The sequence below is a fragment of the Vulpes lagopus genome, chromosome X, assembly GCF_018345385.1.
Source record: "Vulpes lagopus strain Blue_001 chromosome X, ASM1834538v1, whole genome shotgun sequence".
Taxonomy (NCBI): domain Eukaryota; kingdom Metazoa; phylum Chordata; class Mammalia; order Carnivora; family Canidae; genus Vulpes; species Vulpes lagopus.
The window spans coordinates 121,578,074-121,709,277 of record NC_054848.1 but is presented as its reverse complement, the minus strand read 5'-3'; the positions used below and the strand labels follow the sequence as shown (position 1 = coordinate 121,709,277).

General features: G+C 60.8%; 10 protein-coding genes and 1 non-coding gene across 21 annotated transcripts in view; 3 read left to right on the top strand and 8 right to left on the bottom strand.

Annotated features, from left to right (window-relative positions):
* Positions 1-4,565, bottom strand: part of PLXNA3 (plexin A3) — a 14,759-nt gene extending 10,194 nt beyond the window's left edge. For both annotated transcript variants that reach the window (XM_041742041.1, XM_041742042.1), the window contains exons 1-4: positions 4,448-4,565; positions 2,185-2,807; positions 1,386-1,925; positions 789-971 (exon numbers count right to left, since the gene is read on the bottom strand). In XM_041742041.1, coding sequence (XP_041597975.1) covers positions 789-971; positions 1,386-1,925; positions 2,185-2,781 — 1,320 coding nt within the window. In that variant the 5' untranslated portion in view covers positions 2,782-2,807; positions 4,448-4,565. The remainder of the gene's footprint in view (positions 1-788; positions 972-1,385; positions 1,926-2,184; positions 2,808-4,447) is intronic.
* Positions 4,566-12,846: 8,281 nt separating this feature from the next.
* On the bottom strand, positions 12,847-19,775 carry FAM50A (family with sequence similarity 50 member A). 2 transcript variants are annotated; one of them, XM_041741968.1, is made up of 14 exons: positions 19,748-19,775; positions 19,029-19,226; positions 17,709-17,793; positions 17,506-17,605; positions 17,098-17,243; positions 14,852-14,928; positions 14,675-14,741; positions 14,498-14,559; positions 14,073-14,149; positions 13,757-13,811; positions 13,545-13,593; positions 13,389-13,459; positions 13,196-13,306; positions 12,847-13,057 (listed from the first exon to the last, which is right to left on the bottom strand). In XM_041741968.1, exons 2-14 carry the CDS (start codon positions 19,137-19,139, stop codon positions 13,049-13,051), a joined length of 1,020 nt encoding a protein of 339 aa, XP_041597902.1. In that variant the 5' UTR covers positions 19,140-19,226; positions 19,748-19,775; the 3' UTR covers positions 12,847-13,048. The 2 variants fall into 2 exon arrangements, with proteins under 2 accessions (XP_041597902.1, XP_041597901.1); XM_041741967.1 differs by lacking the exon at positions 19,748-19,775 and adding an exon at positions 19,539-19,658.
* A 121-nt stretch (positions 19,776-19,896) lies between these two features.
* On the bottom strand, positions 19,897-25,970 carry GDI1 (GDP dissociation inhibitor 1). Its single transcript, XM_041741915.1, has 11 exons — positions 25,802-25,970; positions 24,459-24,566; positions 24,221-24,320; positions 23,944-24,078; positions 23,285-23,483; positions 22,878-23,009; positions 22,207-22,306; positions 21,616-21,787; positions 21,175-21,319; positions 20,986-21,040; positions 19,897-20,896 (listed from the first exon to the last, which is right to left on the bottom strand). The coding sequence occupies exons 1-11, from the start codon at positions 25,844-25,846 to the stop codon at positions 20,744-20,746; spliced, it is 1,344 nt and encodes a 447-aa protein (XP_041597849.1). The 5' UTR covers positions 25,847-25,970; the 3' UTR covers positions 19,897-20,743.
* A 549-nt stretch (positions 25,971-26,519) lies between these two features.
* ATP6AP1 (ATPase H+ transporting accessory protein 1) lies at positions 26,520-34,288 on the bottom strand. Its single transcript, XM_041741886.1, has 10 exons — positions 34,087-34,288; positions 33,724-33,850; positions 31,231-31,305; positions 30,758-30,951; positions 30,212-30,252; positions 29,324-29,409; positions 28,647-28,885; positions 27,936-27,983; positions 27,618-27,849; positions 26,520-27,376 (listed from the first exon to the last, which is right to left on the bottom strand). Exons 1-10 carry the CDS (start codon positions 34,227-34,229, stop codon positions 27,167-27,169), a joined length of 1,395 nt encoding a protein of 464 aa, XP_041597820.1. The 5' UTR covers positions 34,230-34,288; the 3' UTR covers positions 26,520-27,166.
* Positions 34,289-40,194: 5,906 nt separating this feature from the next.
* TAFAZZIN (tafazzin, phospholipid-lysophospholipid transacylase) lies at positions 40,195-56,466 on the bottom strand. 3 transcript variants are annotated; one of them, XM_041741533.1, is made up of 10 exons: positions 56,081-56,466; positions 55,785-55,913; positions 54,722-54,767; positions 54,393-54,478; positions 44,011-44,091; positions 43,898-43,939; positions 43,675-43,737; positions 43,455-43,507; positions 42,952-43,029; positions 40,195-40,323 (listed from the first exon to the last, which is right to left on the bottom strand). In XM_041741533.1, exons 1-10 carry the CDS (start codon positions 56,187-56,189, stop codon positions 40,210-40,212), a joined length of 801 nt encoding a protein of 266 aa, XP_041597467.1. In that variant the 5' UTR covers positions 56,190-56,466; the 3' UTR covers positions 40,195-40,209. The 3 variants fall into 3 exon arrangements, with proteins under 3 accessions (XP_041597467.1, XP_041597466.1, XP_041597468.1); XM_041741532.1 differs by lacking the exon at positions 40,195-40,323 and adding an exon at positions 41,991-42,199; XM_041741534.1 differs by lacking the exon at positions 40,195-40,323 and adding an exon at positions 41,991-42,831 and having other exon boundaries at positions 56,081-56,465.
* Positions 56,467-58,425: 1,959 nt separating this feature from the next.
* On the top strand, positions 58,426-63,744 carry LOC121482283 (deoxyribonuclease-1-like 1). 5 transcript variants are annotated; one of them, XM_041740138.1, is made up of 5 exons: positions 58,426-58,573; positions 62,239-62,445; positions 62,706-62,794; positions 62,874-62,960; positions 63,590-63,742. In XM_041740138.1, exons 2-5 carry the CDS (start codon positions 62,314-62,316, stop codon positions 63,603-63,605), a joined length of 324 nt encoding a protein of 107 aa, XP_041596072.1. In that variant the 5' UTR covers positions 58,426-58,573; positions 62,239-62,313; the 3' UTR covers positions 63,606-63,742. The 5 variants fall into 5 exon arrangements, with proteins under 5 accessions (XP_041596072.1, XP_041596073.1, XP_041596070.1 ...); XM_041740139.1 differs by having other exon boundaries at positions 58,442-58,577; positions 63,590-63,744; XM_041740136.1 differs by having other exon boundaries at positions 58,446-58,573; positions 62,236-62,445; positions 63,590-63,739.
* A 2,883-nt stretch (positions 63,745-66,627) lies between these two features.
* Positions 66,628-70,986, top strand: DNASE1L1 (deoxyribonuclease 1 like 1). The gene is made up of 7 exons (XM_041741423.1): positions 66,628-67,182; positions 67,443-67,531; positions 67,611-67,697; positions 69,053-69,153; positions 69,294-69,406; positions 69,487-69,735; positions 69,817-70,986. The coding sequence occupies exons 1-7, from the start codon at positions 67,051-67,053 to the stop codon at positions 69,931-69,933; spliced, it is 888 nt and encodes a 295-aa protein (XP_041597357.1). The 5' UTR covers positions 66,628-67,050; the 3' UTR covers positions 69,934-70,986.
* Positions 70,987-71,884: 898 nt separating this feature from the next.
* RPL10 (ribosomal protein L10) lies at positions 71,885-74,665 on the bottom strand. 2 transcript variants are annotated; one of them, XM_041741424.1, is made up of 7 exons: positions 74,568-74,665; positions 74,418-74,462; positions 73,481-73,539; positions 73,277-73,384; positions 72,926-73,064; positions 72,178-72,340; positions 71,885-72,093 (listed from the first exon to the last, which is right to left on the bottom strand). In XM_041741424.1, the coding sequence occupies exons 2-7, from the start codon at positions 74,438-74,440 to the stop codon at positions 71,941-71,943; spliced, it is 645 nt and encodes a 214-aa protein (XP_041597358.1). In that variant the 5' UTR covers positions 74,441-74,462; positions 74,568-74,665; the 3' UTR covers positions 71,885-71,940. The 2 variants fall into 2 exon arrangements, with proteins under 2 accessions (XP_041597358.1, XP_041597359.1); XM_041741425.1 differs by lacking the exons at positions 71,885-72,093; positions 74,568-74,665 and having other exon boundaries at positions 72,221-72,329; positions 74,418-74,561.
* On the bottom strand, positions 72,389-72,522 carry LOC121483705. The gene has a single exon (XR_005985817.1). It is a non-coding gene; the product is annotated as a small nucleolar RNA SNORA70 (small nucleolar RNA).
* A 13,982-nt stretch (positions 74,666-88,647) lies between the features above and the next one.
* On the bottom strand, positions 88,648-113,934 carry FLNA (filamin A). Of its 2 annotated transcripts, XM_041740723.1 has the most exons (48): positions 113,778-113,934; positions 110,233-110,720; positions 107,087-107,335; positions 106,898-106,995; positions 106,631-106,778; positions 106,014-106,132; positions 105,851-105,928; positions 105,597-105,759; positions 105,304-105,504; positions 104,680-104,817; positions 104,471-104,594; positions 104,253-104,389; positions 103,979-104,172; positions 103,726-103,839; positions 103,493-103,636; positions 102,650-102,773; positions 102,403-102,563; positions 102,226-102,316; positions 101,966-102,135; positions 101,580-101,697; positions 101,221-101,483; positions 100,415-101,012; positions 100,144-100,317; positions 99,899-100,061; positions 99,648-99,808; positions 99,384-99,554; positions 98,864-98,987; positions 98,609-98,765; positions 97,775-97,964; positions 97,596-97,619; positions 95,032-95,279; positions 94,839-94,934; positions 94,556-94,658; positions 94,329-94,469; positions 94,092-94,220; positions 93,732-93,905; positions 93,474-93,635; positions 93,175-93,378; positions 92,948-93,100; positions 92,709-92,831; positions 92,358-92,624; positions 92,091-92,228; positions 91,774-91,889; positions 91,128-91,260; positions 90,204-90,380; positions 89,837-90,055; positions 89,540-89,740; positions 88,648-89,156 (listed from the first exon to the last, which is right to left on the bottom strand). In XM_041740723.1, the coding sequence occupies exons 2-48, from the start codon at positions 110,603-110,605 to the stop codon at positions 88,969-88,971; spliced, it is 7,941 nt and encodes a 2,646-aa protein (XP_041596657.1). In that variant the 5' UTR covers positions 110,606-110,720; positions 113,778-113,934; the 3' UTR covers positions 88,648-88,968. The 2 variants fall into 2 exon arrangements, with proteins under 2 accessions (XP_041596657.1, XP_041596658.1); XM_041740724.1 differs by lacking the exon at positions 97,596-97,619.
* Positions 113,935-119,475: 5,541 nt separating this feature from the next.
* On the top strand, positions 119,476-121,871 carry EMD (emerin). The gene is made up of 6 exons (XM_041740153.1): positions 119,476-119,764; positions 119,848-119,955; positions 120,116-120,193; positions 120,421-120,554; positions 121,014-121,060; positions 121,140-121,871. Exons 1-6 carry the CDS (start codon positions 119,683-119,685, stop codon positions 121,471-121,473), a joined length of 783 nt encoding a protein of 260 aa, XP_041596087.1. The 5' UTR covers positions 119,476-119,682; the 3' UTR covers positions 121,474-121,871.
* Positions 121,872-131,204: the final 9,333 nt, after the last annotated feature.

Here is a 131,204-nt window from a genome sequence, read left to right as displayed (position 1 = left end):
AGGTGACTCAGCTACTCAAAGAGGCCCCCGAGAAAGAGAGACGGGGAGATTAATGTCGCCTGCGCTGAGGGGAGAGGGATGAGTGCTCCAGGAGGAGGGCTTTTTAGGGGGATGACACCGTCCTGGAACAAGAGAGTGGTGAGGGCTGCCCGGCCCTGCGAGCTTGCTGAAAGCACGGAGAGGCACACTGTAGAGGGGGAGCAGCGTGTGGTTTGGGAACGATGCCTCCCAGCGAGGGCCCGAGAGGGGAACAGACCAGGCCCCCAAGAACCCAGCAGCTCCATTTACAAACCTGCCCCCGCCCCCCGCCGTTCTCAGACCTCAGGGGGGCAGCTCCATAGCTGCCCAGTGAGCCAGCGGGTGAGCACGTGGAGGCCGTCCTGACTCCTTCCCTTCAGAGCTGGACACTGGAGCTCCCGTGCGTCTCTCCCTTCCCTGCTACCCTCTGCCCCGGAATGGAAGCGGCCCCGGTGTCCGCGAGGGGACAAGAGCGCATCGCGGATGGCGTCCAAACTTCTTCCTCGTTCATGCAACTGAGGACTCGGCAATGATGGCTCAGCCAGAGCCCTGCTCGCTTAACAGGGACACCCTGAGACGGGTCTGGGCTGTCACACAGCCGGCAACTGAGGCCACGGCGGGCACTGGTGCTGGTGAGTGCGGACGGCTGAGGAGCCGCCCGTGCAGCGTGGCCGGGTCTCCAGGGCCCGGCCTGGAAGTCCGCCTTCCCCCGTGGGCCGTGTCCCCTTCAGGGCCTCGCAGTGCTCGATCCTGCCCGAGCCCCGGCCTACCTTCTTCAGACTGCCGTTGCGAGTGCCGATGAAGACCACGGAGTGCTGGCGGTAGGTGTAGGCAGCCACGCTGGCCATGCCGTCACTGCTGTCGGCCAGCAGGGGCAGCCCCTCGATCACATGCAGGCCACCCAGGGGCTGGTTCAACACCAGCCCGCAAAAGTTTCCATTTATCTGCATGGGCTGGTGAAATAGGAGGGATAGAGTGAGAGTCAGAGCTTGGGGGCACCAGCTGGACCGAGGCCACGAGACCCCATATTCTGGAAGGAAGCGGGATGCGGAACTGGCTTCCCGGCAGCCAAGACCAACTGCTCGCCCTGGGACCTCGCGGGAAGGCAGGGGCTGAGGAGCAGGAGCGGGGAGGGGAGGGGGCGCGGCAGGCGGCCCCAGGCCCAGCTCCGAGGCCTGCAAGACGGGGCTGCCTGGGAGCGGGAGCGGGAGCCGCGGCCGGGCCGGGCCGCGCACAGGAGGGGCGGGGGTAGGCCGCAAACAGAGAGAAGGCAGGCGGGGAAGGAAGGACCAGCGAGGCGGGAGCTGCGGGGGCGGGAGGCTGCACAGCAGCCGGGGGGCCGCGGCCAGGGGCGAGGGCGCGCTCACAGTGTTGATGCAGGGCAGCTCCTTGTTCAGCAGCCAGGGCAGGGCCAGCGTGCCTTCCCCGCGGTAGCAGGACTGGATGCGGCGCCGGATGTGCGCGTTGATGTTGCTGAGGGTAAAGAGGCAGAGGATGGTCTGCCGCGGCGGGCTGGCCCGGTTCTTCTGGCCCTGAGAGAAGACGGTGAAGAGGACGTCCTCGTCGGGCGGCACCCCCAGGTCCTGGGCCAGCAGCACGCCGGGCTTGGCCAGGTGGGCACTCTGCACCAGGCGGTATTCCACGCCCCGCCAGGAGCAGCCGATGGGGAACTCGACGTAAGAGTAGAACTCCGAGTCCCCAGCGCACATGCGCACGATCTTGGACGTGAAGAACTTCTCGCCCGCCGTGTCCAGCAGTGTCTGCTGCGTGTCCAGCTGCAGCGTCAGGAAGTACACGAAGGAGGCGCTCACGAAGCCGTAGATGTAGTAGATGTCGAAGGCGGGGTACAAGGACAGCGTGTCCGAGGGGATCTTGATCTGCGAGGAGACAAACTCGTCCTGGTACACCTGGGGAGCAGGGTGACGAGAGCATGGGCTCCCAAAGCCTGGCCTCGCGGCCCCCACGGCCCCACTCCAGCCCCGCTCCCACAACACGGCCCCGCCGCCCGGGGCTCCCTGCGCGACCCCCCCACCCAGACGGTCGCGGGGGCCCGGGCCAGGAAGGCCACAGAGGGTGCGCGGCCCCATCCTACACCCTGGCCGTGCCGCCAACGGCGGGGCAGGGGGCCTGCCGGCGCCGGGAGTGCGGGGGCGCGGGCTCACCCACCAGACTGAACATGTCGGCGCTGTCCTCGTCGCTGATGAGCTTGCGGGAGCTGAGGGTGGGGAAGTACTCCGACTTGCCGTCCACGGCCGTGCCCACGAACAGCTTGCTGGGGCCCTGGCCCTGCTCCACAATGACGCCGGCCATGGAGTCCGGCTCCTGAGCCCCTGACAGGTAGTGTTCCTTGCGGTGGTGGGGCTCCCCCAGCTTGAAGAGGTCATCGAGGCGCAGGAACTGGCAGATGCCCTGCCAGATGCTGCCGCAGGCCACCAGGCGGCGGGCCGCGTAGTCAATGAGCAGCAGCTTGTTCACGTTGTCCACAGGTGCCAGGCGGTGGGCACACACGCGCATGCTGGGGGGCGGGTAGCAGCGGGCATTGTCCTCCACGGGCCCCGTGACGTGGGCCCGCAGCTCGGTCAGGTTGGGGGCCAGCTTGAAGACGCGGTTCACTGCACCCACGAACACCTCCCCGGTGACCCGGTGCACGGCCAGGTGGGTGAGTGTAGTGTCTGTCACCAAGAAGGCAGGGAAGGGCCTGCTGCTGCCCACGGCCCCCGCCACGGCAGGGAGCACCAGCAGGAGGAGGCAGGCAGCAGGCATGGCCGGCAGCTGCGCCGGGCACCGGCCTGTCGGGCAGAAAGCAAGTGCCAATCAGCGGCCCCCAGCGGGCGCGCCCCAGGCCGCGGGCGGTGGGGCCACTCGTCCGCCCCCAGACCAGAGTCCCAGATGGTGACCGCGGCGGGCGGGACGGGCCTCCGCAGGGCGCAGGAGCGAGCCGCGGGCACAGGCAGGCTTGCGGGCCATCAATCGTCCCCCGGTCCCCGCTGGAAGGGAGCCAGGAGGCCTCCCCTCAGCCGGGCCACACCCAAGGGGGCAGCAGAGCCAGATGCTGGGGAGGGCCAGGCGGGAGGCCCGCCCAGAACGAGACCCCAAACAGCACAGCCCGGAGGCGGCGGTGGCCGGCCACACAGCAGAGCCGCGGTGGGCGCGCCCCGGGCCACAGAGCCACCCCACGCCCAAGTCGGGGGGAAGGGGAAAGGCAGAGAGTGAACCATCACGAGTGTGTGTGTTGGGGGGGGCAGCACTGCAGAGTGGCACTGCCACCGGGAGACCCAGGCCCGAGGTGTGAGGCACGCGGGTCCGGGGCGGCCCCAGCGCCAGCACGTCCCCTCGCCGCCCCGGCGCCTCCGTGAGCTGGCCGTCCCGGGGCCTGCTGTGTGGCCTACGCACCGCCACACAAAGCCGAGCTGTGCCTGTCCCCACAGCCACGCGCCGAGACACAGAGTCAGCCTCTGCTCAGGCGCAGCAGCCAGATGGCCCCGGCAGCCGAGCGCCTCTCCCTCAAATCCAGGGGCAGCCGCGGGAGGGGCGCTGTGGGGGGCGCCCTGGGGAGCATGCGAGGTCCCCAAGTAGCGAGGCCTTGGGGGCGGGGCCGGGGCCAGTGTGCGGGGTGCCCAGCTCGGCCAGGTCGGCACCCCCAGGCCACACCCAGCTCCCGGCGGCTCCAGGCAGCAAAGGCAGCGGAGCCGGCGGCGGCGGCCGGTGGGGCAGGGCTCGTGCTACCCTGTCGGCGCGCCAGCCCCCAGGGACACCCAAGGTACCCGCTCGGGGCGCAGGGCAGCGAAGGGACAAGGCCCGGGAGACAGGAGCCAGGAGACGCCTTTGCTAGAACAAGGAACAGGCCCTGCTCGAGGCCGCAGAGTCCGGTTCACGCTGCTCGTCTCTCTGGGGCTCTTTTGTCGGGTCTGCATGCTGGACCCCCGATGCCACGGCCAGGGAAGGGAGGGGGCGCAAGGCAAGGGGGCCGCATCGCACCCCAACCTCCTGCACGCCCCGCAGGGATGGAGGCGCACGCAGGCCGGGAGGGGGGGCAGGGGCAGGCTGCGCACCCCCGGCCCAACGTCCACCTGTAAGCGGCAGCCCGAGGGGGCGGCCCGAGTCCGAGGCGGCTGCAGCGCCCGCCCGCAGCGCCCTCCGTGCCGCGGCCCGCAGCCCTGCCCGCGCAGGGGCGCCCTCGGCCGGGCCCCGAGTGCCGAGTGGGCGCAGGCGCCGCCGCAGTCCTTGCAGGGGCCGCTCCTCGGCCACAAAGGGTCCCCATGGGGCAGGGAGCCGGGCTCGGATCGGCCGTCCTCGGGGCGCTGGGCCGAAGGAACCGCGAGGCCGGCGCCCGCGGCGCCCCACGGGCAGGGCCCGACCCCCGAGGCCGAGCCCCGGGCCGCCGAGCCGCCTGGCCGCCCGCGGGCGGCGGGGCGCGGGGGCCACCTACCTGCCCGTCCCTCCGCCGCCGCGGCTCCGGGTGGCCGCCCGCCAGCCACGTGGACGCGCCCCCGAGCCCCACCGCGGCCCCGCGCGCGCGCCCCCGCCGCCGCGCCCCGCGCGCGCCCCCGCCGCCGCCCACACACTGGGCAGGCCCGCGGCCGCCGGGGCCTTTTAAGCCCGGACCGTACCACCGCGCCGCGCGGGGGCGCCCGGGGAGGCCGGCGGGCGGGCGGGGGGCCCGGAGGCGCGCCGCCCCCGCCCCCGCCCCCCCGCACAATGGCCGCGGCCGCGCCTCTCCGCCCCGCCCCCCGCGCCCCCGGCCCGCGCGCCCCGCCACACCCCCTCGGCCCCGCGCGCTGGCGCCGCCGCGCACACGCCCCGCCCCGCCCGGCGCCCGAGGCGCGGCCCGGCCACCTGCTGCGGAGCGGCCGCCGCCGGGGCCTGGGAGGCGCGAGGCCGGGCGGCGCGGAGCCTGCTCGCGTGGTGCCGCCAGGCGCGGCGGGGACGGGGGCGGCCGCCCTGCCCTGGGCCTTCCAAGTAGCACCTGTCACACGAGTCACTTGTTGAAAGCGAGACGCTCGATGACCTGCAACATATCTACAGGCTCGGGCCACCATCGCGCCACCAAATTCGAGGACATCGCCCCCCCCGGGGGGATCCCCGGACTCCCAGCAGTCACCGCACCCCCCCCCCCCGTAAGCTACTTTCGGACTCTGGATGTCCCTGTTCTGCGCACGTCATGCCCGTAGACCCACGCATTCCGCGCGTGTAGCTGCTGTCTGCGTCCCTTCCCTGGGCCGCGGTGCCTCCGAGGCTCATGCTGTTGCAGCGTAGATCGAGCTTTGTTTCTTTTTAGGGCCAAATAATATTCCCCTGCATGAACATACCGCATTCAGGGGGCGTTCAGGGGCTGCTGCGCATCTGGGGGCGTCTATCTTCTCCCTGCTGTGAATGATGCTGTTAGGGACATTTGCGTACAGACTTTCTTTTTTTATTCGCAAAGATTTTATTTATTCATCAGACGCACACAGAGAGAGAAGCAGAAACACAGGCAGACGGAGAAGCAGCAGGGAGCCCGATGTGGGACTCGAACTTGGGTCTCCAGGATCAGGCCCGGGCTGAAGGCGGTGCTAAACCGCTGGGCCTCCCGGGCTGCCCCGTGTACAGATTTTCATTTCCCTTCCATCTAGGGCTGGGATCTCTGGGTCACATGATACCTATTTTTAACATTTTGATAAAAACGGCCAGAGAAATTTCCTTTTTTTTTTTAAATTGCTGTTCAATTTACCAACACAGAATAACACCCAGTGCTCATCCCGTCAAGAGTCCCCTCAGTGCCCATCACCCATTCACCCCCACCCCCCGCCCTTTCCACCACCCCTAGTTCGTTTCCCAGAGTTAGGAGTCTTTTTTTTTTTATGATAGTCACACAGAGAGACAGAGAGAGGCAGAGGGACAAGCAGAGGGAGAAGCAGGCTCCATGCACCGGGAGCCCGACGTGGGATTCGATCCCGGGTCTCCAGGATCGCGCCCTGGGCCAAAGGCAGGCGCCAAACCGCTGCGCCACCCAGGGATCCCTAGTTAGGAGTCTTTATGTTCCGTCTCCCTTTCTGATATTTCCCACACATTTCTTCTCCCTTCCCCTATATTCCCTTTCACTATTATTTATATTCCCCAAATGAATGAGACCATATGTTTGTCCTTCTCCGATTGACTTACTTCACTCCGCATAAAACCCTCCAGTTCCATCCACGTTGAAGCAAATGGTGGGTATTTGCCGTTTCTAATGGCTGAGGAATATTCCATCGTATACACAGACCACAGCTTCTTTATCCATCATCTTTCGATGGACACCGAGGCTCCTTCCACAGTTTGGCTACTGTGGACATTGCTGCTAGAAACATCGGGGTGCAGGTGTCCCGGCGTTTCACTGCATCTGCATCTTTGGGGTAAATCCCCAGCAGTGCAATTGCGGGGTCGTAGGGCAGGTCTAGTTTTACCTCTTTGAGGAACCTCCACACAGTTTTCCAGAGTGGCTGCACCAGGTCACATTCCCACCAACAGTGCGTGACGGTTGCAATGTCGCCACATCCTGGCGAACCCTTAGTATCTGACTTTGTTTCTACCCTCCTGGTGGGTGTGAGGTGATACCTCGTGCCAATTTGCATTTCCCTGATGAATAATGACGTCGGGCACGTCCTCGTGAGTTTCCTGGCCATTTGTAGATCTCCTGTGACACACAGAGCAATGTGACGCGTCTGCTCCAGGTCTTTGCCCATCTTGTGCTGGGCCCTCGGTGCTGTTGTCAAGTTGTACGAGCTCTACATGTATTCGGGTTCTTAATCCCTTATAATTCGCAAATATTTTCTCTCATCCCCTGGGTTCTCTTTTCACCTTCCTGAGAGTGTGCTTAGATGCACAAAAGTCTTGAATTTGGATGACATCTGCCGGAGCCTTCATTGTTGCTTGTGTTTGTTAGAGCTAAGGAACTGTGGTTTCATCCAAGGTCACAAAGATTTACCGCTCTGCTTGGTAATATGAGTTTTATAGTTTTTGCTCTTAAATTTAGGTCTCTGGCTCCAGTCAGGGTTAGTCTTTGCATATAATGTGAGGTTGTGGTCCAGCTTCATTCTTTTGCATGTGGCTGCTCTGCCATTTGTTAAATAAGGCTATTCTTAAAAAAAAAAAAAAAAAAAAAAAAAAAAAAAAAAGCTTTTCTTTCCCCATTGAATGGTCCTGGCCCCCTCATCAAAAATCAACTGACACAGGATCCCTGGGTGGCGCAGTGGTTTGGCGCTTGCCTTTGGCCCAGGGCGCGATCCTGGAGACCCGGGATCGAATCCCACATCAGGCTCCCGGTGCATGGAGCCTGTTTCTCCCTCTGCCTATGTCTCTGCCTCTCTCTCTGTCTCTCTGTGACTATCATAAATAAATAAAAAAAATTTAAAAAAAAAACACAAAAAAAAACAAAAAACAAAAATCAACTGACGATACATAGGTGTGCCTATTTCTGGACTCCCTCAATTCTGTTCTGTTAACCTGTATGTCTGTCTTTACGCTCACATCGCCCTGTCTTGATCACTGTAGTTGTCTACTGTTTTGAAACTGGGAATTGTGAATCCTCCAAATTTGCTCTTTTCCAAGAGTGTTTTGGCTGTTTAGTGTCCTGTACACCTCCACAGGCATCTTAGAATGACCTTATCAGTTTCTGGGGGGGAAAAAGCCAGTGGGAGTTCAATAGGGATGAAATTGAATCTGCAGACCAATTTGGGGAGTGTTGCCATCTTAATAAGATTAAGTGTTTCCATCCATGAACATGGGATGTTGATTAATTTTAGATGTTTATTGATTCCAGCTTGGCTAGGCTGTAGTCCGCAGTTTTTTAAGCAAACATTCATCTAGGTTGCTGTGACGGTATCTTGCATATGTGGTCAACACCTACAACTGAGTGACTTAAGTAAAGAGTGACCCCCTGAAAAAGAAAAAAAAAAAAGAAAGAGTGCCCCCTGCAGTTGGTGTGGGTCCCGTCCACTCAAGCGAAGGCCTTAACCGCAAAAGTTAAGGTTTCCTGGAGGAGTTCACCGCGGCCTCAAGATTGCAACATAGGGATCCCGCCTGAGTCTGCAGCCCGCTTGCCTGCCCTGCAAAGTCTGGGCTTGCCAGACTGCCGGCCCCCACCCCCACGCTCGTGTGAGCGAGCCCTCAGCGCACACCCTGTGCGCGTCCTGCTGGGTTTCTCTGAAGAACACGACTAAGCAGATGCTTCTGTTTACTCTTTCAGTGATACTGTGTAGTTCTCCGGGTACAAGCCGGGGACTTCTTTTGTTACATTTATTCCCCAAGTGTCTTTTTCCTCCTGTTGCTATTTGTAATGAAATAATTTTCTGGATTTCAGTTTGGGTTGCAGATTGCTAGTGTATAGAAATCCAAGTGGTTTCTGTCACGATCTTTTGTCCAGCAACCTTGTTGAACACATTTGCTACTTCTAACCGGTTTCTTTTTTTTTTAAGAGTTTTATTTATTTATTCATGAGAGACACAGGCAGAGGGAGAAGCAGGCTCCCTGTGGGGAACCCGATGAGGGACTCGATCCCAGGACTCCGGGGTCACGCCCTGAGCCGAAGGCAGATGCTCAACTGCTGAGCCGCCCAGGATCCCCTACCAAGGGGTTTAAAATAAAAGACAGTCATGGTCCCCAGCTCCGGAGGCTGAAGTCAGAGATGCGGGTGTGGGCCGGGCGGAGCTCCCTCGCCGAGCCCTCCTCGCCTCTTCCAGCGCCCCTGTTGCTGCAGTGTCCTCGGCCCGCAGGAGCATTGCTCCTGTCTCTGCTGTCACACAGCTTTCTCCCTGCATATGCATGTCTGTCTCCTCTGTTAGGACACCGGTCATCTTGGATTAGGGACCATTCTCGAGTATGATCTCATCTCAATTTGATTCCATCTCAAAGCCCAGGTCGCAGTGAAGGGTCCTGGGGGGGGGTACTGCAACACTTCTTTCTAGGGACACAATGCAACCCATCACATCGAGGGGTCAAGTTCACTTTTTCCACACAGATACCTGACTGCTCCAGCATCATTTCTTAGCCAGAAACGTAAGGATTTATGTCTGGACTGCTAGTTCCGTGCCCCCCACCTCCGCACCTACCCTCGTGCTTACACCACATTGCCTCGATCACCGTGGCTTCGTAGTAAGCTCTGCAATCAGGTAATGAGAGCCCTGCAACTTTGCTCTTCTTTTTCAAAATGGTTTTTGGATTTCTAGGTCCTTTGCGTTTCTATATACCCTGACGGTGAGCTTGCCAGTTTCTACAAAAGAGCACACTGGGGTTTGGACGGGGATTGCATGGAGTCCACAGATCACTGGGGCAAGTTGTCATCATGGGGCCAGATCCTCAGATGGCCCCAAGGCTCCCACCTCCCAGCATACAGGCCTCTGTGACCCCCTCCCCTGGAGGTGCACGCACACACGCACGGTGAGCCATCCCTCCCGGGGTTATGGGGGTTACGTTACTAACCAGCTGAGTTCCTCCAAAGGGAGAGTGTGCGGGACGGTGTGGCCTCCTCAGGGGAGCCCCGCACTGCGAAGGGGCCCTTCCTGCAAGGAGAGATGCTCGAAGCAGGAACGGGCCTCTGGAGGGCACCAGGTGGCACGGCATGAGAAGAGGGACCTGAGTCCTAGAGTCCCAGGAAACTGACCTCTACCAAGAACGACGTGAGCTGGGGAGAGGCCCCAAGTCTCTGATGAGAAGGCAGCCCAAAAAAAAAAAAAAAAAAAGAGAAGGCAGCCCAGGCGACCTCCATGGCGACCTCCATGGCAACCCCGCGAGACCCGAGACCCGTGAGCTGCAGAAAGTGTCAGGTAAGAGCCCGGTGTCGTCACAAGCCACCGAGTTCTCACAGATCTGTTACACGGCAGCAGAAGCCTAGAACAGACACCCCAACTCTACCGAGTCCCCCAATCCAGGAGCATGAAACGTCTTTGCCTCTAAACAGATCTGTAATCGTACAATTCCATTCCTGTGAAATTTCCAGAAGAGGCAAAGGCACAGAAACAGAAGTAGATGAGTGGTTGTCAGGAGCTCGGGGAGGGGATGAGGGGAGGCTACTGAATGGGCACAGGGTCTCCCTCTGCGGTGACGGGAATGTTCTGGGACCAGACAGAGGTGACAGCCGGACTACACTGTGAACATACTAAATGCCACTTTGATAAGTACGTTTTTCAATGGTTACTGGTTTTCTGTTCTGTGAATTTTTCCTCGGTTGCCAAAAAGTACTTCTAATTAAATAAGGGGCGTCTAGGCGTCCTAAGTCGGTTAAGCACCTGACTCGATTTCTGCTCAGGTCATGATCTTGGGGTCCCAGGATCCTCAGTGGGGCCCTGCACTCAGCGCGGAGTCTGCTTGGTGGTTCTCCGTCTCCCTCGCCCCTTCCACACCTCCTGTGCTCTCTCTCTCTCTCTCATAAAAAACAAATCTTTGAAAATTAAATCAAACCCTACGCTGGGAGAACACGTGGCTCAGGTTGCATGTCCGCTGGTGGGGAGTGACGGGACCGCGGGCATCCACCCTCTGGCTCACGTCCCAGGCTCCACCTGTCTGGCCTGCCCCCCCAGCCCCGCCCTGCTCACCCGCAAGCTGCCCGCAGCATGCTCTGCTGGAACACCCCGTCCTCCGTCGTCGTGGAACGGCTGACTTCTCGCCCCTGCTCGCGTCAGGACCTCAGGAGGGCCTCTCCATCGCAGGCGCTTCTTGCTGCCGCTTGGTGCTTCTATCGCCCACGTGCGGACTCGCCCCCCAGCAAGGAGGCCTGGCCGAGCAAGAGAGGGCCGGCCTTGTCTCTCGGGCGCATCCTCGGCACCCGGCCCACCCCGGCCCACGCTGCCCCCCGGGCCGGCTGGGTGACCGCTCACCGGGCCTGGTGGCCTCATGTAGTTCCGGAGCCCAACAGCCGTCCCCGCAGCTTCCCAGCTTGTCTGCGGCCCATCCTCTGTGAGCAGCACGTTCAAACGGGTGCAAGGTCCCAAGAAGAGGGCCCCCAGAGCTGCAGCGCCCTCCTCCCAGGAACTCCGGCCCGGGCCAGCCAAGCGTGAGGCCAGAGGCCTGGCGCCAGCAGCCTCACTGAGGACAAGGGGCCCTCCGTCAGCCCCAGCCCCACCGTGGCTGCGACGCTTCGCTGGCTAGAAGGAAGTGGCTCTCCCTTCCTTCCAGAACCCCTGCCCCCGGGCCCTGACCGCGAGGGCTCCCTCCCGGCCCCAACCGCACCCAACCTGTGCCTCGAGGACTGAGGCCCCGCTTCTCTCATCGGCTGTTGGCCAGGGAATGCCCTCCACTCCCAGGGGCTCCCCTGAGGAGGCCACGCCCACCCGCACACTCTCCCTTCGGAGGAACAATGGAACCCCGGGAGCGGGACCCCGGGAGTGCGGGCCCACCTGGCCCCCCGTGTGTGTGTGTGCCTCCGGGGGAGCGGGTCACACAGGCCTGTATGCTGGGAGGTGGGAAGCTTGGGGCTATCTGAGGACCTGGCCTCACGAGGACAACTTGCCCCAGTGATCTGTGAGTTCGGTGCTTCCAGAACCAGGTCGGCTCCTGCCGGGAGCCAAGACTGGGCCTTAAGGCGCTTGCTTTCCCGGAGCTATGGGGCCTGAGGCGGTTCCCTTGCAAAGCATTTCCACTGGGTAAGCTGGCTGAGAGGGGCTCCCTGGCCGGGAGAAGCCTACTCTTTCCAAAGACGGCAGGGGGGTTGGTGCAGAAGGCCAGATGATCCCTTCTCCAGGCTTCCCAGTGCCAAACAAAAGGCCCCATTGAGGTCCTCACACTTGTCCCCCACATCCAGGACCTAGGGTCAGGCTGGGCCACCCGTTGCCTGCCGTGCCCGGAGGTCTCTGGCCTAGGCGACTTCCCTCCCCCGCCTCCTCCTCCAAATGACCCCAGATGGCTCTGCCCCAGACACAGGGCCAGGAAGCCCAAAAGAGAGCTCCTAACTGCCAGCCAGCATCGGCCACACCGTATCGGAAAGGGACACAGAGCCCTGCCCGTGGGAGGAGGGCACAGGAGCTTCTGTACCTGGCGAAGTCGCCCGCTGTCATATCTAGGTATTTGTCCAGCACGTGGGACCGGACCCAGAGCTGGGATGCTGACTGCCAGCCAGGGCTTGACCCTGTTCCCTCTGCTTACCCGAGGGGAGCCAGGGGATCTGGCTGTTGCGGCAAGGACAGGGAGCAAGAGCGCCCACCCCGAGGCAGGTCGCCCTCGGGGCCAGGATGGCAGTCCGAGCTGAGCAGCGAGCGCGGGGCACCCCCAGCAGCCTTCCCACGCGGGGACTGCGAAGAGATGCCGGGCAGGCTGCAGCCCCGGGAGGGCAAAGCTTGTTTCTAGAGCTGTGGTGGGGATGTCGGGCGGCTGAGAGCCACAGGGCAGCCGTGTCCCCTTCGGACTGGCAGCTAGGAGACAGAAGAGGAACCGCAAGACCACTCACAGTAAACGACCGCAGGGCCACGAGGTGCCCTGCGGGGTGCCACTTGGCTGCCGGGACGCGGGCCCGCCAGGCCCCAGTGGATCACCCACGGCCCTCTGCAGACTCACGTTACTCTTCCACCCTCCCACCGCCACCAAGTATCCGCTTCCTCACCAGATACAAAGACCAGAAACTGTCTGATTCCATTTCTGTGAAATATCTAGAAGAGACAAGTCCACAGAGAGAAAGTAGACAAGGGGGTACCAGGGGCCAGGAGAGACTGCTAATGGGCACGGGGCCTCCTTGTGGGGTGACAGAGGTGTTCTGGAAGTAGAGGTGATGGCTGCACAACACCGAATGTACTCAAGACCCCCGGATTGTACACCTTCAAATTATCAGAATGGTGAACTTCAGCTCGATAAAAAAACGTTTAGAACAAAGCACAGTGCAGGTGCTCCAACTCTGACGTGTGCATTTATTTACCATAAAAGAAACAGAGCGGTACAGGACGCCACTGGGGGCAGGGGACGGCCAGCCCCGTCGTGTCTCACCCCTGTCACGTCAGGGCTGAGGGAAGTGGGGGGCGGGAGCAGCGCCTGGAGTCCCGGAGACCCCGGGAGGGGCCGAGAACTGAGGGAGCCCGGGGAGCCTCGGCGTTCACCGGATCTGGCGTGACAAGAGCACAGAGGAGGCTAGTGTTGCAGTGCCACCTGCGGTGGCTCATGGCTGCTCTTCGGGCGGCCACCCTGCAGCCAGGCTGGCTCCCGTGCTCCGAGCTCGGGCCACCCCAGGGGACCCACTCACCGTGTACTTGTCCCACTTCTTCTCAGGGTCGTAGGGCTCCCAGCGGCTGGCGGGGAAGATGTGCTTGTTCTTCTCGTACCAGCTCCGCAGCACCACCTTGCCCGCGTGGGACTGCGGAAGGACACGGGCCGGGCCGTCAGCTCGGGGCCGCCAGGCACCTGCCCTCCTGCCCGCTGCCCCCGGGCCACCGCACCTCGTCCTTCTCCACGGTGGCATCACTGAGCAGCCGCACGTCGTCGTGGACGTCAAAGTTAAAGAGCGGCCCTGCGGGGAGAGAGCTGCTGTCGGGGCGCCCTGCGGCGCTGGGGCCGAGGTGCGGGGAAGGGGCAGAGCTGGCGGGCGCACTTACCACTCTTCCCTCGCGCCTTGGTGACGATGAAGTCGTAGAAGCTGTGGTGCTAGGAGCCGAGGGCAGGAAGTGATGGCTCAGGACCCGTGTCGCCTTCTCCCGCCCGCACGCCCAACCACCAGCCCCACAGGCTGGGGCGCGGGGACACTGGCGAGAAGCCCCTGAGCACCCCCAAGCCCCCGCCCAGGGCCGCAGGAAGAGAAGGGACTCACGTGGGGTATGATCAGGTCCTCCTTGATGTACATGAGCTGCTCCACCCCTGCTGACCTGAGGGAGAAAGGCAGGACGGTGGGGCCGAGGGGAGCGGCCAGCCGAGGAAACCCGGCGTGCAGCCGGGGGGCAGCGGTCTGGGCGGCAGCCCCAAAGGCTCTGGAAGCACGCTGCAAGGCTCGGGAGCCCAGGACCCCACTGCCCTCCACTCTGGCGCCCCAACCCGAGCTCCCCGCCTCAGAAGCACAGTGCCCAGGCCGGGCATCCTAGTGGGAGTCTCGGGGAGCCGAGCCGGGCATACGCCGCCTGTGCCCTGACCTGAGTTCGCTGAAGTCTTTGCGCAGGATCTCCAGCGCCTTCTGCAGGAACTGCTGCATCGTGTTGCCCTTTTTCATCTGCATGAGTGCCCGAGTGCCAGGGTCCGGGAAAGTGAGCGGTGGGGAAGGGGACATGGAAGCCTGGAGAGGCGCTCTCCAGAGGGCAGGGGCCCGGAGGCCACGCCAGGCACCCTGGAACCCCCGGCTACCCCTCCGAGGGCCAGGCCCCCGTCCCTGCTCCCCCGGGGACTCCGGGGGCCCACCCACGGAAAGGGCCCGTGAAGCACCCAGGTCAGGATTGAAAGATCCTTCCAAAAAAATAAATAAATGAAAGTAAAAAATAAATAAATATAAATAAAAAAATAAAAAGAAAGCTCCTTCCAGAGGAGCTCCCGGGGAGCGGGGTGCGAGCCCCACACAACCTACCTTGACTGTCCGCCGGTGCCCAGACCCATCCCAGTAACTGAAGGTGATTTCGATCTCCTCACCTACAAAGCAGAATTGCGCCTTGGCCTCTGCAAGTGCCCGGGAGCGCGGGGCGCTGCCCTGGAAAGTGGGGGCAGCAGCAGCCTCTGCCCTGCATCCCCCGCAGCAAGCACTCACTCTTGATCTTCTCCTGCTTGGCTTCCCACTCCTGCCGCAGCTCCTCCCGCAGCCGGTTCTCCTCTTCCTGGGAGAGGAAACGGGTCAAGGACGGAGGCCCAGGGAAGCTCAGGGGGCACACGGCACCCCACGGCCTGAGCAGAAGCCTCGGCCCGAGCTGGGAGCAGCCGCTCTTACCTCGCGGTCTCGGTCAGGCAGGAAGCTGGTGTCCACATCGGGGTTCTTCCCCAATTTCCTCTTCTTCGTGGAGACCTCTGGAGCAAAAAGAAACAAGGAGTCAACTGCGTCACAGGCCCCACGTCCAGGGCACCTGGAACCCTTGTTTCTCAAGCCTGAGCTCTGACACGACCTCCTCGGAGGCTCCCTGGAGCTTGCTGGCCCCGCCACCTGCTCCCAGCCAGAGCAACCGGCTGTCCTCCCCACAGCCCCGTGGAGACCCATCCCGGCCAAGGGGCCTTGGCCTCGGTCTCCAGCACCGAGCTGGGCAGGAGATGGGGGCCTGTGCTCTCACCCCATCAGCTGTGGCCTGCCGTGCGTCGGGGGCCCTAAGGCACCAGTGCCAGCATCTGAGGGAGCGAAGGCTGTGCTGCATGGGAGGAATGGGGGCACCCTCAGAAGGCTGGACACCCAGGCAGGACCCCGCCACCCCAGGCGCCGTGCTGCTCACAGCTGCACACCTGACCTACCATCCGATGGTCACGGCAGCCCCAGACCCGTACGCGCTGCTTGCTCCCCGGGAAGCAAACGGAAGCCCGAAGCCCCGCAGCTACAACACTGGGGCCGGAGGGGAGATGGGAGAGAAGCCCCACCAGGGCTCGCCCGGCATCTCGGACTCTGACTCAGTTTCCACAATCGGGACATGGATGAAGTAGCATGGCAGTTCCTCCGCTGGCTGCGCTAGCACCTGTGAACACTCTCGCGGCTCTGAGGCCCCTGGAGAGTGCTCGTCTAGGGGCGGGGGGACTCCGAACCAGGAAGGCACCGCTCTGTCGGCTGATGGAGTGATGACGTCATCATGCCCCAAGCTCAAGAGAGACCGCGGTGCAAAAGGCCGAGAATGGTTTGGGCACAATCAGGAAAGTGGTCTTGACCTCGCAGACCCCCTGAAAGGGTCGTACAGACTCCTAGGAGCACTTTTTAGAAACCGGGGACCTAGGAGACGAGCCTACACGCCAGCCTGCCACTCCAGGGCAGCGGTTCCAGAGGCCGCCTGCACCTCACACCACCCAGAGAAGATCCCGCGCTACTGCCCCGTCCAGGGGCCCCCTAAACCAAATCACGGTGGGGTGAGGGGGGGAAGCATTCGCGAGGCCGTGGCGACACGCAGTGACCTTAACAGCCTTGCCCCCAGACCCGTGCTGTCCCAAACAGTGGTCCCCCTGGGATGCCACCAGACGTTACTCAACACTTAATATGACCAAATAGTACCGAAAGCCCCTAATAGAGCCATAGTCCCTTCTCCTGCGGCTCTGGGAACACACGAGACCCCAGGAGGCATGCGCTCTTCCTCCTAACGGCGCCCATCACAGCGGCGGTGGCCGCACCGTGCATGCCATCCCCTGCTTCAGTTCCCCGGCCACCACCGCCACAGCCCCCCCAGGGCTTCAGATGTGGCCCCCCCTCCTGCCCCCGCCAGCTCTGCTTCTGGGCACACTCATCACTTGGCGCTACACGCCCCCCCCCATAGTCTCTCTGGTTGCTCGTGAAATTCTTCTCATCCTAAAGGCCCATCTCCACTGTCCCCCCACGGGACGCTTTCCCTGGCCCCGAGCTGGCCCCCGACCCCTAAGCAGGGCACAGACTGGCCCGCGTGACGCGAGGAGAGGGATGGCACCCCGCCTGTCGGCCTCGGGGCCGGCCCAGAGCAGGCATGGGCCACACGGGGCCCGTGCTGGTTCATCCTTGTTACCTGGCCTTCCCGAACCGTCCCTTCACCCCCCTTCAGCCCTCAGCTGAGACCTCTCCTGCCCACTGAGTAGCCCCTGGGCGTCTGGGGCTGTGTCAGTTCAACCTGAAATTCGTCACAGTGCACAGTTCGGTGTCCCAGTCACACGAGCCACGTGCTCGGCAGCCACCTGGCCGCACAAACGTGAACAATTTCACGATCACAGGAAACCCATTCTTCCTAGCACTTGCGAAGGGCAGCTTCCGGAGACGTCTTGCTGAGGCATCAGCCTCCCTCCGGCGGCCTCTTGGCCCGAAGGCCCCGTGCCGTGGCACAGAGGCCAGCCGCCTGCCTCGGACTCAGGTGGGGCCTGGCGGCGAGCCCCACCCCGTAAGGCTGGACCCTGCGGTGCGGGCCCGGTCCCCTCTGCGGCCTGAACCTCCGCCTGAGCCTCAGGACCGGGAGCGCAGGGGCCACCAAGGCCGGCGGCAGGGCCGCGTCTTCCTGCTGGAGCCTGGTAGCTAGAACCGGCCCTCACCTTCCCTTTCCAGCTCTTCCTCATACACGGCCACCTCGTCCTCCTCGTCCCCGGCCTCCTCCTCTTCCTCCAGGGTGAAGGACAGGCTGGAGATCTTCCGCTTGGCCTCCTTCTTGCGCTCCTTCTCTCGTAGCTTCTCGAGCTTCCTACCAAGGCACACGCACCATGAGGCACCACGTCCCCGCCCCGAGGCTCCTCCCGTGACCCAGAGCTGCCCGCACTCAGTGCGGGGGGTGGGGGGCCACACAGCACAGGCCCAGAGCGGTCCTAGCGGTCCTACCGGGCAGGGGCATGTCAAGCTCACGGGTGGACCCCACCAAGGGGCAAGAACAGCCTGGCCTGCCCCCCCTCCCAAGCACTGGCTCTGGCTTGAGGGGAGGACTGACGGCTGAAATGACGGGCACCCACAGCTGCAGCTCCTTCGACTGCTCTTTCTTGGCCAACTGCTTCTCCCGCTCCTTCACCAGGGCCTCCTGCTTGGCCTTCATATCATTCAGGGTCACGAGACCTGTGAGGTACAGAGAGATGGGAGGCAGGGTCGGTCACCCAGAGCCAGCCAAGCAACTGGCATCCGGGTCCAGGACGGGGTGGCATGCACAGGCTTCACTCACCCACGGTGCTGGACTTGAGTTCCGCCTCCACAGCGTCGTAGTGCGCAGAGAACTTCTTGTCGATGTTAGATTTCATTATGTTCTCCTGTTGAGGACAGAGGACAGCAGTGAGGACCACCCGCCGCCCCACCGTGGAAGTGGACACCTGGGTTCTAGTCCCAGGTTGGCCTCTGGATTCGTGACCTTGGGAAAGACATGCCCCCTTTCCTTGGTCACTGTAAGGTTCTACGGGGCTATGAGGGGCCCTTGCAGTGCTGAGGATGCCAAAGGAGGTGGTTCTCGGCGCCCTGTGCTCTCCTGGCCCCTCCATGTCTCCTGCTGGGGCCCAGAGCTCCCCCAGTGGCCTGAGCTCACAGGCTCTACCTGCCTTTGGTGCTCTTCACACGCAGCCTTTAAGCTCCACGTGGAGACCCCAGCCAAGGGGTGACAGGACAGAGTGAAGACCGGCCCAGGGACCTAGTCCTCCACGGAGCCATGTGGCTCTGTCTTGGCCCTAGATGTTGCCAACAGCTCCCACGAGCCCGCGCTCCAGCCCAGCCCCATCCCACTTGGTACCACACAGGTCCCCTCTGGCTGGTGGCCTCTAAAGGAGGTGGCCAGCAGAGAAAGGCAAGTCCAGCTGGCCAACGGGTCCACCCTGAGACAGCAGCGCTGGGAACCCAGTGTAAGTGAGGGAGCCGGGCCTCGGCGTGCAGCTGCTTCCTTGGGCCTGGCTTCCATGGCGCCTAAGGTAGCCCGCTCTCCCTCTCGCCCCGAGTCCCTGCTCTTCGGACAAGTCTCCCCAAAAGGCCCAAGCAGAGGAACCCTTTCTTCCGGACAGTCCACCGCCACCGGCCACTCACTGAAGCCCTCGGTGAATCGCCAGCGCCCAGGACGCTGAACCTTGCCTTTGTCCCGGCGCAGAGGGCTCTGCAACGAGCCTCGGTGGCCGGTGGAGGGCCAGGGCCTGTGGGGCCTCCCTTTCCCAGCATCCATTGGATCAGGGCAGAGGCCTGGTTCTCAGGCCTGAAGGGCGGGGGCGAAGATGTTCTGCGAACCGGAGGGGGGGGGGGAGCCCTAATTCCCCCAATGGGACCCCTGGCTATGGCTCCCTCCTGTCGGAGGCTTGTCACAAGCTAGCTCATCTCGGCCACCTGGGCACGTTTTACGGATGAGACTGTCGCCGGATCGCTTCCGCCCTTTCCTGGAGCTGAGCAAGCAAGGGCTCCGCCCCGGCCCGCCATCGGGGCCGTGCGGCCACCGCCCAGGCTCTCGCGGGGCCCGGGAGGGCCGGGGCGGCGGGCAGCGCGCGTGCTCGGGGCGGCCCGGCCTGGCCCGCACCTCGGCGATCCGCTGTTTCATCTGCTCCATCTGCTCGCGCTGCTTCTCCCTCTTCTTCATCAGGTGCATGGCGCGGCCCGCCTCGCTCGCGGCGCCCTTGTACTGAGCCATGGCGGCGGCGGCGGCAGAGACGGCGGCGGCGGCGGCGGCGGCGGCGGCGGCGGCGGCAGAGGCGACAGCGGCCTGGAGTCTCAGCGACTGCAGGGACGGCAGCAGCCGTGCAGTCAGCTGACGCCCGCGCGGTGACGTCGGCCACCAGGGGACGCGCAGTCGCCCCGCCCCCCGCGCCCCGCCCCCCGCGCCCCCGGGCCGGACCCTTCCCGGCGCCCTTGGTTCCCCGTCAACTCCTCCGCGTCAACCCCGGCCCGAGACCGGGTCCCCAGCCCTACTTCGTGCCGATGCCCCAAGCCCGAGCGCCGCGCCCCCGCTGCCGTCCTGAGCCCGCTCCAGGGCCCTCGCCCCGCCCTGCCTCCCGCTCCTTCCCTCGACCCCATCCAAGCGCCAGCCCACCCCCGTGAGCGCCACGGAGCGGCCCGGGTGCCCTCTGGGTGCCTCCTCCTCGACCTGGAGACGGGCCCTGCTGCCGCTTCCGCTTCCTCCCGCGCCCTGGGCCGGACCTCTTTCGCCCTGCGTCCCCCCGCTAACCCCCCAGGGGCTGCCGGCCCGGTGCCAGCACCAACTTGCTGGGTGGCCGTAGGCTCGCAAGGGGCAACACTTGCCCTTTTGACCCAGGAGCTAATCGCCTGATGAAGGGGGCCGCCCTGTACACTCCGGGAGCGGAAGTCTGATACTGATACAACGTAACAGCCCAGGAAGCCGGCGCCCCGCCCACTACCCAGGTTTGGGAAATAAGGCTAAAGATCTGGGCTCAGGTTTCAACACAGTTTTATTGGGAAGTTTTCTGTGAAATACACTAGAGGTTGGGGAAGGGGACACATTCACTTTGCAAGGTAAGGGGTTCCCACCACTAAGGGACAGGTCGTGGGGTGGGGCAGGGCATACTGGGGTTTGGATCCATTTTCCCACCTCCTTCTGCTTTGCTCACATTTCTTTTCTCTCTCAGCAAATGCCAGAGAACACAAACACAAAAACAAGAAACAAAAACAGCAAGATCAACCTTCAACTGGGCCGCACCCAAGCCCTCTCCCCTCCCAGGCCGCACCACAAGGCTGCGGGCGAGAGGCACAGTGCTCCCTTCTCAGATCGGGCGGGCCAGAGTTAATAAATTAGAATAAATTAACGAGGGCGGGGGGGGGGGGGGGATGCAACTTTGTGCTGGGAGGGCCCCTTCTCTCCAACACACAAGAGAGTTGGTGGGGGGAGGCAGGGGGCATCTCCAAAGGCCACTACAGTAGGGGTAAGAGCAGTGGGGGCAGAAGTCAGCTTTTCCTCCACGTTCTTCCCAAACAGAGCAGAAGAATTAGGAGTGGAGGGGGAAGAGACACACACAAGGAGAAGAACCCTCTTTTCCCAGAATAAGGAAGGGCCAAGAAAGAGGATGCTATCCAACCCCCCGTCTCCCAAACCATCGCTAAGGTTAAGGATTTGGTCAGTGAATCAATGAGGTGGGTGACAGGAATGTAGAATGTGGTGGGGGAAGCAGAGAATGCTGAAAACCGGGGTGCCCAGCCACACCCATCTCCCCAGCCCTCGAGGAGAACAGACTTGGGTCAGGAGAGGGGGCACCAAGGGCTGGGGTGGGGTGGGGTCGCCAATCACTGGTCAGCTTCTCCAAACACGTCATTCTGTTTGCGCTTCATGTTCTCAAAGTCAAAAGCGGAGCCTGCCATGCGCTTGTAGATGTCTTTGATGTCATTGCAGGTTGTCTCGAAGTGTGTGGTGGCATCATAGGAGCAGGAACAGAACACCTGGAAACATCCAGAGCCCAGGGCCAAGGTGAGTCGGGCAAGGGCCCTGGGTAAGCAGCTAGGAGCTGGGGCCAAGACAGCCTGCTTACCTGGCTCTCAGAACCGTCATCAATGGGCTCGTATAAGTCACTGATGGCCACAAACCTGAGGGGCAGAGAGGGGAGGGGGAAGACCTCGCAACAAGCCTTCGTCTCCTTGGTCTCTGCCCCCCAGCCCCTTGGCCCCCTTCTTTCCCCCCAGCCTCAGCCTCAGCCTCAGCCTCGGCCCCAGCCCCTCACTTCTGGTCAATGGGCTCCAGGAGCTCCAGGGCAGGCTCAACCTCCTTCTCCGGCTCAGCTGTCTCCACTGTGGTGCTGGCAATGGCGATGTACTTGCCCTGTGCAGCCACGTTGTGTGCGTAGGAGATCATGCACACGTAGATGTCTGCCCACAAGAAGGGTCTCCGTTAACATGGGCACAGAGGGCTCCTGGAGGCTGGACTCGATTCAGGTGTGCCGGCCCACTCCTCCCCAGCCCTGCCCAGCAAGCAGCATCCAAACCCACCCTCACAGAGGAGGAGAGTCCAAGCCACCTAATCGCTAAGGCCCCAAGCCGTGGGGACTGCTATGCAGGTCCCCGTCCTTCCATGCAGGGATTAGACAGTCCCAAGAGTGACAGAGAAAGGCAGAGCCACTCTCAAGAGAGAACACACTGGAAGAAGTCACGTGAGACTCAACTACCTGACTTCCTGTTAACTTGGTTCTGGGGGATAATGATTTGGCAGGAGTTGGCATCATTGGTGTTCTTGATGGGGTGGCTGAGGATACAGATGATGCGGATAACCTGGCCGGCCTTCCGCACTCGGTCCGGAATGTAGCTGGGGTCACAGATCAGCTGCTTGCAGCGGGCCACCTGTGAAGACACCAGCGGGCCCATCCAAGCACTCCCCTGGGTGGTTGTGGGGCTGAGTGCACAGTGAGGGCCGGCACTACGCTCCTCTGAGCTGTCACCACTGACCCTCCTGTAGTGTTCCGCTTCATCCTGTACCTCAGGGAGCTGGCCCCCCTATGCAGGGCTGGGAAAACCGTTCTGCTGAGACACTGTGATAAAGAACACTCCCTGGTCCCTGACGCGGCACGTGGGTTTAAGATACCTCTTGCCAACAGAATTAGCTACGTGGGCTTCTTTTGGAGCTCTGGTCCCCAGCCCAAGGCTCTTGGACCTGATTAGCAGCAGGCCCAGCAGGGCCAGAGTCACTCACTGGGCAGAGTGGCCCGAAAGCGGCCAAGCCCCACCCAGACCATGATGCTTGCACTGTGGCGACGACGTACCTCTCCCTCAGACTTCACACCCACCACCTTGCCATTCTCCATGATGATGTCATCCACAGGTTTGTTCAGCATGTATGTCCCTCCGTAGATGGCACTCAATCTGTGGTGGGGAGAACGACCAGAGAATCCCCTTTCCAGGAGGAAACAGGGACTAGTGCCACTGTGCGCTCCCTCCACCAGCAGTGGGGTACAGAGAAGGCTGCCCTAGGCAGGCAGAGCTCAGGAGACCTGGTGGTTCTTCTCAGCTCTGTCACTGCCACAGACTCGGGATTTTATCCGGAGTACTCCTTCCTCTCTGGAGCTTCCACCTAGACTATTCTGCAAAGAGCTAGTATGAGAGTGGCTTGAAGGTACAGCTAGCTCCTCTGGGGAGCAGTCTGGGGAACAGAACAAAGGCCTCTGGAAAAGCCCTCTGACTCCAGGTTCTAAGGCTCCAGGACCAGCCCTGGTGCTGCCTGACTCAGGCTGGAAGCCAAGCAAGCCTGCTGGTGCAGGCCTGCACTTCAACGCCCTGCTGCAGCACACTGCCCCCCACCCTGTCACCCAAGCACGGCATGAAGTAAATTAGAACACGCCGGGAAACTACGAATGCTAAATGCTCAGGGGGGCCATTTCCATTCTTGGCTTTAGTCCTCCTGAGTTCTGTCACCAGAAAGAAACCATGCCCTCACCTTGCAAAGCCCTGGGGCAGCTCACCAAGGCCGTAGAGTGGGTACAAATACGGACTCTTTCCATACCGAGCCAGGGACTCACTGTACAACTTGATGCGGTTGATGGTCTCAAGACAGGGCTGGTCCAGGTAGCTGGGGGGACGGGGTCAAGAGAAGAGGCTCCAGCGGCAGCAAACCCAGCTCACCTCCACCCAAGCACCAGGCCGACCTCCCCCACCACCCTCTACAGCCTGGGGAAGATTACGGGTCAAATAAATGCAAAGAAGGAACAACAAAAAAAGGCAATGGATGAGCATGTGGCTGAGTACGAGAAATGTGCAGGGCGGGTCAAGGGAGCGGCACACGGGAATGGGGAGAGCGAGGTGCAGGCCAACAGGGGGCGGTCTGCCATGCCAGCTTCCCCTCACTCATCAGTGCGGTAGAGGGCCAGGGCATGGCCAGTGAAGTCGATGACATCCTGGCCCAAGTCAAACTTCCGGTAGACGTCACGCATGCTGGTGCTCTGGGGGTCAACACCCTCGAAGGTCTTGGGGTCATTTTCATCAAAGTTTGCCACAAATACCAGGAACTTGCGGAAACGGCGTTTCTCAAACATGCCCATCAGATCTATGGAGGCAACGTGAGAAGAACCCTCACGCCACAGACCGGGAACATCTCCTTACCACCAGGCAGACCAGGAAAGCGGGCACCCTGCTCCCAGCTGTGTTTTGCTGCTGACAGCAGTGTTAACTTTAAATTAGCCTCTCTGAGCTTCTTGGCCTCAGTTTCCCCATCTGTACAAAGAGGGGATGGGACTGGACAAGCTCTGAGGACCCTCCTGGCTGCAACACTTGGGGATGTTTCACCGGTCAAGTCCAGCCCTTGTCAAAAGGCTTAAGTCTTTCAAGATAGAGCGACCACCCACGCATTCCCCTCGGCACATGGACTTCCCTCCTGGCATCCATCGTGCGGCTCAAGGCAACTGAGGGAGCACAGAGGAAGCGGGTTTCCGGTACTGCACGGGGAACGCTCCCTTGGGCAAGGGGCACCCTGCTCTCTGCCCCTCACCATGGGAACGTGTACTCACTGGAAGCCAAGGCTTCGGTCTCAGTGGATGGCACTTTATAGATCTTTCCCCCCTTGTAGACGAAGCTGCCCTCCACCACCTTGAAGTCCAGGTAGCGCGTCACCTCTGTATATAGCAGCATCTTTACCAGCTGCCCTGTGAGGCGGTGGGGCGAAAACAACATCAGCATACTTCCCCCCAGAAGCTCCCTAGCTGGTGTGGCTGTCCCTTTTTGGGAGCCTGACCCTACTCTGGTCATCCTAACCACCCCCCACAATATCTCTTTCATCCCTCTCACCATTGGCCATGAGGAACTTCGGGATCAGGTCAACGTTCCAGTCTCGGCCCCTGCCCATCGCCTCAGGGGGCCCCTCCAGCAATTGAAAACGCTTATAGAGCTGCAAGCAGGAGAAAGAGAGGCACCTCGAGGACCATCGCTTCCTGTCCCTGCCCCCCTTCCCAGAAAACCTGGGGAGCTGCTGTGGCACCCTACGGGAGAGGTTACTGGGGGATGGGTCCAGGCCTGGCAGCCTCACCTCTTCCAGGGGTGTGATGGAGGAGCTCTCACCCCCATAGTAGGGGTTCCGGTCCATATGCAGCACTTTCTTGCCGTTCACGGACATGATGCCCGACAAGATACATTCCTGGGGAAGAGGGCAACATGCGCGGCACTCCCACCTGCCCACGTTCCCACCAGCAGCCCTGATTTGTTCCCCACCCTAAACCTGAGAGGAGAGCAACGCTAGCGACTTTGCTCCAGTGAAAGGTCCTTCCACCTTTTAGGCTGCCTTGCCTAAAATCAGGGGTGACCGCTTCACCGGGCCAGTCTCTGTTGTAACTTTGCTGGGCAAAGGGTTGAATGAGGGAAGACAAATAACGACGGTGCTGAGAAAAAGAGCGTCCAGCAGACCCAAGGATGGTCTTCTGGCAACTTCCATGCCAAGAAAGTCATCTACCTAGGTAGGGCCATGCTTAAAGGGAGACGAGACACAATGAGCCACAGAGGAGGAGATCCAGCTGAATAGCCAAGGGCACCAGAAAGGGAAGTGAAGAAAGGCCCAGCACGGTCCCGCAATCTCAGGCCCCACCCTGGGCTGCTCTTCCCTCAAAGGACAGGAGCCTCTGACCCTGTGCCTGCCGGCCGCGGGAGGGGCTCGTGCACCCTGACACGGGCAGAGCAGTGTCTCCAGGGGAGCTGTCCAGGAGGGTCCGGGGAAGGGGGAGCAGAAACGCCCTCGGCAGTTACTGTCAGCAGGCCAAGGACAAAGGCTGCACATACTACTCCACCCGAAATCTCCATGGGAAACCGTGGTGGGGTAGCGGGAATGTGCTCACTGGCCCCACTGCTGCTCCTTCTGGAACATTCCCTGGGTCCCCGGGCCCCATGAGAAACCAGGAACGCAGGAGGACGGCCCACGCAGGCGAAGCCCCCCTTAGCCAGGGTCCTTGTACTTCATCCCCACCGGAACCACCACAGGCCGGGGGAGGGGGGGATGCTGGGCGGGTGAGGGGCGCGGATGACGGGTGGGGGCCGGGTGGGCGGGGTCGGGGGCACGGAGGGGGGCCTCGGGCCGACGGGGCTGCGTCTTCGGGCCCAGGAGGCCTCAACAGGGAGGGAGGGAGGGAGGGACGGGCCGGGGGCCGAGGGGGCGGCCAGGGAGGGGACCGTGTGACGGAGACGGGGCCACGGCGGTCGAGAAGACGATGTCGCGGACGGGGGAGGAGGTGGGGGTTGGGCACGGGGCTGTCGTCTCGGGAAGCTGGGCGCCGGGGAGGCAGCGCGGCGGCCGCGCCGGAGGATGGGGGCGGCGGCCGGGGGCGGCGGCGCCGCGGGGAGGAGGGCCGGTGCGGGCTCCCGGGCGCCCGAGGCCGCACTTACGGTGAGGCCGGTCCCCAGCACGATCACATCGTATTCCTCGTCCATGGTCAGGCCTAGCTGGCAGCGCGCGACGCTCCTCCTCCTCCTCCTTCACCACAGCCGCCGCCGCTGCCGCCGCCGCACTGGACCAAAGATGGCGGCGGCCGACGCCGCTTGACCCCTCCGCCGCGTCAAAGAGTCCCGGCCCCTCCCCGCGTCCCGCCGCGCCCGCCGGGGCCCCCGCCTCCCCGGCGCGCGGCCCGGAGGGGCGGCCCGGGCCCGGGCCCCAGCGCCAGCGCCGTTGCGCGGCCGGCCCCGCCCGCCGAGGGCCCCGAGGGGGCCGGAGAGGGGCGGGCGGGGCGGGGCGGCCGGCGGCCGGTGCTGCGGCCGCGAGGGATCCGTGCGCGGGAGCCGCGCGCCCCCCGCCCCGCCCCCCGCCCCCCCCCGCCGAGGCTGGGCGCGGCGGGCGCGCGCTGCTGCGGCAGCCGGGGGCGGCCCCGCGGGACGGCAGGGCGGCTATTGTCACGACGGGCCCCTCCCCGCGGGCGCCGGCCGCCGCGCCCTGCCTGCGCGCCGCAGACCCTCCGTAGCGTCGCCCGCCGGGCCCGACTTGCCCGAGACCCTCCGGCCTCCCCTTGGGCCTGGCTCCGGTGCGGCTACATCCGGGCGCCTCCCGCGGCAGCCCTCAGCCCAGGGCATCCCCTGTGCCCAGCGCAGAAATGAGGGACAAGAGGCCGGAGCGTGTCAACCTGTCTTTATTTTATTAGGAAGGAAACCATCGAGAAACCCAGGCTCCTGCCAGGCACTCCTGGCTGGAACGTGCCAGAAAACCAGTGATCACCCCCGGACCAGCTGCTGTGGAGGCCCCTTGGTTCTCAGGCCACAGAGATAAACCCCAGTGTACTGCTTATTATTAGCACAACATCACCAAAAGACAAGGACACCAGCCAAGCGGGACGGTTAAATAGTACTTCCACACCCCCCAAACTCAGGGAACCTCCAGCTTGTAGCTGCTACAGGGACCCCTTTAAGCCCGGGGAGGGAGCATTTGCTACACAAAAGCACTATAAACAGCAAGGGGTGAAGATGGAGATGAGAATAAATAAGGGGGAGGAGAAGGGCCCTAGAACTCGTGACCTCTCTCTCCTACAATGACCGGGCCTGGGAGATTTGTCTACTATCTATGAAGAATATGTACACCTCGTTGGTACAAATAGGGGTGGGAAGCCCCTCAGTGGGTTGAATGGGGAACAAGACAGGCTGAGGAAAACTGGGGGTTCATGCTCCGGTTAGGAAGAGGGGAAGCCCTTCGGTCCAGGATGCCTGGAGGTGGGAAACTGACAACCTGGACACCATCACGCCTGCAACCCCCCCACAGGAACAAGGTCACACGATCTGGGTCAAAGAGATGGTGGGGCCCTTGTGGTCGTCAAAGCGGTCCATGGTCTTGAGACTGAGGATCATGTGCAAGCCATAGGTGAAGATGAACAGCATGAACAGAGAGGTAAGCAGCCCCATCCAGATGCCCGGGGAGAAGAAGCCCGCACAGTCACTGGCGTAGGAGAACTGCTCGCCGCTCACGTTGAACGCTTGGATCTGGGAGGGGAGAGAAAGGACCATGTGGCCCCACACCAAGGGAGACCCAGTGAGGCCCACCGTGCCCAAGTTAGTGGGTAGTCCAAATCTCGTGGGATGGGAGCACTGTGGGACGGACTCTGGACTACATGTCCGAGCCCGAGCCTGGACCCAGAGATGCTGCGACGCCATCGGGTCTCTGCTCCCTCCCGCCTCTCTACCAGTACCCCACTATCTCCAGTCTGGGCCCCACGTTCCCTACCTGGAAGTCCCGAAGAGTCACCTCCCAGAGAGAGGGCTGCAGGCGGGGCACGAGGAGATTGCCGTTCTTGCTAAGGCTGCTGACATACTCGCAGTGAAAGGAGTAGATGCTGGGCCCCGTGACCTGGGAGGCATTGAAGTAGGCGACAGAGCCATTGCTGTGGATTTCGAGGCGCTCCATGGTAAACCAGTGCCGGGCAGACACTGGGTAGAAGCGGTTGGCCAGAATGAACCTGAGGCAGGCATGTGGGGTGTCAGGCAGCTGGGAAGGCTGGAGCCACGCCGGCCTGCCCACAGGTCAACTGCCCCTCCGACTCACCTGAATGTCACTGTGGTACCAAAGAGTTCCTCATAGGTCAGCGAAAGCCTGCAGGGCCAGAGTAAGAGGTGAGCCGTCAGGCTCTGGGAGGGCCTTTAGCATCTAGCGGGAGAGCGAGCTCCTCAGGCCTAGCCCATCTATGCTGCCCCAAGTCCTTACAGCCTCCCGGGAAGCAGTGCCCCCCCCCACGACAAATGGGAAAACTGACGCCCTATCACACCTAGCTCAGAAACCAGCACCCAGGTTCCGCACCTCCAGCTGAAAGCACCTTCTGGTTTCCCTGAGCCCACTGCCCCTCCTTTCAGCTCCCCCTTGAGGTTACTGAGATGCCTAGATTGGGCTTTGGGGATAAAGGTAGTCTGTCCGTCAGTGTCTGTGTCAGTGTCTGTGTTTGTCTCTGTCTCTGTCTCTCCACACAGGGAGGGTACAGAAGCCTTTAAAGGACCTCAGGCCTGGGAGATGCCCCTTGGCAGTCGCCCTGAGGCTGTTAAGGGCAGGGGTAGGGGTAGGGGAGTGTCAGGTTCCCATGTGACTGGGAAGTGTTAACAACCAAGGTTCCAGGAAAGGACTAGAAGGCATGGAGAGGCAAAACTCTGAGCAAGCCCCATCCCCAGAGCCCTCCAGCAGCCCCACCCCACTATCCCATCTGCTTCCCACAGTGAACACCTCCCCCATACCCACCCACCTGCAGGGACAGGTACCTGCCCTTACCTGGCGTAGGAGTCATTCCAGAAGGAGCCAGTCAGGTTGAGCTCCTGGATCCCAAAGGTGAGGAAGGTCAGATCCTCCCAATGGTCCCTGTATGCCACCGAGAAGTTCTGGGCCCAGAACAGGATCCGGGGGGCAGTATCATTGTAACTCACAGGGGGATAGACTGTAGCCGACACTAGCTGTTTCTGCAGCAGCTGGCGACCTAGCCCCCCGGCCACCATGGCTACTTCACGGGCCACCTGCACAAACAACCCAAAAGCCTTCTCTCAGAATGGCCCAGAATCACATGACCTGCGCTCAGTGTCCCCACTGGGCACCCGGTCTAGCATCTGCAGTTCTACTGGTCGTGCTCAGAGGCCCCTCTCCAGGAAGCTTTTCCTGGCTGAGCCCTAAGCCCTGTGATGTTCCTGGTCTCCCCAAAGTAGGAACACTTGGACATACCGTCCGACCAAGCCAGGAAATAAGACCCACCGGATAAGAAGGAAAGCTGCCGCCTGGAAGGAGGAAGCAGGACTTTCTGGTCCATCCTGGTCCCCCCACCCCGGCCTCCACAAGCCCAGGGAAGAATGCAACCCCCCTAAGGCACTCTGCTCAGAGCCACACCCCCTCCAGGCCCACTCGCCCTGCGGTGGCCGCCCCACACCTCCCAGAGCCCTGCCGAAGGCTACGCTGCCTACCCTGGAAGGGCGGACCGCTGTGAGGGCCGCTGTGTACGGGACATCTTCAGACTTGAGTGTGCTCAGCACCTGCCCGATGACCTCATCTGAGGAGCAACAGGGAGAGCAGAGGACCAGGTCGTGGGCAGCTCCTCACAGCAACACCGTAACGCCGGCTAGAAACCATCTGGCTGTCCCACGCAGAAGACTGCCGACACAAGGCCGGGCCCTTCCATGCGCCACATTAGTGGGGTTCAGGGGGATCGCGTCGTGGGGGTGGGGACCAGCAGACATCTCCCACCCCTGGCAACTGGTACGTCCTCCGTGGTGGGGCGCTGAGACCTTCCCAGAGCCGGCTCCCATCCAGCTTCACTCGTGTTTTCCGTTTCCACCAAGGCCCCCAAGAGCAGCTTCTCCTCCTACCCGTCCACCCCAGCCTCCCTGGGGAAACCTGCGGCCGGCCTCAGTAGTTGGCTCCCTAATGCCAAGCCCCAACTAACTTACACAAGACAGAGATCAAGAAAACTCCAAATCTGCCTATACGTTTTCAATGACCTTTCCGTGGGGAACGACTGCCCTTTATAGCAGAAAAGGAGTCCTCAGAACTGTTTTTTGAAACGTTGCTGGTCTCCCAAACCCAAACTTCTAGGACTCGCGCTGCTGGAGTGGAGACTGGCTCCACAGGCTCTCACTTGGAAGGCCCACAGATGCCCTGACACCTCTGCCCAGCTGTGGAGGGGCGAGGCCCGGGGGGCCGGCATCTTTCTGCTCAGCTGCCAGTTGTTCCGGGGAGCAGGGGAGCCGCCCTGGGAATGAAGAGGGACTGAGGAGGAGCCGCGAGGCAGCTCTCTGTAGCCAAGGGCTGAGCGAGGCTGGAAAACGTGTGCCCTCCCTGACCCTGCTACTCACCATTGCCCGTGAGAACCTCCCTCGGTGCCATGAGACCTGAGCTGTGGAAGAGAGGCAGAGCATGAGAGCCCCCGCAATCCGGACAGCGCCCCACCACCTCGGGACAGCTCCTGTCTACGCCTCCAGCACGCCCTCCCCTCCAGGACTCCGTCCTTCCCCACGGGCCACGTTCAAGTAACACAGTGTAGCTGGGGGCTCTGGAGGCCACGCTCACTCCTCCCTCTGCACCTTCGCTGACTGCCTGGCCCTGCCCTGTCACCCCTGTGCCAGCTGCTCCGGGAACACGTCCCAGCTCAGGGAGCTAGCTCCCGCAGCAGCAGGGCCCACATCTGCTGCATCTCTGGAGGCCCGACAGGCCTCACTCAGTGCTGGGCACTAACTCCTGAGTCCCCGCTGACCAGAAGCCCTTCCCGCCTCTTCCGGACACACAAAGCACCTTCTGATCAGGCTTCAAGGGACTGAACGGGAGGACCGTTGTCTCTGGCTGACCTGTGCCACCACAGCCCAGAGCCTCACCACTCTCTGGGCTCCGAAGCTGGGGCATACCTGGACGTGTAGGGCAGGCGGATAAGCAGCAAGGCCGGGAGGCTGGCATTGAGTTTCAGCTCCCGCAGGGTGGCCAGGTCCACGTGCAGGGGGCTGGCCCCGAGCTTCTCCTGCAGGTAAGTGGTCAGAGTGCTGACCGCATACCAGTCGACAGCAGGAAGCACCAGAGAGGAAGGTGCCAGGTCCAGGGCATTCTGGGGGCCAGGGAGAGACAGAAGGATAGGTTAGCAAGGGACCAGCAGGCCTGAGCCAGCCCCCAAACCTCTCTGGCAAGGCACAAGCACACCCACACTCACACCAGGGTCTTATTCAGAGTCAGAAAGAAAACACCACACACTCCTGGTCCCTGACATCTCAGGCCTTTCTACCCTCTAAAACCAGCACCTCTGGTTCCTAATGGGACAGTATTTATTGAATGGAGGGAGAAAGTGCAGGAGAGCCCCCATGGCCCTTGGCTGGGAGAGGACTCTTACCTCCAGGTTAGAAAAGGCGCTATCCTGCTTGTTTCCAAACACGCCGCCATATGCTGTGAAGTCCTCAATGCTCAGCTAGTAGGGAAGCAGAGAAGGTGCCTCAGAAGGTTGGGCCAGGACAGGGGGCAGACACCTTCCCTGCGCATTGGCAGGGACAGCCAAATCTCATTTGCAATCAGACACGGTCTAGTCAAAAGGGTGGACAAAGGCACGTTTGGGGGTAGCGAGTGGAGGGATGGGAGGTTCTCTTTTTCTCCTTCCTGGTAGGGTGAGAAAACATGGAAGGTGGTCATGGGGTTGGAAGGCAATCTGCAGGCAGCTGACTCGTAACCTCAAGATTCAGAGTCAGCCACCTGCCTTCAGATGAGGAACTGGCTGGGGAAGAGGGAAGGGGGGAGGGGCTGGTGGACAGCGAGGAACATTTTCGGCAGCTCCCCCACTGCCACCACCGCCCCGTCCCCGGGGCGGAAGTCAGAGAAAAGGAGAACCTGCTCCCCCACTGCCACCGCCGCCCCGTCCCCGGGGCGGAAGTCAGAGAAAAGGAGAACCTGCGTGCCAGCTGCAACGCCTAGCACCGCCTATGTCCAACCTGGACAAGACCCTTTTTCAAAGAGGGCAAGAAGTTCCTTCCCTGCCTGGTTTTGGTGGAAGGTGAGAGAGGAAGATGGTGGAATCTGCGGGAAAGAGCACTGAAGTCCTTGGAGCTCTCCGGACCACAGTAACCACGATCCCATCCCTTTTCCTCTGCAACCTAGACGTGTCCTTCAACTCCTGCCCTCCACCCGACTCCCAGCTTCCTCTGGCTTTTCCCAGTTAGGCCCAGATGCGATCTTAATCCGTTTCCCTAACCTGATTCTGTTTAGTATACACACTTGCCCAGCCTCCTCTGCCATCTAGACAGGAATCCTAACCCTGTTTGGCTGCCTGGGCTCTCATTCTGAAAGCCGAGGAACCACTACCGTGTCCTCTCGGGACTCCTTGCTCAAAATTGCCCAAAGCTTCCTGCCACATTTAGAACTGCAACCAGCCGTTCCCCGGTTGTCATCCCTTGGCTACCTGGCTATCTGGCTCTCCCCTACTACACTCCAACCACACCAGCTCTTTCATGGGCTCGCCAAGCGCACTCCTTGCCCAGGGCCTTTGCACCTACTGTTCCCTCTGCCAGGAGCACTCTTCCACCTATACCCACATGGCTGGGTGCCTCCCTCCATTGAGGTATCTGCTCAGATAGCCCTCCTCAGTGAGCCCCCGTCTGATCACCCTTATCTTAAACAGTATCACTAATCATTCTGTTCCCATGACCTGCTTCTTTCTCTGAAAACTACAGCAGCATTGCCATTATATCATACACCAACTTAGCATGTACCTGTTGCCCTCCCGAGGCTGCCAGCTTCCTCCGGGAGGGGCTTGGGTTACTCTGCTCGCTGCTATGTCCCCAACACTTGCTACCTGGGACACTACAGGCAGTCCATAGTTGGCCAATGAATGAATGGATGGATGCCATAAGGGGACCCCGGAAACGTGTTTTACGAGGCTTATAAGAATCGCTCCTCACAGTCTTCTGATACAGGTGGTATCTTCATTGTACAGAGGAGGAAACTGGCATTCACAGATTATCTCCCACATCCAAAGGGTGGTAAGTAGTAGAACCAGAACTGAGTTCCCGTCTAACTACATTATTTACCACCTCCTGGAAGGAGTGCAGGCCAGCATGACCACCACGACGTGCCCAGAGAGCAACTGAGCAAGATCACAGGAGAATGAGCCACACAGGCCACCCCTGAGGAAGGAATAAGTAGAGGCTCAATAAGCTCCCAAACACCAATTCTACACTGCCCTAGAATCTTCTCATGGTCCATAAGCCTGCTTTGGAGGCAGAGACCTGCATGGCAGGGAAAACTGTGTGCCTGAGCACAAAGTGGGGGGTGTCTGACATACTCCGGCTGGAACCAAGTGTGGTGCACATAAGCCACGGATCATTAGCCAATGGTTGCACCTCTACCAGCCTTAGTTTCCTTGGCAGTGAATCCAAGATAATGACATCAGCTTAGCATCGTGCATGTGAAGCACTCAATTAAGTGATCATTTTTCCATTACCTCTACTATCATCATTAAAGTTAGGATCACAGCTCTGTCACCCATTAGCTGAGTGACCCTAGGCAAGTCATTTGCCGTCCCTGGTCCCGAAGTCTTCTCATCTGTAAAGGAGGACGATAATCCCCCCCACACAGAGTAGCTCGGATACGTGCTTGGTACTGGGTAGGCATCTGGCCTCTGATCCGGGGCTTCAACAGAATCAAGTCAGTGCCATTTCAAGGCCCTCACCGTTCCCACAGAACCTTCTCCTGCAGGCCTTCCCAAGAGAGAAGCCACACTTCCCTACGGTTGGGACAAGGTCACTGAAGCCTCCCCTGGGGAATGGGCTCGGTGTCCTGGGGGGAGGGGGGCCTGACTTCTTCGGATGACAGGGAGAGAGGGCTGGGGCGGGCGCACCTTGTCCTGCAGGAACAGCAGCACATTCCGGGGGCCCAGCTCCAGGGCGGGGTCTAAGTAGGTAGAGAGCTGCATGTCGCTGGTGATGTGGCCCTCGTGGGTGCTGGCCGCAGGACCCCACAAGTCCCTGGCAGGGCACAGAAGACGTGCTGTCAAGTGGGGGGTGCAGGCTTGCGACCATAGTGACGCGCGGGGCCCCGAGCCCTGACCCGGCTGGCTCCCCACGGGCCGCCGAGGAAGGGACAGTCCGCCTCTGCCCCCCTCGGCCGCCGCTCGCTGAGGACAGCCCCGGAGCCGGGCGAGGGCGCCTCAGCCGCCGCGGCGCGCAGCGCAGCATGCCCCGGCCCGGCCCGCCACGCTCACCGGTCACTCGACCACAGCACCAGCGGCACCTGCTGCTCCGCCGCCGCCACCGCCACCAGCAACAGCGGCAGCCACCGCATCTGCCTGAGCGCTGGGGCCCGGCGCGTCCCCGCCAGCACCCGAGCCGCAGCCGTCGCCGCCATCACAGCCTCGGCCTCCACTGCCTCGGCCGCCGCTGCCGCCGCAGATCAGGTGACCGCCGCCTACGCCCGAGCTCGCCCCGCGCTCCCATTGGCTCGGGCACAGGCCGGCTCGCCAGGCGCGCCGGTGATTGGACAAGGCTCACGCCACTCACGGCCGCTCCTTCGCACGGATTGGCTGTACGTGCCTCCGGCGCGCACGCTCCGTGCGGGAAAGGCGGCAGGGCGGGGCTCGGCCGGCTCCCACCGCGGGCTCCCAGCGGGAGCGGGGCGGGGCCGAGGCGGCTCGGCTCACCGGGTCCCCGCCCTCCGGGCTTCGCGTCTCCCGGCTTTAATCCTCCTTTCGCTTAAAATGGCAGAAGTGGCTTCTTTTTCCCAGAGGTGGGCCCCGCCGAGACAGAGGAGGCGGCCGGAGGGCCCGGGCTAACTTCCAGAGGAAGGTCCCGCACTGAAAATGGGCGGGGAGGAGGAGGAGCGTCGGGGGGGAGGGGAGGAGCCAGGGAGAAGCGCGGTTTCAAGGGCACCAAGATGAGCAATGTCAGTGTCACCTGCTGCCACGAAGCACGTAGGATGAGGACAGAAAACCGTTTCTTGGACTTGGCAACACCTGGAGGCCTTGGCAGGAGCGATGTCAATGGGAGGAAGGAAACATGGTTGTAGATCGTCTTTTCTCTACGTTTGCTTTAAAGAGAGGAAAGAGGCCGTGGGACAGCTAGAGTCAAGGTGGGAGACACCGCGTCAAACCCATTGGAAGACTTCCCTTTTCCTGGGTCATTTTTGATTTCTCAGGTTGGTGACTATTAGAGATCAACAGTCGAAACACTGGAAACTATAATTAAATATTGAGCTCCCGTTAAGGGTATGCACACTGATTTCGGAGGAACTGAAGTGATGCCCGCAACTCAGTCTGAAATGCCCCAAAAATAAAATAGAGCGAAGTGGGACTACAGACATAGGTTTGTGATGAAGCAACCATAGTAAACTGCTAATGGCAGAACCTAGGGGGTGGATCTATGGGTGGGCACTGTAGGGTTGTTTTTTGACCTTCCTATGTGTACTGGATATAAGGTTGACCCCCTAAATTCATAATCCATCCAGAAATATGGTCTTATTTGGAAATAGGGTCTTTCCAGATGTGATCCAGATACGGTCATGCTGGATTCAGGTGAGCCCTAAACCCCATGACTAGTGTCCTTATAAGAAGAGGAAAATTTGAACACAGAGAAAAAGGCCACGGTACAGTAGAGCTAGAGTGAGGAACCCCGGGACCCGCCAGAAGCCGAAGAGGCAGGAAGCATTCCTTCCTAAGGGCTTTCATTCAGAGGGAGTGTGCACCTGCCTGTACCTTGATTTTGGACTTCTAGCCTCCAGAACTTCTCTTCTCTCCAGAGAGAAGAGATTTCTGTTGTTTTAAGCCTGCTGTTTTGCGGGGCGTGCCTGGGTGGCTCAGTCGGTTAAGCATCTGCCTTTGGCCCAGGTCATGATCCCAGGGTCCTGGGATCAAGCCCGCATCAGGTTTCCTACTCCACTGAGGGGAGCCTGCTTCTCCTTCTCCCTCTGCCTGCCGCACCACCTGCTTGTGTGCTTTCTCTCTCTCTCTCTCTCTCTCTCTCTCTCTCTCTGTCAAATAAATAAAATCTTTTTAAAAAAAAAAAAAAAAGCCTGCAGTTTTGTGGGAATTTGTTATAGCAGCCCTAATAAACTAATACGCTGTATGTTTGACATTTTTCATAATAAAAATATAGAGAGAAGAAAGTTTGATAATGATCCTGGAATCCCAGGATCGAGTCCCACATCAGGCTCCCTACGTGGAGCCTGCTTCTCCCTCTGCCTGTGTCTCTGCCTCTCTCTCTCTCTGTGTGTCTCGTGAAGAAATAAATAGAATCTAAAAAATAAAAAACTAAGAGTAGTTTATCCTGACAGTTTAAAAAATGTAGAATAATTATAAAATACAAAACTCACGAATTTCAAGAAGAATTAAACATGTAAGAATTTGAAATCCATTTCTCTTTCAGGGAGAAATATTCAACCGGGACATGGACTTCTAATTTTGAATTTCTGGCCCAAATTTGCCACAACAACACGCACAAAATAAATTACCCACACCTCACCAGCAATTCTAAAAACTGATGGCATTATGTGAGTAAATCAGACTATTTCTCTGGCATGCCCAATGAATCAAAAGGAACGCGGAGAACAAATGATGGAAGGCCAAGAAGGGACAGGCTCAGAGTAGTGCTTCAATCTAAGCCAAAGAAGCTGCAGACACTCAAAAAGCAACGTCAGCACAGAGTCTTCCATGTATACTCTGGTTCATAAACCATCTATTTGAATTTGGGGCATTTCTATTCTCTAAGTATAGCATATTCTATACTTCTAAGAAAGACAGCAAGAAAAATAAAATTCAGTTATTCAGGTGAGGTACTTGGATTTATATATGGGGCTGACAAAATGATACTTGGCAAAGTGTATATTTATAGGTAACTCAAAAAAGAGGCATTAACATGTTCATATAATCAGTCATAAACTTTAGCCCAATCACTCTTAAGTACTTTTCATTCTACGACTAAGTGTTAATTATAGACAAGGCTACTTTACCTAGAAGGCCACTTGACAACCCTGTATTGTTTTTTCTAGACCAAAGACTCATAACTTAAAAAAAAAACAACCATTTACACTTACTAAGAAAAGCAAACATTTATTTCAAATTGCAATATAGGCTTTTCAATCACAAAAAGAAAGAAAAGAACAGTGATCTGACAGTGATTGCATCCTGGGCAAAAGATCTGATACAAAAACAGTAACACAAAGTATCTGAGCTGCTTACACTACAGGGGATAAAGGAAATAACAGTAGCTGAAATACTGCACTCCTGGGGATCAACTTCTAAACCAACAGAATGCCTTGGAAATGATTAAATTTATTCGTGTATTAGTAAGAAAGCCCACCACCATAAATGGTACAATACTTAATTTTTTAAAATTATCTGAGATAATGTATTTGCTGTTTCTTGTGGGTCTCACCTCGTTGGTATGCGTAGTAGCGGAAATTATAAAGGAGGTTGAGAGGACCAAGGAAAAGATCCAGAAGCATGTTAGTTCGACATCTTTCCTTGAAGTATGATGCATAGTGCATTCTTTTATTTGCAAACTAGGAATTGCAGTCTGAGGGTCATTTAGAAGGGTAAATTCGGGGATCCTTGGGTGACTCAGCGGTTTAGCGCCTGCCTTTGGCCCAGGGCACAGTCCTGGAGTCCTGGGATCGAGTCCCGGGATCGAGTCCCGTGGCGGGCTCCCGGCATGGAGCCTGCTTCTCCCTCCTCCTGTGTCTCTGCCTCTCTCTCAATCTCTGTGTCTATAATGAATAAATAAATAAATCTTTTTTTAAAAAAAAGGGTAAATTCAAGAGGATAAAGAAGGTTTGAGAACTTTTTAACTTTTCATTGACTAAAAATGAGTATTAAAAAAATAAAAAATAGGGGCGCCTAAGTGGCTCAGTGGTTGAACGCCTGCCTTTGCCTCAGGGCGTGATCCTGGATTCCCGGGATCGAGTCCCACATCGGGCTCCTTGCATGGAGCCAGTTTCTCCCTCTGCCTATGTCTCTGCCTCTCTTTCTCTCTCTCTCTCTGTCTCTCATGAATGAATAAATAAAATCTTAAAAAAAATAAATAAAATAAAAAATAAAAATGAGTATTATGTGAAAGACTTAATTTGAGACTTTAACCTGCTGGCAGTGCTAAATGAAATTATGCAACTTTGATAACATATTTATTTTTATTTTATAGATTTTATTTATTTATTCATGAGAGGCACAGAGAGAGAGAGAGAGAGGCAGAGACCCAGGCAGAGGAAGAAGCAGGCTCCATGCAGGGAGCCCGACGTGGGACTCGATCCTGAGACCCCAGGATCACGCCCTGGGCTGAAGGCAGGTGCCAAACCACTGAGCCACCCGGGGATCCCCCATAGTAAACTTTGATACCTGGTAAAGTTCTCCCACTTGTTCTTTTTCAACAGGCTCTTCTTGGGCTACTTTGCTTCCATATAAATTTTAGAATCAACTTGTCAGATTCATTAGATGATTTCTAATATCTTGAGTATTTAAAATTGTGGTAAAGTAGGGGCACCAGTGTGCCTCCAGTTGGTTAAGTGTCTGTCTTCCACTCAGGGCGTGATCCCAGGGTCCTGGGATCGAGTCCCACGTCGGGCTCCCCGCAGGGAGTCTGCTTCTCCCTCTGCTCGTGTCTCTGCCTCTCTCTCTCTGTCTCTCATGAATAAATAAGTAAGATCTTCAAAAAATAAAAAAATAAATAAGATAAAGTTGTGGTATACACAATTTGCCATCTTAGCCAATTTTTATTTAATATTTTATTTAAAATCAATTTGCCGGGATCCCTGAGTGGCGCAGCGGTTTGGCGCCTGCCTTTGGCCCAGGGCGCAATCCTGGAGACCCGGGATCGAATCCCACGTCGGGCTCCCGGTGCATGGAGCCTGCTTCTCCCTCTGCCTGTGTCTCTGCCTCTCTCTCTCTCTCTCTCTGTGACTATCATAAATAAATAAAAATTAAATAAATAAATAAATAAAATCAATTTGCCAATATATAACACCCAGTGCTCATCCCATCCAGTGCCCCCGCTCAGTGCCCATCCCCCAGTTACCCCATCCCCCCACCCACCTCCGCTCCCGCAACCCTTTGTTTCCCAGAGTCAGGAGTCCCTCATGGTTTGTCTCCCTCTCTAATTTTTCCCACTCAGTTCCCCTCCTTTCCCTTAGAGACACTTTCACTATTTCTTATATTCCACATAGGAGTGAAACCATATGATAAAATTTTCCTGTAAAATATCCATAATAGGGGATCCCTGGGTGGCGCAGCGGTTTGGCGCCTGCCTTTGGCCCAGGGCGCGATCCTGGAGACCCGGGATCAAATCCCACATCGGGCTCCCGGTGCATGGAGCCTGCTTCTCCCTCTGCCTGTGTCTCTGCCTCTCTCTATCTCTCTGTGACTATCATAAATAAATAAAAATTAAAAAAAAATAAAATAAAATATCCATAATACATTTACATTTTACCCATTCTCTTTTAAATGGGCTCCACATCCGGGATGCCTGGGGGGCTCAGCGGTTGGGTGTCTGCCTTCAGCCCAGGGCCTGATCCTAGGGTCCCGGGATCAAGTCCCACATCGGGCTCCCTGAGTGGAGCCTGCTTCTCCCTCTGCCTGTGTCTCTGCCTCTGTGTGTGTGTGTGTGTGTGTGTGTGTGTGTGTCTCATGAATAAATAAATAAAATCTTTTTAAAAAATCTTTAAAAAATAAAAAAATTAAATCTTAAAAAAAAGATTTTCCTTATGTGGGTCTTTCACATATTTTGTTAGATTGATTCCTAGGTACTTTGTAGCTTTTGTAAATAGTGTCTTATTTTCAATTATATGATTTAATTCTTTATTGCTAGTATGTGTATAGAAATACAATCGAGGGCAGCCCGGGTGGCTCAGTGGTTTGGTGCCTGCCTTGGGCCCAGGGCATGATCCTGGGGTCCTGGGATCAAGTCCCACGTCGGGCTCCCTGCATGGAGCCTGCTTCTCCCTCTGCCTGTGTCTCTGCCTCTTTCTCTCTCTGTGTCTCTCATGAATAAATAAAATCTTAAAAAAAAAGACATACAATCGATATTGTACATATTGATCTTATAGCTGGGAAACTTCCTAAGCCCTTATTTCAAAAAAATTGTAAATTCTTTTGGGTTTTCTATGTAGACAATCCTATAATCAGCATACAATGAATGTTTTCTTTCTTTCCTTACAATCATTACACTTTGATTTCCTTTCCTTGTCTTACTCGTCTGGTACCACAAGCACAGTGTTGGCATCCTCATTTTGTTCCAAATTTTGAAGGGAATGTTTCTAAAATTTCAAACTCAAAAAATAATATTTACTCTAGTTTTTTATAGTTTACATCAGATTAAGAAAGGTTTTTGGGGGGCACCTGAGTGGCTCAGTCAGTTAAGCATCTGCCTTTGGCCCAGGGTCCTGGGATCAAGTTCCGCATCAGGTTTTCTCCTCGGCAGGGAGTCTGCTTCTCCCTCTGCTCTTCCCCCTGCCTTGTGATCTGTGTCAAATAAAAAAATAAAATCTTTAAAAAGGGGTTTCTTATACATAGACTTTTTCAGATTAAGAAAGTTCCATTTGAGGCACCTGGGTGGCTCAGTCGGTTAAGCAGCCGACTGGATTTTGGCTCACATCATGATCTCAGGGTTGTGAGATCAAGTCCCACATCTAGTTCCGTGCTGGGAAAAGAGTCTGCTTAAGGTTCTCCCTTTCCGTCTCCCTCTGCTCCTTCCCATCTCTCTAAAATAAATCTTTTTTTTTTTTTTTTTAAGTTCCCTCCCAGGGGCACCTGGGTGGCTCAGTGGTTGAGCATCTTTGGCTCAGGGCATGATTCCGGGCCCAAATGGGGCTCCCTGCAGGGAGCCTGTCTGTCTCTCATGAACAAGTACATAAAATTTAAAAAAAAAAAAAGCTCCCTTCTGCTTATAGTTTGTTAAAAAATTTTAAAATTATGAATATTTTATCAAGTGCATCTTCTGTATCTATTGAAATAACCACATGGATTTTCTCCTTTCTCCTTTATGCTTTCTCTTTTTCTTCTTTAGTATGGTGAGTGCTATTTATAAATTTCACAATCCCAGGACCAGCCAAATTTCACTGTGAACATAAAACTACTCTAAAAATATAGTCTATGTGAAATAATCAAATTGCAGGAGCATCTGGACAGTAAATATCTGTAGTTGTTCAAATGAATATATGTGGGAAAAAAGTGATGCCACATTTGGAGCTGCGAATGCAAATTGGCTGACAGCGTATCTCCCCGCCCCCAAGTGATTTTTTTCCCCTTCTGGTGATTTTTAAAGACGTTATATTTTGAAATAATTGCAGATTTGCAGTTACAGCCCTGATCGTCTTCGAGTCTTCCCTTCTTGCTGGCTCACTCCTGTGGCTCCAGCTTTTCTTTCTTTCCACATTTCTATTATTCTCCATGATCCATCTCTGTCCATTTCAGAAGTTCCTACAGGTTTTAAACTATCGTTTCTGCAGACACTTCCATACGTTCGGTGATCTTTGCAAAGTCTTGTGGGTTGATCTTAACTTGTGGATGAACTGCAGACCCAAACCAGACTCACTTTTCTCTAGAGGATTTGCTTTTGCTTCTCCTAGGAGCACCACCACCACGGCCTTTGCTCCTACCAAGGGTCTCAAGCTCAATCAAGGTGTCGCCGCTCTCCCCTCCCACCACAGCACGTGTTCACGGTGGCTGGCTGGGCCCTTCGGAGAACTCCTCTGTCCTGGGAACTGGCCTGGAGAGGACTGAATTGTATTTGCTTCTCCCTACCTTACCAGATTTGGGTTTTGAAACGAGTCCATTAGCTCTGCTCGGCCTCCTTTGCAAAGTAAGATTAACCCCAACTTTTGCAAGGTTGTTATAGGGATTACAGATAGTGAGTGAAGTTTCTTTTTTCTTTTTTTTTTTTTAAGTAGGCTCCACACTGGGCCTACTCAACACAGGGCTTGAACTCCCAACCCTGAGATCAAGACCTGAACTGAGATCGAGAGTTAGACGATTAACCAAACGAGCCCCCCAGCGCCCCGATAACGACTGAAGTTTTAAGTGACTGGTGCACGCGGAGAGCTTGACGCCCACCTGCTCAGGTGCTCTTGGTGCTCTAAGGGTGTCCAGCAGGTCACCTCCCATGCCCACCCCTGTGAAGAGGCCAAAGGTAAAACACGACACAGATGCTTTATTGGTTACAAAATACAAAAACCCAGGCCCAGGGGGGACTCCTGTCAGTTGGTGGGCCCTGGCACGTGGGCAAGTGGCTGGGTGTCAGGCCCTTGCTGCAGGCTCCGTTCAGCTGGCTTCCACTTCTGGCAAAAGGCTGCTCTTCTGCTTGCAGCCCAGGGTTGGGCCCTGCCCGACGACCCCACATCTGCGGGAAGTGTGGGCAGAAGGAAGACGTGGCTGCGGCCATCCCTGAGGAGGTGCTGGACGGCTCCCAGATTGGAGCCGGTGGGTGGACGCCGGGCCACGGGCCTCCTGGACCCCTTACCCAAAGTTCTGGCCTGGACGCCCACCCCCCTTCAAGTACCCTCCATCCCGATGCCAGCCCTGGCGGAGAACACCTGAAGGCAAGGAGGAGGCAGGCCCCCGCCAAAATTTCCTCCTCTTTTCGTGGCCGAGTGGGAGGAGCACTTCCTTCAACTGAAGCAGCTCAGAGCAGAAGGAATGCTCACCAACGAGGACACGCTACCCATCAAGGGTTAAGCATAAATCTGTCTAAAAACACGTATCTGATCTCAAAACATCAGCGCGTCCCCCAGTTCAGCTCTGTGTGGGGCAAGAACCCGAAGACAGCCCTGAGAGCAGGCGGCTGGGGCCTGGGTGGGAGCTGCCTCCCCCCGGGCTGGGGGCCAGCGGCCCTGCAGGAGGCAGCGAGGGCAGGTCTGGGCCGGGCGGCGCCTAGCTCCCGGGCTGCAGGTGGTTGTGGAGCTGCTCCGCCTGGACCTTCAGGCGCTGGAATTCTTCCTGAATGAAGTCGGTCAGAGCTTTGCGCATCTCCACCTGAGGGGAAGGACTGGGGCTGGCCTGCAGCCCTCGGGGACCTTCGCCCAAAGGCCCGGGGAGGCTAAGACAGCTACAGGGGAGCCGGGGAGGGGGAGGGCGGGGAGAAAGACAACTCACAGCCGACTTGTTCTCTGCCCGCAGCCGTTCGAGCACAGGCAGGGCACTGAAGGGCCTCCCGATCAGCACAGTGATCTTCTGTAGGGAGAGTGGCCACAGCGGGTGACAGCAACAGGGACAGTGGCCACCGCCATGGCCCCACCACCCCAGAGAGCCAGAAGCCAAGCCCTGCCCCTAACTCGCTACATGCTCCCTCATGACCACGCTCCCTCTTTAAACCGAGGTGGTCAGGCTCGGTGACATTCGGTCCTGCAGTCCATGCTCCAGATGGCCTGTCTGTCCAAAGCCCGGGGCTCACCTCACCCCCACCCAGCCGGATTTCTTTTGCTCTCCTTCTACCAGCCTTGGTGCCAGGAAGCCCCCGCCCCCCCGTCCCACTCGGGTCCCCCTGCTGCAGCTTCAAGCTCAGCTCCTCCTGAATCTGGCTTCAGTGGTGCCGAGTGGGACACACGAGGCAGATGGCAGACAAGACAGATGGGTGAAGGTCGGCAGCCCCTACCCACCTGTCCAAAGCGAGGGAAGTAGGGCGGGCTGTTAGGAAGGACATCGTTCATTCCTGCAGCACAATGGACAGAGGCCAGGAAGCGGGCATGGGGTGGAGCAGGGCAGTCTGGGAACAGATGAAGCCCCAGCCCCCACCCCAGGGCCCCCCCTACCCGCCACCACCCCATCTCTCCCGCCCCCATCCCCAGGTTGCCGACTGGGCCCCAGAGGGAGGCTCACCGACGTGCCACAGCGGCAGGATGACAGGGTTGAGATGACACTCAGCAATGAGGCGTCCGATTCCTGCCCCGGGGAGAGGCAGAAACGTTGGCACGAGCAAAGCTTCGGTGCCAGCCTACAGCGAAGCCACCCCCGCCCACTTCCAAGCAACACCAACTCCGGTGGCCCAGCTCCTCCGCGAGCCCCGCCACCCCCGCCCCGGCCGGCGGGCAGCAGCACCTACCCCACTTAAAGCGGAGGAACTCGGAGCTCATGTTCACTTTCCCTGTGGAGAGAGAGGCCAGAGGTGAGGCCTGGGGGGCTGGGGGCGTGTCCAACCCCGCCAACCCCACTGACCTTCGGGGAAGATGTGCACCCAGTCCCCGTGGTTGAGCTTGTCCAGAATGAAGTCCATTCCCTTCTGGTAGACGCCGTCTCCTGCCGAGAAAAGGCCTGCACCGTCGGTCCCCGCTCTCCCAGGGCTCCCTGCTTCCCCTGGGGATGAAGCAGCCACTCCAGGGCCTCCGCAGCCCCTGCTGCACCGTCCACGTGGACACCCTCCAACCGCCGTCTCTGGGGACTCAGCCTGCTTGCACCGTGGCCCCCGCTGTCCTCGTTCAAGGACGACCTCTAAGTGCCTGTCACGTGCACGGCGGCGACACTGCCTCCAACTCAGATGCCGAACCGGCGATTCCAATGTCCACCAGCCTCCAGCCCGCCCTGCGCCCGCTGGTGCCACCACACAGCCTCCCCCGCTGAGCCGCGACACCTGCTCCATGCCCTATGGCCTTCCCCGCCCGCCTGCCCTCTCCAGCTCCGGGAGCCTTCTCTGTGGGACGCCCCGGCCCTGGCGCGAGCCTACCATCTGCTGCCCCTGGCCCCGAGCTGCTGGAGCAAAGCACGTCTGTTCGTGATCTCCAGCCCCCCTTGGACCCCAGATCCCGGACAGCCACCCTTTCCTGAGGTCTCAGCGAGGCCAGTCCCCACAGCCCGGCCTCACAGGCCTCCCAGCCCCGCCTGAGCCCTCAGCCTCACCATCCCTCCCTCCTGCTGACCCCTTCGTCTCTGAAACGAGACACTTGCTTATCGAGGACTCTTGGGAAAGGGAGAACATTCGATGCAACACATGGTGTCACTGAGAGTTGGGAAAGACTCAAACTTGTTTGGCTGAAAACGGGGATTCAGCTGCCCCCATGGCTAACGACACTCACCTTGGAGACACCTGGAGACCATGACACTGGACCCAGGTGGCCTGGCAGTTAGCAACAAGATACAGATGCCTAATGCTACGTGCTGGCTTTCAACTGGGAGTCCTGTGGAGACAATCTGTGACCACACGCAGTAAGAATCTCCCCAACCTTGTCCATATAGTGGACAGTGACGGACAGACTTATCGAGTAGGGAGAGACATGGCATAAAGACAAGGAGACAGGGCAGCCCAGGCGGCTCAGCAGTTTAGCGCGCCTTCAGCCCAGGGTGTGATCCTGGAGACCCAGGATTGAGTCCCGCGTCAGGCTCCCTGCATGGGGCCTGCTTCTCCCTCTACCTGTGTCTCTGCCTTTCTCTGTCTCTCTCATGAATAAATACATAAAATCTTAAAAAAAAAAAAAAGACGAGGAGACAGACATTGGGACTATCTCAGGTCAGTGCACCAAGAAATGGACTTTTAACCTGTTCTCTGCAAGGCTGAGTGTTTAGAAGGTGCTAGTGAGGCATCCAGGAGTTTCAACCCAACATAACCCAATGGGGACCTGGCCCAGCAGCTCCCTTGGGGGCTGGAGTTGAAGAGCAATCCCTCACCACAGTTCCTCAGGGCATCATGGGAGCAGTGCCTTCCCTACTTGGGATAGCATTACCTGGCAGGAGGTGGGCTTCAGAGGTGTTATCTCCTTCTCTACTACACCCTACTGGTGTAACTAAGCCATCCAGCTTGAAATCAAAATTATAGTAAACTACAATTCTCCTAAATCTTTGGGACGCAGCAAAAGCAGTTCTAAGAAGGCAATTTATAATGATACAGACCTACCTCAAGAGACATGAAAGATCTCAAATAAGCAATCTAACCTCATACCTAAAGAACTATAAGAAGAAGAGCAAAGCCCAAAGTTAGTAGAAAGAACGAAACAATAAAGATCAGAGTGGAAATAAATGAAATAGACTAAAAATAAAAAATCAATGAAACCAACAGCTGGTTCTTTGAAAAGATAAATTTTTTTTAAAGATTTTTTTTTTATTCATGAGAGACAGAGAGAGATAGAGAGAGAGGGAGGCAGAGACACAGGCAGAGGGAGAGGCAGGCTTCACTCAAGGAGCCCAACGTAGGACTCAATCCCAGATCCCAGGATCATGCCCTGAGCGAAGGCAGGCACTCAACTGCTGAGCCATCCAGGTGTCCCAAAAAGATAAACAAAATTGATAAACCTCTAAACTCATCAAGAAAAAAAAAAGAGAGGATCCAAATAAAATCAGAAACGAAAGAGGAGAAATGACAACTGAGATCACAGATACACAAAGGATTATAAAAGAGTAATATGAAAAATGTTATGCCAACAAATCAGACAACCTAAAAGAAATGGATACATGCGCCAAACAGAATCAGGAAGAAATAGAAAAGCTGAACAGGCTGCCTACTAGTAAATGATTATTTGAATTGAGAATCACAACACTCTCAACAAACAAAAGTCCAGGACCAGAAGGATTCACAGGTGAAGTCTGTCAAACATTTAATGAAGAGTTAATACCTACTCTTCTCAAACTTTCAAAAAACAGAAGAGGAAGGAAAGCTTCCAAATACATTCTGCGGGATCCCTGAGTGGCGCAGCGGTTTGGCGCCTGCCTTTGGCCCGGGGCGCGATCCTGGAGACCCGGGATCGAATCCCACGTCGGGCTCCCGGTGCATGGAACCTGCTTCTCCCCCTCTGCCTGTGTCTCTGCCTCTCTCTCTCTCTCTCTCTCTCTCTGTGACTATCATAAATAAATAAAAATAAAAAAAAAATACATTCTGCAAGGCCAGCATTATCCTGATACCAAAACCAAATACGTCACAAAAAAAGAGAACTACAGGCCAATATCCCTGACGAACATAGATGCAAAAACCCTCAACAAAATATTAGCTAACTGAATTCAACACATTAAAAGGATCATTCAGCACGATTGAGTGGGATTTATTCCAGGGACTCAAGGATGGTTCAATATCTGCAAATCAATCGATGCAATACACCCGTTAACAAAATGACGGATAACAATCATACGGTCATCTCAATAGATGCAGAAAAAGGATTTGAAAAAATTCAATATCTGTTCATGATAAAAACTCTCAACAAAGTGGGTTCAGGGGGAACTTAACTCAATATAAAGAAGCCATATATGACAAACCCACAGCTAACATCATACTCAATGGTGAAAAACCGAGAAATTTTCCTCTAAGATTAGGAATAAGACAAGGATGTCCACTCTTAAAAAAAAAAAAAAAAAAAAAAAAAAAAAGGATGTCCACTCTTGCCATTTTTACTCAACATAGTACTAGAAATCCCAGCCACAGCAGTCAGACAAGAAAAAGAAGTAAGAGGCACCCATGTTGGTGAGGAAGGAATTAAGCTGTCTCTATTGCAGATGACATGATACTATGCATAGAAAACTGAAGAGGGACGCCTGGGTGGCTCAGCAGTTGAGCGTCTGCCTTTGGCTCAGGGCGTGATCCCGGAGTCCCGGGATCGGGTCCCGCATGGGGCTTCCTGCATGAGCCTGCTTTTCCCTTGGCCGATGCCTCTGCCTCTCTCTCTGTGCCTCTCATGAATAAATAAATAAAATTTAAAAAAAAAAAGAAAACTCTGAAGACTCCACCAAAAAAGTATTAGAAGTAGGGGCACCTGGGTGGCTCATCGGTTGAGCGTCACCTTCAGCTCAGGGCATGATCTTGTAGTTTGGGGATCGAGTCCCGCATCAGGCTCCCCATGGGGAGCCTGCTTCTCCCTTTGTCTGTGTCTCTGCCTCTCTCTCTCTGTGTCTCTCATGAATAAATAAATAAAACCTCAAAAAAAAAGTATTAGGGACGCCTGGATGTCTCAGCAGTTAAGCTCTGCTTTCAGCTCACGGCATGATCCTGCAGTTCAGGGATCGAGCCCCACATTGGGTTCCCTTAAGAGGAGCCTGCTTCTCCCTCTGCCTGTGTCTCTGCCTCTCTCTGTGTCTCTCGTGAATAAATAAATAAAATCTTTTTAAAAAAGTATTAGAAGTAATAAATGAATTTGGGACGCCTGGGTGGCTCAGTGGTTGAGCACCTGCGTTTGGCTCAGGGTGTGATCCTGGAGTCCCAGGATCGAGTCCCACACTGGGATTCCTGCATGGAGCCTGCTGCTCCCTCTGCCTGGTCTCTGCCTCCCTCTGTCTCTCATGAATAAATACAATCTTTTTTTTTTAAAAAAAGTAATAAATGAATTCAATAAAGTTACAGGCTACAAAATTAACATATAGATGGGGTGCCTGGGTGGCTTAGTCGGTTAAACATCTGCCTTCAGCTCAGGTCATGATCTCAGGGTGCTGGGATGGAGCCCCACATCAGGCTCCCTGCTCAGCAGAGAGTCTGCTTCTCCCTCTCCCTCTGCCCTGCCCCCCTGCTTCTGCTCTCTCTCTCAAATAAATAAATAAATAAAATATTTAAAAATTAATATATAGGGATGCCTGGCTGGCTCAGTGGTTGGGCATCTGCCTTTGGCTCAGGGCATGATCCCAAAGTCCCAGGATCGAGTCCCACATCGAGCTCCCTGCATGGAGCCTGCTTCTCCCTCTGCCTGTGTCCCTGCCTCTCTCTCTCACTCTGTGTCTCTCATGAATAAATATATAAAATCTTTTAAAAAATTAACATATAGAATCTACTGCATTTCTATATATTAATAATGAAATAGCTGAAGGAGAAATTAAGAAAACAATTCCATTTACAGTTATACCAAAAAGAACAAAATACCTAGGAATATACTTAACCAAGGAGGTGAAAGACATGTACTTATAAAACACTGATGAAAGAAATTCATCATGATGAATGATGACACAAACAAATGGAAAGATATTCCATGCTCATGGATTGGAAGAATCAGTGTTGTTAAAACACCCATGTGACCCAAAGCAGTATAGTACCAGCACAAAAACAGACACACAGACCAATGGAGTAGAATAGAGAGCCCAGAAATGAACCCATGCTCATATGACCAATTAATCTACAACTAGGGAGGCAAGAATATACAATGGGGAAGACAGTCTCTTCAACAAACCGTGCTGGGAAAAACTGGACAGCCACACGCAAAAGAATGAAACTGGACTATTTTATATCATCATACACAGAAATAAACTCAAAATGGATTTAAGACCTGGAACCATAAAACTTCTAGAAGAAAACACAAGCAGTGGTCTCTTTGACATTGGTCTTAGCAACATTATTATATGCATGTCTCCTCAGGCAGGGGAGACAAAAGCAAAAATAAGTATTGGGAGTACATCAAAATAAAAAGCTTTTGCACAGCGCAGCAAAGGAAACCATGAACAAAGTGAAAAGGCAACCTACTGAATGAGAAAAGATATTTGCAAATGGTACTTCCAAATATCCAAACTTTATAAAGTACTTATATAACTCAACACGAAAAATCCAAATAATCCAATTAAAAAACTTAGACATTTCTCCAAAGACATACAGATGGCTACTATACACATGAAAAGATGCTCAACATCACTGATCATCAGGGAAAGGCAAATCAAAACCACCATGAGATACCACTTCACACCTGTCAGAAAGGCTAGTATCAAAAAGACAAGAAATAACAAATGTTGGCGAGGATGTGGCGTTAAAGGAACACTTGTGCACTGTTGGTGGGAATGCAGACTGGTGTGGCCACTGTGGAAAGCAGTACGGAGGTTCCTCAAAAAATTAAAAATAAAAGTGGCATATGATCAGCAATACCACTACTGGGTATTTACCCAAAGAAAACAAAAACACTGGGACGCCTGGGTGGCTCAGCAGTTGGGCGTCTGCCTTTGGCCCAGGGTATGATCCTGGAGACCCGGGATCGAGTCCCACGTCGGGCTCCCTGCATGGGGCCTGCTTCTCCCTCTGCCTGGGTCTCTGCCTCTCTCTGTGTGTCTCTCATGAATAAACAAAATCTTTTAAAAAAAGAAAAAAAACACTAATTCAAAAAGATATGTGCACCCCTATATTTATTGCAGCTTTACAACAGCCAAGACATGGAACCATGTTATTTGTCCACTGATAGAGGAATAAACGTGATGTGTACATACACGTGTACACACAAACACACACACACACACACACACACACACACACACAGAAAATTACTCAGCCATAAAAAAGAATGCGATCTTAGGGGTACCTGGCTGGCTCAGTCAGTAGGGCACGAGACTCTTGATCTCAGGGTTTTGAGTTCAAGTCCCACACTGGGCATGGAGCGTACTTAAAAAAAAAAAAATAGGGATGCCTGGGTGGCTCAGCGGTTGAGTGTCTGCCTTTGGCTCAGGGTGTGATCCGGGATTCCTGGGATCGAGTCCCACATCAGGTTCCTTACATGGAGCCCACTTCTCCCTCTGCCTGTGTCTCTGCCTCTTTTTCTGTGTCTCTCATGAATAAATAATAATATCTTTAAAAAAAACTTAAATAAGTCAGTAAATAAATAAACAAACAAATATATAAGGGGCCCCTAGGTGCTCAGTTGGTTAAGCATCTAACTCTTGGTTTCAACTCAGGTCACGATCTCAGGGCTATGAGATCAAGACCCATGTCAGGCTGATTCTATCTCCCCCTCTGCCCCTCCCCCACTGTTAAAAACGGACAAAAGATATTGCCATCTGCAACAACATTATCCTAAGAGAAATAAGTCAGAGAAAAACAAATACCAGATGACTTCACTTATATGTGGAATATCAAAATCAAAACAAAAGAATAACCCAAAAGCAGAAATAGACCCACAAATACAGAGAACAAACTGATGGCTGCTGGAGGAGCAGGGGTGGAGGGATGGGCAAAATGGATGGAGAGTGGGACATGCAGGCTCCCAGTTGCAGAGTGAATATAAGTCACATGGGTGGAAGGTACTGCACAGGGAATACAGTCAATGGGATGGTAATAGTGGTGTATGGTGACAGGTGGTAGCCACACTTGTGGCGGGCACAGCGTAACGTATAGTCGCCAATCACTACACCGTACGCCTGAGACTACTGTAACAGTGTGCACCAACTATACTTCAGTAAAAAAGAAGAAAAGAAATCTTAAATAAATGAAAGGGAAAAACTACTACTACTATGATTTTGGAACAGCACACGAATATTTAGCTTTTGCAAATGCTATTTCTACTCACTTGTGTAACTTGTACAAGGTCCCTCTGATACTTCATGTCATATCGTAAGGCCTATGTTTGAGGGGGAAAATGGAGTATTTTGGAATACAGAAGCCAAATATGCCAGATGCTTCCTTTGCTTTAACACACGTTGTTAGATCTCTGCTGCACATCATATATGTTGGATTCACATTCACAGGTTGTCCCTGCCCACTTTCTCTCACTGAAGGTGCTTAGAATTAAGATTTTGTTTTCTGGGGACACCTGGGTGGCTCAGTGGTTGAGCGTCTGCCTTTGGCTTGGAGTGTGATCCCGGGGTCCTGGGATCTAGTCCCATACTGGGCCCCCCGTGGGGAGTCTGCTTCTCCCTCTGCCTGGGTCTCTGCCTCTCTCTGTGTCTCATGAATAATAAAATCTTTTAAAAAAAGAATTGTTTTATCCTTCTAATTATACAATAAAACTTAGATGCAAATCAAAAAGAATAAGACAAGGAGTTGACATGGAGGGTGTTTGGGTGTTTTCATCAGAAGAGCATATGACGCTTGACCTCAGGGTCATGAGTTCGAGCTCCACACTGAGTGTAGAGATTACTAAAAAAAAAAAAAGAAACTTAGAAATCAATCAATCAATCAATCAATCTTAAGGGGCACCTGGGTGGCTCAGTGGTTGAGTGTCTGCCTTTGGCTCAGGTCATGATCCTGGGGTCATGGGATCGAGTCCCATATTAGGCTCCTTGTGGGGAACCTGTTCCTCCCTCCACCTAGGCCTCTGCCTCTCTCTCTGTGTCTCTCATGAATAAACAAACAAAATCTTTAAAAAATATATAAACAAATCTTAAAAAAAAAAAAAAAGCAGACTTGGAAAGCCTCTGCGTGAGGCTACAGAAAGGAAGTACTGGGACTCAGGAACAGGGTACCCGAGCAGAGTCTCCATCTGTCAGGTGGGCTGTGATAAACAATTCCATGGTCACTAGCCACAACGCTGTAGCTTCTGCTTCTGTTTCAGAGAAATGAAGTAGCCTTCAAATGCAGCAGGAAGTGAAAGCGTCCGAGGCAGTTAGTTGTCTCTAAGGAGTAGATCTGAGGATCTTGAGGGGTGGGCACTGCAGCTTTTCATTAAAAGCTCTTCCTTATTTTTTGAGGTGACTTTATTGCACTTCACATTTTACTTTGACCAAGTAGAAATAAGAAACTCTCCCTTGGGGACACCTGGGTGGCTCAGTGGCTGAGTGTCTGCCTTTGGCTCAGAGTGTAATCCCAGGGTCCTGGGTTCGAGTCCTGCATTGGGCTCCCCACAGGGAGCCTGCTTCTCCCTCTGCCTGTGTCTCTGCCTCTCTGTCTCTTATGAGTAAATAAATAAATAAATCTTTTTTTTAATTTTTATTTTTATTTTTATTTTTATTTAATTATGATAGTCACACAGAGAGAGAGAGGGGGGGGGGAGGCAGAGACATAGGCAGAGGGAGAAGCAGGCTCCATGCACCGGGAGCCTGATGTGGGATTCGATCCTGGGTCTCCAGGATCGCGCCCTGGGCCAAAGGCAGGCACCAAACCGCTGCACCACCCAGGGATCCCTAAATAAATCTTTTTAAAAAAGAAAAGAAACTCTCCCTTGCCCTGTGACATCCTTTGGTTACCTCCTCCTCCTCCTCCTCACGACTGAACTGCTGAGAGGAGGGGACATCCCTGCTATCTCTGCTCCGTCCTGTCCTGGCAGCTCCTGCAGCTGTCACTTGACAGAAATGGCTTATCTGGGGTCAGTGGAGGTTTCCACAGTGTCAAGGGGCCCCACTTGCTTTCCTTCCTTCCTCTCTGGCCATTGCTTCCTGCTGCCTTGGTGGCCTGTCTGTCCATTCATGCTCTGAGGGGCTGCTTGGCCCCTGCTCTCCATCTGTTCTCCGTCTCAGCAATCTTTTTTTTTAAGATTGTATTTATTCATTGATGAGAGACAGAGAGAGAGAGAGAGAGAGAGAGAGAGAGAGAGAGAGAGAGAGGCAGAGACACAGGCCGAGGGAGAAGCAGGCTCCATGCAGGGAGCCTGATGTGGGACTCGATCCCGGGACTCCAGGATCACGCCCTGGGCCAAAGGCAGATGCTGAACCGCTGAGCCACCCAGGGATCCCTCTTCTCAGCAATCTTATCTCTACTTTTACAACTTTGTTAGTGCTTGTGTCCCTAGTACGTCCCCGACTGTTCCTTTGAGTTCCAGAACTGCACCTCCCACTGACTCTGGGACTGCTCCCTCCTCGGGCAATAGGCTCCTCGGATGAAACATGTGCAAAGCAGAACTCAGTTCCCCTCCCAACCCTCACACCGCTTCGCCTTCATCCCACCCTCCCAGCGGCTCAGTGTCATCAGACGTCACCTCGTGGCATCTTCGAGCTATCTTTTCCTTACCCCTCCTCATTCCCAATCTATGAACAAGTTCTACCAGCTCTGCGTCGTCCGGAGCAGCCCCCTTGTCCAGCTCTCTCTCCATAGCAGCCTCCAGCAGCCCAGCTACAACCCTCTGCTGCCAGAATTACTGAGACAGCCCCAACTGGGCTTCCTGCCTCCCGTGGGCTCCGCTCCCATCCACCAGCCACGCTGCAGCCAGGGTGCTCTCTCTGAACCACAGATGAAGGCACATCACTACTCTGATGAGCCAATCAAGTCCAAAATTCTTAACGTGATTATTCCAGAACTTTCACACATGGGGCCTGCAACCTACATTTTCTACCTTTACTGCTTACCTCTTCAGCGCCTGGCATGTGCTTCCTGTGTCTAGAACACCTTGCGTTTCATACTCTGCCTAGAAAATGTCGTACTTCCCCAGAGGAAAGAGCAACCTGGAATCAAACCCTCGCTCTGCCATATGTCACCCCATGACACTGGGCCAGCAGCTTAATCCTTCCAAACCCCTTTATTTGGAGAATGGGCATCAAAATGGTCCCTATCTCCTGAAGCGCTCGAGAAGTGCCGAGTAGTCACTCAATGTCATACCCTCAGCCCACAAGCCTGTTTGTTCCCCAAACTGTGCAGCCTCCAGCACATGCCACCACCATCGCAGACCAATGACACCTCACTGCCATCAGGGAGTCTCTCAGCTGTGGGCAATGCCTCCCTGAGAAGCCTCATGCAGTCCCGGGAAATGAGTGCTCTCCTGCAGGCCCCCCTCACTCTTCCAGCAACCAGTGCCGCCCCTGCAACCACGCCATGCAACTGGGACTCACACTAGTGGGGTAGTGGCCTCTGGCTCCCTTCATTCCCAGGTTCCATGTCCCACCTGGGTCCCTCCACTCCCCGTACTGCTAGTGCTAGGCACTAGCCACCAGTCCTCACTCCAAAGTAAACCAGAGAAGGCCTCAGGGGTGCCTCCCTGCGTTCACTAGCCCACGAGCCCCTTTTTGGAGGATCAGCTTACCTCGGCACACGGGCACACACTTGCCCAAGCTGAAGAAGCGGGAGTGTAGCTCTTTTGTGAAGCAGATGTCTGCAGCCGCGGGGGTCCTGAAGTAGGGACAGATGCGGTCATCCCTGCCTCCCCTGCACCCTAATTCCCTGCCCGCCGCCCAACATGATGCCTGACATCGTTGGCAATGTGGAAAGGCACAGGAGGGCCTGTGGGATCCCACCCCATGCCCTGCCTGTACTGCTGGATGCCGCCTCCTGGGCAGAGCAGGAGGAGGGCAAATCTGGGCAGAGATGGGTGAGGCCTGCCAGGCCCAATGCCAGGGGCCCATTCCTCCTCACCAACGCATCAACTTCAGGTTCCAGATGTGGCGGAGTTTCAGGATCCCTAGAGAAGAAACGGCTTCATGCCCCAACACGCCTTGTCCCTAGGGAGCATCTTTTTCTGTCACCTAGTTTCAGGGAATGAGGAACAGGGAGGGCAGCACTACTATCTCCCTGTGGCCCAAAGTAGCATCTTCCAGACTCTTGGGCTGGACCCCAAGTTGTCTGTGGTGCTCTCTCCCTCCCCCCTCCCCCCGCTGTGTATACCTTATTAGTCAGCACATCTGGCCTCCCTAGCACCCTGGCACGTTTTGCCACTGCCTATTCTTCTCCTCCTCCCGTGTTACTGCCACCATCCTAGTCCAGGTTACTGAATGGCCCTAAAAGCTCCTTCCTGGCCTCATGGGACCTGCCTGTGGCACTGTACAGGCCCTTCCCTGGCCACCCAGTGGCCAGGGTGAGGTTTTGATTTGCCCAACTGGCTTCCCATGAGCTCTCGGACAGTGTGACCTTCTGAATTCATCAATAAAAGTTCTGGGTACCTCTACCCAGGCATCGGGGATACTGGGGCTAAGCACCTAGCTCCCTGTGAAGTCAGCAGAGCGGGACCTCCCAGGTGGCAGACTCTCAAGTGAGGCAGGTTGGAGGGTACAAGCTCAGCCTGCACCAAACCTGGAGCCAGGACAAGGTCACCGAGTCTCTAGCCAGACCTTCCCTAACGGGCCACCGTACGGTTCCCAGACTTGTTCCAATAGTTTGTGGGACTTTGAACGCTTTAGAGAATGGAGGGTTGCATCAAGGTGAAGCAGCCATCAGACTCTGCCCTGCGGCCGTTTCCTCACTTCCTCATTCCATCCGAATCTCTGTGGCCCTCGCCACATCATTTTCGGAGAGAGGATCCTGAAGAAGTCCCAAGTCATATTTTCATCGTTGGGGCAGGGCAGCCCCCCCCCCCCCCGGGGAAGCAGGAGTGCCAGGGATACGTCCAGAGCTCAGTGAAGAGTGCCTTTGCTCTGCTCTTTTGGCCCCGTCCCGGGTTGTCCCCAGGCCTCCCTGTGCCCAGAACCCTGGTGCCAGGTACCCCAGAGATGAGGGTCATCCATGCAGGACTGGTGATTGGAGACGGTGATGAGAGGCGTGGCTGGGCCTCGGTTCTCGATGAGCTCATACAGCACCTCCTTGTTGTGCACGGTGAGGTGGTTCATGTACTCTGGGGGGGAGAGCCGCGCCGTGGGGAGGGGTCTTGGCCTCATCCTCCCTGGGGCCCGGGGCTCCCCAGCCCAACTAGCCCCTACCCGCGCCCACAGCCCGGAACCCCAACTCCGGCCGGGCGCGGGGAGCCGTGACCGATGCCGCCTCGGCTTCGGGTCCACTCACTGGTCCAGAAGCAGCTGTAGGTGCCCACCAGGCCCATGACGACGCTGCTGGCCAGAGTCCAGGTGAACGGCGGCACGGCGGGGAACGGCCACTTCACGTGGAGGGGCATCGCCCCCGCCCGACCCGGCGCCCCCACTCCGGCCCAGGCGGCCACCGCGGCCCCGCGCGACGCGGGGACTCGACCAAGGTCACGTCGCAGGTCAGGCCGCCCCGGGCCCGCCCCGCTCCGTCGCCACAGCCGAGCCGCCCCCGGGCTCCGGACCCGGGGGTCGCAGCGGGACGCGAGAGGGGCGGCGGCCGCAGCCACCGGGGCCCCGCGCCCCCGCGCCCCCGCCGCAAACCGAGCCGGCGACGGCGGCCGGCTCCCCACGGCCTGTCGCAAAATGCTCGCAGGCCGCTTGACGGCAGCGGGGGCGGGTCCCCGGGCTCCCGCCCCGCCCCCGCCCCCGCGCGCTCCCGGCCCCGGCGGCCGCGCGCCCCTTCGGCCCCTCGGTGCGTTCCCGAAGCGTCCCCGCCGCCACCGGGCTGGCGGCGCCGTTGCCGGACCCCGCGCCCCCCTTCGTTGTTGTTGAGACTAAGTGCACATCGCGGAATTAACCGTTTCCTACGGGCTTGTAGCATTTTATATTACACACGGTCCTTTACGTGCATATTATGATACATTGTGTGATTTTACCTGCCGTCCGCGCACAGTTGCCACCGTTGCAATATTACAGGCTTGTGCGATACGTGTATACATATGTTACGTGTAATATGTGATGCATATTCCCACACAGGCCCAGGATCGCAAAATACTATGTATCATTGAGTGCACTTCCAGTGTTGTCCACCCCGGCCTCCAGCTAGTTCCGGAACATGGTCATCACCCCAGAAGCGAGCCCTGGATCCGCTCAGCAGGCTATATTTTTTCTTCTTTATTTCTTCTAAGCCTGGAAACATTTTTTAAGGTCAATCCAGCTGTGCTTCAAAAATAAGAAATAGGGGCACCTCGCCGGCTGAGACGGTAGGGCATGCACCCTTGAATTCAGGGTCCTGAGTTCAAGACCCACATTGGGCATAGGGATAACTTAAAATCTTTTTTTTTTAAGATTTTATTCATCCATCAATGAGAGACACACACACAGAGAGAGAGAGAGAGAGAGAGAGAGAGAGAGAGACAGGCAGACACCCATGCAGAGGGAACAGCAGGCTCCATGCAGGAAACCCGATGTGGGCCTCGATCCCAGGACTCTGGGATCATGCCCTGGGGTGAAGGTAGGCACTAAACAGCTGAGCCCCCCAAGCATCCCCAAAATCTTTTTTTAATTTGTATTTATTTATTTATTCATGAGAGATACACAGAGAGAGAGAGGCAGAGACACAGGCAGAGGGAGAAGCAGGTTCTTCGCAGGGAGCCTAATGTGGGACTCAATCCTGAGACCCTGGGATCATGCCCTGAGCTGAAGGCAGACGCTCAACCGCTGAGCCACCCGGGCTGCCCAAAATCTTTAAAATATAATAAAAACCAAAAAACTTTCGAGAGGCAGCCCGGGTGGATCACGTCCAGGGCTGAAGGCCCAAAGAGTGAGTTTCTACATAAAAACCAGTTAGAAAGGGCACCTGGGGGGCTCAGCAGGTGGAGCATCTGCCTTCGGCTCAGGCCGTGACCCCGGGGTCCTGGAATTGAGTCCCGCCTCGGGCTCCCTGCCTGGGGCCTGCTTCTCCCTCTGCCTGTGTCTCTGCCTCTCTTTGTGTGTCTCATGCATAAACAAATAAAATCTTAAAAAAAAACTTTCGGGGATCCCGGGGGGCTCAGCGGTTTAGCGCCTACCTTCGGCCGAGGGTGTGACCCTGGAGTCCTGGGATCGAGCGAGTCCCACATCCGGCTCTCTGCATGGAGCCTGCTTCTCCCTCTGCCTGGGTCTCTGCCTCTCTCTCTCTCTATGCGTGTTATCATAAATAAATAAAAATGAATCTTAAAAAAAAAAAAAAGGCTTTCGACTTGTCTCATCTCAGTTCCAGTCGTAACGTGCTAACGCCCACGGGTGCTGCCAACGGGACACTGCCCTGGCGACCGCGCCGCCATCACCAGCGAGGACCCGCCGCCGGCCTACAGAGTCCCGGAGTGCCCGGGTCGTCCCCACGGGGACAGAGAAGGCGCCCACGGGCCCCGAGCTGCCGGCCTTGTAGCCCCCCCCTCTGGGGCGCGGTCCCCCGCGGGCGGCTCCCGGCGATCGCCCAGCCGTGGGGACGGGCGCAGCCTCCGCTGGCCTGGTGCCCCGACGGACTCAGGCCTGTCACCGCCCGCAGCCCGGGCCGCCGGCGCCTGCTTCCACGTGGGGGGCGGAGGTGGAGCCGGGGCGCCGGCCCGCGGGGCACACCAGCGCCAGGAAGGGCGGGGCGGCCCGGCCTCTTCCTCTTCCCCCACCCGGGCCTGCCCAGACGGCGCTGCGGTCCCGCGGGGGTGCTGCGATCTGCTCACAGCTCCGCGGGCGCGGATACCGGCCGCTCTGAGTAGGTAGGGGGCCCTGCGGGCGGAGGGGGCTGACCCCTGCCTGAGGACTGCGGTGAGAGGGGGAGGGAGCCCCGCGGCTGGGGCCAAGGCTGGGGGCTGGGGGCCGGGGCTGCGCTGTGGACTAGAGCCGGGGGACTCACTCCGGGTCTTTCTGCCCTGATGGGGGGGAGGGGACCCCTGACCCTAGAACCCCAAAGCCTTCCCTTGACAGCCCCAGGCTGCTCAAATGTCCACCGTACATCCCAGAATAGTAACCAGGGCAGGACTCCCAAGCCAGCATGAGTGACAGAGCAGGTGGCCCGGGAGAGCCAGGCACTCAGGCCAGCCAGGAGCGGGAAGGAGACGCAGAGACCCGATGACAAAGAGGGAGGAACGGAGAAGAGACTGGGGCCTGAGTGAGGCACACAGTGAGCCCCCGGGGGAGGTGACCAAGTGGCAGCTGGAATGCACTGGGAAGTGACTCAAATAGGGCTGAAAGGGGCGCCTGGGTAGCGCCGCGGGGCTGAGCGTCCTACTGGGTTTCAGCTCAGGTCCCAATCTTGGGTCCTCAGGGTCGTGAGACTGAGCCCCTAGTAGGGCTCTGTGCTCAGTGCGGAGTCCGCTTGGGCTTCTCTCTCCCTCTCCCTCCCTATTTGTGCTCTCTCTCTAAAATAAAGAAATTCATCTTTATTTTTTTTAAAGATTTATTTATTACAGAGAGAGATGCAGAGGGAGAAGCAGCCCCATGCAGGGAGCCCGACGTGGGACTCGAAACCGGGTCCCCAGAATCACACCTCGGGGCCAAAGGCAGCACTAAACCAATGGGCCACCGGGGCTGCCCAAGAAAGTCATCTTTAAAAATACAGAAAAGGGGCAGCCCTGGTGGCTCACCGGTTTGACGCCGTCTTCAGCCAGGGTATGATCCTGGGGACCCGGGATCAAGTCCCACGTCAGGCTCCCAGCATGGAGCCTGCTTCTCCCTCTGCCTGTGTCTCTGCCTCTCTGTGTGTGTGTGTGTGTGTGTGTGTGCCTTTCATGAATAAATAGAATCTTTAAAAAAATTTAAAAAATAAAAATAAAGAAGAGGGCTGAACGTTATCAGCAGAACGGACGGGGGCAAGGGATAAAAGCAGAGGACGAATATGATTCCTTTTGCAGAGCCAACAGTTCCAGCCAAGAAATGACCCAACTAACTAGGCGTTCCACCCCATAGGCCCTTGCTAGAAGGGTCTTGCCCCGATCGCGCCTTATGTGAGCCAGTCTGAGCTAGACTGGAGCTGAGCGCCAAGCTCTTCTGAGTTCTAGTTCTCCTTTTAAAAAAAAAAGAAAGATTTATTTATTTATTTGTGAGAGAGAGAGAGAGAGAGGCAGAGACAGAAGCAGGCTCCATGCAGGGAGCCTGACGCAGGACTCGATCCTGGGTCTCCAGGATCACACCCCAGGCCAAAGGCAGGCACCAAATGCTGAGCCACCCAGGGACCCCCTCTGCTGAGTTCTCCTAAAGTAAATCTCCTATAGGCAGAGCTTTCCACCATGTTTTGTTTTTTTTTTTTAATTTTTTATTTATTTTTTATCCACCATGTTTTGAACATACGTTGTATGCACTAGCATGTCGACGTGCTAGGCACGCACAGTTGAGCCAGAAGTGCCTGTGTAAGCCCCCTGGCCCCACCCGCTAAGACACCGGATAAAAGCTTCCTGTATTAGCCTCAGGGGAGACAGCACTTTGAGATTTTTCTCCATATCTCCTTACTTGTAACAAGAAGTTAAAACCTCAAAAAAAAAAAAAAAAAGAAGTTAAAACCTCTTTGCTTTCAACATTTTCTTGGGTTCTGTTCAATTTGGGGCACCCCAAGTGGTGAACCCCTTGAGTTTGGTTACAAAGGTGACAGAGAGAAACAGGCAGACAGAAGTAGAGGGATTTATGTTGCTTAAATGACAATGACACAGATGGGGATCAAGCGAGGGGGCTGAACCCCAATGACACAACAAAGTTTGGGTGCATCTGCACCCAAAAGCGAGCGAGAGACGCTCCGAAAGAGGGGGTTTCAGCTGGTAGGATGAGCAAGAGGGGCTGTCCGGTGGTGGCAGGGCTGTGGGAAAGGGGTGCAGCACACACTGCCGCGGGGGATTTGGCCTGGCTGAGATCACTTCCGGTGCTATATGCCCTTGAACCCAGCCATTCCACTGGTGGGAGTTTGTCTTGGAGATATCATCTCAGCAGCAGGGAGGTAGGTGTGAAGGCGATCCTCCTGTTGATAATGGTGGTGAGAAGTTGAAATTAGCTGTGAGGTTGAACTCTTGTGACCTGTTGTTGGTGGGAATGTAAAAAAAGGGGGGGGATCCCTGGGTGGCTCAGCGGTTTAGTGCCGCCTTCAGCCCAGGGCCTGATCCTGGGGTCCCGGGATCGAGTCCTGCTCGGGCTCCCTGCATGGAGCCTGCTTCTCCCTCTGCCTGTCTCTGCCTCTCTCTCTCTCTCTCTCTCTCTCTCTGCATGTGTGTCCCTCATGAATGAATAAATAAAAATCTTAAAAAAAAAAGAGAGGAAGGGGGGCTGCTGGGGGAGAGGGAGTGTCTAATGGTGACAGTTTCAGTTTGGAAAGTTGGAAAAATTCTGGCGATGGATGGTGGTGATGGTTGCATCACAATGGAAATGTACTTAATGCCACTGAACTGTACCCTCAAAAATGGTTAAGATGGTTAAAAAGAAAGAAAGAAACCCGGCTAAGATGGTAAATCCTATACTATGTGTATTTTACCATATTTAAAAAGAATGAAGTCCCAGGGGCACTTGGCTGCTCCGTCAGTGGAGCATGAGACTCTTGATCTCAGGGTTGTGAGTTTAAGCCCCACGTTGGATGTAGAGGTTGCCTAAAAATCTTTTTTAAAATATGTATTTAGGGGATCCCTGGGTGGCGCAGCGGTTTGGCGCCTGCCTTTGGCCCAGGGCGCAATCCTGGAGACCCGGGATCGAATCCCACGTCAGGCTCCCGGTGCATGGAGCCTGCTTCTCCCTCTGCCTGTGTCTCTGCCTCTCTCTCTCTCTGTGACTATCATAAATAAATAAAAATTAAAAAAAATAAAATAAAATAAAATATGTATTTATTGGGCAGCCCCGGTGGCCCAGAGGTTTAGCGCCGCCTTGGCCCAGGGCGTGACCCTGGAGGCCCGGGATAGTCCCGCGTCGGGCTCCCTGCGTGGGGCCTGCTTCTCCCTCGGCCTGTGTCTCTGCCTCTCTCTCTCTGTGCCTCTCATGAATAGATAAATGAAATCTCTTTTTTTTGAAATATTTTTTTAAAATATGTATTTATTTTAGAGAGAGTGCATGTGAGCAGGGGGAGGGGTGGAGGGAGAGGAAGCGAGAGAGAAAGAGAGAGAAGCTGACTCCTCCCAGAACGTGGAGCCTCGACAACACAGGGCTCGATCCCACAACCCCGAGATCGTGACCTGAGCCAAAATCAAGTGTTGGCTGCCCAACCGACTGCACCACCAGGATCCCCACTTAAAAATAAAATCATAAAAAAAAGAATGAAGTCAAGCCATATGTGCCGATGTTGGAAGGTGTCCAAAGGGACAAAGGCGGGAAATCTGCAGTGCTGATGCTGGCACTTCTGGGAGGTTCGAACTGGGCGGCAGGGTGACCATCACTTCCTCTGTTCCATATGCCATGTCCTCTGAGAAGCAGAACTGAGCCTTGCCGGGACCGTACCCTGGGACGACCTGGATTCCTCCAGAAGGTCCCAGCAGCGCCCACACAGCCATGCATTACCCAGCCGTGCTCCTGCTTCTCCTGCCCGGTGGGGCTGAGGCCTTTCGCATCTGTGCCTTCAATGCCCAGCGGCTGACGCTTTCCAAGGTGGCCAGGGAACATGTGATGGACATCTTTGTCCGGGTAGGTGCCCCCGCCCGAAGCCCCCTGCCCTGCCTGCCCAGAGGAGGGAGGACATCGAGACGCTGACCCCAGTCTCCTCCTCTGTGATGCGGGTGCGGCGTGGTTGGGGTGGCACTCAGGCTTCTCCCGGGTCCTGTCTGGTCCCGGTGCTGTCTGGGGGCCTCAGCCAGAGAGCCGCATCGGTGCCACTTCCCCAGGGACCCCACCTTCCTCCTGGGGTCGCTGGCACTGAGCGGGGCCGGCCCTCCCGGGTCTTGCAGATCCTGGCTCGCTGCGACATCATGGTGCTGCAGGAGGTCGTGGACTCTTCTGGCAGCGCTATCTCCCTCCTGCTTCGAGAACTCAATCGGTGAGGAGGGCTCTGGGGGTCTGACCGAGGGCCCCCCAGAGCCTCAGGGCCCCTGACCTGGGTTTCCCTGTCCTGGCAGATTTGATGACTCCGGGTTCTACAGATTCTTGAGCAGCCCTTTGCTAGGGCGCAACACATACATGGAGAAGTACGTGTACATCTACCGGTAAGCGCAGGTGGCGGCCAGGGCGGACTTGGCATTGGCCGTGTGTCAGATGGCTCCGTAGTCCCAAGAGCTTACAGGCTCCTTCCTCCTGCAGGGGCCCTCGCCTTCTCATTGCACTTTTTCCTCCTCAGTGGTTTTCTTTTGGTATCTTACTCCCCTCTACCCCAGCCAGCTTTCCCGCTCACGTGTCCCTACCGCAGGAGGCCTTCCCTATCCATGCTCACATGTGGGGCCCCCCTGCAAGGGCTCAGGGCAGGCTGGGCTGCTCTTTGAGAATGGCCGGCCGGAGCTTCTGGGAAGAGACAACGACGGGGGCTGATTGTGGGACTTGGGCAGACCCGCTCTCAGAGACCACCCTAAGTCCTTCAGACAGCCTGGGGAGGGGGGAGCCCTCCAGGGTCAGGATAGAGAGGGCAAGGGGGGTGGTCAGGTAAGGAGATCTATTTATATAGATGAAATCACATGTCTAGAATTCACTCCCAAATAATGGGGGCGGGGGGGTTGCAGAAACACATCCATGTAGGATTGCTCATAACAGCCCCAAATCAGAAGTAGCTATCCAGGTGCCCGTCAGTCCGCTGACTGGGTAAACAAAAGGTGGTCTCTTTGTGCCCTGGAATGTCACCCAGCGACAGGAAGGAGTGAAGCTGGGAGCCATGCTGCAGAGCGGATGGGCCTTGAAAACCTCTGCTAAGGGAAAGGAGCCCGACACAAAAGACCACGTAGTATTTTCTTTCCATTCACACCAAGTGTCCAAAACAGGCAAATCTACAGACGGAAAACAGATCAGTGGCTGCCAGGGGCGGAGCAGAGGGGCATGGAGGGGGGGCACTGCTCATGGGTACGAGATTTCTCTTTCGTAAGAATGAGAATGTAAGAATGTTCAAAAACGGGGATCCCTGGGTGGCGCAGCGGTTTGGCGCCTGCCTTTGGCCAGGGCGCGATCCTGGAGACCCGGATCGAATCCCACATCAGGTTCCCGGTGCATGGAGCCTGCTTCTCCCTCTGCCTGTGTCTCTGCCTCTCTCTCTCTCTGTGCCTATCATAAATAAATAAAAATTAAAAAAAATAAAATAAAATAAAATATGTATTTATGGGCAAGCCCCGGTGGCCCAGAGGTTTAGCGCCGCCTTGGCCCAGGGCGTGACCCTGGAGGCCCGGGATAGTCCCGCGTCGGGCTCCCTGCGTGGGGCCTGCTTCTCCCTCTGCCTGTGTCTCTGCCTCTCTCTCTCTGTGCCTCTCATGAATAGATAAATGAAATCTCTTTTTTTTGAAATATTTTTTTAAAATATGTATTTATTTTAGAGAGAGTGCATGTGAGCAGGGGGAGGGGTGGAGGGAGAGGAAGCGAGAGAGAAAGAGAGAGAAGCTGACTCCTCCCAGAACGTGGAGCCTCGACAACACAGGCTCGATCCCACAACCCCGAGATCGTGACCTGAGCCAAAATCAAGTGTTGGCTGCCCAACCGACTGCACCACCAGGATCCCCACTTAAAAATAAAATCATAAAAAAAAGAATGAAGTCAAGCCATATGTGCCGATGTTGGAAGGTGTCCAAAGGGACAAAGGCGGGAAATCTGCAGTGCTGATGCTGGCACTTCTGGGAGGTTCGAACTGGGCGGCAGGGTGACCATCACTTCCCTCTGTTCCATATGCCATGTCCTCTGAGAAGCAGAACTGAGCCTCGCCGGGACCGTACCCTGGGACGACCTGGATTCCTCCAGAAGGTCCCAGCAGCGCCCACACAGCCATGCATTACCCAGCCGTGCTCCTGCTTCTCCTGCCCGGTGGGGCTGAGGCCTTTCGCATCTGTGCCTTCAATGCCCAGCGGCTGACGCTTTCCAAGGTGGCCAGGGAACATGTGATGGACATCTTTGTCCGGGTAGGTGCCCCCGCCCGAAGCCCCCTGCCCTGCCTGCCCAGAGGAGGAGGACATCGAGACGCTGACCCAGTCTCCTCCTCTGTGATGCGGGTGCGGCGTGGTTGGGGTGGCACTCAGGCTTCTCCGGGTCCTGTCTGGTCCCGGTGCTGTCTGGGGCCTCAGCCAGAGAGCCGCATCGGTGCCACTTCCCCAGGGACCCCACCTTCCTCCTGGGGTCGCTGGCACTGAGCGGGGCCGGCCCTCCCGGGTCTTGCAGGTCCTGGCTCGCTGCGACATCATGGTGCTGCAGGAGGTCGTGGACTCTTCTGGCAGCGCTATCTCCCTCCTGCTTCGAGAACTCAATCGGTGAGGAGGGCTCTGGGGGTCTGACCGAGGGCCCCCCAGAGCCTCAGGGCCCTGACCTGGGTTTCCCTGTCCTGGCAGATTTGATGACTCCGGGTTCTACAGATTCTTGAGCAGCCCTTTGCTAGGGCGCAACACATACATGGAGAAGTACGTGTACATCTACCGGTAAGCGCAGGTGGCGGCCAGGGCGGACTTGGCATTGGCCGTGTGTCAGATGGCTCCGTAGTCCCAAGAGCTTACAGGCTCCTTCCTCCTGCAGGGGCCCTCGCCTTCTCATTGCACTTTTTCCTCCTCAGTGGTTTTCTTTTGGTATCTTACTCCCCTCTACCCCAGCCAGCTTTCCCGCTCACGTGTCCCTACCGCAGGAGGCCTTCCCTATCCATGCTCACATGTGGGGCCCCCCTGCAAGGGCTCAGGGCAGGCTGGGCTGCTCTTTGAGAATGGCCGGCCGGAGCTTCTGGGAAGAGACAACGACGGGGGCTGATTGTGGGACTTGGCAGACCCGCTCTCAGAGACCACCCTAAGTCATTTAAGACAGCCTGGGGAGGGGGGAGCCCTCCAGGGTCAGGATAGAGAGGCAAGGGGGGTGGTCAGGTAAGGAGATCTATTTATATAGATGAAATCACATGTCTAGAATTCACTCCCAAATAATGGGGGCGGGGGGTTGCAGAAACACATCCATGTAGGATTGCTCATAACAGCCCCAAATCAGAAGTAGCTATCCAGGTGCCCGTCAGCCGCTGACTGGGTAAACAAAAGGTGGTCTCTTTGTGCCCTGGAATGTCACCCAGCGACAGGAAGGAGTGAAGCTGGGAGCCATGCTGCAGAGCGGATGGGCCTTAATCCTATACTATGTGTATTTTACCATATTTAAAAAGAATGAAGTCCCAGGGGCACTTGGCTGCTCCGTCCGTGGAGCAGAGACTCTTGATCTCAGGGTTGTGAGTTTAAGCCCCACGTTGGATGTAGAGGTTGCCTAAAATCTTTTTTAAAATATGTATTTAGGGGATCCCTGGGTGGCGCAGCGGTTTGGCGCCTGCCTTTGGCCCAGGGCGCAATCCTGGAGACCCGGGATCGAATCCCACGTCAGGCTCCCGGTGCATGGAGCCTGCTTCTCCCTCTGCCTGTGTCTCTGCCTCTCTCTCTCTCTGTGCCTATCATAAATAAATAAAAATTAAAAAAAATAAAATAAAATAAAATATGTATTTATTGGGCAGCCCCGGTGGCCCAGAGGTTTAGCGCCGCCTTGGCCCAGGGCGTGACCCTGGAGGCCCGGGATAGTCCCGCGTCGGGCTCCCTGCGTGGGGCCTGCTTCTCCCTCGGCCTGTGTCTCTGCCTCTCTCTCTCTGTGCCTCTCATGAATAGATAAATGAAATCTCTTTTTTTTGAAATATTTTTTTAAAATATGTATTTATTTTAGAGAGAGTGCATGTGAGCAGGGGGAGGGGTGGAGGGAGAGGAAGCGAGAGAGAAAGAGAGAGAAGCTGACTCCTCCCAGAACGTGGAGCCTCGACAACACAGGGCTCGATCCCACAACCCCGAGATCGTGACCTGAGCCAAAATCAAGTGTTGGCTGCCCAACCGACTGCACCACCAGGATCCCCACTTAAAAATAAAATCATAAAAAAAAGAATGAAGTCAAGCCATATGTGCCGATGTTGGAAGGTGTCCAAAGGGACAAAGGCGGGAAATCTGCAGTGCTGATGCTGGCACTTCTGGGAGGTTCGAACTGGGCGGCAGGGTGACCATCACTTCCTCTGTTCCATATGCCATGTCCTCTGAGAAGCAGAACTGAGCCTTGCCGGGACCGTACCCTGGGACGACCTGGATTCCTCCAGAAGGTCCCAGCAGCGCCCACACAGCCATGCATTACCCAGCCGTGCTCCTGCTTCTCCTGCCCGGTGGGGCTGAGGCCTTTCGCATCTGTGCCTTCAATGCCCAGCGGCTGACGCTTTCCAAGGTGGCCAGGGAACATGTGATGGACATCTTTGTCCGGGTAGGTGCCCCCGCCCGAAGCCCCCTGCCCTGCCTGCCCAGAGGAGGGAGGACATCGAGACGCTGACCCCAGTCTCCTCCTCTGTGATGCGGGTGCGGCGTGGTTGGGGTGGCACTCAGGCTTCTCCCGGGTCCTGTCTGGTCCCGGTGCTGTCTGGGGGCCTCAGCCAGAGAGCCGCATCGGTGCCACTTCCCCAGGGACCCCACCTTCCTCCTGGGGTCGCTGGCACTGAGCGGGGCCGGCCCTCCCGGGTCTTGCAGATCCTGGCTCGCTGCGACATCATGGTGCTGCAGGAGGTCGTGGACTCTTCTGGCAGCGCTATCTCCCTCCTGCTTCGAGAACTCAATCGGTGAGGAGGGCTCTGGGGGTCTGACCGAGGGCCCCCCAGAGCCTCAGGGCCCCTGACCTGGGTTTCCCTGTCCTGGCAGATTTGATGACTCCGGGTTCTACAGATTCTTGAGCAGCCCTTTGCTAGGGCGCAACACATACATGGAGAAGTACGTGTACATCTACCGGTAAGCGCAGGTGGCGGCCAGGGCGGACTTGGCATTGGCCGTGTGTCAGATGGCTCCGTAGTCCCAAGAGCTTACAGGCTCCTTCCTCCTGCAGGGGCCCTCGCCTTCTCATTGCACTTTTTCCTCCTCAGTGGTTTTCTTTTGGTATCTTACTCCCCTCTACCCCAGCCAGCTTTCCCGCTCACGTGTCCCTACCGCAGGAGGCCTTCCCTATCCATGCTCACATGTGGGGCCCCCCTGCAAGGGCTCAGGGCAGGCTGGGCTGCTCTTTGAGAATGGCCGGCCGGAGCTTCTGGGAAGAGACAACGACGGGGGCTGATTGTGGGACTTGGGCAGACCCGCTCTCAGAGACCACCCTAAGTCCTTCAGACAGCCTGGGGAGGGGGGAGCCCTCCAGGGTCAGGATAGAGAGGGCAAGGGGGGTGGTCAGGTAAGGAGATCTATTTATATAGATGAAATCACATGTCTAGAATTCACTCCCAAATAATGGGGGCGGGGGGTTGCAGAAACACATCCATGTAGGATTGCTCATAACAGCCCCAAATCAGAAGTAGCTATCCAGGTGCCCGTCAGCCGCTGACTGGGTAAACAAAAGGTGGTCTCTTTGTGCCCTGGAATGTCACCCAGCGACAGGAAGGAGTGAAGCTGGGAGCCATGCTGCAGAGCGGATGGGCCTTGAAAACCTCTGCTAAGGGAAAGGAGCCCGACACAAAAGACCACGTAGTATTTTCTTTCCATTCACACCAAGTGTCCAAAACAGGCAAATCTACAGACGGAAAACAGATCAGTGGCTGCCAGGGGCGGAGCAGAGGGGCATGGAGGGGGGGCACTGCTCATGGGTACGAGATTTCTCTTTCGTAAGAATGAGAATGTAAGAATGTTCCAAAACGGGGATCCCTGGGTGGCGCAGCGGTTTGGCGCCTGCCTTCAGCCCAGGGCGCGATCCTGGAGACCCGGGATCGAATCCCACATCGGGCTCCCTGTGTGGAGCCTGCTTCTCCCTCTGCCTGTGTCTCTGCCTCTCTCTCTCTCTCTCTCTGTGACTATCATAAATAAATAAAAATTAAAAAAAAAAAGAATGTTCCAAAACGGATCGTGGCGATGGTTTGACACCCCTGTGAATGTGCTAAGCGCCACTGAATTCTGGGTTTGAAACAGGTGAATTCCGTGGTATGTGCATGTGAATTATGTCTCAATAAAAAAACAAGTTCTGGAAAAGCAGCGAGGAAGGCTACAGTCACATGAAACAGGGCTGGTCGTGGAGGGCCCCTCGCTGAGTGCCAGCTCTGACGTAGGCACTCGCGAAGCCAATTCGGTGATGGGGGGCCACTACTTCTCATCCCTTGGTCCCCCAGGTCCCACAAGACACAGGTACTGGATTCCTACGTGTACGAGGACAAGGACGATCTCTTTGCCCGGGAGCCGTTCGTGGCCCAGTTCACTTTTCCTAGCAAGGGTAGGAAGGGAAGAAGGGTGGCCCTGCTGTGTGGGAGCGGGCAGGAGGGTCTGGCTGGTTCCCTGAGGGCTTGGTTACTGGCAGAGGCTGGGTGGGGAATGCGCGGAGCAGGTGGGAGCCGTCGTCCTGGGGCCTTGCAGTCCTTCCCAGCCTGGTGCTGGTCCCGCTGCACACCACTCCGAAGGCCGTGGAGAAGGAGCTGAATGCCCTGTACGACGTGTTTCTGGACGTCTCCCAGCGCTGGCAGAGCAAGGTAGGGCTGGCCAGATCGCACAGGAGGGCCAGGGACACAATGGCTGGGTGGCCGGGCCTGACTGCTGTCCCCCTGCCCAGGACATGATCCTGCTTGGGGACTTCAACGCTGACTGCGCCTCACTGAACAAAAAGCGCCTGGCTGAGCTGGCGCTGCGGACCGAGGCGGGCTTCCGCTGGGTGATCGCCGACGGGGAGGACACGACGGTGCGGGCCAGCACCCACTGCGCCTACGACCGCATAGTGCTGCACGGGGAGCGCTGCCAGAGTCTGCTCAGCTCCGCGGCCGCCTTTAACTTCCCCAGGAGCTTCAGACTCAACGAGGAGGAGGTAAAGGGGCGAGGCAGGGACGGGCTCACGGCCAAGTCCCCCCGCCCGACACTGACACTGTCCCCCACTGCCTTCCCCCAGGCCCTCAACATCAGCGACCACTACCCTGTGGAAGTGGAGCTGAGCCGGGCGGCACCCAGGGTCCAGCCTCTTGGCCTGGCTGCTCTGTTGCTGTTGCTGCTACTCCTGCTCCCCTAGCCGGGCCTGCCGGGCCTGGTGGCCTGAACCAGCCTGGGGCCTGCTACCCACAGATGGGAGGACTGTGCTGCCTTCGGGACTCAAATCGTGGTCTCTCCTGTCTGCTCCTGGACTGCTCTGGGGACCCAGAGACTCCTGAGGGGCTTCGGCTGCAGCCCTCCTCCATCTGACTATAGCTCTGCCCCACTGGACTGCAACCCGTCTCCACCTGCCTTTTCTTTGGCTTTGGTTTGTGTTTTTTGGTTGGGCCCCTGCCTGGCATTAGAATGTAGAAGGCGGCAGGGACCCTGAGGCTAGACCCATGGCACTCTGCCCCTGGCTAGTGTCACGAGGGGATAGAGTAGGCTCTAGGGCTGGGGGAAGAGGAAAGGGGGCTCAGGTGATTTTGGCTCAACTGCAAGGCTCAGAAAAGGGAATCACAACAGAACAGATTTTATTATAGGACAAAGAGGGAACTTACACGCTGAGAAAAAGCTAAATTTGGGGATATAACACATGTGGAGCAGATGTGCCAGAGAGCCATTTTTATTGCATACAGGATTCACAGGAATCTATATTAAGATTCCAGCAGATACAATGACCGATAAGCAGTTTACACACACAGTAACTAGTGAACACAGTATGTTTAAACTCGTTGTAATCTAATAAATCAAAATAGCTGCAAACAGCCCTGCTGCTGCCTGCTCTCAAGCCCACGTTCACGACCATTCACGACCATTGTGCAGCTCAGCCTCCCTCCGCCCAGGGTACCGCCAGTCTGCACTGACTGGCAGGTGTAGGAGGCATGGCTCAGGCTGGTTACCCAGGCGACAGGTGCACACAGAAAACAGATGTAACACTTCTCACGTAATAGCAACTGTGGGTATGCGGGCTTGTAGGTTAAGGACTCTTTATTAGGATGTCGGGATCACAGAACTCTTCCTTCCCCCCAGTTTCAATTTCTGGGGAACAGCTCAGTAAAACCACCTAGCAGGATATCAGGGCCATTTTAGCACAAATACTTACGGTTTAGAACCATTTCAAGGCCAAAAATAAAGGGGGTTTTAAACTTTAGAAATGGCTGTTTAGTAATGATTGCAAAAGGCCAGAGGACAGGCCAGAGCTTACATGCAGCACACAGCCCAGCCTGGGCATGCAGTAGAGAGCCTCTGCAACCACTGTGCCCTGCTCTGGAGCCAGATTCCTTTAGGATTCTCTTCTGGGTGCAGAGCCACACGCCATCAGGCTTAATAGAGTTCCTGGGGGTATCTTTCCTCCTCCAGGATGTGGAATCCAACGCTCTTGTAAACCTGGCACACAATTGAGGTGCCAGACAGCACTCCGGAATCCCCAGGCCCAGGGGAGCTGCACACTACTTGCCATGAGGTCTTCTTGCTAAGCCCTATGGGCCACTTAAGGTTGGGAGCTGGGTATCAGAATGGACACTGGCCACAGTGGCCAAGGATGTGAAAGGAGTCCCCAGAAGGAGTGGAGTCAGGACTGCTGCCTGAAAACTTGAACACAACTCTTCATGAGCCAACTTCAAGACCTGTCTTCTAGAGGACTGGCTAAAACCAGTCCTAGTCTCACTAGGCCGAGGAACCAGGCCTAGTCTCACTTCTCCCCATTTCCAGTTATGTTTCTGGTAGGGTCCTCAGGGAGAACTTTTGCAGCAGCTCCAAGTTAACCGTAGGTCACAAGCCCTTTTTCATCACAATGGGGCAGGGCACTGGACTTAAGCAGCATTCAATGCCTATGGAGTCATCAAGGCCTGGACTTGTGAAAAGAGATTCTGAACTGAATTTCTGACCTAGGAAGGTCCAAATCATAGTGCCATTTAGGCAACTTGGAGGATGGTGTGTTCTAGGCTGTATTCCTAATGTTTCCTTGCTGGCCCAGGGCCAGTTTGTAGTCTTTTCATGATTTCCAAAGAGCCCCCCACCCTCCATGAATCCAGATGCAAAGACAGACAGACAGGAAGCAGGATTTATTGGTGGGCATGAATAGGGTTCGGGTGGTGCAAGGTTCTCATGAGTGGAGAGCCCTCCATTTGTCCAAGGGGCCACGATTAGGGATGTATTTGACCCCACAGCCATCTGGGATGAGCCGCTTTTCGGCCACCATATCTTCAAATTCGTCCGCATTAAACTTAGTAAAGCCCCACTTCTTGGAGATGTGGATCTAGGGAGAGATGAAGAGAATGGCATCAGGAAACCTAGACACTGGGGCATGCAAAGGCAGGACGGTGGTTTCAGCACAACTCACCTTCTGGCGGCCAGGGAACTTGAACTTGGCCCTGCGTAGGGCCTCAATCACATGCTCCTTGTTCTGCAGCTTGGTACGGATGGACATGATGACTTGGCCAATGTGGACCCTGGCTACTGTGCCCTGGGGCTTCCCAAAGGCACCTCGCATACCTGTCTGCAGCCTAGATTGGAGATAGCATGATGTCAGACCTCAAAGTCAGACCACAAAGGGCTGTCTCCAAGGTCCCTTAGGGCAACCCATACAATCAACAGGCTGCATACACTACCAAGGAGGCTACTGTTTGCAGCCATGGCACACTGGGCCCCCATGGAGAAAGAGCACAGTCGGCTTAATTGGCTGCAGAAAACAGAAAACTCTAAACAGACTAGCCAGTCCCTCTAAGGGGTCATTGGCTCATCTGAAAGCCCTCCAACCTGTGACTGCTTCAGCTACCTGCTTGCTGGCATCAGGATTAAAGTTACTCCCTCAGAAGTAGCCCCCTCCACCTGTCACCAAGAGGCTAAGACAGTCACAATGTCTTTTGTGCTTTTTTCTGCAAATCAGTTCTCTGTGGTGGTATGGGGCAAAAATGGCCCATTAAGATCCGTTTGGTAGCCTAAATTTAACCTGGCTGTATTATTAAATGGTTGAATTCTGTATGTGAGGCCATCTCTTTGCCCTAATGAAAAAAAAAAAATCAAGCCAAACAAAGGCCTCAAGTTATGGGTAAACACTTGAAAAGGCAGAGACCCAAGACCCAGCTCACCTGTCAGCTCCAGCACAGGACAACATCTTGTTGATACGGATAACATGGAAGGGATGGAGCCGCACTCGGATGTGAAAACCATCTTTGCCACAGCTTTTCACCATGTACTTGTTGGCACAAATACGGGCAGCCTCCAGGGCTAGGGTGATGACATGTGGCAACAGAGTGAGAGGAGATAAACACACGTTTTTATTGTAACCCTCCCCGACTCACAGTATATCTGTACTGATGGGTGAGTTTTTCAGAAAGGCTCACCGTTAGGCACTCATTAAAATAGAAATCCAGTGCAGTGTGTTCTGGGTCTGGTGGGGGGCAGCTAGAAGGGACAGCCATTAAGGAATCCTGCCTCACCTTCAGAGGAGAGCTGCTCATATTCATCTGACACCATGTGGCCACATAATGGGAACTCATCCACTTTTGCCTTCTTCCGCCCCAGATCAAAGATGCGAATCTTGGCATCTGAAAAGACCTTGGTTAGGTGTGTGGGGGAGGGGGGTGCCATTGGCAATTGAGTCAGTGCGGCCAAACCAGTTTGGGAGCACGCCCACTACTTACCAGGGACACCTCTGCAGAAGCGAGACTTTGGATACGGCTTGTTCTTACAGTACCGGTAACTGCGGAGACGGGAGGAATCCGAAGTTTAGTTTAAAGTTCACAAGTGAATGTAACAATAAACACTTTGAGGCTCCCTTAAGTTAAGACCAAAGGAGGGCTGCGAATGGGGAGGGCAACAACGTATCAATCTGTTTCCAGTTCTGGAAACTGGATCTAAGCAAGACAACCAAAACATGGTGGTCAGAACTTAGAAAACACCCATTCTAAGAATATAAAAGCCCAAAAACCTCGCTTGATCCTTTATGGCCTCATACTTCTAACAGATCCTAGGGGACTTTTCTAGGTACAAAAAACAAAAAAGGCCCTCTCAGTTCAAGACACGGAAGATTTGCTGAGTATTAGTGAGTCAGTTTCATGCTATCCACCGACTTTTGGGCACGTGGCATTAAATCGGGGCTCCGGACCACGTGTGAAGAGATTCTAACGCCCCCTGCAGGGCACACAAGGCGACTGAGCCCGCTTTTCAGGGCGGCCCTTGGCGCCCGAGAAGGCACGGGCATGTCGCCCGGAAATAAGACCGGGATAGCACACAAAGGCCCTGAAAGGGTATCGAGCTTCCCAAGGCGGCGAATTTCCAAGACAGGAAGGATGCAAGGCGGACGTGGCTTCCAGGCCGAAAGTGACGGAGCGCAGCCAGTGCAAGGAAAATCGGCCACCCCAACACCCAACAAAACAGAAGATGCTCTGAAAAGCCGCATGGACCTTAAACAGTATAATCGAAGATCCCAAGCGACCCGGGAGGCACTGGGAGAGACGTGGAGTGTGTCCCCAGCACAGGAGCGCTCCACTCGAGGCCCCACCCCACGGCTGCTTTTAGCAGCCAAGCGCAGTCCTCCCCCCTTTCTCAGCTGCCAAATTGTACGGGTCGGGCACTCACCACCGGGCGGGGCGGCGACCCATGGCGACACCAGATCTTCAGTGGCTGCAACGAAACAGACAAAGTCGGAAGAGAAGACGGAGACAGGCCTCCAAGCAGGGCAGAGAGTCAGAGAGGCCACGGGACAAGCCCGGAACCCCGGCTACTCACCGCGCCGAAGGAAAAAGAGGCGCTCCCACGCCTGCGCAGGCCTTATATAGGCGGACTATCTTCCCGCGCAGTTACCATAGAGTCGCGGCCGGGGCGGGTGGGCGCTCTCTCACACTTCCGGACCACAGATGCAGACGCCCGGTGCGCCTGCGCACGGGCGTGGCGTCCGGACCTGCGCGGGCTGGGTCCCCGCTGGGAGCTGGGGCGCGGGCGGCCCGGCGGCCAATCGGGCGTCGCCACATCGGCGCGGAGAGGCCTGCTTCCGGCTGGCCATCTTGGGTGTAGGGCTCTTGCCCGAGGCTTTGCCCTGTGAGAGACCTGTGGTCCTGAAAAAGAAGGAAAACACCCTCGAGTGGGGCTTACGCGGCTGCGTGCGGGTTCCTGGGGGTCACGGGGCTGACACCCTCCCTCTGGGCTCCAGGGCCCCACGACACACGCCAGGCTGGAGTCTCGCTCAGCGTTCCTTTGTGGCGGAGCCGCGGGCTCCCCCGCCCACGCCTCCCCCGCCCTAACCGGACGCTCCGGACCTGGCTCGGCTGGGAACCGCGCGCAGATCCCTCGTTCGCCGGAGGCGCAGGGCGGGGCTGCGCGCTCTCGCGAGAAAAAGGTCCGCGCGGGGAGGGGGCGCCTCACCCGTGATCCGGTGCCCGAGAGACCCCGTGTGCCCATTTGCTCCCGCCCCGCCTATCCCCTCCCCGCCCACCCTGACCCGGCAGAGAAAAGAAACTTGGGGCGCCCCGGGGTGACTTGGAGAACGAGGGCGGCAACCCCCACCCAAGACGGCAAAGGAGCACTGTCATTCCTTCCTGGCCGCGCCCCACGCCTAGCCTCTGGGAGCGGCCTTACTGGGCGCTCGTAGGCGCTTCCACCGCCCCGGGCCCCAGAGGGTGGCCCCGCCGCTGCGTGCCAGCGCCTAGAGTGTGCCTCTGAAATGGATCGCCCTACGATGAAGCCCCCCTCCCACAGGAGTGGACTCCAGGAGGGCCGCCGACGCGGCGCTGCAGTTACCAGCCATCTCAGTCCCGGCCAGAAGTGCCCACCGTTCTGGAGGTGGGGAACAGGACAAAGATGACAAGGTCTTAACCGTGTCACTTGATAGGTGTAGCCTACCAAGGAGGCACTCCTGACCAAGCACACCAGTTCTTCTCCAGGACGACTGTCACTTGAGTAAATGCCCGCAGGTCTCCTGTGGTTTCTCCTTACAGCAGTAGTGCAGAGGGCTTCCCAGGGAACCCAGCTCCCGTGGTTCTGGAAACTCCGTAACAGTATGATTCCACCAGGACAACGAAAGGTTATTTTGTTCCCAACCTACAGCATTTAGAGTTATGTGTATCAAACATGGTACACCGTTCTGGCTTCTTATTTCATTCATGATGATCTTAAAAAAAATTTTTTTTTTGAGGGCTTGAACTCTTGACCCAGGGATCAAGACTCTCATGCTTTACCAGCTGAGCCTTCCAGGCAGCCCCATGGTGAGCTTTTCAGAGCTTTTGAAAGATGCAAGGGTTCCCACTCTAAATGTTCTTTCTCTCAAAGCTTCACTAAAAAGAGCTGCTTCGGGGTCCCCGGGTGGCTCAGCAGTATAGAGCCTGCCTTCGGCCCAGGGCGTGATCCTGGGGTTCTATGGTCCAGTCCCACCTCAGGCTCCCTGCATGGAGCCTGCTTCTCCCTCTGCCTGTCTCTCTCTCTTTCTCTCTCTCTCTCTGTATGTGTCTCTCATAAATAAATAAATAAATAAATAAATAAATAAATAAATAATCTTTTAAAAAATAAAAAAAATAAAAACAGCTGCCTCTAGGCCTTTCCATGGAACATAGAGAGTGGGGTGTTCAGATCCACTGTGATGAATGAACCTACAAATTGCCCTCCCTCTAACACTTTTTTAAAAGATTTTATTTATTTATTCATGAAAGATAGAGAGGCACAGACACAAGCAGATGGAGAAGCAGGCTCCATGCAGGGAGCCGGACGTCGTTCTCGATCTCGGGTCTCCAGGATCACTCCCTGGGCTGAAGGCACTCGCTCAACCACTGAGCCACCCAGGCGTCCCTCTATCTAACACTTTTTTTTTCTCCCCCTAACATGTTGGATTCCCTTCTCTACCTCATACAGAGGCAATCCTAGCACTGAAACCCATCAAGTACGGGAACCTGGGTGGCACAGTGGTTGAGCATCTGCTTCGGCTCAGGGCGTGACCCCGAGGTCCTGGGATAGAGTCCCACGTCAGGCTCCCCACAGGGAGCCTGCTTCTCCCTCTACCAATGACTCTCTTTGTCTCTGTGTGTCTCATAAATAAATAAATACAATCTTAAAAAAAAAATCAAATAAGGACAGCAGTGAGTCCAAATTGCAGTCAACAAACCAAGTGTGGGGCTAGATTTCCCACCAGCGCACGCGCTAACACATTCAATCTAGAACTTCTCCTAAGTGCACCACAATCAGTGGTTTCAGCACCACTGAGTGTCTCAATTCACCTCCTTACTTACTGTGACAGCCCGAGAATGCACTGCAATGCAAAATCAAATTGGACGCATTTGTGAATCCCCAGTTAAATCTGGGGATTTATACTGATCTGTGGGCTATTTCCTCATGGTTCAGACTTTGTCCTTTGGCACATACTATTATTGCACCCTAGTAATGGGTTGAATGGTAAAGGGGCTGTTGCACGGGGACACAAGGACAACTGAGTTCCCTTGCAAGGCACCTACCCCAGAAGTAATGCCACATTCCTCTAGCGAGGAAATACTACTCCCTTAGACGCAAAAACAAACTACTTCCACCCACAAGCAGGGCTCATAGGCACCCAGGGCACCCCAATTCTCAGATCCCAGCGAGGCCAACCGTGGGTCCCAATCCCGGGCTGCAGGGCCACGCTCCTCCACGCCGGCCTCCCTCGCACGTGGGAAACGCAGAGAGCCTGGGAATTCCACTGACGTTGGCATCTGTGAGCCGCACAATGAAACCCCGTGTCTGATTTCCAGCCCTGAGCCCTTGAGGGAGAGCGAGTAAGAGGATTTGGGGGGCTGCGGTGCAGGGGCGCCGCTCGTCCTACTGTGAGCCCAGTGGACAGTGAAGGACCCTGCGCTCGTCCCCTCCTCGCCGCTCGCTGCCGGGGCGCCCCGGGCTCCTCGCACACCCCGACCTCACAGCCATGGTGAGCGCCACGACGGCAGGGGAGCACCCGCCTGCCCCCGGCCGGCCTGAGCCTGCCGCCTGGGAGTCCCTGCCGCCGGGAGCCTCACCCCCCAAGGGCAAGGGCGGAGCCGCCCCCAGGCTCCGAGGCCACGCCGGTTCAGTCCCCAATCACGCGGCAGGAGTCAGCATTCTAGAAACAGTCCCTCCACGGAGGGAACTGCACGCGAGCAGCAGGGGCCTCGGCCTGACTGCAGGGACTGCGGGACGGGAGGCCCGGAGCAGCCCGTAGCCCCGGGGCTGTGGGAGGAAGCTGAGGCCCAGGGCGAGGGCAGGAGGGGGGCTGGCGTCGGAAGCACCCAGGGCCCTGGAAGAGCCGAGACCCGGCCTCCCTGGGGGGACTGCGGCCACCCACGGGGAAGGAGGAAGCCACGTGACCCTCAAGGGGGGACCCCCGCAGGAGGGGGCTGCTGAGGCCCCGGAGACCCCCCCCCCCCGCCATTCCTGCTGCAATGACCCTGGTTCTTAGGCCTCGTGTGCTTTCCCACACCTGCCTGGACGCTTCCCTGTGTTTGAAGGAAGCCCTGCGCCCAGCCTGGGGCTGGGACGCCCCACCCCGACACCCAGAGGTGCGGCCCTGGCGACCGGCCGCCCAGCTGTGCCTGGCCCGGCCCCTCGGATGACGGCTCTTCCCGGGACGCCTTGCCCTGGGTCCTCGGGTCCGTGTAGCTCAGGGGCTGTTGGCCACGTGCGGAGTGACTGGCTTTCTACCCCAGTAGTGCAAAACGTGTGTAAACACCTGTGAGCACCCTCCGTGAGCTCAGCAGGATTCAAAGGCCAGTCCCTGAGGCGCAGCCCCCTCCGCACACGGCGCCCACACACGCCCACACACGGCTAACCACGTGAGCAGGCCCTTCTCGGGCTCACCCTCCGCCCTCGGCTGCGTGCTGGCCCGAGGCCCCCTCTCAGGCCTCAGGAGCCTGCGGGATCCCCGGGGGACTGTAGAGCAGGCCCCCCGAAGGGCTGGGCTGGCAGCCCCGCGCCTGGACGGGGCCTCAGCTGCCTGCCAGCCGGGGGTGCAGAGGAAGCCGCCCCACCCGCTGGAGGGCTCTCCTCCTTTCCTCACCTGGAGACGGGGCTCCCCCCTGGGGAGCTGGGCCAGGACCAGCAGTGCTGGCAGGACGGTGGGGGGCGGCTCCTCCAGCAGCAGGGGGCCCGCTGGAGCCCCTCGGCCGGCAGCCAGGGGAGGGGAAGGCAGCCCCTGCTCGGCGGGGACACTGGGACGGGAGTGGGGGCATCTCCCCCACGCCCCCACCCGCAGCTCAGTCACGCACACCTCTTTTCCTATCCCTGTCCTTCCTTCCCCCGCGGAGCTCACCCTTCCAGAACCTGGGTTTGGGTGGGCAGGACCTGCTGTCCCTGCTGAAAGCCGTCCCCCCTGGCACCCGGGACCCCAGGGCAGCTCCCCCCACAGCCGCGGCCTCAGCCCCGCTCACTCCTCTCATTCCCTGGCTCTGCTCCCCAGGGATCTCCCACTGAAACAGCGTCACTAACCTTTCCCCATCCCCCACTTCCCGCCCTTCTCCGGCACGGGACTGGCATCCCTGGTTGGCAGGGCCCGGGGGCAGAGCGGCGGGGCCGGCCCCCACCCTGCGGCCCCGGGCAGCACGGGACCGTGTGGACGACACGCGGGGCCGCGGCGATGGGCCCAGCGGGCCACCCTGCCAGCGCGGGGCACGGAGGGACTGGCAGCGGGGACTGCCGAGCTCCCCCCGCCCCCCCGAGTCACCTGACCGGCCTCACGCGAGGGAAGAGGCCTTTGTGCCCAGGATCATCGACTGGGAGCTTCCTACAGTTGGTCCTACAAACGAGTGCAACTTCGGGGCGCCTGGCCGGCTCCGCTGCGGAGCAAGCAACTGGACCTCGGGGTTGTGAGTGCGAGGCCCACGTGGGTGTACACAGCGCTTCAAAGTAAAATCTTAAAAAAGAGGCATAACTTCTGTTTTTTTTTAAAAAAAAGACTTTTTGAGGGGTATCTCTGGGTGGTTCAGTGGTTTAGCACCTGCCTTCGGCCCAGGGCATGATCCTGGACCCGGGATCGAGTCCTCCGTCGGGCTTCCTGCATGGGGCCTGCTTCTCCCTCTCACTGTGTCTCTGTCTCTGCCTGAGAGACACACAGAGAGAGGCAGAGACACAGGCAGAGGGAGAAGCAGCTCCCTGCGGGGAGCCCAGGACCCCGGGATCACGCCCTGAGCCAAAGGCAGACGCTCAACCGCTGAGCCACCCGGCGCCCAACACCCATAACCTCTTGACAGCCCAACCAGCAAGCTGAGTCTTTCAAGACAAAGACGTACTGAGGGAAACATGTGCGACATTCGTGACAGAGAACTAAGAGCCCTAGTGGAGGGCAAGTGCGCGTCCTTCGGGGAGGCAATTACTTTGCGTATTAAGACGTCCAGTGCCCACAGGCCGTGACCTGGCGATTCCACCAGGAAGTCGGAGCGGCCTGGAGGGCGATTGACACCTTCACGGTGTGGACTTGCAGCGCTGCGATGAACCGCAGAGAGAGAGGAGAAAGGGACAAGTACCACCAACTGGGGGGACGCATTATGTAAACTATGGTACATGGATGCTGTCAAAGCCATGCAGCCCGAGAAGCAGTGAGCTAGACGTTTGTTTAAAGACCTGGAAGGTTTCCACAGACCTATTTTTTTTTTTAAGATTTTATTCATTTATCGGGATCCCTGGGTGGCGCAGCGGTTTGGCGCCTGCCTTTGGCCCAGGGCGCGATCCTGGAGACCCGGGATCGAATCCCACGTCGGGCTCCCGGTGCATGGAGCCTGCTTCTCCCTTTGCCTGTGTCTCTGCCTCTCTCTCTCTCTCTGTGACTATCATAAGTAAAAATAAAAATTTTTTTTAAAAAAAAGATTTTATTAATTTATTCATGAGAGATTTCATCCCGATTCTCCAGGATCATGGCCTGGGTCAAAGGCGGCACCAAAGCACTGGGCCATCAGGGCTGCCCCTCCGGCAGGTCCTTAAAATTAAGCGTCCAGGGGCGTGGGCTGGCTCAGTCTGCAGAGCGTGGGACTCTCGATCTCGGCATCCTGAGCCCCAGCCCCACAGTGGGTGCAGAGAGGACTCCAAGGAGATAGACTTTATTCTTTTTAAGACTTATTTATTTACTCATGATAGACACAGAGAGAGATAGAGAGAGACAGAGACACAGGCAGAGGGAGAAGCAGGCTCCATGCAGGGAGTCCAACCCGGACCGATCCCGGGACTCCAGGATCACGCCCTGGGCCCAAGGCAGGTGCTAAACCGCTGAGCCCCCCGGGGTATCCCGAAGAAGATAGACTTTAAAGCCAAGCGTCCATCGCCACAGGCCCCACCATTGTACCCTTGGCCATTTATACCAAACAGATGGACACAGGATGACATGGAAACGTGTCCATGAATGTTCCAGCAGGTGTAGTGGTAGGAACCCGCAGCTGGCAACAGGCGCGTGCCCCCTGGCTGCCCCAGGGCAAGGCTGCAGCTCGCAGTAGGAAGGAAGAACCGACTGTGGACACACGCAGCAATCTGGATGGGCCTCCAGGGCGTGGTGTGAGGGGAGGCGGGGTGGGGGGGCATCGCCCCAGGTTACTGATGCGGCCTGCACAGCGCACGGGTCCATTTCCCTCAGTGATCAAGGGACCAAGCGCTAGACCAGAACACAGCACTGGTGGCCGAGGGGCGGGAGGAGAGGGGAGGAGGCTGTGCTTAGGCCCACGGGGGGCTCCTCGCGAGGGAACGAGTGGGCAGGATGCCCGAGGGGTCACTTGGATCTACCCGCGTGCGGGGCCGCGCGCGCGCACACGGACGCACCACGCCCCGAGCGGCCCTCGGGTGCCCCCGTGCCATTTGCTAGTGTGCCCCCGCGCAGTCGTGCAACACGCCGGCCCCGGGGGAACCGCGCGAAGCGCCCTGGCGGCTCCGGGTCACTGCCCGGAGTTTCCTCGCTCCCAGACCCAAGTTCAAACCAAAGCACACAGGCAGGGCGACTCTGCAGAGTCCCCAGTCCCCAGGCCACCTCCGAGGCCCGGGGACCCGCGTCCAGGCCTCCAGCCGCTCCCCCGCCCGGGGCTAGGAGGGGGCGCGGGGGCGGAGCCCGAGGGGCCTGCGGGTTGTGATTGGGCAGCGGGGCGTCCGTCAGGTCCCCAGGGGCCGGGCTTTCTCAGGCGGCCAGGGGGCGGGCCCGTCAGGAACAGAGCTTCGTGATTGGCGGAGCGAAGCGGAAGGGGCGGGCCAGGAGGGCGGGGCGGGGGCCCCCGCGCATGCGCTGAGGGACCTGAGGGGAGTCCCCGGGGCGTCGGGGCGGGGCCAGCGCGCGGGAACCACGGCCCAGCCTTCCCGACGTGCCCGGGTCCCTGGGCTCCGGCCCCGCCGCTCCGGGGATCTGGGCCAGGCCGGAGGCCGCCTTCCCCGAGGCCTGGGGGCTCCGTCCTTCCGGGCGGAGGCCGAGGAGAAGCCCCTAGGGCGTCCGGGCCCCGGGGCGCCGCGGAGGGCTCTGTCGGGCTCCTGTCCCGTGCGCCCTGCAGGTCCCGCCGCGCCGTCCTGGGAGTCTGAGCCGCAGTCGGCCGGGCGCCGTGTTCCGGGGCCTCCGGGGCTGGAGTCGGGGCAGGGGGGCGGGGAACCCCCGGGCGACCGGGGACCGAGTCTGTCGCAGGCCTGGCCCCTGAGAGCCGCTCGGCGAGGGGCTCCTGGGCGGTCCCCCTCGCAGGGCCGACCCCGACCGTGGCCCTGCCACACCCACGCGCGCGCCCTGCTCCTCGCCCCGGCCGCCGGGGCCCCGCCGCGCGCACCCCCTGCAGCAGGCCACTGTGTTCCAGCGCCCTCGGGGTGCCGCGGACGGTTCTCTGCAAAGCGCGGGTCCCGAGGTCCCGGCAGCACGCGCACACGCACACACACACGCGTGCACACGCACGCCCAGTACCCGGGCAGGTGAGCAGGGCGGCGGCCAGTGCGCGGGGACGGTTCTCTGCAAAGCGCGGGTCCCGAGGTCCCGGCAGCACGCGCACGCGCACACGCACACACACACGCGTGCACACACACGCCCAGTACCCGGGCAGGTGGGCAGGGCTGCGGCCAGGGCGCGGGGACGGTTCTCTGCAAAGCGCGGGTCCCGAGGTCCCGGCAGCACACGCACACGCACACGCACACACGCGTGCACACGCACGCCCAGTACCCGGGCAGGTGGGCAGGGCTGCGGCCAGTGCGCGGGGACGGTTCTCTGCAAAGCGCGGGTCCCGAGGTCCCGGCAGCACACGCACAGGCACACGCACACGCGTGCACACACACGCCCAGTACCCGGGCAGGTGAGCAGGGCGGCGGCCAGTGCGCGGGGACGGTTCTCTGCAAAGCGCGGGTCCCGAGGTCCCGGCAGCACGCGCACGCGCACACGCACACACACACACGCGTGCACACGCACGCCCAGTACCCGGGCAGGTGGGCAGGGCGGCGGCCAGGGCGCGGGGACGGTTCTCTGCAAAGCGCGGGTCCCGGGGTCCCGAGGTCCCGCAGCACGCGCACACGCACACGCACACACACACGCGTGCACACGCACGCCCAGTACCCGGGCAGGTGGGCAGGGCGGCGGCCAGTGCGCGGGGGCGCGGTGCTCCCCGGGGCATGTGTGCACACTCGTGCGGTGGGCACGGCAGGAAGGTAAGGAAGCGTTTCCCGCGGCCCCGGACAGGTGTGCCCGGGAGGGAGTCGTGCACCCGCACGCCCGGGCCGCTCCGGCCCCCGCTCCGCGGCCGTCAGCTGTGCCGCCTGCCGGCCCTCCGAGGGGAGCGCAGCAGGGTGCGCCGGCTCGGGCGGCTCCAGGCTGCTCGAGGAGCGGGGCCTTCCGGACCGGGCGCGCCGCGGTTCTCACGGTGCAGGGCCGCATGGGAAGCCCCGCAGGGTCTGCTCACACTCGGATCGCGGGCTCCGCCCCGGACTCTGACCTTGCACACCCGAGGTGGGGCCTGAGAACGGCGCCTCGGGCAGCTCCGGGCTGCAGCGGCTGCTGCGGCTGCGCGGCCGGGACCGCCCCCTCCACCCCCCCCCCCCCCCCCCCCCCGGTGAGCAGCCGTGCCCGGGCCGGGAGTCCTAGGTGTGCGCATGCTCCCTGCCCTCCTGGGCCCGGCTCCTTCGCAGGGTCCCCGCGGCCGGCGCAGGGCGCTGCAGCCCTCGAGGGGTCGGGACTTCTTGCTGAGCGGCGGTCACCCTGCCCTGCCTGGGTGCGCGGGAGGGAGCGGCCTCGGCCCGGGGCAAGGGGCGGCGGCTCGGGGCGCTGCCGGGCGGCCCCAGGCCCGGGTGACAGCACGTGGACTCCAGGAGACAGGGGCGCCGCCGGCCGGGGAGACGGGAGGGGAGGACCTCGGACTGCAGGGCGCAGACCCCGCGGCGCGCTCGGGCGGGAGAGGAGCGGCCTGGACGGCGACAGTGGCCGTGGGGCCCCCAGCGCTCTGCTCCGCGCGGCCGGCCTCTCCTGGGGCGCTGCCCCTCGCACCCCTTCTTCCCAGCTCCCTGCCCCGGCTCCCCCACCCACGGCGGCGCTCTGGCCCGGGGCTCGCCGTCGGAGGGAGCGGCAGGTGGAGGGCAAGGCCGGTCCCTGGCCACCGTGTGCCCCCGGAGCGAGCAGCTCGGGACCCTGGCCCGGGAGCGTGTCCTGGCCGCGGGTCCGGTGAGTGGCCTTCGGCTGGCCTCGGCCTCGGCGTCCCCGCCCCTCCGCCCGCCCGCGGGCGCCTCGGCCTTTTCCTTGTGGACACTTGGCGCTCTGCGTGTCAGGAGAGGCGCTGAGTCACATCTGCCTGCTATTTTTTCCCCGCCTGTCACTTGTCCCTTGACTCTGCGGTTTGGGGTTTGTCTTTGGTCAGGCACACAACTTGAGTTTGGGTGTCATCGGACTCTCCAGGCTTGTCCTTACTTTTCTTTTTTAAGATTGATTCAGTTGACGGGTGCCTGGCTGGCTCAGCGCTTGGGCGCCTGCCTTGGGCTCGGGGCCTGATCCCGGGGTGTAGGATCCAGTCCCCCGCCGGGCTCCCCGCGGGGAGCCAGCGTCTCCCCCTGCCTGTGTCTCTGCCTCTCTCACGGATACATAAATGAAAGCTTTAAAAAAAGAAACGTTTATTTTTTGAGACCGAAGGGACCAGGAGGGGCAGAGGGAGAGGGCGGGACAGGATCCCCAAGCCGACTCCCCGCTGAGCCGGGAGCCCCACGGCCTCCATCCCAGGACCCTGACGCCGTGACCTGAGCCCAGACCAAGAGGGGACGCTCAGCCCACTGAGTGAGCGGTGGCCCTGTGGCCTCAGAGGGTCGCCAACCTGGGCACAGCCCAGGGGGAGGGGAGACCCCATTGCCTGGGGGAGGCCCACCGGGGGGCACCTTCGGGCCTCTGGCAGGAGTTCGCCGCCCGGTGCAGGGGAGGCCCAGGAAGCCCTTGCCGTCACCGAAGCCCGTGGGCACCCCGCGGGGGAGCTCTCGTCCCCCAGGCTGGGTGGCAGCAGGTTCCCGGCTCCCAGGGCCCCACCCAGGGGCTCCGGGCTGCCCCCACCCCGTCTTCTCCTCCTCCCGCGTGGGGGGAGCGGCCGCCCTGAGGCAGGGGTCCCCTCTGTGTGCACACAGGCCTGCTCCCGGCCTCCCCCACTGCCCTGGCCTCCCCGCCGTCCAGCCTCCCCGGCGGCTGCCAAGTGGGCAGGGGCAGCAGGTGGGGAGGACAGGCCCCAGGGGCACAGCCCAGGTGGGGGCGGCCCGGCTGGGGGTGGCGGGGCCGTGGGCAGGGGCACAGAGGAGCGGGTGTTGGCCCGTCCTTGCTCCGGAGAGGTGCCACCGCGTCCTCCCCCCCGTGGGGACTCGCACGGGACTCCCCGGTGACATGCTCCCACTCGCTCGGCAGCTCTGCTGTGTCATGCAGCTTCCGGGGGCCGCTTCTCCTGCTGGCTGTCGCTGCGGGGCCCCTGGTGGCCGCCCTGTGCCCGTCGAGCCCGAGGACGGCGGGTGTCTCTGGAGCCGGTCGGGCTCCCCGGGCGCAGAGGCACAGGCCACGGTGCTGGCTGGGCCTTCCCCTTGCCTCGTGGACGTGCTCGGGCTCCTGGGGACACCTGTCAGCAGGGGCAGGGCCGCGGGGTCCTGAGAGGGCTCCCCGGACACACCAAGGCCCCTGGATCCACAGCCCCGGGCCACCTGCCACCTCGCCATCCCGCTGGCAGGCGGAGGCCTGGTGGGTGCTCAGCCCTCCTTCCCCCCGTGAACAGGGGCTCCCCCTGGTGGCCGCCCTGGGAGTGGCCGGCAGGTCCCCCGCCCCCACCCAGGGGCCAGCCTCTCTCCCAGCCTCCTGTGTTGGCCTGTCCTCTGCAGGGTGCTGATCCAGGGCAAAGGCAGCCGCCCCCACTGTGCAGGGCTCCCCTCACCCTCCGCCGCCCCTGGCTGCGGCCTCAGGGTGGCTCAGTGACACCTTCAGGGACGGTCGGGTGGGTAGTGGCGGAGGCTGGCCCGTCACCCAATCTCTGAGCGGGTGGGGCGGGGGCTGCTGGGTGACGCGCCCCTGGAGGCACCTGCCCCCGAGGAGGAGACCCCGCCCTCCGGGGGGCCTGCCCGCAGCCGGCCTGGGCCCAGGACACCGCAGTCCGGTCCACGGCAGCAGAGTGCTGAGTGCACCTGAGGTCCCTGTGTCACCCGGCACCTGTGTGCTCCCGGCCCTGCCTGTCTGGGCGGCCACCCCAGCCTCGTCCCCCTGGCTGTGTCGGGGCCCTGGCGGTGGGGCTGCCCTGGAGCACCTTGGCCCCGTGCCCTGGAGTGGGGTGATCCCACCGGGGCTGGGTGGCCCAAGGGACCCCCGACGATCCCCAGACTGACGTTCCCTGTGTTCAAGTGCTGGGACTCCGTCACCGTCTCAGGGGAGTGGCAGCCCCAGCCCCCCCGCAGGCCCAGTGCTCCCCTTTCCTCACCTGGGGTGACACAGGGGAGGGTCCACCGCAGAGGTGTGGCTGGGCCAGGCCTGGAGGCTGCCTGTGGGGCAGGGGTGGTCGGCTCGGCCATCTGCTTCCTGGGCCTGCCTGGACCTGGGGACCAGCCGGGACCCGCGGGCTGGGGGTGCTCCTGACCAGGGTGACCCCGTCCCTTCCCTGGACCTAGTGGATGACGTGGGGCCGGGCCTGGTTGGGGGCTGGTGTGGGGCCTGCTGGGGCTGAGCCTCGCCCCCTGCTGGCTCTGGGGGACCGACCAGGCCTCCTCACCCGGTGCCCGAGCCTGGGAGCCTGGCTGGGGGCGGGGCGGTAGGAGGGTCCCAGGCCGTCTGTCCCCCGCAGGATGGAGCCCTGGCGCGCCTTGGCCAGGTGCCATGGGCCTGTGTACCCCCGAGCCCTCCGCAGGGACGGCCTCCCGGTCCCGCTCTCTCTTGCCCCTGCTGGGGGGGTGTTGGGCTCGGGCCCGGCCTGTGGCCTCCATGCGGGGCTGTCCCCCGGCTGGCATCTCCTGGCCTGGCCGCCCGACGCGGGTGACAGCCGCCCGGGGAGGGCCGGGGATCCCAGGTTAGCGGGGCTCAGCTCCAGAGCGTCTTCCGTGGGGGCCTGGCCAGCTCGCCTGGCGGCGGGGCCTGAGCGCCTTCTCCGGTGCCCTCTGCCTCGGGTGGGCAGGGGTGTCCCGGGCCGGCAGGCCCGCAGTCACGAACGGAGATGACGGAGCGCCACTCTCCTGATCAGTGACTCCACGTGCTGTGGGTTTTCCTAGTGTGTTTGGGGAGGGGGGTCTGTGGCTTGGGAAGGTGGCCACTGCCTGGTCCTCTTTCTCCCTTTCCTGGGCTCCTGGGGCTTCAGCGGGCTGGGAGAAGCGCCCCAAGGCGCTGGGTCTCGCTGTCCCAGAACGTGCTTCCTAATGCAGGTGTTGCCAGCAGGCCTGGAGCTGCCAGGTGGGCCTGGGGGTCCGGGAGGCCCGGAAGTTGAGGTCTGGTTGTGTTTAACGCCCTGCCCTGCACGTGCGGGTGCCGTAGAGGGGTGGCTGTCGTGGCCGCAGGGAGATCAGCAGTGCTGTGTAGATGGCCGCAGAACTGGGCCAGAGCCTTGGAGGGTTTGATAGGTTTTTGACTGGAAGGTAGTTGGGTGGTTCATGGGAAGTGAGGGACGGATGCTGCGTAGGAGAGAAGCGAGGGCCTCAGGTGACCCCACTGTGCTGACAAGAGGGATCCATGGCAAGGCCTTGTCAGGGCAGGAGGGAGGTGACACAGGGTTATGGGGCTGGGGTGGGAGGTCGACAAACTGGCCACCTCGAACGGATCCGCCTGTCCGCTGAGCGGCCTTGAGATCCCTTGCAGTGGAGGTCCTCAAGTCAGCCCCTTGTCCCACGGGCACGGTGGCACATTTAAGAAGCCTAGGAGGGCAGCCCGGGTGGGTTGGCGGTTTAGCGCCGCCTTCAGCCCAGGGCGTGATCCTGGAAACCTGGGATCGAGTCCCACGTCGGGCTCCCCGCACGGAGCCTGCTTCTCTGCCTCTCTCTCTTCCTCTCTCTCATGAATAAATAAATAAAATCTTAAAAAAAGAAAAAAGCCTGGGAGATGGCCAGGGCCTGCTGGGACTTCAAGGCCTGTTTATCCGGCCCTCCCACCCAGCACCTTGCCTCCAGCAGTCTGATCTTGGCCTGGCTCTCCCTTAGGAACGGATCTGTTCCTGGTGTGGCCTGGGGAAATGGCACCGGCATCAGGTCCTGTTCTGGGGGTGCTACACACCTCTCACCCTACGTTGGTGTGAACCCAGGAGGGCAGAGAAGAGTTGAGCGCCAGTGGGCCTCCTAGAGTTGGGGATGGGGCATGGGTGGGGCAATACAGGGGCCCCGGGTGCCAGGCCTGGAGAGCTAGCAGCTGTGGCTCGCACCCGCACTTTGCTCCATCCCGCAGGCCCCACTCCAAGAAAGCTCGAGACACCCTCAGGAGAATGGAAGCAGAACGTTTATTCTTCTTGGCTGGGGAAGAGAACTAGCGGGTGGTCGTGCGTACTACCCCCATCCCTCACCCCCCCCAGAACCGAAGAAGATAGGCAGAGCCACCAAAGGCTACCTCTGCCCGCCTCTCTCCTTTGCCTAAGTGGAGGCAGGTGAGTGCAACGCAGGGCTGGGGTGGCTGCGGTGATGGGGCGGCCAGGGCTGGCCGGGGCTCCAGGGCTGAGGAGACCAGGGGGGCTGCTCAGGTTGGGGGGATGGGTGTGGGGGCACGTCTCGTCCTGGGAGCTGGCAGCTGGCACAGGCCCAGAGATCAGGGGACCAGGACACGGTAGGGGCTGCCCGGGATGTGCTCGTCACCCCACTTGACCACCAGCGTGTACTCTCCCTTGTCCTTGAGTAGGTAAGACACGCTGTAGAGGCGGCTGCCCACGTGCTTCACCAGGATCTCCTCGCAGGGCGTCCGCGGGCCGTGCACCCCTACCAGCAGCATGTTGTTGCCTGGGGGGGGGAGGGGCCTCAGTGGCACGCCCCAAGCCCTCCTCCCTTCAGCCGAGCACACCCCGAGCCCTCTTCTTTCTGCTCTGGTGGCCTCCCCCTGCCACCCACATCTGTTGAGGGGTGACACAGCCCATCCTGAAGAGTTGCCAGCTCCCCTGCTCCCCAGGCCAGCGCAGGAAACTCTAGTTCCTCCCAAGCCACTTTCCTGAAGGGTAGAGACGATGGCAGGGCGGGGGGAGCAGATGGGAAGCGGCTTTAGAAGTGCCACGCATGTCTCCAAAGGCCCTCCTACCCCGCGTAACCCTCCCCCCGTCCCCCGGCACTGGTCATCCCATCCTATCTCTGGCCTCGTCTTTCTGGAAGGGCGGGGGCGGGGCACCCACCTGCTTTGCTGCAGTCCACCGTGAAGCTGCTCTTTTGGCCCACATAGGCCTTGCTCAGCCCCAGGCCCTTGGCCAGCACCTTGCTGGCATCAGCGGAACCTGCCAGGGCCCCGTGCTGGGGGGCGCTGGCAGTCTTGGTCAGGGAGTCCACAAACACCGATGATGTCTCATGGAGGCTGTGGTTGCTGACGAGACGGGGACCTGCAGGTAGGGCAGGGCAGGGCAGGGTAGGGCACTACAACATGGCCAGAGGGCCAGGCATTGGGTTGGGCACCAGCAGACTGGTGCCAAGCTCACCTGTGACTTTGGCCTTGAAGGGGCTGCCCCCGATGTGGTAGGGGCCACCATACTTGATGGAGATGAGGTAGCTGCCAGGTGCCATGGGAGTGTAGGTGACACGGTAGCCCTCGGGGCACTCTTGGCAATCCATCTTCACCTTGGAGGGCCCATCGATGGTCACCGACAGGGCACCAGCTCCCGCGTTGCTCGTGTTCACGATAAACTCAGCTGGGCTCCCTGGGGGCGTGGGAGGTCAGGAAGGGCCAGCCTGGCCCATTGCCCCATCCCCCGACTCCCACTCCCCGACCCCCGGCGAAGCTCTGTCACCTCCACGCGCCCCCCTGTCGTCACTGAGACACACTGGAAACTGCGCCCACTGACCTACCCGTGACACCACCTTCTAGGCCGGCTCCATAAGCAGACACCAGGCCTGGGTCCCCTCCGTGCCCAGGCTCCCCAACTCGGATCTTGAAGGGGCTTCCAGGAATGTGGGTGCCATTGAACTTGACATCAATTAGGTAGACCCCGTTCTCCCGCGGGATGAAGCGTACGGCATACTTATCTGAGGGACAGAGGGCCGTGCTGTGGGCCTGAGGTCCCCGCTCTCCAGGACCGAGCACGTGGCATCCGGGAGGAGGCCTCCTCGCCCGCCGGTCCAGCAGGTGTGTGTGGCTCACGGCCCCTTCTTCCAGGGACCGCACGGGGTACCCGCTCCCCGCAGCACCCACTCCCCGAAGCCTGATGGCTGCAGCCGTGGGTGGCCGAGCAGCCCCTCGTTGGCGCTCATGGGGCCTGCAAACCTACGAGCCGAGCACCTGCCTCCCTGCGTCCCTACAGATTACCACGATCGCCACAGCCCCTGCGTGTCACCAGGGGCGCAGAGGCTATGGGAAGGTCTCGGGGCTGCGAAGGGGCGGGACTAGCCGCGAGACTAGTGAAGTTGGCTGAACCAGCTCCGCTCACCTCCAGGCTGCCTCGGTCCCGTCCTGCAAGGGCCAGGCCCTGGCTGAGGAGGGGCCAGCCTGTGGCTGGACTTCGGGTGTCTCCCCCGGGAGCCTGCATCGCACTGCCTACAGAAGGCCTCCTTCCTAGTGCCTGTGGCTTCTGAGCCAGACGCCTCCCCCAAGGGCTTGGGTCGGGAGTCGGGGAGGGGTCGCCTGGCTGAGGGAGCCCCAGTTTGGGCCCTGCTTGCAGAATCTGTACCTTCCTTTTGTACTCTCAGGCGGCTTCCAGCCAGCTGGGCAGGCCCGCTGCTCCCAGCAGGGCCAGGGAAGATGGGTGGGTGGCCCGGGCAGGGACAGGGCCTCACCTTGGTCGATCTCTGTGACATAGCACTCCTCCAGGGCTCCCGAGGGGCTGTGCACCTTAGCATCGATCGCCCCCTTGGCCCCGTTCAGGCTGACTGCAAAAGAGGCTGGCTGGTTGACCTTTAGCCCTGACTCCTGGAAGCACAGCAGACGTGGTTAGACACGGTGGCTGGGGCATGGGAGAGCAGGGCCCCAGCAGCAGGAAGGCCCCTGGGGTTACACTTACCCATCTGGCGTCCAATTTGGTTTAAAGAGGGAGAGCCACGGATTCTTGGGGGCCAGCAAGCTACACGCACACGCCCCCGCCCCCAGATCCACACTCGCACTCACACACCCAGGCAGCAGGGACGGAGGGCAGCCCTCAGCCCTGGCAGGCTGTCCCTCTTTAAACCTCAGCCCCGGTGCACAACGGGCACAGGCTTCTGTTCAAAGCCTTTAGACCTGAGACACGAGAAAAACTCCACACAGCGGGCAGGGGTGGTTCCTGCCAACCCCAAGCGTGGGCTGCACCCGGCCAGAGCAGAGGCCCGGCGCCCCGAGCTGGGCTGGGCGGGTCACTTGACACAGGGCCAAGGCCTGCTCTGTGCGGCGGCTCTGGTCTGGCCGGGCCCAGGGGCCCCAGGCGGGCGGTTTCTCTCGGTGCCTCACCTGAAGACTAGAAACAGTAAGGCGGCGGGCATCGCCAGACGGAGAAGCCACAGGCACTACGAAGGGGCTGTCGGGGATGTGCTCCTCGTTGAACTTGACTGAGACCTCGTAGTCACCTGGGCAGGGAGAGAGCACAGAGGACGTGCTTGGAGGGCCCTGTCGGTCAGCGCGGACGCCTCCCACTTCCCACAAACAGCCTGGGTGGCCCTGGGCCCTCAGGGTGGAGGGTGGGAGCCAGGTGGAGCTGTCGGTGTAGACCCAGGCCAACACCCACACCCAGGCGCCGCTCCCCGCGACCCCAGCCAGGCTCTCCGTACCTGGCTCCTGGACCACATAAGCCACACCACAGGACCCGTCCTTGCGGTCCTCGAAGGAGATCTCAGCCTTGCTGGGGCCCTCGACAGCAATGGCCAGGCCCCCAGCTCCAGCTTCCCTGGTCCAGATGCTAAATTCAGCTGTGGGAAAGCAGGGCGTGCTCATGGAAGGCTGCTCTCCTGACGTCAGCACGGCTGCTGGCTCCTTCCTCAGCTGCCCTGCGCCGCCCCAGCCCTGCGGAGCAAAACCCTGGCAGGAAGCAAGTGTACCTGGCACTCCAGCTTCAGCCCGCTCCAGGCCGGGGCCTCCAGCGCGGACTTTGTGTGCTCCCCCTTCCCCCAGGGGCCCCACGGTGAACTGGAAGGGGCTCCCGGGCACGTGCTGGCCCTTGTACTTGACGCTGACCGTGTGCATGCCCATCTCAGCAGGCACGAAGCGGATGCAGTAGGTATGGTTCTCCCCTTCTACGATCTCGGCCTCGTGGGTCTTGCCCGATGGGCTGGTTACCTGGGCTGTCATGTCCTGGATGCTAATTTCTGCAGGTGGGGACAGCCTGGTGAGCAGGAGGCCTGGGCCCCGGGGCCCCCCAGGGCCCTTCCCTGGCTCCCCACAGTGCCTACCGGGGATCTTCAGGCTGAGGTCACAGTGACTGCCAACGTTGGCTACCGACGGGGCCCGTCGCCGGCGCGTGATGCTCTCCTTCACCCGGCCCTCTCCCGTTACCTTCACGGAGAAGGGGCTGCCTGCGGGGACAGAGCACAGCCCGCGCGTCGTACGGGTCACGTTTCTGCGGGTGGGTCTGGGGTGCGGCACAGAGGGTGGCTCCATCCAGGGGGCCGCGTGTGGGTACCCCACTCACCGGGCACGTGCTGGTCGGCGAACTTGATGTTGATGATGTAGTTTCCGGGCTCCGTGGGGCAGTAGGTGACCCTGCAGGTGCCATCCTCTAGGTCCTCTGTGTTGATGTCCACCTTGCTGGGGCCCTCAATGGACAGGCTAAGCCCGCCATAGCCTGTGGAAGGGATGCCGCTGAGCCGGGGCCCGAGCACAGGGCTCTCACCCCAGCTGGTCGCCCCCCCCACCTACCTGCGTCACGGGTGTCGATGATAAACTCCGCAGGCTCAAACGTGTGGCCTTCGTGGAGGCCCTGGCCGGAGACCCGCACGCGGCTGGCATCCCCGATCTCCGACTGGCTGATCACCACAGGGATGGGGCTGCTGGCCACGTGCTGGCCGTTCTTCTTCACGTGCACCAGGTGCTCCCCTGTCTCCTTGGGCACGAACGAGATCCCTGGGCACAGGCCGGGGCGGTCAGCGGGGGAAAGGCCTGCCCACCCCCCCCACAGCCTCCCTCCTTTCCAGAAGGCCCTGCCCGCAGCCTCTTACCCACGTGGCCGTTGCGCAGGCGCTTCAGCAGACAGGGCTCCTCCCGGCCCGAGGGGGGCACGACAGTGGCCGTCAGCAGGCTGAGGTCCGTCTCGGAGATATTGATGGGGATGTCGGCAGCGGAGCCCACCTTCAGGTGGGACATGCGCATGGAGTCGTCACCTGCCGGGGGACGATTGCTGTATGCCCAGGTGCGGAGGGGGACCGTGGCCACCCTGCCACCTACCTGCTTTTGTCACTGCTCCCAGTGCCACCCACCTGTGACCCTGGCGGTGAAGGGGCTGCCTGGGATGTGCTGCTCGTTGTACTTGACCAGGATGCTGTAATCCCCGGGCAGCACGGGCAGGTAGGAGACGCTGCATGTCCCATCTTGGTTGTCGGTGCAGCTGATTTCTGCCTTGGAGGGGCCCTCGATGGCCAGGGACAAGCCCCCTAGAGAGAGTCACCGGTGAGGATGGAAACCACGCCCAGGACCGCCGCACTGAGGAGGGGAGAGGCCAGAGGGGCAGCGTGGGGAGCCCCACTTGGGGAAGCGTCTCCCCTGCGCCCGGCTCGCCACTGGATGCGGGCGGGGGCCCCGCGGCACACAGCCCAGCTAAGGTTCAAGCCGCCGCTCACCCTCTCCTGCATCCTTGGTGTTAACGGTGAAGACAGCAGGCTTGTTTACCACTCCGTGCGTGAGGCCAGGCCCGTACGCAGTGACGTGGCCGCAGTTGACGTAATCCACGTAGAACTGCAGGGGGCTCCCTAAGGCAGGACAAGGGGCCATGTGCACAGGGGTCTTGTGTCCCCTTCCCGGGTTCCCCACCAAGCCAGGTCTCTAGGAGGCGGCGGCAGCGTGCTATCGAGGCGCACCTGGAATGTGCATGTTGTCATAGCGGATGTCCATCTCGTGCAGGCCGGCTTCACTGGGTGCATAGCGAACGGTCACAGTGCCGTCCTTGTTGTCGGTGATGGCTGGCTGCGCCACCTTGCCCGAGGGCATCCTCACCTCCCCTGCAGGGCAGCGGGGCCAGGGTCAGAGCACCCTCTGGCAAACCCTGGCCTCTGTGGCTCTCGAGCTCCTTCCTGCTCCCACTCACCCGTGATCTCGCCTTTCTTGATGGTGAAGGGGATGACGAGGTCGAAGGGCCTCAGGCTGGTCACATCCAACCCATTGACACCCATTAGGGGTCTCTCCGGGGCCTGCGGTAGAGACCAGAGGGCCTGAGTGAGGGGCCACAGGAGGGGCGGAAGTCCCAGGGGAAGCATCTGGGGGTCCCTCCTCACACGTGGCAGGATGGGGCCTCACAGGACACCCCACTGGCTTGTCCCCAAGTGTCCCCCAGGGCTAGGAGAGCCCATATGAGGCAGGTGAGGCCATACCCAGGTCTGCTGGCCACCCTGGGCATAGGTGTAAGGTGGGGCCAACTGCTGAGGCCGAAGCGGGGGCTGCGCTGCGGGCTGGTCCCCAGCTAGAGCCTGCAGAGCAACACAAAAGGGGTCGGAGAGTCTAGTGTCTGGAGGGTGGGGACAGGGCAGGCTCCACCCCGGCCCCTCGAGCCTGGCCCCTCCTGACCGTCACTTGGAAAGGGCTGTTGGGCACGTGCTCGCCGCCAAAGCGCACGCAGATGACGTATTTGCCCGGCTGGGGGGCCGTGTAGAAGATGTCAAAGGTGCCGTCCTCGTTCTCTACCACGTCCACGTCTACCTCGGAGCCGTCGGGTGTGCACACCGTGCAGGTCACCTTGCCCTTGCCCGCCGCCTTCGTGTCGACGGTGATCACCGTCTCCTCCCCGATCTGGATGGTGGGGCCAATGCCAGCACCTGGTGGGGCGGGGCGGGTCCCCAGAGGGGGGGCCGACGTGTGAGCTCGACACTGGAGCTGCTGCCACGTGCCTGCCGCCCGCCCGGGCCTCGATCGCCACCACCAAGCGCAGCCAGGCCTCCCCCCCGCCCCCCAAGCCGGGACGGTGAGGGGTTTCTCAGAAGGCAGGAAAGGTTCCCCGAGCCGCCTCAAGCCAGGGAGTCCTGTCTTGGGGAGAGCCCTCCGTGGGAAAGGCCTGATGGGTGGCACACGGGTGTCTGGGACCAAGGAAGGGCCCGGAGGCCCACGAGGCCACGGCTGCTGCCAGGACACGACTTGTCCGCTGCCACCTCCCTGGCCCCCGTGGCCTCAGCCGGCACCGTGGGCCAACACGGGCCCCCTGGCTGGGTCCACAGCACCTCCGCCCCTGCAGCCTGGCCCTGGCAGCGCCACGTGCAGATGCGGTGAGGCAGAGAGTCCTGCTGCAGCGTGGGGTGCGAGTGTGACACTTGCCCCCCGCCCAGGCCTGAAGGTGCAACTGGAGTTTCCTGACAACTGAGAACACTCGCTCAACCGGGGGCTCGTGCTGAGGGGTGGCCGGCGCGGCCCGGCGCAGGCAGGGGGCTGGGAGCGGGGAAGCAGGGAGGTAGCGGGGTTAGCACCCAAGCAGCACAGCGCAGCAGGCAGTGGCAGCACCCAGGGGAGAGAGGGACAGGGGGCCCAAGCCACAGCCACCGCCGCTAGGGTGCAAGGGCAGAGCAGCTGAGCAGCCTCTAGGGCCCCAGAGTGCCCGAGGAAAGGGGGGGGACAGTGACGTTATGGTTTGAGCCTAGCCGTGGAGGCCTGGGGGGCTGTGGGCTGCGAGGCCTGGCAGTGAGAGTGCTTCCTGCAGCCCGGCCCCGCGGGGAAGCAGCTAGGAGCACCCAGCCCACTCAAGGGCTGTTTAGCGGTCCCCCTGGCCGGCCTGCCGCTGAGCTCCCCCACTGGCCGAGGGCTCCTGCCGCGCCCGGCTCCGCGCTGGCCTTCCACGGCTCCCTGACGCTCTAGACCTGGCCCCTGCCGCCCGGCCCGCCCCGGGAGGCGTCACCTCCCCCCGGCCTGCTCTCCGCGGCTCGTGATCTGGACCCCCGTCCAGTTAGCGGCTGGCACCCTGACCTCGGTCACCTCCAACTGCTCGCTTTCCCCGCCCAAGTCCCTGGGCAGGCCTTGGCTGCTCCATCCTCAAACTACCCTTCTCAAGTTGGCTCCCCGCTTAAGCCGCAAGCTGGCCCAAGCCACCACTAGGTCTGATCCAAAAGTGGGGTCTCCTGTCGGGCTCTCTGCCTCCGTTCTGCGCACGGCGGCCAGGTCAACAGAGACCACTCCTTCGACCACATCTTGGCGCTGTTCCCCTGGTCCCGAGGCCCTGGCCCCCGCCCTGGGCACACGTGCCTGTCATCTCAGACCCTGGCGCCTACGCTGCCAAGCCGTTGGGCCCTTGCCCAGAGACTAGCCACCCTCTAAACCTTGTCCTGGCCCCCCCACCCAAGCTCCAGGCCTGCAGCCTCCAGAGGCTCCCACGTAACTGTCGCCTCTTACCGGGGTCCCTGGGGTGCCTGGCTGGGGCGAGAGCTGCCCTCCCATGCCCAAGCAGGAGAACCTCCATGCCTGGTTGGGTCCTATCTGAATAACGTCACTGCTGGGGAAGGGGGCGGGGGGAGGGAAGGAGGCAGGGAGGGCGGGCAGGCCGCCGAGTGCACTTTGGGGCTCTGAGGCTGGGCTGGGCCCTGCCATGCTACCCGCCCAAGCAGTCGACGCTGGTGCTATTGCACTACCAGCCCGCCCCACCCACTCATGCAGTCTGTTCCTCCCCCGGCCTGGGACACACAGGCCCCTGGGACGTGGGGATGGAGGTCTGCGGATCTGGCCAGGGCCCGGGACTCCCACTGGTAACGGGAGACCCCTCGTCCCCTCAGCCCACGCAGGAGCCCTTGCCACGGAAGGAGGAAGTGAGAAGGCAGGGCCTGCTGCTGCCCACCCCTGGGACTTCCCCAGGGTGCCAAGATCCCCAGACCCCAGAGCCCCTCAGTGGGGTGCGTCTCAGGATGCACCTCACCCCAAAGCTCTCAGCTGCAACCCGACGTCTCAGGTGGGGAAACGGAGGCCCAGAGAGAGGGAGGGCCGGAGCACTCACGCTCTGCTCTGGAGGCCTCCCCGGGCGCTAACCCTCCAGCTCCCCCTCTATCCCTGCCAAGAGCTGCAGCTGGAACTGTCCTGGGAATCGGCACGGAAGAGGAAAAAGGAAGCTGCCCTCTGGGCAGGAGGGGCATTGGGAGTGGCCCCAGCAAGCAGCTTACCTAGCCCGTGACCTCCGATTGACACTGAGGTGAGAGGGCAGAGAGCAAGGAGAAAGGTCAGGTGAGTCACTCAGGGGGGCGGCCCCCACTCCCACACGCCGCCCCAAGCAGCGAGCCCTTGCACACAGGCACACCCAAGCCCCGTGCTGAGCGCCGCGGCCGCAGGCAGGCCGGCTCACCTGTGACCGTGCACTTGCTGGCGTCACCGGTGGGCACAGCCCGGACGCGATAGGGGGAGAAGGGGATCTCGTCGCCACCATACTTGATTAGGATAGTGTAGCGGCCCGTCACGTCTGGCACGTAGGCCACCGTGTACGTGCCATCGTGGTTGTCTTGGATGTGCGTCTTCTTGGGCTTGCCCTCGGGGTCCTGTGCGGCAGAGCACAGCGCAGGCGGTCGGCCTGGGGCCAAGCCAGGCCCAGGAGGGCCTCAGACCCTCTCAGAGGAGCCAGCACCCGGGGCCGCCTCCCAATCACTCAACCGCTGTGGCTCCAAACAGCTGCCTGCGCCCAGCGCCAACCTTTACTTTGCCACAGCCGGGATCCAGAGGGGGGTCCCGAATGCCCAACACGCCGCTGCGTGACAACGGCCAGGGCCGGGGAGCCGGCTGCCCGGCCTGCTTTAGTGCCACGACCACCTCCTGGCCCCCATCCTTCCGCCCCAGGGCCTGCTCCAGCACTCGGAAGAGCCCCCTGGAAGATCTCGGGGTCCTCCTACCCACCCCACGAGAATGTTCCAGGTGGACAAGCTGAGGCAGCAAGGGCTCTGGCTGTGTGCTCAAAGTCCGCACTGAGCCAGTGTGTGCGTGGTAGGGGAGGACCCGTGCCCGTCACCGGCGGCCTCGAGGCAAGGGATCTGGCCTCGCTGGCACGGCTCCCGCGGGAGGCCGCGGACCTGGGCTGCTGCCCCCTCGGCGGGTGCATGCCCTCTACCGCGCGCCGCTCGGGCCTAGGCTCCTCTGTCCCTCGCCTCCCGTGCGCCTGGGGCCGCGATTCGCCAGGTGGCCAGCTCACCGTGATCTGCACGGCCAGCAGGCCCTCTCCCGCATCCTTTGCGTCGATGGTGAACTCCACGGGCAGGCTGGCGGGCACACCGGTGGTGTTGAGCCCGGGGCCGCTGGCCTTCACCTTGCTGGCATCGTGTGTAGGCAGCACCTTGACCTTGAAGGGGCTGTGGGCCGGGGAGGGGGAGGGTTATGTGAACGGTCAGGAGGCCTCCTGGTGCTCAGCGCAGGCACCTTCCCGCTGGTGGCAGGCCCGGCCTCCTACCTGCGGGGCACCTCTTCCTCCCCGTACAGCACGGAGATGCTATAGGGCCCCTCCCGGCTGGGCACGTAGTTGACGGTCTGGGTGCCGTCAGCATTGTCCACGACGTCCACGGGCTCCACCAAGCCTGGTCCCAGTCCCAGAGAGACATTCAGCCAGTTGCCTGGGGCCCCAGTGCCCCCCAAGGCTTGGCTGTGCCCTCCCGTCCCCACCCCAGGCCTAGACCTTGCTAGGTCCTCACCTGCCCCTCCCTAGGTACGGTCCTGAGCCCCTGTGACACCAGACACTAATCTGGGTGCCACCTTGGAGCCTGGCCCGCCCTCCCCTCCTGCCACGTCTGCTCAGGGACCAAGTGTGTCTGTTCTATGTCCTGGTGGTCCTCTGTCCTGGGCCACTGGCTTCCCTGTGGCCTGAGGCCCCTCCATGAACTGCCTGAGTGCCTGCCCCAGCCTCTGAGTGCTGGACATCATCCAAGAAGACCGTGCCCTCCTGCCCGCCCACTCCCAGGCAGGGGAGCACTCACCTTTGGGCCCCTGCACTTTCACCTGCAGAGGGGCCACACCAGCCTTGCTCGTGTCTACCTGGAAGGACTGAGGGAGGTTGGCACGGACCATGCCAGGGCTCAGGCCAGGCCCAGAGCACTTGACCTTGGACGCATCCGTCACATCATGCACCGGGACCTTGAAAGGACTGCCTGCAGAGGGAAGAAAGAGGACGGCCGTGTGCGTGCGAGAGCCGAGGGCCGGCCACCAGTCGCGGCCCAGGCCGGGCTACGAGGCCCCCTCACCTGGTACTTGGTGGCCACCGTAGGTGACGTTAAGGCTGTAGGTACCGGCCTCATAGGGGATGTATTCCACCGAACAGCTGCCGTCCTTGTTATCCATGCAGGACATCTTGGCCTCGGAGGGGCCCTCAACAGCCAGGCCCAGGCCCCCGGTGCCGGCACCCCTGCTCCAAACAGATCATCCGTTATCTCGGGGGGCTCCGAGGCCCACAGTCACAGCCCTACAGCCCCTGGCTGCCCAGGCGCGGGCTCACCTCGTCTCCACGGTGAACTTGTTGGGCTTGTTGGTGGTGCCGCTCTGGATACCTGGCCCATGGACCCGCACTCGGGAAGGGTCGCAGCCCTCGGTCACAGGCACCTGGAAGGGGCTGCTGGGCACAGGGCTGCCGTCATAGGTCACGTCCACAGAGTGGAGGCCTGGAGGAGGGCAGGCCGGGTCAGGGGGAGGCGAGGCCACCCTGTGTCGGCAGCCCCGTCCCCCGGGAGCCCCGGCACGTACCCTCCTCATATGGCGTGTACTCCACTTTGTACGTGCCATCGCCACAGTCCTGCACGTACGTCTCCGTCAGGTTACCCGAGGGGTTGGCCACACGCGCCTTGACGTGCGGCCCTCCGGTCTGCGTCAGGGCCCGGGCGTCCACGCTGAACTCGGTGGTAGCCTCTCGGAAGACACCTGCAGGGGCGGGCGTGGGGAGGAGGCGTGGGGCTCCAGGGGACCCTCGGGGCGCTGGCCTCCGCCCACCCCCCAACGTCCCACGGCAGGGCCTCACCTTGGCCCTCGATCCCAGGCCCGTAGCACTGGACACCCGAGGTGTCTACAGCAGGCTCCACCTGCAGCTTGCTGGGGAAGTTGGGCACGGGCTGGCCGCCGTACTTGATGGTGACCGTATAGGCCCCGGGGCAGAGCGGGATGTAGGTGATGGTGTGGGTGCCGTCACCGTGGTCCTGGATGTGCACCTCGGCCGGCAGCCCCGCCTCAGAGCGGATTTCGATGGTCAGCTCCGCGCTGCCCGCGCTAGAGCAGTCTACGTGGAACTGGCCGGCCTCCCCCGCCGTGGCCCGCTCCAGGCCGGGGCCCGAGCACTTGACCTTCGAGGCATCAAAGCAAGGAACCACGTGGGCCTTGAATGGGGAGCCGGGGATGTGGGTGTCAGCAAAGAGGATGTTGATGTTGTAGTCCCCGGGTTCGGTGGGCACGTAGGACACGGAGCATGTGCCGTCCCCGTTGTCCAGGCACTCGAGCTGGGCCTCGCAGGGGCCCTCCACCGTCAGGCCCAGGCCGCCCATGCCGGCCCCCTTGGTGTCGATAGTGAAGCGGGCAGGGGAGCCTGCGCTGCCCCCCTGTAGCCCTGGCCCGAAAGCCTTCACCTGACGGAAGACGGACTGCTCAGGCGCCAAACCCAGATCACCTCCCTGCCCCTTGACCCCAGACCCCCAACCTGACCTTTCTCTTCTTCTGGCCACCCTCCCCCCACCGGTTAAGGGCCCCAGGCAGGGCCTCAGGCCATAGGACAAAGCTGAGAAAGGGGGAGGGCGAGCCTGGGCAAGAGGAGGTGGGCCCTCCCATGCCCCTTACCTTGCTAGGCTTGGTGGGAGGCAGCGCTTCCACAGGAAAGGGGCTGCCGGGCACAGGCACGCCATCGTAAGTCACCTCGACCTCATAGGGCCCCTCCTCTCGGGGCACGAAGCGTACCACGCTGTTGTCAGCCCCCAGGCCTGGCTCCACCTTGCAGGGCACGGCTGTGCCTGAGGGGCCCGTGATCTTGGACGCCACTTTGCCTTGGCCACCGGCACCCTTCGATTTGACCGTGAACTCCTGATCTTTGCCGACATCCACCTCTGTTGAGATGACGAAACGAGGGAGAGAAATATGGCAACTGGCCGAGGCAGCCCCTGGGGCATCCTCAGTGACCATGACGGAGCCCGGCTACTTACTCTCTCCCAGGCCAGACACCTTGATCTTGCTGAGGTCTAGGCTCGGAGACACCCCCACCGAGAAGGGGCTCTTGGGGATGGGATCCCCTCCATAAGTGACATTGATGCCCACTGGACCCTGGAAAGGGTGCAGAAAGGCAGAGTCCGGAGTCAGCATCCTGGTCGCCCTGGCCTGTGCCCTCCCCACTCGGGCACGGAGGAGGGCGAACCACGGGCTTTGCCCCCTGCCCCACCCCCAGCCTTCCGTGCTAGCTCTCTCCCAGCTGGGACTCGAGAGTGTGGGGGGAGCTGTCTGGAGCAGCCCACCCAGCCCGCCGCTCCAGGAAGCCCACGCGCTCGGTAGGGAGGTGTCGTGGAGGAGTGCGCTGCTAGGAGGTCAAGGTTACCTGCTGCACAGGAGTGTACTTGACCGTGTAGGTGTTGTCGTGGTGGTCAATGATGTCCACATCACGCACCGCGTCCCCCTTGGCCAGCCCTGAGAACTGGACGTCCGGCTTGCCTTTGCCGGCCGCTTTGGCATTGATCGTGAAGTGGGTGGGTTTTCCAAGCTCAACGCCTGAGGAAGCACGATGGCCATGTAGGGACACCTTGCCCCAAGCCTCCTTGTGGCCCCCCGACCACCCCACAGGGTGCTGCTCCTCCTCACCAGTGCGACTGAGGCCAGGGCCCTCGGCCTTCACCTTGCTGGCATCGTGGGAGGGCTCCACCTTGACCCGGATGGGGCTGGTGGGTGTGGCCTGCAGGGAGTGGGAGGAGTAGGGCTCAGGGAAGAGCAGCACCCCCACACTGAGCACCGTTAGGGGCTGGGAGCAGCAGCACCCACCTGGTCAGCAAACAGGACCATGATGGTATAGCTACCAGCTCCACGGGGCGTATACTTCACCGTGAAGGTGTCATTGTCGTTCCGGATGATGTCAAAGTCAATGTCGGCCTCAGTGGGGCCCACCACGCCAGGAGCACACTTGATGCCGATGCTGACATCACCTGTGGAGGTGGGAGCAGAGGCTGGGGTCACATCGGGCCACCCCGCCCCTAGCGCACCTGCCCACCTGCCCGGGGTGGGGCCTCACCCTGGCCGGCCTCGGTGCAGTCCACAGTGAAGTAGGTTGGCTCGTGAGCCTTGAGCCCTGTCTTGGCTACTCCAGGCCCGTATACCTTGACCTTGTTCGGGTGGCTCCCGGCTCCCACGTTCACCTGCAGGGCACGGGGGACAAGGGCAAGGGCATGACCAGCCTGGAGGAGAGCCAGGGCTTTTTCACCCAGCGGTGGGCGACAGGCACACCAAATGGTACCACCACGTCGGGAAGGGGTTTAGTGGTTCTTCAAATGATTAAACATCCGGGTGGCCACCTCGCAGGGCAGTTCCACCCGGAGGTGACGATGTGTCGGGAGGGAGGAGGTCACTCATCCCCACTAACACTTGTCCTCAAACATTCACAGTGGCATTACTCCAAACAGCCGAAAGGCAAAAAGAAAAAGAAAAAAGTCCACGTGGTCCGTGCCCACAACAGAAGACTCCTCGAGGCCTGAACAGGCGGGAGGTGCCGATTCACGCTACGGGGGGGGGGGGGGACGAGCGGGAGCAACCGTGTACAAAAGGCCACACACCGAACCAATGCGTCCCGAGCAAACGTCGGGAATAGGCAGCGGCCGGGACGCAGAGCAGCGGTTGCTCAGGGTAAGGGGGACGGAGGGGGGTACAGAGGGGTGGAGGGGGTTGAGGGGGTGGAGGGGGGACGGGTTTCTTTGCGGATGATGGAAATGTCCGAACGCGCGCAGCGAGCGGACGCCAAGGCACCCAGCAGAACACTAGAAGTGGGGGACCCAGGCGGTGCCGGGGTTCTCTGTAACCGACCCGGATGAGACCCGAAGCAGGTACCCGAGGCAGGTGGGCGACGGGGCACCCGGCTCACCCGGAAGGGGCTGTTGGGAATGCTGACGCCGCCCCAGGACACCATGGCCGTGTGCTTCACGGGCTTCCTGGGCACGTACGAGCAGCTGTACGTGCCGTTGCCGTTGTCCTTGACCGTTGCGTCCACGGGGCATCCCTCGTTGTCCTGGAGTGCGGGCGGGAAGGAGCAGCCGGGGGTCAGTGCCCCGGTCCCCACCCGCCCCGCGTCCCCGCCCCGCGTCCCCGCCGCCCCACCTGCACTTGCACCCGGAGGGCGGCCTTCCCGCCGTGCTTGGCGTCCACCGTGAACTCCGCCGGCTTATTGACAGCCACACCTGTCTTCTCCAGCCCAGGCCCGCGCGCCTTCACCTGAGGACAGGCCACCCAGGTCTCAGGACACCGAGGGCGGACCCCGCGGGGACCCCGAGTGGCAGGAACACAGCGCCACGGATACCAGGCCAGCCCCGCGTGCCCAGGTCCCCAAGCGGGGGTGGCAGGGGCCCCGTACCCTGTCCGGGTGGAAGTCCTGGGGCGCCTCGCGGATGTCGGCCATGAAGGGGCTGAGGCGGATGTCCTCGCTGTTGCACAGCACGTGCACTGCGTACTCGCCGGCCTCCTGGGGCCAGTAGCGCACATCGCAGGAGCCGTCGCCCTTGTCGTCACATTCGATCTTGGCCTGCGACGGGCCCTCCACCGAGAAGCCTGGCGATAGCCGCGAGTCCCGTGAGCGCCCTGGCCCACAGGGTGGCCCCCCTGCCTCCCCACACCAGCCCCCAGCTCACCCAAGGTGCCCACGTCGTCCCCGATGGCCTCCACCACGAAGTCGGCGGACTTGCCCACGACGCCGCCCTCCAGCCCGGGGCCCCAGGCCCGTACCTTCTGATTGCCACACTCGGTGCCCACCTTCACCTCGAAGGGGCTGCGGAGAGACGGCAGGGGCCGTGAGGGCCCGGCGGGGGGGGGGGGTGCCACCTGGCCGAGGGCTCTGCCGCGGCCTCACCTGCGCCCGATGTTCTGGCCGCCCCATGTGATGGTGACAGTGTACGTGCCGGGGACCGTGGGGTAATACTCGAAGCCGTAGACGCCATCCCCCAGGTCCTTCTGCTTCACACGCTCCTCGCCCTCTGCCCGACACAAGGGAGGGCGTCAGGCCTGCCCAGCCGCAGCCCCGAGGCCACCAGCGGCCATCCCAGCTGTAGCCCGACTTACTGGGGCCCTTCACAGTGACCTTGAGGTCCCCACTGCCGGCGCCCTTCGTGTACACCTTGAAGTCCGCGGTCTCCTTCACCCGCACGCCCTTGGGCTGGAGGCCCCGGCCAACGGCGCGGCAGGCCCCCGGGTTACAGGCTGTGGGGAGAGGCCCAGCTAAGCCACCGGGAGCCGGCATCGGGGGACCCCGCCCTCCCCTCCCACGGGGCTGGGCCGTCCGAACCTGGGGGTCCCACAGGATGGTGAAGGACATGCAAGAAAGAACCGTGCCCCCGGGACCCGGGGGGCCGGCCCCCCGCCCGCCGCCCGCCCGCCCGCCCCCTCCCAGAGGAAGACAGATCCAAGTACCGTTGACCCTGTGGGCAGAGCAGAGAGCAGCAGGTTTCTAACAGCTGGAGCGAGATCTTCTGAAGGTGAAAGCGTGGAGGAGAGAGACGGAGGAGGGCGAGAGGAGGAGGAGGAGGAAGGGCCCCAGCAGGGGAGGAAAGAGCGCCCGGACAGTGGAAGCATAGAGGCCCAGGGTGCCAGGGCAGGGGCTGGGGGGAGTCTCGCCCTAGCTGCGCCCCCTCCTGAGGGAGGCCCAGTCTACAGCGCCCCACGTGGGAGCGGCTGGGACCGGCCTACCTTGGCCAACAGTGACAGTGTAGGGGCTGCGAGGGATGGGCACGCCAGCGAAGGTGACGTGCACCGTGTGGACGCCCTCCATGGTGGGCTGGTAGCTGCAGCGGTACGTGCTGTCGCCCCGGGCTTCCAGCTGAGGCTCCACGGTGCCCTTCTGCCCCGTAGGGTCCTGGATCACGACCTCCACCTCACCCGTGCCAGCTCCTGCCACAAGGGACCGGCTCAGCTCCTAGATGGTCCCTGGACCCCAGCTGCTCTGCCCTCAGACCTGCCGGCCTCAGCAACAGCCTCCTCACCTGCCGTGAAGATCTCGAAGTAGGTGGTCTTGTTGGCGATGTTGCCGCTGGGCTCCAGGCCAGGGCCCTGGGCAGTCACCTTGCTCGCATCACCCTGGGACTTGTCCACATACACTTCGAAGGGGCTCTTGGCGATATGCTGGCCGGCAAAGAGCACGGTGACCTGTCCCCGGGAGGGGCGGGCTGTGAGGGCAGGGTCAGGGCCTCCCGGCCACTGCCCCCGCCGCCAGCCTCCCCGTGGGCTGAGGGCTCACCTTGTGAGTCCCGGTCACCTCGGGGACGTACCAGACGGAGAAGGTACGGTTCTTGTCGTTGTTGGCTGTCACCTTCGCCTGCGGTGGGAAGGAGCGCGTGAGCCCCGCTCTGAAGGGAGGCGCTGCGGCGCCCGCCCGCCCGCCCACCCCTCGGCGGCCCTACCTCCTCCTGGTGGCCGGCGGGGTCCTCCACGTACACCAGCACCTCTCCCTGGCCTGCGCTTCGGGTCTCCACCGTGAACTCCGCCCGCTTCTTCACCATGTTGCCCGTGGGCTCGATGCCTGCCAGGCAGGGCCCGGGAGCTGTGAGCCGGCTCCGAGCACTGCCACCCCACCCCAGGGCCCCTCCGCTTCGGGTCCAGCGTCCTTCGCTGCCATCATCCCTTCAGGGGTGCTCTGAGCTGGGTCCACGGATTCCCGGTGAGCCCCGGCCCAGCGCCCCTGCTGCCTTCTCGCTGTGGGGCAGGCCTGGTGTCTGTTTTCTGGAACCCTCGCTCGGGTGTGCCTGGGCCCTAGCTCCTGCGCGACACCCTGGCGGGGTTTTGTCTCTGCTGATGGTAACGCAGCCGGCTGCTCCCTCCCTGACCACGCTCCACCTTGCGCTGACGACTCGGGGAACTTCTGGCCGGGTGGCCAGGTGTGCGCAGCCTCGACCCATTCGTTGGACTGCGAGGGGGCACCTGACAACCCAGCCCCTACGGAACCAAAGGGTTCCCAAGACCCCCGAGCCCCGAGGAGATGCGGCTGGCACGCAGGGCATCCCCAGCCCGCCCTCCTCACCTGGCCCGTAGGCTCGGGCTTTCTTCGGGTTGAGTTTGGGCCGCAGGGGAGCCCCTGGCTTCAGCTTGGCCTTGGGGAACTGGGACAGGTAGGTCATGACGGAGTGCTCGTCCACATTGGGATCCACGATTTCCTCGGGCGTGATCACCTATCACAGATGCCAGATAGAGGCCACTTGAACGCCAGGCCTCAGGTCCCGGGATGTGACACAGCTCCCCACGGGGACCACAAGCCCTGGATGGCCCCACGCAGCCGGGCAGGGGGTACCTGAGGGATGCCCAGCCAGTCATCAGCCTGCTGCATGGCTTCCCTCGCGTTGTTCACGGGCTTGCTGGCGTCCCAGGAGTCCCAGTCAGGACACAGGCCTGCGGCGCAAGGAAGGCTGTGGGTTGGAGGGGGAGACGTCCGCGGGCCCCCTTGCAGGCCGCCCCCACGCCCCACTCCTTCCCCGCTCACCTGGGGCACAGCTGTCGACGAGGGCACCCAGGGCCCGGCCGCTCTGCCAGTCCCGGCTGAAGTTGGTGATGGGGAGCTGCGGCAGCTTGTTCTGAATCCAGCCCAGGAGGCGCTGCTTGGGCGTCTGCTTCTTGGCTTCCTCATCCTCCTCCTCATCCCACATGGGCATGGAGATGGAGTAGTGCAGGATCAGAGTCCAGATGAGGCCCAAGATCAGCTTCAGGTTCCCATCCACGATGGCCTTGCTGTCTGTGAGGAGAGCGAGGCCTGAGCGGGCAGGGGGCCGCCGTGGGCGTCGCTGTGTATGCATAGGCCGCGTGGCCACTCCAGGCGACTCGGGGCCCTAGGGAGGGGGAGGGGCCCCCCGAGGGTGGCACGCGGGTCACCTCTCTGCTAGGCTCTTTGGGAGTAAAGGGACTGAGGGGAGGGACAGATCCCCACCGAACAGCCGGAGGAGGGGTGCTGCTGGAAGGGCTCTGGGGCCGCCCGTGTCCTGGGGTCCCCAGGGGAGCGGTCAGGACAGCGCAGCAGGCCTCGACACGGGCACCCTGAGCTGACCCTGGCGGGGGGCCGGGGCCAGGGCCGAGGAAGAGGAAGGCTGCCCAGTGGGGCAGTTGGGAAAGCAAGCTGTTGCTTCAGGGTGGGTGGGTGGGTGGGCCAAGGGCCTGGCAGGGGAAGTGGAGGCAGGGGAAGTGGAGACGTTGGGCAAGGACCCTTTGGGTGGAGGATGTGAGCCCCACCCCCACTTCCTCAGTTCCCCCACCACCCCCTACAGACCCAAACTGGGAGCGGGCCTGGGGAGGGTGGCAGTGAGGACAAAGGAGACGCCGGTGGCGCTGCGTGGCCTGGACTTGCGGGGAGCCAGCAGAGATGGGGTGCCACCTGGGGTGCCGGGCAGGACACATTGCAGAGAGCCCCTCACCGGGCCTGAGGAGGAGGGGAAGGGGGAGGGGGAGGAGGGCCGAGCTGACACGCCTGGGTGGGGCACCCGGGGCCCAGCTTGGGAGCTGGGGTGGCAGGAGCCATGGGTGGGGTCCTGGAGTCCTGCTGCCTCAGCAGAGCTCGCCACCGCCGCCTGCCCTCCTCACCACCTAACGGGGTGCTGGGCCTCAGGCGGGTGGCTGCCAAGCTCACCACAGGGGAAGTGGTTAGGGCGGGCACCCAGCACCCTGTCGCCACGGCAACCCCTCCGGGCTCTGGACCCCACCCAAGGCACTTGTGGGTCTCAGCTTCCTAAGGGTGGGGCCCTGAAAAGGGGAGGGCATTCTAAGAGCCACTGGAGTCCTGCACCCCCCATCGACATCAAGAGAAAATACTTGTGGGATGAGTCAACTCGAGGGTGGGAGGGAGGGGATGGACACCAGCAAGAGGGCCACCAGTGACAGGCAGCCTCTGAAGCCAGGAGGCAGGACCTCGAGGACCAGCCGAGGCACCCAAAGCAGGTCCCAGACTGAGCTTGCTCCCAAGTTCTGCACTACCGCCGCGCTGTCCCCACTCGGCAGGTGGGGCTGGCGGAGGGGGTTCAGGCCAGGGATGACTGGAAGGTTCAGAGAAGACCGAGGGCCCAGGACCAGCCAGGGCTTCCTAGTAACCCCACCGCCAGAGTCCTGCGGGGACTTGGGACGCACAAGGCCAAGCGCATCAGCCTTAGTGGGTTGGGCTGGGCCCTCCCCCTGGTCCATGGGAGGCCAGCCTAAGCCCTCCTCATCCCCCTCACAAAAGAGGGAGGGAAGAGAACCGGGGCCCAGGGTTGGGAGACAGCCCGTTGGAGTGGCCCCGCCCCATCCCACCCCCTTTCCCCAGCCCCCGGGCTAGCCTGCCCCCTCCCTCCCCTAATCACCGCTGCTTTCCAACATTTTTTTGCCTTATATGGCAAAGCTCTGGGAACTAGGCCTGCTCCAGCCAGCTCACAAGAGGAGGAGAAGACGGGAGGAGGGAGGAGGAGACCCCCCCCAGACAGCTGGGGTGTGGCCTGCCTCCCCACATCCGGTTGCCCCCCCACCCAAGGCTCAGAGATGACTCAGCTTGCCTAGACGGAGGCTGGGACTGAGGGGTGGGCCTCAGCCTCGACTGGCATTCCAAAGAAAGAGGTGGGGCCCCGGAGACCTGCCCTCTCAGTGGCTGGGGGCACCTGAGTCCCGAGTCCCTTAGATTCCCAGGCTCCGTAAGGCTCTTGGCCTCAGGGACAACTAGGAGAATTGTGAAGAAAAGAAAGCGCTCCTCCTGCCGCTGTAACACGCTGCCCCCGAGTCACCAGTCCTGGTGCCTGTCCCTGAGTGGCCCCCATCCTGAGAAGAGCCTGGGATGCTGCAGTAGGTCTGGTCAATGCCAGCCTCACGAGTCCGGTGACACGGACGCCGGGTTGGCGGCGAGCCCAGTGCATGCTAGAGTACCTCCCAACCAACTCGTGCATTCTAGATGCAGAAAAGCGAATCCTACATGGAAGCAAGAGTTTGGCTCAAGCTCCACAGTAACTTGGTGTTGGAGGGGACTATAAACCAGCTCCCCTCACTGGCCAACTCCTCTCAAGTGCCCTTTGGCTGGCCACGGTCCTCTGTGGCCCCGAGTTTCCCCAGGGGAGATCTAAACTGGGGGTTGGGGCCATCTCCAATGAAGGACCTACCTCCTAAGGCCAAAGAGAGCCAAGAGCCCTAGACAATGGGACCCTTAAGCTCCAGCACCCTGTTTAGGAACTACAGAAGCTCGGGAAGGCCAGAGGGCCCTTCCCAGACTGCTGAAGGGGGTCGGGGGTGGTGAGCCCCGGGCTCCCCCTCCTCAGGGATGGGGTGCTGGGCGCAGGGCCAGAGCCCGGCCAGTGCCCGCCTTCCGCAGGCCGTCTCCCACCGCGGGTGCAGTGGCGGGGGCGCGGCCTGCGGAGGATGTGAGCTCAGCCTGGGCGCGGGCCAGCCGGGGTGCGGCGGGCGGGGGCGCGTAGCGGTCTGCACGCCCGGCCAGCCTGCCAGCGCGCCTTTGTTCTCGAGGCCTGCGTGCAGGAGCCCGGCGGCCCCGGGGGCAGCGGCGGGGCTGGGGTGGGGGGTGGGGTGGCTGGGAGGGGCCAGCCCAGGAGAGAGGAGGACGCGTGGAGCCCCCGCCCTCAACCTCGACCTCGATCTCCCCCGTGCCACAGGAGCGACCCGCGCCCTCACCGATGGACACGAGCTTGATGCTCTCCCGGTCCAGGAACTCGAGCGCCACCGACACGTTCTCGAGCTGCATCTGGCGGAAGGTGGGCCTCTGGTTGTGCTTGCGGTGCATCTTCTTCTGGCTCAGCACCTCCAGCAGCGCGATGAGCCGCAGCCCATCGCTCAGGTCCGTCTGCAGGTTGGCGATGCGCTTGCTCACGCACTTCAGGTGCTCGTTGCACCAGCGCGTGAACGTGTTCTGCTGGATCTTCTTCCACGGTGCGTCCTCGGCCAGGTCCTTCTCGGTGGCTGGCATCTCGGCGTCTCGCGTGTCGGCGCCGCCGCCCGGAGCCGCGCCTGCCGCGCTCTGGCCCGCCCGGGAGTGGGAGCTACTCATTTTGAGGCGCGAGGAACTGAGGGGCGGTGCTGCAGACTCGGCGAGGGGACGGCCCTTTAATTAAAGTCGCAGGCACCTCCGCGCGCGCGGGACGAGGCAGACAGTGGAGATTGTGCTGCGGAGAGAACGAGCCCTTTAAATGCGGGCGGGGGCGGGTTCCGTGGGGGCGGAGCCACAGCGGGGCGGGGCCGCGGGGTGGGGCTTCGGGCTGCGCCCGCCCCGCCCCGCCCGTCGGAATGCCCCCTTCAGTCCCCAGTCCCAGCGGCGCGGCCCGACCCCGAGGCCCTGGGGAGGTCGCCGCGCCCTGAGGGGGTCAGGGTGCACCCCAGCCCCGCCGCCCTGCACCAGCCCTGCAGGAAACGCTGCAGCAAGGAAAGGCTGAGCGGCGTCTGGCGCTGGACCACTCGGCCTCCGGCAGGCACGCCATACAAGGGACTTTCCTCCGCCGAGGCCCCTGAGGAGGGGCGGTGCTCCCGCTCCCTGAGTCACGCGGGCTCCGACGGTCCCGCAGCCCCCTGCCCCCTGCCCCCTCCGCACCCCGCGCTCCCCGGCCGCCCCGGGCCGGCCGCGCCTCCGCCGTAGCGGGAAGGGACTCCGATCCCGAGAGCGGGCCCTCGGGGCCGCGGGGCCCAGGCCCGGGCAGCAGCCGCCTCGGCCCCCGGTGCCCGCCCCGCTCCGCTCTCCACCTGCGCCCGTCGTCCCGCAGGTCCCCAGCGCCTCCCACCCTCCCTCCCTCCCTCCCTCCCTCCCTCCCACTGCGCCCGGGAGGAAATGGGGCACTGGGCCAGGAGGCCGCGGGCACCCAGGAGCGGGCATCCTTGCAAGGCACTGGGCGTGCCCGTGGGCGCTGGCAGGGGGCCGAGCCGGGCGTGCGGGCGGCGGCCAACGTGCGCCCGACCCCCGCGCCAGCCACCTGGGGCGCCGGGGCTTTCCTCTGCTGTCCAGGGCGTCCCCGGGGCAGCCTGGGGAGGCGGGGAGCCTTCCAGCCCCCGACGACCTGCTGGGCCGGCTCTGCGCGCTTGGGCCTGGGTGGGCCTCGGGGTGTGCCGAGCACAGGGGGCCCCGGGATACTCGCGGGTGCGCGTGCAAGGTTGCAAGGCCGCGGAGAGCTATTCACTCAAAATCAAGTTTCTGGTGGTCACATCGGGGAGACCGAGACCGCAAAGGCACAGCAGCCAGCCGAGGCCTGCCCAGACGCCACTGCCACCCTGTTCCTCAGGAGCCAGCCTGCTGGGGCTCACTGAGCGGGGACTTACTCCTCCCGGTCCTCTGTACTTCCCTCTGCAGGGTCCCTTCTCTGCATCGGCCGAGGAAGGCAGGTCTGTCTCCCACTTGTTAAACCGAACTTCAGACTAGTAGTAAGTCACGTGATAAAGAGCAGAGGACGAGGGCAGCCCGGGCCACTCTCTAGCGCAGCCTTCAGCCCAGGGCCTGATCCTGGAGGCCCCGGGATCGAGTCCTGCGTCGGGCTCTCTGCGTGGGGCCTGCTTCTCCCTCGGCCTGTGTCTCTGTCTCTCTGTCTCTCATGAATAAATAAAAATTTAAAAAAGAATCTTAAAAAAGAGCAGAGGGCGAGGAGGCCCGGGTGGCCAGCGCGTCATGCCCAAATATGGCTGAGTCTAAGGCAGCCCTGGACGCCTGCGTTACCCACGGTGGGGCTGCCGTCCCACTCGGCATCTCCCCTGCCCTCCAGCACGCTCACTTTGGGGCTGCCTGTCACCCCACTGGGGTTTCCAGTCGGAGGCCCACCCCATCTGCACTCTTCCCTCTGCTGACCACTGTCAGACACACCTGCAGAAGCACACCACGGTGCCTGGGAACTGGGGGCGGGAACCCATACGGACCTCTCCCTACGCAGGGCCCATGCAGGGCGAGGCGATATTTGTCCTGGTCTGTCCCCCTGCCCCACTGGAAAACAAGTTCCCAAGGACAGAATTACATGGAGAATTGGTTTTCTCTCCACTGAGTGCTATCGACTGGGTCATGTGTTCATTCCGTGACGGTCAGCGGCCAGGGACACTAAGTCGGAGCACCCGATCCGTAGTCTGCTCCAGCAGAAAGGAGCACGGAAGCTGGATGTCCTGGCTTCCCGTCGCACCCTCTCCCTATTTGGGGGAGTCTGTCGGTGGGTGTACAGGGGGTTTGGCCCCAGGAAACATAGTATCGCCACCAGATGGCGCCCAATCCCAAAGCCCCCAGATCGGGCAGTCCTTGGAAACCAAAATCCAGCTCTTTCATATTTTCCCTTATTTGGAGTAGATTCTGGGATGTTAGACACACCCCGCCCCCCACCCCACCCCGGGGCCCTCAGACCCCAGGCCAGGCCCTCCTACAGGGGCGCTTGGGCGGCTGGAGAAAGCCGCAGAATGGCACGGGGAGCAGAGAGCGGGGCGGGAAGGGGAGCAGAGAGCGGGGCGGGAAGGGCCAGCCCCGGTGCCGCAGGTGAGGACACTCATTCCCTGAGCTCCCACCTTGACCCTGTGGCCTGGAGCACGTGCAGGTGGACCTGCCCGGGGATTTCACCTACTTTTCCTGGACCCGGCTGGCAAGGGCATGTGGGGATGTTGCGCTCACATCCTGACTGGCGGTGAACATCCAGCTCCGCGCCAACCTGGGACGGGGCCCAGCCGGGGAATGTGGCCCATAGGAGGAGCCCCTGCCTTCGCGCCTGGCCACACCCCTGCCCCAGCCCCCATGGAGCGCCGCAGCCCCGGAACCAGCTCCCCGGTGCTCCACGCAGCTGGTGCCAGCGGGGAACCCGCTGTTGTCCCCCCCCAGGGGCCACACTGGCTGCGGACGGTCCCAGGTGGCCAGTCGCGCTCAGCCCGCACAACGTCCTGCTCTCGGGGCCCTTCTTCCGCAGACAGTAACGCGGTGGCTGGCTCACGGGCACCCACTTGGCTCACGTCGCGCCAGACGGCCCGACACCCTGTGTCTGGGGGACCCCTGCGGCCTGGGGCTCCCACACCCCTGGGCGCGGATGGACGTTCGCGGGTAAAGCAGGGCCGGCAGCGCCCGGGCACCGCGCTCCCAAGTTCAGGAATCCCAGCTGCGCCCGGCCTGGGCGCGGTTCCGCGCCGGCGCCTGCGTTCTTGGCGCCCCTCCGCCCTCCTTCGGCTCCCCGGGCCCGGGCCGCAGGCTGCGCGGTGGCCGTGTCGCGCGGAGGCCTCACCTGCTGTCCCTGCGGGCGGCCCGCGACTGCGGGGGTGGCGCCGGGGTCGCCTCTGCGCCCGCGCCCGGCGCCTCGGGGTTCCGCTGGCGTCCGCTGAGCGCCGCGCGCCTCCACGCGAATGGGCCGCCGCTGCCCGCCTTCTTTTGGCCGCACCCCCGCCCCGCGCCCGCCCCGCGCCCGCCCCGCGCCCGCCCCGCGCCCGGCCCGGCGAGAAAGCCTTAATTGGTAAAATCGCCCAGGAGCTGGGGGGCGGGCGCGCCGTGAGCTCCAGCGCTCGGCCGCCCGGCGACGCCGCCACCCCCCGCCCGCGATGAGCTCACCGCCCGGCGAGGTCCGCCTGGGGCGGGGGGGGCTCGCCTCAAGATCCCGCGGGGTCTCGGGGCCCACGGCTCAGCCCAGCGGCCAAGGCCACGCCCTCCAGGGAGCCGCCCACAGTCGCGGCCCCCCGCATTTGCCCCAAGCCGGGGCGGCGGGGCAAGTGGGGCTCTGCCCCCTGGGCTGGCGGGGCTGCGGTGGGGTCGCGCGGCAGGCCGTTGCAGGTGTGCACTGAGCTCCTGGCGCCCGCAGGGCCGCCGCGGGCAGGGACCCGAGGAGCGAGCCCCTGCTGGGTGCCAGGCCCGGCCTGGGAGCCCCCTGCGGACCACGACTGGGTGCAGCCTGCAGTGCGGGAGGGCGCCGTGGCCGCGGCCCGGTACTGCTGACCGGGTGGGCACCTCCGCTCTCGCGCTGCCAGGCCCCCTTCCTCTTCCACAGGCCTACTTCTTGGTAGCTTCAGAGGCGGCTCAAATGTCACTTCCTCGGGGAAGGTCACACAAAGAAGTGTCATTTTAACATTTTGCCCACAACCCTCAGTGAGAACTAGGGTTTCTGTCCCGAGCCAGTGGCGTGCCCTTGCCGGTGGGAGAGTGCTCACCCTCGCACACACGCGCGTGGACGCAAACAACTGAAATAAACGTTTCACAAAATGAGACTTTTCCTAAGTACCTGAAAAGCGCTCTGACCTTTTTTATTCTTTTCTACTTCATTAAAAGGGAGGAAGAGGGGCGCCTGGGTGGCTCAGACGGTTGAGCGCGGGACTCTTGATCTGCGCTCAGGTCAGGATCTCAGGGTCCTGGGATGGAGCCCTAGGTGGGGTTCTGTGCTCTGCGGGCTGTGGGCTTGGGGTTCTCTCTCCCTCTGCCCTACACCCCCCCCCCACGCAGGTGCGCATTCTCTCTCCCCCCCTAGTAAATAAATCCAAATTTTTAAAAAAGATTTTATTTACTTATTCATGAGAGACATCGAGAGAGACAGAGAGAGAGAGACAGAGAGGCAGAGACACAGGCAGAGGGAGAAGCAGGCCCCATGCAGGGAGCCCGATGTGGGACTCGATCCCGGGTCTCCAGGATCACACCCTGGGCCAAAGGCAGCACTCAACCGCTGAGCCACCCAGGCTGCCCTAAAATTTTTTTAAAAAAACAAAAAGGGAGGGAGGGAGGGAGGGTGAAGCTGGTGGTAGCTGCCGAAGGCACTGGGCTAGCCACCTACAGTCTTAACACTACAGGAGGGTGCCGTTGGCCCCTAAGGCCCCCAGACATTCACTGCCACCTTTGCTAGCTCTACTGGTGATGGCCTTTCCACCCACACCCACAGTGGCATCTCCTAGGAGGGTGGGGGTCTCCTGCTGCTCCCTCTGGTGGGAACCCCCCCACACATACTGCTGGGGAGGGCAGTGCTTTGCGTCACTCGATGGATGAGCACAGATGGGCAGCAGGCATTCGGGCCTGTGGGGTAGCTGTGCTGGAGCTCACGGCCAAGGCTGTCCTTCAAGGACTGAGGCCCTACCACAGACATTACAACCGGAGCCACTGCAACAAGTGGGGGGGCACGAGGGAGGCTCCAGCCACATGGCTGGACCATGGGACCCCCACCCGCGTTTGAATCCTTTTTTTACACCTACCCCCCTCCCTTCCCCTCCACGTGCAAGCCAGAAAGGCAGGCAGCTCTTGATCTCTCCTTCCTCCGGGCTTAGGGGGAGCGAAGCTTTGTACGGCACCCACGGCACCCACCGCTCTCTGGTGAAGATCAAACGAAATTACAGGCTTTTTTCTCCTTGCGTTGAAGGTTCTGGAAAGCCACTAGAATCAGCTCCATTCTTGCCACCAAGGCAGGTGAATCTCCACCTGGCCGTGTCAGTAGTACCAAGATGAACCAATATGTTCTAGAATTGGAACACAGGGCGTTCTTTGAGAGGCGTTTAGTCAGCTAACCATTCAGTGTTTTATATTGATTGAGACAATCTTCCACATATTAATTTTCACAACACTCATGATCTTACAACTTTTGTTACTCTCTGAGCAACGTTTCTCTTTTTAAGAATATTTTATTTACTTATGCACGAAAGACACAGAGGCACAGACACAGGCAGAAGGAGAAGCAGGCTCCCTGCGGGGAACCCGATAACAGGGGCCAGCATTGCAGAAGAAGGCGGGACTCGATCCTGGGACCTCAGGGTCACGCACTGGGCCGAAGGCAGACGCTCAGCCGCTGAGCCACCGGGGCGCCCTCTGAGCAATGTTTCAGTGCATTTGAATACCAGCAGGTAAAATCCAAAGGATCTTTGACATCCTTGAAAACTTCAGTTTTTAAAAAAATATTTAAACAATTTTTAAAGGACTTTATTTAAGAGGCAGCATGAGCAGGGGGAGAGGGAGAAGGAGAGGGAGAGGGAGAAGCAGACTCTCCACTGAGCAGGGAGCCCGAGGCCCTGAGGGGCTCAATCCTAGGACCCTGAGATCCTGAGCTGAGCTGAAATCAGGAGTCTCTGAGCCACCCAGGCGGGCCAAAGAGTTAAGTTTTGTATCAAACTAAAGTATTAAGAAGATTCTGATTTTAAGGAAAATGTTAATTGCTCACTGAACAATCTTCTCCTTGTACACGAATCCTGAGAAATGTGCTTGAGTTGATACATTTCCTTTAACCTTCAACCCTGCTGGGAGTCTAAGTTACACTGTATACTGCTTAGAACCATTCCCATCCTTAAAAGAGAAACTTTTTTCTTTTTTTTTTTTTTAAAGATTTTATTGGGGTATGCCTGGGTGGCTCAGCGGTTGAGCGCCTGCCTTCGGCTCAGGGCATGATCCCAGGGTCCTGGGATCGAGTCCCACATCGGGGACTGCTTCTCCCTCTGCCTGTGTCTCTGCCTCTGTCTCCGTGTCTCTTATGAATAAATACATAAAATCTTAAAAAAAAAAGATTTATTTGGGAGGAAGAAAGCACACACGCAGGGAGTGGGGCAAAGGGAGAAGCAGACTCCTCGCTGAGCAGGGAGCCTGACTCAGGGCTCTATCCCAAGACTTTGGGATCATGACCTCAGCTGAAGGCAGGCGCTTAACCGACTGAGCCACCCAGTGCCCCAAAGGAAACTGTCTTTTTATTCTTGACTTGGAACCAGTGGTTTCCTACCTCTTCCCACCCTGGCTGCAGTTCCAGAAAAATTCTTCCTCTTATTTACCTGTGCACACCCTTCCCAGAAAGCCTCGCTAAAGGCTGAAGATTCCCCCCACCAGCCTCTCCGAGGACTCAGAACCCCCACTGGGCCACATCGTCCAGGCTGTTGCCCTGAGAATTAGGACCCAGCTGTGGGAATGTCCGTGATTGAATTCCTGCACTAAAGGTCCTTGGGCAAGTGTGCTCCCTCTCTAGGCCCCCAATTCCTCCTCTTGGCGATGGCGGTGGTGCGGAGTGCCTCTTAGCTCCCGTGGTCAAGAGCGTGTCTGTTTTCCGGTGGTCTGAGCAGGTTTCCACTGCGGCGGGGCTGGACCTGGGCTACAGGTGCCCACGGGGCGGGCGAACGGAAGCATCACAGTTCAGCCTCCTGGTACCATCGATGGTGGGATCCCCATAGTGGGGCCATAGGTGGGACATAAAAGGCAGAGTGCCGAGGCAGGTGCTGGGGGAGGGGGTGCTCCTTGGGGAGAAGGCAAACCTAGAATTCCTTGACCTCATAAGGAAACAGCTTGGATCCCTACAGGGAGGGGTGGCATGGGGGAGGACTGAGCCTCTGGGACAGGGGCCAGCATTGCAGAAGAAGGCTTGGAGAGGTGCTGGGGAATCTGATCTTGCCAAAACTCCAAATTCCATGAGGCAGCCTCTGCGCGCCAGAGTCCAAATGCCATCTCCTTCCCTGCTCTGAAAGATAAGCAGCAAGTGCCTGCCCTGCCCAGGGCTGTCCTCCCCTTTACTGCCATGCACTTGTCGGCAGGCCCACGCACCTCCTCCTCCTATTTCAGGAGACGGAGCAGCTTGGCCTGTGCTTTGAAACCCCAAAACCCCGCCAGGGGCACGTCTCGAGTCTGTGTGTGTGTTCACACCAAGGCCCTGTCTCACCACTCCCTGTGTAGCTTCCTCTTCTCCACCCTGTGACCCAAAGAGAACTGGTCTGTGACCCTCACCAGCTGGACCAGGATGGATCGGAGACCTGTCTCTTGTCCCTGTCACTAGCTATCATCTGATATCAAAGATAGCACCTCTTCTCCCTATGCTCCCAGTTCTGGGCTTCCGGGGTGGGGGGCGCTTCATTTGGACCCACATTCCCTGAGTTGGCTTCATTTAGAATATGATTGTCACCTCCCTTCCAATCCCTCCAGGAACAGCTCTTTGCGCCCAAGGCCCTAACCAATTCCTAATGACAGTGCAGGCTCTCCGCGGCCTTGCAACCTTGCACGCGCACCCGCGAGTATCCCGGGGCCCCCTGTGCTGGGCTGCGCCCCGAGGCCCACCCAGGCCCAAGCGCGCAGAGCCGGCCCAGCAGGTCATCGGGGGCTGGAAGGCTCCCCGCCTCCCCAGGCTGCCCCGGGGACGCCCTGGACAGCAGAGGAAAGCCCCGGCGCCCCAGGTGGCTGGCGCGGGGGTCGGGCGCACGCTGGCCGCCGCCCGCACGCCCGGCTCGGCCCCCTGCCAGCGCCCACGGGCACGCCCAGTGCCTTGCAAGGATGCCCGCTCCTGGGTGCCCGCGGCCTCCTGGCCCAGTGCCCCATTTCCTCCCGGGCGCAGTGGGAGGGAGGGAGGGAGGGAGGGTGGGAGGCGCTGGGGACCTGCGGGACGACGGGCGCTGGTGGAGAGCGGAGCGGGGCGGGCACCGGGGGCCGAGGCGGCTGCTGCCCGGGCCTGGGCCCCGCGGCCCCGAGGGCCCGCTCTCGGGATCGGGGTCCCTTCCCGCTACGGCGGAGGCGCGGCCGGCCCGGGGCGGCCGGGGAGCGCGGGGTGCGGAGGGGGCAGGGGGCAGGGGGCTGCGGGACCGTCGGAGCCCGCGTGACTCAGGGAGCGGGAGCCGCGCCCATCGCGTCAGTCCTACGCCGCTTTCCTGTCCTGGCCGGTTTCTGCCGGTTCGACTTGCGTAGGCCCCCACCCCCGCCCTCCCGACCCCGACACGCCAGCCGGTGACGCCTCGGTCGCCCGCCCCGCCCCCACGTCGCGGCGAGCCCACGCTCGTCCCCCGCCCCCGCAGGCCCGGCTCCTCGCTCGAGCCCCGCCCCTGCGCGCCGGCGCGTGACGCCCCTCGGCCGGCGGGTCCCGCCCCTCTGGAGCGCGGCCCCGCCCCTCCTCCGCCGCCAGCCTATCCCGCCCGCTTGCGATGTCCGACGTCATGACGCCCGCCCCGCCCGCTCCCACGGTCCCCCGCTACGCGCCGGCGCCGCCCGCGGCCTGGCCCCGCCCCGCCCCGCGCGCAGTCCGCAGAGCCCGCGGCCGTGACGCGAGCGTGACGCGGGCGTGACGCGAGCGCTGCCGCTCCCGAGACGCTCGCGCCGCCCCCGCCGTGCTCGGAGGCAGCGGTAGCTGGGCCCGCGTCGCCAGGCCCGGGCCCCCCCAGCTCCCCGCCGCCCGCCGCCCGCCAGGCCGGGCCCCCGGGTCCCCGCCGCCCGCCATGGACGACTACGCGGTCCTGTCGGACGCCGAGCTGGCCGCCGTGCTGCGCCAGTACAACATCCCGCACGGGCCTGTCGTGGGTACGCGGCGGCGAGCGCGCCCCCTCCCCGCCCCCCCCGGAGTCGGCCCGCGGCCCTGACGCCCGCGTCCCGTGTCTGGCCAGGTTCCACTCGCAAGCTCTACGAAAAGAAGATCTTCGAGTACGAGACCCAGAGGCGGAGGCTGTCGCCCCCCAACTCGTCCGCCTTCAATTTCTCTTATCGGTTCTCGGGTGAGGCCCCCGCCCCGGATCTCCACCTGGCCTCCCAGGGGGACGGGGTTTGGGCGACGGGGGGCACGGGGTCCGGAGGGTGTGGCAGGGGCGGTGGCTGGGAGGGGCACGGGAAGAAGGGAGGGGAGCCGGGGGCAAATGGTCCTGCCCCCCGCTTCAGACTTAGATTCGGCTTCCGTGGACTCGGATATGTACGATCTGCCCAAGAAAGAAGACGCCTTGCTTTACCAGAGCAAGGGTGAGGCTGGGCTGGGCGGGGGGGGGGGGGCGGGGGGAGCACCCTGCCACCCTTACCCCCTCCCTCAGGGCGCCTGGTGTTGGGGGGACCTGGGATCTCAAGCCTGTCATCCTCAGCAGCCCCAGAGGGGAGAGACTGTGCCACAGGCTCCCACGTGGGACTGAGATTAGGGCCAGGTGGGTGCCACCACTGTGCACCCTTCTACCGCTTTCCCCCCCCTCCCCAAGGCTACGGCGATGATTACTACGAGGAGAGCTACCTGAGCACCAGGACCTACGGGGACCCTGAGCCCGTGGGCTCCTCCAAGGGCTTCCGCCAGCCGTCAGCTTCACTCGCAGATTCGGACACCTTTCACCACCAGGTGAGCTGGCTGCCGAGCACCTGCGTACAACCTATGGGGGTCATAGCTGGGCTTGGACAAAACCTGGACGGGGGGGGGCTGCTGGGGGCACGCGGTAGGCCCTGTGCCTCCCGAGAGGCGAGGTAAGTGCACACCTCCCTGGGCAGGGCCGTCCTTGGGGGAGTGTCAGACCTAACACTAGGGCACCTGGGACGTGCCGTGCACCCTGACCTGGGATCTAGGTTTGAGATCTTTCTCAGACCCCCCCCGGGGCACAAAGTAAGGTGCAGGCGGCCAGGGTACCTGTCAAGTCGTGGAGTGGGTGACAAAACCCTACCGGGCTAAGGCTGGGAACTCAGGAGAGTTTTGGAGGGAACAGGGTCCGGGTGTTTCAGCTGGGCTAGTTTGCAGTGAGGACGGGACAGGCTACAGGCTGCTGACCCTGCTGGCCAGTCCCCTCTCTCTGACTGTTACCTGCAGGTGCGCGATGACAGTCTCTTCTCTTCTGAAGAGGACAGCAAGGACAGGTGAGTGGCAGGAAGGGCCAGGCAGCGGGCGGTTCTGGGCGCAGGCCCCCTGGCTCAGCTGCTGTCCTCTCTGCCTCAGGGAACGCTCCGGGTATGGCCGGGACAGCGCCTACCAGAACATCGTGCACTACCGCCCTGTTTCCAACATCTCCAGAAGCTCCCTGGGCCTGTCCTATTATCCCACACCCTCTTCCACCTCTCCCATATCCTCATCTTCATCTTCCCCCACTTCGTGGCTCACCCGTCGTGCTATCCGGCCAGAAAAGCAGGCCCCTGGGGCTGGTCTGGGCCAGGACCGCCAGGTCCCACTCTGGGGCCAGCTGCTCCTGTTCCTGGTCTTTGCTGCCTTCCTGCTCTTTGTTTACTACTCCATGCAGGCTGAGGATGGCAATCCCTTCTGGACGGAGCCCTGAGGGGCTGGCTTCGTGGCCAGCTGTTCCCGGAAGTCCTGGCTGACTGCCTTAGTAGTGTCTGCTGGGGGAGGGGGTGGGGGCTTTTCTGTGTGTTCTAGCTTCGGTGTGCTGGGCTTGGCCCAGGGCAGTGCTTGCTCCCCCTGCCTCGTTCTGCCCGGGAGGTGGCAAGCCCAGGCCCTCCGCGGTATGGCGGGCCTGGGCAGGCCTTCCTCTGGAGTCTCCTGGTCCTGCTTGCCTCTGATCCAGGGCCCAGGAGGGTGAGACCCTTCTCCTGGAGAGGAGAACATGGTTGTTGTCATTGCATGCCTCCTGTCTGTTGTCACCTCGTCGGGGGGGATTAACCCAGGCCACCCTGACTTTGTTTTCGTGGACACAATAAAAAGACCATTTATTTTTAACGTGTAGGCTCTCTTTGCTGGGAAGGACTTGGGCTGGGAGCCTCCAGGCCTTGGGTCTCCACGAGCAACATCTGGCTTTGTTCGCTCTCCCTTCTTGCTTTGGGGTTGGGGTAGGGATCTCATGCTACCCACGGGCACGTTTGTGCTTTACTGGTAGGGTTCGCTCCCTGACTCGTGACCCAAAGCCGCTGTAACTAGGCAAAGCGGCGTGCCCCCACGGGATGCGGAGAGCTCCCCCATAAATGCAGGCGAGGGTGAGTGCACAGCGCTGGCTACAGATGTTCCGACGGGGAGGAGCCGACAGCCGGCCTCAGTACCCAAGGGCAGGTGGACTGGGAGGAAATGCGGGTGGCCGCTTGTCCAGGGCGGGGGAGAGGCCCACAGGATGCCGCATCGCCCCTGCGTAAGTCCCACCCCTCACCTGCCTGTATTCTGGCTTATTTCCAGGTTTTCTGTGCGGGAGGCGAGCACCTCCACCTGCAAAGTACACACGTATTTTATTTATTTATTTATTTATTTATTTATTTATTTATTTATTTATTTATTTATTTTTATTTTTTTTTTTGTTTATGATAGTCAGAGAGAGAGAGAGAGAGAGAGGCAGAGACATAGGCAGAGGAAGAAGCAGGCTCCATGCACCGGGAGCCCGACGTGGGATTCGATCCCGGGTCTCCAGGATCGCGCCCTGGGCCAAAGGCAGGCGCCAAACCGCTGCGCCACCCAGGGATCCCTATTTATTTATTTATTTATTTAAGGTTTCTCAAAATTTTCTTTTCAAATAATTATTTATTCATGAGAGAGGAAGGGCGGGGCAGAGACACAGGCAGAGGGAGAAGCAGGCTCCATGCAGGGAGCCTGACGTGGGACTCGATCCCGGGTCTCCAGGATCTCGCCCTGGGCTGAAGGCAGACGCCGAACCACTGAGCCACCCAGGGATCCCCACACGTGCTAAGGAAACGCAGGGCAGCGTGCCCCGTGAGGCCACGCACACGGTTCGGTGGGGCAGCCCAGGGGGAAGCGCTCAGCTGGAGGCAGGGGCTCCGGTGGACTTCCCCGACGGGAGGGGCCCCGGCCTCACTCCCTGGCCTCTGACTAGCTCCTGGTTCAGGCCGTAGGACTCGGAGTGAGCTTGGGTCAGGGCTGGAACTGGGACCCCACCTACCCCTGGCTCCCGGCCGGTTCTTTTCCCTGCATGCTAGTCTTTCTCCCACGTTTGCGGGTGTGCGTGCATGTGTGTTTTCCTAAAAGTAACACGTGCATTTAGAACACGCAGAAAAACCTAGAGGAGTTGGTTGTTATTTTCCCATCCCCCCCCAACAGCTTCGGCCTCCCTTGTTGGCTGCAAGCCACTCCCTCCGGGTTTGTCCCCTGGGGGATGGACTTCCCCCAGGCTCCCGACTCTACCCCTCACCCTTCACCCCTCACCCCTCACCGTGTCAGTGCCGGGGCGGAGACCCAGATGTTCCGTGGCGCAGTGGGCATGGACACAGCATAATGCCTCCTCACCGATGACAGGGGCCCGACGGGCAGGTCAGTGGGTCTGTGTCAGGTCTCCAGTGCACCAGGACCCCGCAGAGGCACATTGAGGCAGCTCCTTTCACCAACTGATCCCAAATCAAGTGTGTTCGGGGAAGGGACTGATCCTGCCTGGGAGTGCAGCTGCCCCCAAAGCACTCAGTGCCTGGGCAGGCTATGGGTCTGGGCAGAAAGGCAAGGGGAGCCTAGTGGACCCAACACAGGGCCTGGGGGAGTGGCGACGTTGACATGGTGATGCTCTGGAGTAGTTGGGGCCGAGCGAGGGGACACAGAGGAAGGGGAGCTGAGCTTGGGGCATCCCAAGGAAGGGAGAGAGATGACACGGCTTCTGGATGGAATGGTGCTCTGTAGGCCTCTACCTGTTGCAGGAAAGGGGGAAGCCCGGTGTGCTTGGCACCCCCTGTGGTTCCTTGCAAGAGAGAAGACAGGAAAGGGGAGAAACAGTCCCACCCATGTGCCCTAGTCTCCCCCTTTCCATTCATTTATTCCCCAAGGACAATCATCTCCATTCATGTCCATGTGCCAGATGGAGGACCGCTCAGTGCTCCCAGAGGCCCTAGAGAGCACCCCCCACATCCTGCAGGGCTCCGAGGCACCCCATTATGTGGAGTCTTGATAGCTAGGGACGGCACTGGGCTTCCCCGGAACTGCGCTTCAGGCTTTGCGTCACGTCCCAGGGCTCCCTGTGCCCCTGAGTGCTCCCACACCTCTCCCAGTGCCCTGTGCCCCACCTGGTATCGTGCTCAACCCCTAGGGCCCTGGAACCCCATAAAGGCACCTGAGTGCTCCCTGCTGCTCTCAGTGCCCCAATCCAAAGGTTGTCAACGGCTCCACGGGGCTCTGATGGAGCCCCAGACCTCAAGGTCTTCACCCAGTGCTCTCTAGGATTCTGGGACAACCTCTCGGAAAGCTCCCACAGGCTTCCTCCCTAAAGCCATCCAGGGCTGTGGAGTCACCCCACCAGGGCAGCCAGGACTCCAGGACTTCCCCTCCCCAGGCTCAGGCCATCTTCCTTCCCCTTCATCCACACCAAGGGCTCCTGAGGTAGCGGGGCCACAGCAGGGGGCCAGTGGCTGCTGGTCCCGAGCACAGTGGCTCTGCTGGTGCCAGAGTGGCGGACGCGATGGGGCAGAGGCCCCAGCAGCCCAAGGTAGGGCACTGGGGGTGCAGTTTCGGGGCTGCCAGTGAGGGCAGAGCAGCATCCCAGGACGGGGGCAGAGGGGGTGCCCTACACACCCAGCGAGGGGTAGAGGCTGCAGGTGCTGCTCCTGAGCCTGCCTCTCCTCTGCGGCCCTGACACTTCTAGGGGAGAAGGGTCCGCACAGGGCGGCCCCGAGGTGCACCTGCCTTGACACCCTTGCACCCAGGAGCCGGAGCTGCCAGCTGTGCGGATAGTTACGGGGCCACTTGGTCCCAGCACAGCGTGGGCGCAGCACAGACTCCAGCTCCAGGCGGCGAGTGAGTGGCTCCCGAGATAGAATACCCCAGGCCTCAGCGCCTAAAGGGCGGGACACCGGCGGTGGGGCCCCACTGGTCGTGACTCTGCGGGCCTGCCGACCGGGCTGCCGGTGGCCGGCCCGGGACACCCCTGGCACCCGAGGCAGAGGGCACCGGAGAAGGCGCTCAGGCCCTGCCGCCGGGCGAGCGGCCAGGCCCCCACGGGAGACGCTCCGGAGCCACGCCCTGCTATCCTGGGGTCCCCGGCCCTCCCCGGGCGGCTGTGACCCGCGTCGGGCGGCCAGACCAGGAGATGCCAGCTGGGGGACAGTCCCGCACGGAGGCGACAGGCCGGGCCCGAGCCCGACGCCCCCCCAGCGGGGGCAGGAGAGAGCGGGACCAGGAGGCCGTCCCTGAGGAGGGCTCGGGGGTACACAGGCCCATGGCACCTGGCCAAGGTGCACCAGGGCTCCATCCTGCGGGGGACAGACGGCCTGGGACCCTCCTACCGCCCCGCCCCCAGCCAGGCTCCCAGGCTCGGGCACCGGGTGAGGAGGCCTGGTCGGTCCCCCAGAGCCAGCAGGGGGCGAGGCTCAGCCCCAGCAGGCCCCACACCAGCCCCCAACCAGGCCCGGCCCCACGTCATCCACTAGGTCCAGGGAAGGGACGGGGTCACCCTGGTCAGGAGCACCCCCAGCCCGCGGGTCCCGGCTGGTCCCCAGGTCCAGGCAGGCCCAGGAAGCAGATGGCCGAGCCGACCACCCCTGCCCCACAGGCAGCCTCCAGGCCTGGCCCAGCCACACCTCTGCGGTGGACCCTCCCCTGTGTCACCCCAGGTGAGGAAAGGGGAGCACTGGGCCTGCGGGGGGGCTGGGGCTGCCACTCCCCTGAGACGGTGACGGAGTCCCAGCACTTGAACACAGGGAACGTCAGTCTGGGGATCGTCGGGGGTCCCTTGGGCCACCCAGCCCCGGTGGGATCACCCCACTCCAGGGCACGGGGCCAAGGTGCTCCAGGGCAGCCCCACCGCCAGGGCCCCGACACAGCCAGGGGGACGAGGCTGGGGTGGCCGCCCAGACAGGCAGGGCCGGGAGCACACAGGTGCCGGGTGACACAGGGACCTCAGGTGCACTCAGCACTCTGCTGCCGTGGACCGGACTGCGGTGTCCTGGGCCCAGGCCTGCTGCGGGCAGGCCCCCCGGAGGGCGGGGTCTCCTCCTCGGGGGCAGGTGCCTCCAGGGGCGCGTCACCCAGCAGCCCCCGCCCCACCCGCTCAGAGATTGGGTGACGGGCCAGCCTCCGCCACTACCCACCCGACCGTCCCTGAAGGTGTCACTGAGCCACCCTGAGGCCGCAGCCAGGGGCGGCGGAGGGTGAGGGGAGCCCTGCACAGTGGGGGCGGCTGCCTTTGCCCTGGATCAGCACCCTGCAGAGGACAGGCCAACACAGGAGGCTGGGAGAGAGGCTGGCCCCTGGGTGGGGGCGGGGGACCTGCCGGCCACTCCCAGGGCGGCCACCAGGGGGAGCCCCTGTTCACGGGGGGAAGGAGGGCTGAGCACCCACCAGGCCTCCGCCTGCCAGCGGGATGGCGAGGTGGCAGGTGGCCCGGGGCTGTGGATCCAGGGGCCTTGGTGTGTCCGGGGAGCCCTCTCAGGACCCCGCGGCCCTGCCCCTGCTGACAGGTGTCCCCAGGAGCCCGAGCACGTCCACGAGGCAAGGGGAAGGCCCAGCCAGCACCGTGGCCTGTGCCTCTGCGCCCGGGGAGCCCGACCGGCTCCAGAGACACCCGCCGTCCTCGGGCTCGACGGGCACAGGGCGGCCACCAGGGGCCCCGCAGCGACAGCCAGCAGGAGAAGCGGCCCCCGGAAGCTGCATGACACAGCAGAGCTGCCGAGCGAGTGGGAGCATGTCACCGGGGAGTCCCGTGCGAGTCCCCACGGGGGGGAGACGCGGTGGCACCTCTCCGGAGCAAGGACGGGCCAACACCCGCTCCTCTGTGCCCCTGCCCGCGGCCCTGCCACCCCCAGCCGGGCCGCCCCCACCTGGGCTGTGCCCCTGGGGCCTGTCCTCCGCACCTGCTGCCCCTGCCCACTTGGCAGCCGCCGGGGAGGCTGGACGGCGGGGAGGCCAGGGCAGTGGGGGAGGCCGGGAGCAGGCCTGTGTGCACACAGAGGGGACCCCTGCCTCAGGGCGGCCGCTCCCCCCACGCGGGAGGAGGAGAAGACGGGGTGGGGGCAGCCCGGAGCCCCTGGGTGGGGCCCTGGGAGCCGGGAACCTGCTGCCACCCAGCCTGGGGGACGAGAGCTCCCCCGCGGGGTGCCCACGGGCTTCGGTGACGGCAAGGGCTTCCTGGGCCTCCCCTGCACCGGGCGGCGAACTCCTGCCAGAGGCCCGAAGGTGCCCCCCGGTGGGCCTCCCCCAGGCAATGGGGTCTCCCCTCCCCCTGGGCTGTGCCCAGGTTGGCGACCCTCTGAGGCCACAGGGCCACCGCTCACTCAGTGGGCTGAGCGTCCCCTCTTGGTCTGGGCTCAGGTCACGGCGTCAGGGTCCTGGGATGGAGGCCGTGGGGCTCCCGGCTCAGCGGGGAGTCGGCTTGGGGATCCTGTCCCGCCCTCTCCCTCTGCCCCTCCTGGTCCCTTCGGTCTCAAAAAATAAACGTTTCTTTTTTTAAAGCTTTCATTTATGTATCCGTGAGAGAGGCAGAGACACAGGCAGGGGGAGACGCTGGCTCCCCGCGGGGAGCCCGGCGGGGGACTGGATCCTACACCCCGGGATCAGGCCCCGAGCCCAAGGCAGGCGCCCAAGCGCTGAGCCAGCCAGGCACCCGTCAACTGAATCAATCTTAAAAAAGAAAAGTAAGGACAAGCCTGGAGAGTCCGATGACACCCAAACTCAAGTTGTGTGCCTGACCAAAGACAAACCCCAAACCGCAGAGTCAAGGGACAAGTGACAGGCGGGGAAAAAATAGCAGGCAGATGTGACTCAGCGCCTCTCCTGACACGCAGAGCGCCAAGTGTCCACAAGGAAAAGGCCGAGGCGCCCGCGGGCGGGCGGAGGGGCGGGGACGCCGAGGCCGAGGCCAGCCGAAGGCCACTCACCGGACCCGCGGCCAGGACACGCTCCCGGGCCAGGGTCCCGAGCTGCTCGCTCCGGGGGCACACGGTGGCCAGGGACCGGCCTTGCCCTCCACCTGCCGCTCCCTCCGACGGCGAGCCCCGGGCCAGAGCGCCGCCGTGGGTGGGGGAGCCGGGGCAGGGAGCTGGGAAGAAGGGGTGCGAGGGGCAGCGCCCCAGGAGAGGCCGGCCGCGCGGAGCAGAGCGCTGGGGGCCCCACGGCCACTGTCGCCGTCCAGGCCGCTCCTCTCCCGCCCGAGCGCGCCGCGGGGTCTGCGCCCTGCAGTCCGAGGTCCTCCCCTCCCGTCTCCCCGGCCGGCGGCGCCCCTGTCTCCTGGAGTCCACGTGCTGTCACCCGGGCCTGGGGCCGCCCGGCAGCGCCCCGAGCCGCCGCCCCTTGCCCCGGGCCGAGGCCGCTCCCTCCCGCGCACCCAGGCAGGGCAGGGTGACCGCCGCTCAGCAAGAAGTCCCGACCCCTCGAGGGCTGCAGCGCCCTGCGCCGGCCGCGGGGACCCTGCGAAGGAGCCGGGCCCAGGAGGGCAGGGAGCATGCGCACACCTAGGACTCCCGGCCCGGGCACGGCTGCTCACCGGGGGGGGGGGGGGGGGGGGTGGAGGGGGCGGTCCCGGCCGCGCAGCCGCAGCAGCCGCTGCAGCCCGGAGCTGCCCGAGGCGCCGTTCTCAGGCCCCACCTCGGGTGTGCAAGGTCAGAGTCCGGGGCGGAGCCCGCGATCCGAGTGTGAGCAGACCCTGCGGGGCTTCCCATGCGGCCCTGCACCGTGAGAACCGCGGCGCGCCCGGTCCGGAAGGCCCCGCTCCTCGAGCAGCCTGGAGCCGCCCGAGCCGGCGCACCCTGCTGCGCTCCCCTCGGAGGGCCGGCAGGCGGCACAGCTGACGGCCGCGGAGCGGGGGCCGGAGCGGCCCGGGCGTGCGGGTGCACGACTCCCTCCCGGGCACACCTGTCCGGGGCCGCGGGAAACGCTTCCTTACCTTCCTGCCGTGCCCACCGCACGAGTGTGCACACATGCCCCGGGGAGCACCGCGCCCCCGCGCACTGGCCGCCGCCCTGCCCACCTGCCCGGGTACTGGGCGTGCGTGTGCACGCGTGTGTGTGTGCGTGTGCGTGTGCGCGTGGTGCCGGGACCTCGGGACCCGCGCTTTGCAGAGAACCGTCCCCGCGCCCTGGCCGCCGCCCTGCCCACCTGCCCGGGTACTGGGCGTGCGTGTGCACGCGTGTGTGTGTGCGTGTGCGTGTGCGCGTGCTGCGGGACCTCGGGACCCCGGGAACCGCGCTTTGCAGAGAACCGTCCCCGCGCACTGGCCGCAGCCCTGCCCACCTGCCCGGGTACTGGGCGTGTGTGTGCACGCGTGTGTGTGTGCGTGTGCGTGTGCGCGTGCTGCGGGACCTCGGGACCCGGACCGCGCTTTGCAGAGAACCGTCCCCGCGCCCTGGCCGCCGCCCTGCCCACCTGCCCGGGTACTGGGCGTGCGTGTGCACGCGTGTGTGTGTGCGTGTGCGCGTGCGCGTGCTGCCGGGACCTCGGGACCCGCGCTTTGCAGAGAACCGTCCCCGCGCACTGGCCGCCGCCCTGCCCACCTGCCCGGGTACTGGGCGTGCGTGTGCACGCGTGTGTGTGTGCGTGTGCGTGTGCGCGTGCTGCGGGACCTCGGGACCCGCGCTTTGCAGAGAACCGTCCCCGCGCACTGGCCGCAGCCCTGCCCACCTGCCCGGGTACTGGGCGTGTGTGTGCACGCGTGTGCGTGTGCGTGTGCGTGTGCTGCCGGGACCTCGGGACCCGCGCTTTGCAGAGAACCGTCCCCGCGCCCTGGCCGCCGCCCTGCCCACCTGCCCGGGTACTGGGCGTGCGTGTGCACGCGTGTGTGTGTGCGTGTGCGCGTGCTGCCGGGACCTCGGGACCCGCGCTTTGCAGAGAACCGTCCGCGGCACCCCGAGGGCGCTGGAACACAGTGGCCTGCTGCAGGGGGTGCGCGCGGCGGGGCCCCGGCGGCCGGGGCGAGGAGCAGGGCGCGCGCGTGGGTGTGGCAGGGCCACGGTCGGGGTCGGCCCTGCGAGGGGGACCGCCCAGGAGCCCCTCGCCGAGCGGCTCTCAGGGGCCAGGCCTGCGACAGACTCGGTCCCCGGTCGCCCGGGGGTTCCCCGCCCCCCTGCCCCGACTCCAGCCCCGGAGGCCCCGGAACACGGCGCCCGGCCGACTGCGGCTCAGACTCCCAGGACGGCGCGGCGGGACCTGCAGGGCGCACGGGACAGGAGCCCGACAGAGCCCTCCGCGGCGCCCCGGGGCCCGGACGCCCTAGGGGCTTCTCCTCGGCCTCCGCCCGGAAGGACGGAGCCCCCAGGCCTCGGGGAAGGCGGCCTCCGGCCTGGCCCAGATCCCCGGAGCGGCGGGGCCGGAGCCCAGGGACCCGGGCACGTCGGGAAGGCTGGGCCGTGGTTCCCGCGCGCTGGCCCCGCCCCGACGCCCCGGGGACTCCCCTCAGGTCCCTCAGCGCATGCGCGGGGGCCCCCGCCCCGCCCTCCTGGCCCGCCCCTTCCGCTTCGCTCCGCCAATCACGAAGCTCTGTTCCTGACGGGCCCGCCCCCTGGCCGCCTGAGAAAGCCCGGCCCCTGGGGACCTGACGGACGCCCCGCTGCCCAATCACAACCCGCAGGCCCCTCGGGCTCCGCCCCCGCGCCCCCTCCTAGCCCCGGGCGGGGGAGCGGCTGGAGGCCTGGACGCGGGTCCCCGGGCCTCGGAGGTGGCCTGGGGACTGGGGACTCTGCAGAGTCGCCCTGCCTGTGTGCTTTGGTTTGAACTTGGGTCTGGGAGCGAGGAAACTCCGGGCAGTGACCCGGAGCCGCCAGGGCGCTTCGCGCGGTTCCCCCGGGGCCGGCGTGTTGCACGACTGCGCGGGGGCACACTAGCAAATGGCACGGGGGCACCCGAGGGCCGCTCGGGGCGTGGTGCGTCCGTGTGCGCGCGCGCGGCCCCGCACGCGGGTAGATCCAAGTGACCCCTCGGGCATCCTGCCCACTCGTTCCCTCGCGAGGAGCCCCCCGTGGGCCTAAGCACAGCCTCCTCCCCTCTCCTCCCGCCCCTCGGCCACCAGTGCTGTGTTCTGGTCTAGCGCTTGGTCCCTTGATCACTGAGGGAAATGGACCCGTGCGCTGTGCAGGCCGCATCAGTAACCTGGGGCGATGCCCCCCCACCCCGCCTCCCCTCACACCACGCCCTGGAGGCCCATCCAGA

Coding starts and splice junctions, on each gene's coding strand:
- DNASE1L1 (XM_041741423.1), top strand. CDS start 67,051: ATGCATTACCCAGCCGTGCTCCTGCTTCTCCTGCCCGGTGGGGCTGAG. Junction 67,532..67,610: donor CTGCTTCGAGAACTCAATCG/GTGAGGAGGGCT, acceptor CTGTCCTGGCAG/ATTTGATGACTCCGGGTTCT. Junction 69,407..69,486: donor CCCAGCGCTGGCAGAGCAAG/GTAGGGCTGGCC, acceptor CCCCCTGCCCAG/GACATGATCCTGCTTGGGGA.
- FAM50A (XM_041741968.1), bottom strand. CDS start 19,139: ATGGCTCAGTACAAGGGCGCCGCGAGCGAGGCGGGCCGCGCCATGCAC. Junction 17,794..19,028: donor TGAAACAGCGGATCGCCGAG/GTGCGGGCCAGG, acceptor TGTCCTCAACAG/GAGAACATAATGAAATCTAA. Junction 14,560..14,674: donor CAAGCAGGAGAAGATCAAGA/GTGAGTGCTTGC, acceptor TCTGCTTTGTAG/GTGAGGAGATCGAAATCACC.
- RPL10 (XM_041741424.1), bottom strand. CDS start 74,440: ATGGGTCGCCGCCCCGCCCGGTG. Junction 73,540..74,417: donor GGTCGCCGCCCCGCCCGGTG/GTGAGTGCCCGA, acceptor CCGTCTCCGCAG/TTACCGGTACTGTAAGAACA. Junction 72,341..72,925: donor TCCTGTGCTGGAGCTGACAG/GTGAGCTGGGTC, acceptor TCTCCAATCTAG/GCTGCAGACAGGTATGCGAG.
- EMD (XM_041740153.1), top strand. CDS start 119,683: ATGGACGACTACGCGGTCCTGTCGGACGCCGAGCTGGCCGCCGTGCTG. Junction 119,765..119,847: donor CCCGCACGGGCCTGTCGTGG/GTACGCGGCGGC, acceptor GTGTCTGGCCAG/GTTCCACTCGCAAGCTCTAC. Junction 120,555..121,013: donor CGGACACCTTTCACCACCAG/GTGAGCTGGCTG, acceptor TGTTACCTGCAG/GTGCGCGATGACAGTCTCTT.
- FLNA (XM_041740723.1), bottom strand. CDS start 110,605: ATGAGTAGCTCCCACTCCCGGGCGGGCCAGAGCGCGGCAGGCGCGGCT. Junction 106,996..107,086: donor CGTCGACAGCTGTGCCCCAG/GTGAGCGGGGAA, acceptor CTTGCGCCGCAG/GCCTGTGTCCTGACTGGGAC. Junction 93,636..93,731: donor CTTCACCGCCAGGGTCACAG/GTGGGTGGCACT, acceptor GTCCCCCGGCAG/GTGACGACTCCATGCGCATG.
- LOC121482283 (XM_041740139.1), top strand. CDS start 62,314: ATGCATTACCCAGCCGTGCTCCTGCTTCTCCTGCCCGGTGGGGCTGAG. Junction 62,446..62,705: donor TGATGGACATCTTTGTCCGG/GTAGGTGCCCCC, acceptor CGGGTCTTGCAG/ATCCTGGCTCGCTGCGACAT. Junction 62,795..62,873: donor CTGCTTCGAGAACTCAATCG/GTGAGGAGGGCT, acceptor CTGTCCTGGCAG/ATTTGATGACTCCGGGTTCT.
- TAFAZZIN (XM_041741532.1), bottom strand. CDS start 56,189: ATGCCCCTCCACGTGAAGTGGCCGTTCCCCGCCGTGCCGCCGTTCACC. Junction 54,768..55,784: donor GGATGACCCTCATCTCTGGG/GTACCTGGCACC, acceptor TTTCTTCTCTAG/GGATCCTGAAACTCCGCCAC. Junction 44,092..54,392: donor GTGTGTGCCCGTGTGCCGAG/GTAAGCTGATCC, acceptor TTTTCTCGGCAG/GAGACGGCGTCTACCAGAAG.
- ATP6AP1 (XM_041741886.1), bottom strand. CDS start 34,229: ATGGCGGCGACGGCTGCGGCTCGGGTGCTGGCGGGGACGCGCCGGGCC. Junction 33,851..34,086: donor GTGCTGTGGTCGAGTGACCG/GTGAGCGTGGCG, acceptor GTGCCCTGCCAG/GGACTTGTGGGGTCCTGCGG. Junction 31,306..33,723: donor TGCTGTTCCTGCAGGACAAG/GTGCGCCCGCCC, acceptor CTTCCCTACTAG/CTGAGCATTGAGGACTTCAC.
- GDI1 (XM_041741915.1), bottom strand. CDS start 25,846: ATGGACGAGGAATACGATGTGATCGTGCTGGGGACCGGCCTCACC. Junction 24,079..24,220: donor GAAGTTCCTCATGGCCAATG/GTGAGAGGGATG, acceptor ACCGCCTCACAG/GGCAGCTGGTAAAGATGCTG. Junction 21,041..21,174: donor CTGGAGCCCATTGACCAGAA/GTGAGGGGCTGG, acceptor TCTGCCCCTCAG/GTTTGTGGCCATCAGTGACT.